The 119034-nt window shown below is 37.3% G+C and overlaps 6 protein-coding genes across 8 annotated transcripts; 5 read left to right on the plus strand and 1 right to left on the minus strand.

Moving 5' to 3' along the window:
- The first annotated feature begins 2408 nt into the window (after positions 1-2408).
- On the plus strand, positions 2409-71672 carry LOC127881015 (mediator of RNA polymerase II transcription subunit 14-like). 2 transcript variants are annotated; one of them, XM_052428592.1, is made up of 39 exons: positions 2409-2564; positions 3680-3706; positions 4270-4375; positions 4968-5062; positions 7072-7150; positions 8492-8621; positions 9024-9152; positions 9443-9471; positions 16898-16976; positions 17650-17693; positions 18541-18563; positions 20905-20970; positions 29611-29654; positions 30373-30594; positions 30970-31095; positions 32131-32209; positions 33463-33595; positions 34185-34211; positions 37110-37314; positions 38442-38488; positions 39977-40105; positions 40372-40448; positions 41540-41645; positions 44876-45059; positions 47549-47640; positions 51638-51787; positions 52237-52311; positions 53240-53316; positions 53689-53806; positions 54948-55121; positions 55499-55679; positions 61322-61516; positions 61838-62046; positions 63772-63895; positions 64022-64083; positions 66001-66108; positions 67088-67213; positions 67649-67741; positions 69895-71672. In XM_052428592.1, the coding sequence occupies exons 1-39, from the start codon at positions 2431-2433 to the stop codon at positions 70099-70101; spliced, it is 4311 nt and encodes a 1436-aa protein (XP_052284552.1). In that variant the 5' UTR covers positions 2409-2430; the 3' UTR covers positions 70102-71672. The 2 variants fall into 2 exon arrangements, with proteins under 2 accessions (XP_052284552.1, XP_052284551.1); XM_052428591.1 differs by lacking the exon at positions 20905-20970 and having other exon boundaries at positions 18541-18629.
- LOC127881016 (uncharacterized) lies at positions 11081-15176 on the plus strand. Its single transcript, XM_052428593.1, has 3 exons — positions 11081-11152; positions 11727-13053; positions 13575-15176. The coding sequence occupies exons 2-3, from the start codon at positions 11728-11730 to the stop codon at positions 14298-14300; spliced, it is 2052 nt and encodes a 683-aa protein (XP_052284553.1). The 5' UTR covers positions 11081-11152; position 11727; the 3' UTR covers positions 14301-15176.
- A 1233-nt stretch (positions 71673-72905) lies between the features above and the next one.
- On the minus strand, positions 72906-83359 carry LOC127881017 (radial spoke head protein 3 homolog). The gene is made up of 8 exons (XM_052428595.1): positions 83255-83359; positions 82996-83168; positions 77139-77226; positions 76709-76996; positions 76045-76248; positions 75130-75292; positions 74334-74587; positions 72906-73546 (listed from the first exon to the last, which is right to left on the minus strand). Exons 2-8 carry the CDS (start codon positions 83100-83102, stop codon positions 73481-73483), a joined length of 1170 nt encoding a protein of 389 aa, XP_052284555.1. The 5' UTR covers positions 83103-83168; positions 83255-83359; the 3' UTR covers positions 72906-73480.
- A 4334-nt stretch (positions 83360-87693) lies between these two features.
- Positions 87694-110449, plus strand: LOC127881018 (adrenodoxin-like). 2 transcript variants are annotated; one of them, XM_052428597.1, is made up of 5 exons: positions 87694-87857; positions 97919-98031; positions 102702-102834; positions 105459-109571; positions 109718-110449. In XM_052428597.1, the coding sequence occupies exons 1-4, from the start codon at positions 87700-87702 to the stop codon at positions 105553-105555; spliced, it is 501 nt and encodes a 166-aa protein (XP_052284557.1). In that variant the 5' UTR covers positions 87694-87699; the 3' UTR covers positions 105556-109571; positions 109718-110449. The 2 variants fall into 2 exon arrangements, with proteins under 2 accessions (XP_052284557.1, XP_052284556.1); XM_052428596.1 differs by having other exon boundaries at positions 105459-109551; positions 109678-110449.
- Positions 110450-110755: 306 nt separating this feature from the next.
- On the plus strand, positions 110756-113157 carry LOC127831504 (uncharacterized). The gene is made up of 2 exons (XM_052356488.1): positions 110756-110842; positions 111856-113157. The coding sequence occupies exons 1-2, from the start codon at positions 110756-110758 to the stop codon at positions 113155-113157; spliced, it is 1389 nt and encodes a 462-aa protein (XP_052212448.1).
- A 1189-nt stretch (positions 113158-114346) lies between these two features.
- Positions 114347-117300, plus strand: LOC127832009 (uncharacterized). The gene is made up of 5 exons (XM_052357139.1): positions 114347-114564; positions 114922-115978; positions 116322-116453; positions 116571-116680; positions 116810-117300. The coding sequence occupies exons 1-5, from the start codon at positions 114427-114429 to the stop codon at positions 117293-117295; spliced, it is 1923 nt and encodes a 640-aa protein (XP_052213099.1). The 5' UTR covers positions 114347-114426; the 3' UTR covers positions 117296-117300.
- The last annotated feature ends 1734 nt before the right edge of the window (positions 117301-119034 follow it).

Consider the following 119034-nt stretch of genomic DNA (forward strand, 5'->3'; position numbering starts at 1 on the left):
TACTCAGATTTGTATGCTTTTTAGCTCACCTGATTGCTTTTGTGACCGGTCTTTGTCCGTCGTCTGTCCGTCCGTTCACATTTGTTCGTAAACACTCTAGAGGCCACATTTATTGCCCGATCTTCATGAAACTTGGTCAGAAGCTTTGTCCCAATCAAATCTCGGTCGAGTTTGAAACTGGGTCGTGCCGGGTCAAAAACTAGGTCACTAGGTCAAAAAAGAAAAAACTTGTAAACACTGTAGAAGTCACATTTCATGCCCAATCTTCATGTAACTTTGTCAAAACGTTTCTCTTAATGATATGTTGGTTGAGTTTAAAAGTGGTTCCGGTCCGTTGAAAAAAATGGCCGCCAGTGGGCGGGGCAGTTTTCCTTATTTGGCTACAGAGAAACCTTGTAAACACTCTAGAAGTCACAATTTTTGCCCAATCATCATGAACGTTGGTCAAAACATTGGTTTTATTGATATCTGGGATGAGTTCGAAAATGGTCTAGATCGATGCAAAAACATGGCCGCCAGTGGGCAGGGCATTTTTCTCTATATGTATATACACTACGTCTAGCGTGATTTCTGCCATCCACCACCCATCACCGTGATTCAGCCCAGAGTGGACAATTACTATCTCACTGCGAAACACAGTTGAACACGGTGATTTCACAGTGGCAAATTGTGGTGTCAGTCTCTGCGTTATCAGAAATTGATCTCACGGTGCATCATTTTTGGCCCAATTTTCATGAAATTTGGTCAGAACATTTGTTTCCTTGATATGAGAGTTGAGTTCGAAAATAGTTCTGGTCAGTTGAATAGCATGGGTGCCGGGGGGGCAGTTTTCTTATATTTATATAGTAAAAAAAGCTTGTGAACACTCTAGAAGTCACATTTGTTGCCCAATCATCATGAAACTTGGTGAAAAGATTGGTTTTATATATATCTCAGATTAGTTCGCAAATGGTACTGATCGGTAAAAAAACATGGCTGCCAGGGGGGTGGGGCAGTTTTCCTTATTTGACTACAGTGATTTTTTTTGCTTTAATTTGTTACAGCCTGTGCCATTTGAATTGGGAAAATTAGCGCGATAAACCGTGAAATTGGGAAAAATAGCGCGATAAATCATGACATTGGGAAAAATTAAGCATTATAAATAGGATTATAATTATCAGAAGTGATATTATTTTTAAGTGCATGCTCAGGGAGTTTTCTAGAAAAGGAGTCTGGTCAAATTGGTTTTTTTTTAATCAATAAAAGTGGCAAGTTTGGGAATGATTTATGGACAAAAATGACTAAATTCAAGTTATATATTTTGTAAGATGTTTAAAAAATAAAGTTGAGACATAGATTTAAGAAATCATAATTAAGTTATATGAGACTTCTTTCTAAAAAAAAAAAAAAAAAAAAAATTTTTTTTTTTTTTTTTTGAAGTTGGGCTTTTTTTGGGAAATTTTGGTCAGAATTTTGGGAAAAAACGTGTATTTTTGCGATTGGGAAGCAGCCGAAATTCGGCTGTAAATTTGAGCAAAAAAATTCACTGGACTAGAGAGAAACCTTGTGATCAAACACTAGAAGTCACATTTTTTGCCTAATCATCGTGAAACTTAGTCAATACATTGGTTTTATTGATTTATCGGACAAGTTGGAAAATGGCTCAGATCGGTGAAACACACTTTTTAGCTCACCTGATTGCTCAGGTGAGGTTTTAGGATTGGTCTTTGTCCGCCATCCGCCCAGGGCCCTTGCTACATTTTGGGGGACTTGGGCCGGGGTCCTTAGAGGGGGAATTTCGCATCGTTTTGGGCGAAAAGGGGAATTTTGGAGATCTTTTCATCAACCATACAACACTTAAAATTGCTATATATTAATGTAATTTACATAAGTATACATTTATTCAAAGGTTAATAGCACGATACCAGCTGGCAACATAGGTATAAAAGTTAAAAATAAATATAAAAAAAATTGGGAGGGGGAATTTTTAGCTGAAATACGGGAAAAAAGTATACTATTTTAAGGGGGGAATGGGGACGAATTTTGGCCCCAAAAATGGCCAAATGAGGGCCCTGCCACCCGTAGACATTTGGATTGTAAACACTCTAGCATTCACATTCTCAAGCATTCTTTATCAAAGTAACTGAAAGATCTCAGTCAAGTTTGATAATGAGCAAAATCACATAATTAATGCCATAATTATTGCAGTTAGATTGTCTAAATTTTCATTATATTATACAAAATCAATAATGATGAAACTTGACCAGGATGTTTGTCTGGACAATATCTAGGTCAAGTTTGATGTTTGGTAAAGATTGAATGAACTGACTCCTCTTAGGTGAGCGAACTAGGGCCGTCTTTGCCCTCTTGTTTCATTTGTTTATTCAATGACAAGCCTGCATGAGTACCTATAAAGTGTTCCACTTCAGGCTGTTTTGATGTAGTTAGACAATGGCCCCTACAGAGGGCAGTCTGCCGATGGTGCAGGCCAACATGGGTATTGGGGTAGGCACCATCTCCCTGGCAACACTCATGGACTTCATAGTGCAGAGGACTTACCATGAGCTGAATATACTCTCAGAAATGTGAGTACATGCTGCTTGACCCTGTAATAAATTGTCAAATACGGTAACAACTAGTTTTTTGTGTATGTTTTTTTTTGCCTTATGTGCTTGATATAGTATAGAATTAATTTCAGTCATAAGAATTTTTTAGAATAAATGTTGTTTTAATATTTTGAAATACTAATAAATAATAAAATCTCCTAATCAATTTAAAAACCGCTACTATAATAACTCTATGTTTTCGGACACTTAAAAATAATAATTTTTTTTCATATCCGAAAACTTAGATACGAAAAATATTCACAAAATACAGGTGTCCGAAAACTTAGAGTCGAACATTGAAGTGTCCGAAAATAGCGTCGATTGTATCAACGACTACCGGTTATAGCACACGCTTGTAAAATACCATGCCGTATACCGGTAGTATAAATTACTCTTATATAAGTTTGCACTGCATTTTAAATAATTTGTAATGCTTAATTTATTTGACAGAAAGTTACTACAAGGTTGTACTTTGACCAACAAGTTCAAAGATGTTCCGATACTCGCTATTATGAACTTTAATTAACGCAATAAAAAAGCAAACTATGAATTATTTGTTTGTTCATTTTCGATAGTTGTTGTCTAACACCTTCCATTTTCGTAAAACTTGCAATAGGGTGCATCACACTTTAAAGCGTTTAGTATTTGTCACAGTTATTTTAATGAGAAGGGGTAGCACGATTGCGATATATAATTGAACTGTTAATTGGCACTACCACTGGTAATTGTCATAACGCTTATTCTATCGGGCAAAACCATTGTTTAATACCGGTTTACTAGGTTATTTACCCAATAACACAAATGTAATGGTCCGTTGCCCTCAGGCATGCACCTGCCATGTTTTATGATGTTAATCTGGTTGTAAAACCCCATGATCAAAGTGTCATTAGATATCGAAAACAGGACCAAAATTTGGTAAAATAGCGCTGTAAAATATACTGTCCGAAAACTTAGAAAAATAAATTATGGACGAAAACTGGTGTGTCCGAAAATTAAGAGTCACGAAAAATTATTATTTTTGCTAAAAAAAGGAGTGTTCGAAAACTTAGAGTGTCCGAAAACATAGAGTAATTTCGGTATTTATTTATTTTCAGACTTCCTAGGAAAACAGACATGGAAAGGTATGTTGTTTGATATTTATGTCTTGTTTGTTTGTTAATAAACAGGGATTTAAATAGATTTTGAAAGCAATGTGTCAAATGACCCCACGCTTGAAAATATGCAAGTTTTACATTTTAAGGGTAAAAATGCTGACATACAGATTTTCTTTTTGCATACAAGTTAAATTATCTGAAACTTTTCTCAGTATTCATTTTATTAAAACAAAATGGGATTAATACAGTTTTTATTGTAAAAAAATATATTTTTGATTTTAATAGCTTTCTAATAAAAATGTGCATTAAAATGATGCAAGGCACACTCTTTTCTGTAGTCAAAGTGAAAAATTTGCAAAATTCTTGCATTAAAACACAGGATTCAGATTTAATTGAAATCCCTGGTAAATCATAATTAACATGAAGAAGTTTTATGTTTGAAAAGTCATTTTTGTCACATACTGCTTATTTTTATATTGATGTAAATTGGTTATATTTATTTATAATGTCAATCAGATTCTAAAAAGAAAAGTACAGTTTATTTGTGTATAATCATGTGCCACATGACTGGGATGTATTTTCTGTAACAGAAAGATTGAGATAGTGCAGTATGCAAGCAGGACAAGACAGCTCTTCATAAGGTTATTGGCCCTTGTGAAGTGGGCTAACAGTGCTAGCAAGGTGGACAAATGTGTGGTATGTAACCTAAAATCCTGGTAAAACTTGGCGATAAGTTAAGACTTTAAGTCTCAAAAAACATTTAATGGCATTTCCTGTTTCAAGGAAGCTTCTTCAGAAAAGTTCACTTTAGGCAGACATTGTCTTCAAGGATTAGACTGTGCCAATGTTACAGGCTGATCCAAAATATTTTAGCCAAATGAATAATGTCCAGTTTTCCTCTGACATGCTCAAATGTTATTTTTTGGTCTGGTCAAAGATAAATGTAACATCTAGCAAAAATTTGTGTATTGATGGCATAATTAGTACTGTGTATTCTTTATTTGAAAATTTTAGGCAGAAAGGCCTGATCCAAATCTTTCCAAAATAGATCTTTAACATACAAATAATGTGAATACAGTATTAGTTTATATAAATATAAGTTCAATATGCACAAATCGGCAACATTGTGCTGAATAGAAAATTAATTGAAAGTTTTAAGTATCAACAAATGGATATGGATTAATGCTCTTTTATAAGGTGTAAGTTCATATCACAACTTGCATTTTATATTTGAATTATCATTTGTACAAGTTTGTACCGTAACATTGCACATAATTATGTTATTCAGAAAATCTGCAACTTTCTGGAGCAACAGTCCTTGTATTTTGTGGATACAGCTGACGTGTTGGCTCGTCTGTCGAGGGAAACCCTTGTCAATGCAAGGTATGTTTGAAGCCCTCTAACAGATCATTATACATATTGGACTGTTGTCTCATGTAACGTTCCCAAATATCCTGTCCAAAGACATCAAGTATGGTTTCTACTGGAAACTGACTCAAGAGTGTCTCAATGAGCCTTGAGTGAGTTAAACTTAAAACAATAGGTTATATTAATGAACACACTTCGTTATGTCTGACATATGACTGTGTTAACATAGACATTATGCACTGTTTATTATTATTTAGCTCAGATTCTTCATTAGAAATGACAAAGGCTCCATGTATGACAAGCAGTAAAGGGCTTTATCATTCAAAATATTGAAATTCAAAGTCACACGTATAAATGAGATTTGCATAATAAATTTATGACCCTTAACCTTAAATTATGTACATTCTTGTACTATCCTTAACATGTTTTTGTCATACCTGTATCAGTGATATTGATGATAATCACAAACATACACTATCAAAAAAGCTAAAATAAAAGACGTTATGTTTGACCCTTCACCACTTAGATACGTATTTTGACACATTTGTATTCCCATGGAAAGCTCAATTTAATTATATACCTTTATTACTAACTTCAAGTTTTAAAGGTTTCATTTCCAACCCTTAGATACTTATAAGCAGCAAACAGCATAAAACCTGAACAGTCTGCAAGTTACTCGCAGGCTGTTCTGGTTTTATGCTGTTTGCAAAAGCCATTTTCACTGTGCTTCTTATGGGGTAAAGGGTTAAAAAATGCTGACTTTGAAAGAATTCATACATGAACAGTATGCTATGTGATGTTGCTAAAGTGTACTTATCATAATGACCTTCATTTTTAGCTCAACTATTATATATGAAATATATATAGTGGAGCTATCCTACTCACCCCGGCGTCGGCGTTAGCGTCTGCGTGCAAATGTTAAAGTTTTCGTACTACCCCAAATATTGTCTTTCTCCCTTCACATATTGCTTTCATATTTTGCATACTTGTTTACCAACATCACCCCAACAAATAAACAAGAGCAGACAACTCTATCAAGCATTTTGTCATAATTATTGCCCCTTTTATACTTAGAATATGCATATTATTGATAAATCTATGTTAAAGTTTGCGTACTACCCCAAATATTTCCTATATCCTTTGACATATTGCTTTTATATGTTGCATACTTGTTTAGCAAGATGACCCCAACCTATAAACAAGAAGACCACTGTATCAAGCATTTTGACATAATTATGGCCCTTTTTACACTTAGATAATTGAACATTTTGCTTAAATTGCTATAACTTTTTTATTTATGATCACATTTTATTATTACTTTGACAAAACAACACTTACCTGAATACCACAATGGATTCCACCCAAACAATACCCCACGCCCCTACCAGAATCCCTCCCCTTCCAACCTCATCCCCCCCCAAGATTTTTTTTTAACATCATCTAATAAATTATCACACCCCACATTATTCCCCCCTCTCACCCCCTTCACCCTACCCCCCACCCCCCCCATTTTTTTTTAAACATCATCTAATAAATTACCACACCACACACTATACCCCCTCTCACCCCCTCTACCCCTACCCCCCCCCCCCCCCCCCCAACAATTTTTTTTTCTTTTTTTATTTTTGAAAGATCGTCTAATAAATTATTGAAAATGAACAATTTCCCCATGATGGCTTACGTTATACTGTCAAGCACTCGAATAGTCAAGCGTGCTGTCCTCTGACAGCTCTTGTATTATGTACCTGGTTGTTATATATGAACATTACCTTTCTTACTGAAATCTGATCTCTGATTTATAACAAAATCCCACTCCAAAGTATTGGCACTTTATGCTGGTTATGCTAACCCAGGAAAAGTGTGAGAGTTGGAGTTGGTTTTATGTCCACAGTGATATGACTGAAATGCTGTAAAAAAATGGCGTACATATATGGCAACAATCAAACAAAAATAATGTATGCCAATTATTATCAGGTTTATGTTGGTGATAATGAAGTTTGTAAAAGGTGATTGTTTTACTTCAGGCTACCCAACTTCTCTCTACCTTGTGCAATAGATGTGCTTACCCTGGGGACATATCCACGCTTGCCCACATGCATACGGGTAAAAACTGACATTATATTTACTTTTGCAGATACTGTACAGTCTTTGGCATATATTTTGAATTGTTTGTATAATGCAGATGGTTAGTTTTTAGCTTGACTTTTAAACAAATAATCCTAGCTATACTTATAAGTGTCTTGAGCCAGCTCTTGTTGTATTCAACATGTATGCAGATGTAGTTATCCTTTAATCAGTTGATGACATTTTAATATTTGTAATCTTTGCTAATTTATCCAGCATTGGTTAATGCTATATACAAAGCTATTACATATATCTGACAATTTATATTTAAAATCAAGTTCCATGCTTTAGTACGCCACTTGTAAATATGTATACTTTTTCAAAATCATTTTATTTTGAAAAAAAAGAAGAAGAACCTGAAACAGAGGGGGTAATCACGTGACAAACAAAATGGCGACGTCCATGCCGAGGCAGGTATTTTTCGTCATTTTATACCCTATATTAGTTGTATTTTTTTTTTATTCCGCTCACTTTCCAGCCATATAAGGAAGAAAGTTACTGGCTTTTATTTCATAGTAATATTTGCTCTATATCTCGACTTTACTCGGTGCAAAATTTCTTAGCGGAATGACCTAATTAGGGCTCCACTAAGAAAATTTGCGGGGAGTAAAATCGACATAAAAAGCGAATTTAAATACGAAATAAACGCTAATCACCTTTTTACTGACATGGCTGGAAAGTGAGGTCATTTAAAAAATAAACAGAAGTAATAAAGGGTATAAAACGGCGAAAAATAACTGTCTCGGAATGGCCGTCGCCATCTTGACTATCACGTGATTATCCCATCTGTGAAAGATATCAGTCAAAATTAAATGAGATCATTTTTATATTATAACTAAATAAATGCAATTTAGCACTTTAATTAACCTGTGTGCTGGGGTCATGTTGGTGTAGTTATATTGTGTCTTCCATGCAATCGAAAGCCCTCAGGTTTTATCTCCTTTAAGGGATCATTTTCAAAATCGTACCAAAATACACTCCAAGAACTCTTTCTCCCTTGGAATAAGACTAAAACCTGTCTCTATAAGTATGAGGCGAAACAATGAAAATGAAAACAATATCAAATAAATGTGCCTTGGTCTGGGAAAATGTGGTTTTATGCATGTACTTAAGTGTTGTCCCAGATAAAAATTGTGTGAACTGCACAGGCTAATCAGGGTGGATATTTTCTCTTAAACTGGATTTTTGATAAAGAGGGAACTTCTTTGAACAAAAATACCATAAACTTGGAAAGTGTGGCACTGATTAGCCTGTGCCTTCAGTATAAGCTAATCTGGGAGGGCACTTTACGCACATTCAATTTTGTGTATTCATATTTAGGAGAAGATTGTCCCTCCTGACCCGATCACCCCCATTGAGAAGAAGAAGGTCCTTCAGCAACTGAAGCAGGTCATACAATACAGACTGGTCTCATGTGAGCTCCCACAACAGATGAGAAAATTGAAAATTGGTACGAACTAGTCACACATGCTGTTATTATTCTAAAAAGGAATTGTAGGAACCAGTCTCTCATTCTGTTGTTTTTTTAGAAAGAATGGTAAGAATCTGTCTCACATTCTGTTAGTTTTCAGAAAAAATATGACAGGAACCAGTCTCACATTCTGTTGGTTTTCAGAGAAAGTATGACAGGAACCAGTCTCACATTCTGTTGGTTTTCAAAATATAATGGTAAGATAGTCTCACATTCTGTTAGTTTTCAGAGAAAGTATGACAGGAACCAGTCTCACATTCTGTTAGTTTTCAGAGTTGTATGACAGGAACCAGTCTCACATTCTGTTAGTTTTCTTAGAAAGAAAGGTAAGAAATCATTTGAAAAATACCAAAGATTCACTCTGTCATTTTCTATCTTCAGAAAATGGCCGCGTGAAGTTCCTGGTGGAGAACGAGTTTCAGGTGACCTTGACCTTGATGGAGGACAGCCCTGTGATCCCCTGGCGACTGCTGGACATTGACATCCTGGTGGAGGACCACGAGACAGGAGGTGTGCAAGTCTCAATGCATTAAACATACCTACACATCAATCTGGGGATTTCTTTAGATAGTTTAGTCTCTTGCCAAGTAATTGGTACTGGATTAAATTCAATGGAATGAGAATGACAAAAAGTACAACATGATATTAATTATATTTAACAATGTTATTTGTATAAATGTTATACTTAAATAATTATTTTAAATGTTATATTGAATGTTATTTGAACAATTAAAGTTTATATTTTATTGAAAATAATGATCATTTATCTTAATATTCTTACTTTCCTTGTATGTTGACAGATGGAAAAGCACTGGTGCATACACTTCAGGTACTATCCATTTTTATAATAATCATTTTAAGTAAACCAATTTTTATATAAATGAATGGATCTTTGAATATTGTCTTACATATTATGCATCACTGGGCTTGTCTCATCATACAGTAAAACCTGTACAAACTAAACCCTGTGAAAACTGAATCCCTGTATAACCAAGTTTATTTATTTGTCCCAATATCTGTCCTTTTTATTTTACATATCAAAACATCTTTATAAACCAAACCCTATCAAAACATCTTTATAAACCAAACCCTGAGCAAATAACAAATTTGATGTAAGACAACTCAAATAACTTGAGTAACTTGAACAGATTCTCTGGTCAGGTGTCACTTTTAGTTATCTCAAAGGTGTTAACCATGTAATTGGTCACACAAACAAAGCATAATAGACACTGTGATGAAAAGTAAGTGGTTAAATTAGCTATACGCTTGTAGATGAATGCCACAACAGTCATTTGTACAATTAAGATTATGTAGAATTTAGTGGTGTTCTGGTTTGAAACAAATATATCAGTTTAATTTAAAATCTTCATTTAGTGAAATTATTGATGTTTCACAACTGTTGCAGTATACTATACATACGAATTTTCCAGTTGGTAGCAAATGCTCTTTTATATAATAACAAGCTGATAATACATTACAACAAATATCACCCTTATTACTCATGTGAATGATGTTGCATAGACATGTTTATCCAGCGCTGCATGCAACTGCAAAAGAGTAAAAAATGTAGGCTCTGTCCTCTAATGAGAAAAAGTACTTCAAAACATTCACATTCATGCGTCATAATACTCATTTATTCACAACAGTTATTTTGGCTTCTATCTTCTAACATAGGTATGAGCTGTATTTGTCGTTTGAATGTCAGGTACTAAAATATGCTTAAAAGAAAGCCATTTCCAAAAGGGAGGGGGTGGGGTTTAATCATTATAATTTGGCTTTAAATGAATGTATAGAGGTAACAATGCATTCAGGACATACAATAATACAATAATGATTAACAAAGGACTAGGTTCACGAAGCAGCTTTATATGCCCTATGAAATTGTAAAAAAATAAGTTTCAAAAATCATCATAAATTTGGTATATTTGTGGAGCTTAACATCTTATCTGTCTCATTAAAAAGCACTTTTGCCTTACAAATTGCGTTAAACATCTCTACAATTGACCACAAACATGTATAGTTCAGCAAAATAACCTAAATTTTGACAATTTTTGGACATTTAATGACATAATAGAATATGAAGGCAAGTTTCCCACACTTTCATATTTTAAGTTTTGATTCATATTTCGGAGTTAGATGCAATCAAAAAATTACGTTGTGTCGGAAATATGCCTTCATATTTAATTTTGAACTTTTGTGAATTTTAATATTGGTAGATGTAAGTTACAGTGTAACCCAAATGCCTCGTTGTTTTGCACATTAAAACACAAAGTAAATTATATGTGTTTTGTTGTTGATTCATACTGTGGTTATATTTAGAACACGTTTTCCATGCACAGTGTAATGTGTCTTTTCATTTATGCGAAGATAAAATATTTTTTTGTAAATATACGAATTTTGTTAACTACTGTTAGTAAGGGCATCAACTCTTGCATGATTGTTTACATCGCTCCATGACAACATGTAGTCAACACTCAGATCGATAATTTTAAAGGATCACTAGCATTCACGTAAGTTTTAATCTTTATTTTACTTTCATACATTTAAAATTACCATTTTAAATGTTTTATTATCGTAAAAATGGTGTTCCTTCTGTTGAAATAGTCAATAAATTGTTGACAGATCCATTCGATTATTCTGGTGTATTGCGACTGCAGACGACTCCAGCAATATTGTTTTGAAAACCGTTGTTTTCTATCGCAATTTATATATAGTTGTATAGAATTGGTTGAAAAAAATGTTCAAGCTTTTGAAAACGTGCAAGTTGAGAGAAATTACGATTTAAACAATTAAAACCATTTAAGATGACAAACGACACTTGCAGTGAACGTCATATTGCTCAATAAATATACATCATTATCGATATTTTTAACGTCGCTGTGTGGTATAATGGATGAAGTGTCAGACTTCCACGCGGATGGTTGAAGTTCGATTCTCGATAAAGTCATTTTTTTTTTGTTACAATAACTGCAAAAATAAAAACGTAACTTTGTAAAAAATATTGCACCTAATTTTTTAACGTTTTTTTAGTATTTTATTTGTGTTAAAGAGAAACATCTAATATAATTTTTCTTTTTCTTGCAGAATGCCTCTCAAAGCGTGTATTTTATGCGAAAAACGGCTCAAAATACACCAACGCCGTCCTGTAAATAAACATGTCGCAAAATATTTAAAAAAGAATTTCCTGATAGAAACAACACAAGATCAATTTATTTGTGGCAAGTGTAGTCGGCCAGCGTATTACGCTGCATCACAACAACCTTCTTGTGCACAACAACCTTCTTGTGCCTCTACCAGCTCATTGCCGCCGCAAAATGTTCTCCCAAACAGTCCTCCTTCAATCAAATTGAATATTAAAACAACATCAAAAAGCCATGCTTATTGTTTCATTTGCAAGAAACCTGGACCAAAATTGATTGTCGTTCCTACTTCTACAAGGACAGAAACCTTCATTCAACATAATATTTTAATAACAGCGGAAAGTAGGTGTTGTCCCGGTCATTTCAAGCAAAATGGTACATCCTTTGAAGAAAATGTAATTTCAAAATTGTCTACAATAGACAATGTTTTTTTAAACAGATCATCTCTTCTTAATCTTCTTACTGCAGTTCGAGAGTACTGCGTATGTTCAAAAAGTAAGAGGCTGTCGTTTGATGACTTAACAACTTTCAGTGAAGAAGACTTGTTAAATCTTACCGGCATTTCGGTGTCGAACTTTTTAGCACTCTTGAAAGCCGTCGAATTATCAATAAGAAACACGCCTGCTAGAACTGTAGCAACTACTATTGGAATTTTGTTGTTTAAGTTAAAGTCAGGTCTATCAAATAAGGTCCTGTCAACTTTGTTTGACGTTTCAAAATCAAGCGTCAGAAGAGCCATACAAACATCCAGAAAAGTACTTATGACCGACTTTGTGCCTTTTAATCTTGGCTTTTCACACATTTCACGCGAAGATGTAATAAATAAACATACGCGTAATTTGGCACAACTTCTTTTCACGGAAAATAAGGAACAAGTCATCCTCGTTCTCGACGGAACATACATCTACATTCAAAAAAGTGGAAACTTTCAATTTCAACGGCAAACATATAGTATGCACAAGGGAAGACCATTAGTTAAACCCATGGTTATTGTAACAACATCAGGATATTTTATTTCCGTAATCGGTCCATATTTGGCCAACAGCAAAAATAACGACGCATCAATTCTGCATCATTTAATTAAAAACAACATCGAAGAAATTAAAAACTGGGTCAAGGAAAACGACATATTTGTTGTCGACAGAGGCTTCCGTGATGCCACCTCTCTGCTTGAAGAGCTCGGGATCCACGCGCAGATGCCGTCATTTTTGCCGCGAGGAAGCAAACAACTACCAACTGATTTGGCAAACTCTTCACGGCTAGTTACAAAGGTATGTTTGCTTTATTTGCACAATACACCGTCAGATTATACGCTAAAACATGAACAGCACAATGTGGAATAACTATGTGCCATTTATAGGACCCATGTAAGACGATTTAATAATTACTGAAAGGGTTATACCGTGTAATGCAGATGTAACGGGTGTGTAATACTATTTGTTCGGAGAAGAAACAAAAAATCGCCTTTGTTTAAGCATCAAATAAACATTGACGATGCAAATTGAAATCTCTACTTTGTATTTTTGTCTTATTATTATAATTAATTGTATTGTTATGTTGAAACGGAAATGAAAATGAATATATAGTATTATTATTTAATCTACAAATGAACCCATGCATGAAAGTCTTATGTCAGCATACCGATCTTAACTTAATTTCTATGCATCGGATCAATTAACTTATGTTTATAGGGGAAAACATCGAACGCTGTACGGTAGTGAGCTAATTTAAACCAAATATAAGCTGTAAAGTTGAGTTATTGACTTTTAAATATTTTATAATACCTTTTTAGGTAAGATGGGTAGTTGAAGCGGCTAACGCTAGAATCAAGCGGTGGAAGTATTTTGACCACATCTTGCCAACGAATCAAGTGCCATTCATAGGCGACTATATTAAAATTATTTGTAGTTTATGTAACAAGTTTCTTCCACCTTTGAGTGCCAACTGTGAATCGTCTGAAGATTTTTTATGTGCGGAAAGGATGATGGCCAAACTAAAAGAAGAAAATAAATTGCAAAAATTTGTAGAAGATAATAACCTCCATCGCCGTAGTATCAGTAAATGGTCGTCTGTTAACGAATCTGTTTCCAACTTTCCTCAACTTGACGAAACAATGCTTAAACTCCTGACGCTAGGCACCTACCAGTTGAAGCTCTGTCCGTCTTACATTCAAGAATATATGGGCTCTGAATGCACAATCGATGTGTTCAGAGAAACTTGTGATCTCATTCGTGTCCGTCTTCAAAGCCGTCATATTTCATCAAAGACTTATCAGGTCTGGATTCAATATGACTCAGACCATGTTAAAGCATGGTATTGTCAATGCCGGGCAGGTGCGCGTACTGTTGGCACGTGTTCGCACGTTGCATCTGCCATTTGGTATTTGTCTGGTTTATCCGGGACAATAAATGATTGTGGCATTCAGGACTGGGGCAAATATATTGATGACGCGTCTCATGTGCCACAAACTGTGGACACTTCCGACTCCGAGTCAGATGTCAGTACTGTTGAGGAGTAAATAAGTCTTAAGTCTTTGGAATATTTTTGACGGAATATATCGACGACTAAGGTCTTATTTACTCCTCAATATGTCGGTATTTTGTACTGGTAAAACTATCTGAATTAGCTAAAGGCGTATCTCGACTTTTAACCTGTAATTGTTTCAACAGTCGGACATAGTGTATTAAGCTTTTATATATTATGTAGCGGAAAGATACGTAATAGAAGTTTTATGGTAATAAAAATGTTTAAACCTGGCAAAATATACATTTTCACAAACAGATCAGCCTTAAGTACGGAATCCGGATAGTGCCAGTCATAATATCGATCTTTCATCAAGGGCGACACATGACACACGAAGCGATACCCGATATTTTGCGCGACAGTCGCGGCGACGCAGGGTAATTTGCGCGACAGTCGCGGCGACGCAGGATAATTTGCGCGACAGTCGCGGCGTCGCACGAGATATTCAACGCGACATATAGCCTTATGGGCTACCTACACAAGGGCGATGTATTGTGTTAAATATATCGTGCGTCACCGCGACTGTCGCGCATAATATGGTGCGTCGCCGCGATTGTCGCGCAAAAATTCGTGCGTCGCTTCGTGTGTCGCCCTTGATGAAAGAAGGGCGAGATTATAGATGGAACTATCCGGATTCCGTACTTAATAGATACATATGTGCGTGTCACTTATAAGATTTATGTGAAACACCCGGTACATTCGCTTTTATAGTCCCTTGCCAGCTGTTGTTAAAAGCTTTCGGCTGATAAAACACGTTAATCTTTTTGGGATTATAGGAATATTTAAATGTAATATTGTATCATTTTGTTACATAACTAAAATCCGTTGTCTGTGAAGTGAAAAGTATACACTCATAGATGAGACATTTGTACGTTATTTGAAGTAATTAAGGTATATGCAGGACTGCTTGTGTCAGTAACATTTTGATACGTTGATGCGTTTGTAACGCTGAAGACGTCAATTCTTGTATAAAATACTGTTGTTTATGATATTTAATACCATGAAGTGTTGTGCATTATAACAAATTGTTATCATATGCAGGACTGCTTATGTCAGTAACATTTTGATACGTTGATGCGTTTGTAACGCTGAAGACGTCAAATCTTGTATAAAATACTGTTGTTTATGATATGTAATACCATGAGGTATTGTGCATTATAATACATTATCATATGCAGGACTGCTTATGTCAGTAACATTTTGATACGTTGATGCGTTTGTAACGCTGAAGACGTCAAATCTTGTATAAAATACTGTTGTTTATGATATGTAATACCATGAAGTATTGTGAATTATAACAAATTGTTATCATAATGTAATACTGGGTAACTGGTTTATTATTTTAAATTGCCAACCGGATGCTTTATGTTAAGCTTGTATTTAGTATGTACATTATTTGTTTGCATTCTAATTAAAAATCCGTTACCATAGTAACATCTTAATCATCAAAGATTCATTTTTTATTGCAGTAATTAAACAATTGAATAATACAATGATTAATATATATTTTTAAGTTGTTCGGTTTATGTTGTTTGCCGATCGATATTTACTTTAAAAAGTGGCATATATCATATACATTTAAATTGTTTCCATGGAAACGGCAATTGTAGTTTCAGAAATTATTAATTAAAACTTACCTGCATATATTCCGATCAATTGGGTATGCATTAGGCAAAGTATGCTGTGCATGTTAAATTATACTTTATATTCTTTGATTTCTTTGACAAAAAATGTAGAAAAATGTCAATGTCTTACTCGTTACCATGACAACCAACAACTATTTGTTGCTTTTTTACAACATGCTGTGTGTATTCAATAGTCATGTACAATTTTATAATTTTCATGATGACGTATAATGTATATATATACGTTTGCAATTGATTTTTATATACCATAACAAATATTCTCACGTATTTATCATGTTGCCATAGCAACCATAATAAAGCGATACTAATTATAAATATGTTGTTTTCCTATATACAATAGTTTGCCCTATAAGATAAAAGTAAATTCATTTAATTCTGAAACAGGGCATGTTTCAACCCTTCGTGAACCTAGCCCTTTATTGACGTTTTTTCTTAAATAACTTTTATTCCTACGTCTACAATCTGGAACAAAAAAAGAGGGAAGCTCAAACACCCTTGAGCCAAAGGCAGTATTCATTTTAAAGAAATATAGTGGCTTACTAAGTGAAATTAAATGTTCTTCCTTAGCAAAAATCATTAAAACGAGGCAATTTATGATGTCATTTCTGACTAGCCTCTCTTAAACAATGAGCTCCTGTACAACCATGCCCATCTAGAAGTTGTTCTTTAGATACATGAATCTGTTTGATAATTGTTTTTTAAAATACAAAAGCAATTTTGACATCAATGAAGTGATATTAGTTATAAAAATAATACATAATAATACAATTATAAACATTAGAGTAATGTTGTCTTATTTTATTCAAATCATGTACATGTTAATGGCATTTACTAAACTTGATGAACAAAACACTTCATAAAACCCAACAAAATGCCTTGTTTTGTATACACATTCGAAAACATTTCTGTTCACGCTTGGTTTATATTGTCACTTGTGTGTTTGCAGGTGGGGTATATCCACCGCGTGGTTCAGTCACGTCTCCTTGACAATGACAAACCTCTACATGACCTCTACCGGGTTCTGCGTATCCTTTTAGATCACGTTGGTTTTGATAGCTATGGAATTTAGGGAATATTGTTTAATTAAATATTGTGTAATTATAATGTAATTATAATGATTTATATAGTTAAAATGATCACTTCTTTAACAATAAGACTGTGTAAGATGCTGAAAACCTTACTGTGTTTATTCAGTTATGATGAAGATGTTTCAAAATAGTCGCTTGTCACTGTATATAAACAGCACTATAATTGATTGTGAGTCATGTTACACAAATCACACACTTGTTCCACTCTTATCTGTGTCACATATGTGATGGACTTGATTCAGGGCTTTGATTTAAAATAATTTGAGCACTGCTTAACACATAAACAAAAAGTATCACAGCTATTTGATATCCAACAGTTGAATTCTTAATGCCGGCTTAACAATTTTGCAGTGTGAGTGCAGTGCCGCTAATAAATTTAAAAAATTGAACTAAAAAATCAAAATGGTAACAAGTATCTCTGAATATCTAGTAAATTATGGTGAAGATAAAATTCACAGCAATATGAACTTTTATATACAATGTATATTTACTAATATTACTAATATAGCTTATCGTTCGGATGTATAGTTATATAGGTTATATAAGTCACCTATGTATTTGGATATGAGATGTCTCTGTGTGATCAGGTTTGTCCTTAACTGTAGTCCAGACTCCTTCTGTCAGTCCTTGCAGTTGGAAGTGCTCAATACACAGGTGAGTCTTCTGTAACCCTTTGCATGCTGGGTAATTTGTCTTCTGCTAAAATGTCGTCTGCTGAATTTCTAAAATTAGCATTTTCTTCGATTTTTTTCAAAGAATACTATCCGAATAGCAAACAGTTTGGATCCTGATGAGACGCCACGTTCTGTGGCATCTCATCTGGATCCAAACTGTTTGCAAAGGCCTTCAAAATTCGGTTCCCGCACTGAAAGGGGTAATGTGGGGATGCCTCACAATCCAGATTGAAACACATTTACTTTATACTATTTTATCTGGGAAGAAAACTAGTCTATTTTGCAGTGTTTAAACTTCGCATTATTTTATGTCAGACTCCACTTCAATATATTTTGCTACAACAACTTGATCAGATGTTTGTTAGATTTTCTGTACCCACATATCGTACAAATGGCAGAACAAATAGTTTATTTTTTTATTAGGCTAACTTTGTCAATTCTGCCCTGCATCTGATTTTTTAGCTTATCAATCAAATTCTTAATTATCAATCAAATTCTTAATTATCAATCAAATTCTTAATTATCAAGCAAGTTGTTTTATTTAAATTGTTGTTCTCTGCATTAATATATTATTATATGATAATATTATGAGTAGTGTCAAATTTTGGTTTTGTGATAACAACGTTATATTTTTGGCTTAAATAGACATATTGAAATTTTTGGAATAATATTAAAAAGTTATGTTGTGTTGATATGCTACATATTATATATATTTTTATGAGAGCTTTGTGATTTATAAGATGGACATATTAAAATAAATTAATGATGATAGGAAGTAACCTTGTGCTCTTAAGATGCTAGGTGATATTTGTGGTATTATATTCCAGACTCAGAAGCTGATCAGAGAGAGGCTGGGTGACTCACTGTCAATAGACGAATACTCAGTAGGGAAATGTCTCACTGTCTCCTACTGGAGGTAAGGCTGGGTGACTCACTGTCAATAGACGAATACTCCGTAGGGAAATGTCTCACTGTCTCCTACTGGAGGTAAGGCTGGGTGACTCTCTGTCAATAGACGAATACTCAGTAGGGAAATGTCTCACTGTCTCCTACTGGAGGTAAGGCTGGGTGACTCACTGTCAATAGACGAATACTCCGTAGGGAAATGTCTCACTGTCTCCTACTGGAGGTAAGGCTGGGTGACTCACTGTCAATAGACGAATACTCCGTAGGGAAATGTCTCACTGTCTCCTACTGGAGGTAAGGCTGGGTGACTCACTGTCAATAGACGAATACTCCGTAGGGCAATGTCTCACTGTCTTCACTGAAGGTAAGGCTGGGTGACTCACTGTCAATAGACGAATACTCCGTAGGGAAATGTCTCACTGTCTCCCACTGGAGGTAAAGCTGGGTGACTCACTGTCAATAGACGAATACTCCGTAGGGAAATGTCTCACTGTCTCCTACTGGAGGTAAGGCTGGGTGACTCTCTGTCAATAGACGAATACTCAGTAGGGAAATGTCTCACTGTCTCCTACTGGAGGTAAGGCTGGGTGACTCACTGTCAATAGACGAATACTCCGTAGGGAAATGTCTCACTGTCTCCTACTGGAGGTAAGGCTGGGTGACTCACTGTCAATAGACGAATACTCCGTAGGGAAATGTCTCACTGTCTCCTACTGGAGGTAAGGCTGGGTGACTCACTGTCAATAGACGAATACTCCGTAGGGCAATGTCTCACTGTCTTCACTGAAGGTAAGGCTGGGTGACTCACTGTCAATAGACGAATACTCCGTAGGGAAATGTCTCACTGTCTCCCACTGGAGGTAAGGCTGGGTGACTCACTGTCAATAGACGAATACTCCGTAGGGCAATGTCTCACTGTCTCCTACTGGAGGTAAGGCTGGGTGACTCACTGTCAATAGACGAATACTCCGTAGGGAAATGTCTCACTGTCTCCTACTGGAGGTAAGGCTGGGTGACTCACTGTCAATAGACGAATACTCCGTAGGGCACTGTCTCACTGTCTCCTACTGGAGGTAAGGCTGGGTGACTCACTGTCAATAGACGAATACTCCGTAGGGAAATGTCTCACTGTCTCCTACTGGAGGTAAGGCTGGGTGACTCACTGTCAATAGACGAATACTCCGTAGGGAAATGTCTCACTGTCTCCTACTGGAGGTAAGGCTGGGTGACTCACTGTCAATAGACGAATACTCCGTAGGGAAATGTCTCACTGTCTCCTACTGTAGGTAAGGCTGGGTGACTCACTGTCAATAGACGAATACTCCGTAGGGAAATGTCTCACTGTCTCCTACTGGAGGTAAGGCTGGGTGACTCACTGTCAATAGACGAATACTCCGTAGGGAAATGTCTCACTGTCTCCTACTGGAGGTAAGGCTGGGTGACTCACTGTCAATAGACGAATACTCCGTAGGGAATTGTCTCACTGTCTCCTACTGGAGGTAAGGCTGGGTGACTCAATGTCAATAGACGAATACTCCGTAGGGAAATGTCTCACTGTCTCCTACTGGAGGTAAGGCTGGGTGACTCACTGTCAATAGACGAATACTCCGTAGGGAAATGTCTCACTGTCTCCTACTGGAGGTAAGGCTGGGTGACTCAATGTCAATAGACGAATACTCCGTAGGGAAATGTCTCACTGTCTCCTACTGGAGGTAAGGCTGGGTGACTCACTGTCAATAGACGAATACTCCGTAGGGAAATGTCTCACTGTCTCCTACTGGAGGTAAGGCTGGGTGACTCACTGTCAATAGACGAATACTCCGTAGGGAAAAGTCTCACTGTCTCCTACTGGAGGTAAGGCTGGGTGACTCACTGTCAATAGACGAATACTCCGTAGGAAAATGTCTCACTGTCTCCTACTGGAGGTCAGGCTGGGTGACTCTCTGTCAATAGACGAATACTCCGTAGGGAAATGTCTCACTGTCTCCTACTGGAGGTAAGGCTGGGTGACTCAATGTCAATAGACGAATACTCCGTAGGGAAATGTCTCACTGTCTCCTACTGGAGGTAAGGCTGGGTGACTCACTGTCAATAGACGAATACTCCGTAGGGAATTGTCTCACTGTCTCCTACTGGAGGTAAGGCTGGGTGACTCAATGTCAATAGACGAATACTCCGTAGGGAAATGTCTCACTGTCTCCTACTGGAGGTAAGGCTGGGTGACTCACTGTCAATAGACGAATACTCCGTAGGGAAATGTCTCACTGTCTCCTACTGGAGGTCAGGCTGGGTGACTCTCTGTCAATAGACGAATACTCCGTAGGGAAATGTCTCACTGTCTCCTACTGGAGGTAAGGCTGGGTGACTCACTGTCAATAGACGAATACTCCATAGGGAAATGTCTCACTGTCTCCTACTGGAGGTAAGGCTGGGTGACTCACTGTCAATAGACGAATACTCCGTAGGGAAATGTCTCACTGTCTCCTACTGGAGGTAAGGCTGGGTGACTCACTGTCAATAGACGAATACACGTAGGGAAATGTCTCACTGTCTCCTACTGGAGGTAAGGCTGGGTGACTCACTGTCAATAGACGAATACTCCGTAGGGAAATGTCTCACTGTCTCCTACTGGAGGTCAGGCTGGGTGACTCTCTGTCAATAGACGAATACTCCGTAGGGAAATGTCTCACTGTCTCCTACTGGAGGTAAGGCTGGGTGACTCAATGTCAATAGATGAATACTCCGTAGGGAAATGTCTCACTGTCTCCTACTGGAGGTAAGGCTGGGTGACTCACTGTCAATAGACGATTACTCCGTAGGGAAATGTCTCACTGTCTCCTACTGGAGGTAAGGCTGGGTGACTCAATGTCAATAGACGAATACTCCGTAGGGAAATGTCTCACTGTCTCCTACTGGAGGTAAGGCTGGGTGACTCACTGTCAATAGACGAATACTCCGTAGGGAAATGTCTCACTGTCTCCTACTGGAGGTCAGGCTGGGTGACTCTCTGTCAATAGACGAATACTCCGTAGGGAAATGTCTCACTGTCTCCTACTGGAGGTAAGGCTGGGTGACTCACTGTCAATAGACGAATACTCCATAGGGAAATGTCTCACTGTCTCCTACTGGAGGTAAGGCTGGGTGACTCACTGTCAATAGACGAATACTCCGTAGGGAAATGTCTCACTGTCTCCTACTGGAGGTAAGACTGGGTGACTCACTGTCAATAGACGAATACACGTAGGGAAATGTCTCACTGTCTCCTACTGGAGGTAAGGCTGGGTGACTCACTGTCAATAGACGAATACTCCGTAGGGAAATGTCTCACTGTCTCCTACTGGAGGTAAGGCTGGGTGACTCACTGTCAATAGACGAATACTCCGTAGGGAAATGTCTCACTGTCTCCTACTGGAGGTAAGGCTGGGTGACTCACTGTCAATAGACGAATACTCCGTAGGGAAATGTCTCACTGTCTCCTACTGGAGGTAAGGCTGGGTGACTCACTGTCAGTAAACGAATACTCTGTTAGGAAATGTCTCACTGTCTCCTACTGGAGGTAAGGCTGGGTGACTCACTGTCAATAGACGAATACTCCGTAGGGAAATGTCTCACTGTCTCATACTGGAGGTAAGGCTGGGTGACTCACTGTCAATAGACGAAAACTCCGTAGGGAAATGTCTCACTGTCTCCTACTGGAGGTAAGGCTGGGTGACTCACTGTCAATAGACGAATACTCCGTAGGGAAATGTCTCACTGTCTCCTACTGGAGGTCAGGCTGGGTGACTCTCTGTCAATAGACGAATACTCCGTAGGGAAATGTCTCACTGTCTCCTACTGGAGGTAAGGCTGGGTGACTCACTGTCAATAGACGAATACTCCGTAGGGAAATGTCTCACTGTCTCCTACTGGAGGTAAGGCTGGGTGACTCACTGTCAATAGAGGAATACTCCGTAGGGAAATGTCTCACTGTCTCCTACTGGAGGTAAGGCTGGGTGACTCACTGTCAATAGACGAATACTCCGTAGGGAAATGTCTCACTGTCTCCTACTGGAGGTAAGGCTGGGTGACTCACTGTCAATAGACGAATACACGTAGGGAAATGTCTCACTGTCTCCTACTGGAGGTAAGGCTGGGTGACTCACTGTCAATAGACGAATACTCCGTAGGGAAATGTCTCACTGTCTCATACTGGAGGTAAGGCTGGGTGACTCACTGTCAATAGACGAATACTCCGTAGGGAAATGTCTCACTGTCTCCTACTGGAGGTAAGGCTGGGTGACTCACTGTCAATAGACGATTACTCCGTAGGGAAATGTCTCACTGTCTCCTACTGGAGGTAAGGCTGGGTGACTCACTGTCAGTAAACGAATACTCTGTAAGGAAATGTCTCACTGTCTCCTACTGGAGGTAAGGCTGGGTGACTCACTGTCAATAGACGAATGCTCCGTAGGGAAATGTCTCACTGTCTCATACTGGAGGTAAGGCTGGGTGACTCACTGTCAATAGACGAAAACTCCGTAGGGAAATGTCTCACTGTCTCCTACTGGAGGTAAGGCTGGGTGACTCACTGTCAATAGACGAATACTCCGTAGGGAAATGTCTCACTGTCTCCTACTGGAGGTCAGGCTGGGTGACTCTCTGTCAATAGACGAATACTCCGTAGGGAAATGTCTCACTGTCTCCTACTGGAGGTAAGGCTGGGTGACTCACTGTCATTAGACGAATACTCCGTAGGGAAATGTCTCACTGTCTCCTACTGGAGGTAAGGCTGGGTGACTCACTGTCAATAGACGAATACTCCGTAGGGAAATGTCTCACTGTCTCCTACTGGAGGTAAGGCTGGGTGACTCACTGTCAATAGACGAATACTCCGTAGGGAAATGTCTCACTGTCTCCTACTGGAGGTAAGGCTGGGTGACTCACTGTCAATAGACGAATACTCCGTAGGGAAATGTCTCACTGTCTCCTACTGGAGGTAAGGCTGGGTGACTCACTGTCAATAGACGAATACTCCGTAGGGCAATGTCTCACTGTCTTCACTGAAGGTAAGGCTGGGTGACTCACTGTCAATAGACGAATACTCCGTAGGGAAATGTCTCACTGTCTCCCACTGGAGGTAAAGCTGGGTGACTCACTGTCAATAGACGAATACTCCGTAGGGAAATGTCTCACTGTCTCCTACTGGAGGTAAGGCTGGGTGACTCTCTGTCAATAGACGAATACTCAGTAGGGAAATGTCTCACTGTCTCCTACTGGAGGTAAGGCTGGGTGACTCACTGTCAATAGACGAATACTCCGTAGGGAAATGTCTCACTGTCTCCTACTGGAGGTAAGGCTGGGTGACTCACTGTCAATAGACGAATACTCCGTAGGGAAATGTCTCACTGTCTCCTACTGGAGGTAAGGCTGGGTGACTCACTGTCAATAGACGAATACTCCGTAGGGCAATGTCTCACTGTCTTCACTGAAGGTAAGGCTGGGTGACTCACTGTCAATAGACGAATACTCCGTAGGGAAATGTCTCACTGTCTCCCACTGGAGGTAAGGCTGGGTGACTCACTGTCAATAGACGAATACTCCGTAGGGCAATGTCTCACTGTCTCCTACTGGAGGTAAGGCTGGGTGACTCACTGTCAATAGACGAATACTCCGTAGGGAAATGTCTCACTGTCTCCTACTGGAGGTAAGGCTGGGTGACTCACTGTCAATAGACGAATACTCCGTAGGGCACTGTCTCACTGTCTCCTACTGGAGGTAAGGCTGGGTGACTCACTGTCAATAGACGAATACTCCGTAGGGAAATGTCTCACTGTCTCCTACTGGAGGTAAGGCTGGGTGACTCACTGTCAATAGACGAATACTCCGTAGGGAAATGTCTCACTGTCTCCTACTGGAGGTAAGGCTGGGTGACTCACTGTCAATAGACGAATACTCCGTAGGGAAATGTCTCACTGTCTCCTACTGTAGGTAAGGCTGGGTGACTCACTGTCAATAGACGAATACTCCGTAGGGAAATGTCTCACTGTCTCCTACTGGAGGTAAGGCTGGGTGACTCACTGTCAATAGACGAATACTCCGTAGGGAAATGTCTCACTGTCTCCTACTGGAGGTAAGGCTGGGTGACTCACTGTCAATAGACGAATACTCCGTAGGGAATTGTCTCACTGTCTCCTACTGGAGGTAAGGCTGGGTGACTCAATGTCAATAGACGAATACTCCGTAGGGAAATGTCTCACTGTCTCCTACTGGAGGTAAGGCTGGGTGACTCACTGTCAATAGACGAATACTCCGTAGGGAAATGTCTCACTGTCTCCTACTGGAGGTAAGGCTGGGTGACTCAATGTCAATAGACGAATACTCCGTAGGGAAATGTCTCACTGTCTCCTACTGGAGGTAAGGCTGGGTGACTCACTGTCAATAGACGAATACTCCGTAGGGAAATGTCTCACTGTCTCCTACTGGAGGTAAGGCTGGGTGACTCACTGTCAATAGACGAATACTCCGTAGGGAAAAGTCTCACTGTCTCCTACTGGAGGTAAGGCTGGGTGACTCACTGTCAATAGACGAATACTCCGTAGGAAAATGTCTCACTGTCTCCTACTGGAGGTCAGGCTGGGTGACTCTCTGTCAATAGACGAATACTCCGTAGGGAAATGTCTCACTGTCTCCTACTGGAGGTAAGGCTGGGTGACTCAATGTCAATAGACGAATACTCCGTAGGGAAATGTCTCACTGTCTCCTACTGGAGGTAAGGCTGGGTGACTCACTGTCAATAGACGAATACTCCGTAGGGAATTGTCTCACTGTCTCCTACTGGAGGTAAGGCTGGGTGACTCAATGTCAATAGACGAATACTCCGTAGGGAAATGTCTCACTGTCTCCTACTGGAGGTAAGGCTGGGTGACTCACTGTCAATAGACGAATACTCCGTAGGGAAATGTCTCACTGTCTCCTACTGGAGGTCAGGCTGGGTGACTCTCTGTCAATAGACGAATACTCCGTAGGGAAATGTCTCACTGTCTCCTACTGGAGGTAAGGCTGGGTGACTCACTGTCAATAGACGAATACTCCATAGGGAAATGTCTCACTGTCTCCTACTGGAGGTAAGGCTGGGTGACTCACTGTCAATAGACGAATACTCCGTAGGGAAATGTCTCACTGTCTCCTACTGGAGGTAAGGCTGGGTGACTCACTGTCAATAGACGAATACACGTAGGGAAATGTCTCACTGTCTCCTACTGGAGGTAAGGCTGGGTGACTCACTGTCAATAGACGAATACTCCGTAGGGAAATGTCTCACTGTCTCCTACTGGAGGTCAGGCTGGGTGACTCTCTGTCAATAGACGAATACTCCGTAGGGAAATGTCTCACTGTCTCCTACTGGAGGTAAGGCTGGGTGACTCAATGTCAATAGATGAATACTCCGTAGGGAAATGTCTCACTGTCTCCTACTGGAGGTAAGGCTGGGTGACTCACTGTCAATAGACGATTACTCCGTAGGGAAATGTCTCACTGTCTCCTACTGGAGGTAAGGCTGGGTGACTCAATGTCAATAGACGAATACTCCGTAGGGAAATGTCTCACTGTCTCCTACTGGAGGTAAGGCTGGGTGACTCACTGTCAATAGACGAATACTCCGTAGGGAAATGTCTCACTGTCTCCTACTGGAGGTCAGGCTGGGTGACTCTCTGTCAATAGACGAATACTCCGTAGGGAAATGTCTCACTGTCTCCTACTGGAGGTAAGGCTGGGTGACTCACTGTCAATAGACGAATACTCCATAGGGAAATGTCTCACTGTCTCCTACTGGAGGTAAGGCTGGGTGACTCACTGTCAATAGACGAATACTCCGTAGGGAAATGTCTCACTGTCTCCTACTGGAGGTAAGACTGGGTGACTCACTGTCAATAGACGAATACACGTAGGGAAATGTCTCACTGTCTCCTACTGGAGGTAAGGCTGGGTGACTCACTGTCAATAGACGAATACTCCGTAGGGAAATGTCTCACTGTCTCCTACTGGAGGTAAGGCTGGGTGACTCACTGTCAATAGACGAATACTCCGTAGGGAAATGTCTCACTGTCTCCTACTGGAGGTAAGGCTGGGTGACTCACTGTCAATAGACGAATACTCCGTAGGGAAATGTCTCACTGTCTCCTACTGGAGGTAAGGCTGGGTGACTCACTGTCAGTAAACGAATACTCTGTTAGGAAATGTCTCACTGTCTCCTACTGGAGGTAAGGCTGGGTGACTCACTGTCAATAGACGAATACTCCGTAGGGAAATGTCTCACTGTCTCATACTGGAGGTAAGGCTGGGTGACTCACTGTCAATAGACGAAAACTCCGTAGGGAAATGTCTCACTGTCTCCTACTGGAGGTAAGGCTGGGTGACTCACTGTCAATAGACGAATACTCCGTAGGGAAATGTCTCACTGTCTCCTACTGGAGGTCAGGCTGGGTGACTCTCTGTCAATAGACGAATACTCCGTAGGGAAATGTCTCACTGTCTCCTACTGGAGGTAAGGCTGGGTGACTCACTGTCAATAGACGAATACTCCGTAGGGAAATGTCTCACTGTCTCCTACTGGAGGTAAGGCTGGGTGACTCACTGTCAATAGAGGAATACTCCGTAGGGAAATGTCTCACTGTCTCCTACTGGAGGTAAGGCTGGGTGACTCACTGTCAATAGACGAATACTCCGTAGGGAAATGTCTCACTGTCTCCTACTGGAGGTAAGGCTGGGTGACTCACTGTCAATAGACGAATACACGTAGGGAAATGTCTCACTGTCTCCTACTGGAGGTAAGGCTGGGTGACTCACTGTCAATAGACGAATACTCCGTAGGGAAATGTCTCACTGTCTCATACTGGAGGTAAGGCTGGGTGACTCACTGTCAATAGACGAATACTCCGTAGGGAAATGTCTCACTGTCTCCTACTGGAGGTAAGGCTGGGTGACTCACTGTCAATAGACGATTACTCCGTAGGGAAATGTCTCACTGTCTCCTACTGGAGGTAAGGCTGGGTGACTCACTGTCAGTAAACGAATACTCTGTAAGGAAATGTCTCACTGTCTCCTACTGGAGGTAAGGCTGGGTGACTCACTGTCAATAGACGAATGCTCCGTAGGGAAATGTCTCACTGTCTCATACTGGAGGTAAGGCTGGGTGACTCACTGTCAATAGACGAAAACTCCGTAGGGAAATGTCTCACTGTCTCCTACTGGAGGTAAGGCTGGGTGACTCACTGTCAATAGACGAATACTCCGTAGGGAAATGTCTCACTGTCTCCTACTGGAGGTCAGGCTGGGTGACTCTCTGTCAATAGACGAATACTCCGTAGGGAAATGTCTCACTGTCTCCTACTGGAGGTAAGGCTGGGTGACTCACTGTCATTAGACGAATACTCCGTAGGGAAATGTCTCACTGTCTCCTACTGGAGGTAAGGCTGGGTGACTCACTGTCAATAGAGGAATACTCCGTAGGGAAATGTCTCACTGTCTCCTACTGGAGGTAAGGCTGGGTGACTCACTGTCAATAGACGAATACTCTGTAGGGAAATGTCTCACTGTCTCCTACTGGAGGTAAGGCTGGGTGACTCACTGTCAATAGACGAATACTCCGTAGGGAAATGTCTCACTGTCTCCTACTGGAGGTATTGCTGGGTGACTCGCTGTCAATAGACGAATACTCCTTAGGGAAATGTCTCACTGTCTCCTACTGGAGGTAAGGCTGGGTGACTCACTGTCAATAGACGAATACTCCGTAGGGAAATGTCTCACTGTCTCCTACTGGAGGTAAGGCTGGGTGACTCACTGTCAATAGACGAATACTCCGTAGGGAAATGTCTCACTGTCTCCTACTGGAGGTCAGGCTGGGTGACTCGCTGTCAATAGATGAATACTCCGTAGGGAAATGTCTCACTGTCTCCTACTGGAGGTAAGGCTGGGTGACTCAATGTCAATAGACGAATACTCCGTAGGGAAAAGTCTCACTGTCTCCTACTGGAGGTAAGGCTGGGTGACTCACTGTCAATAGACGAATACTCCGTAGGGAAATGTCTCACTGTCTCCTACTGGAGGTAAGGCTGGGTGACTCACTGTCAATAGACGAATACTCCGTAGGGAAATGTCTCACTGTCTCCTACTGGAGGTAAGGCTGGGTGACTCACTGTCAATAGACGAATACTCCGTAGGGAAATGTCTCACTGTCTCCTACTGGAGGTAAGGCTGGGTGACTCACTGTCAATAGACGAATACTCCGTAGGGAAATGTCTCACTGTCTCCTACTGGAGGTAAGGCTGGGTGACTCACTGTCAATAGACGAATACTCCGTTGGGAAATGTCATGTTGCCGGTCTGAACGTCTGGGAAATAATTCAAAAGGGAAATTGGATTTATTTAACAGAATTTTTACCTAAAACAGAAGCTTAAATTAAATATGAGCAGAAGAAATTTCATCGTATTTTTGTTAACATTTGTGTTATTTCGCATGCCCAACCGAATACTTACTCCATTTAAAGTAAATGTATGTATAAAGTATTTTTCCGTGTAAACGCAAACATGTTTTGAATCTCAGATTGTTGTAATCAGGGTATTAACAGTTCGTTTCCGTTCAAATTTACATTGAAAAGTGCTGTTTCATAGAGTTATATATCTTTTTGGCCAATTCGTTGACATTTATATTTGTTTATTTCGAGTGGATTACTTGATATTTCGGTCCTATGAATTCCAGTCTGGTCTGGCAAGTTACCTCTGTCCACAGGACTTGGAAAACTTTTGTGATATTGGACTTTTGTGGTAAAGAAATCTAAATGCTATCTGTTGCTTCATCCTACAAATCGTAGTTGATGATTTTCTTGCTTGTTTTTATTCTTCTCTACATTTCTGTTTGGCTGGATCAGTTTATAAAATCTGTAAAAAACTTACTATCTTATCTTGCGTTGCGTTCCTTTCTGATATTTTAATCATTTCTGTTGTGGGCTGTTTCAGAGATCAGATGAAGAAAGACAAGGACAAGTCTCCAGATGCCATCAGTAAGTGTTCATCATTCATGAATCAGGCTTTTGCAGCAAGTGCCATCATAAGTACCTAAAATTTTCCTACACAAATATGTCCAAAAATTTAGATACTAAAAATATTTCAGATATACTATTCTAGATATTTGGAGACATGCTGACAATATACCTAATTTTAAGTAATTTATTTCTACAATGAAGCCTAACAATAGCGTACACAATACAATGTGAGTGAATCTGACGTTTATCATGTGAGGCTTAAAAATAGATGAGCCTTGTCTTCAAATGTTTCCAACCGAGCATTATAATATTGTACCTAGATATCAAAAATGTTAATGTACAGAAAAAATGTTTTCAGTTTTTCACTTGAGGATTTTAGGTTTTGGGTTGTTACAGTGAAATACAAAGCATTAAAAAAACGAACTGATTCTATAAACATGCGCTTAACATAGAAAATGTGTGACACTTAATTGTATGCGATGATGTGTTGCCTGATCCCATTCTGTGAATACCGGGCTTAATGGATGTACATAAAGTGTCATCCCAGATTAGCCTGTGCAGTCCACATAGGTTAATCATGGACGACACTTTTCTGCTTTTTATGGAATTTTGTTTAAAATAAGTTTTGTGTAAATGAAAATCCAGTCTAGGCAGGTTGGCTAATCTTGGACGAGACTTGCACATGTTGTAATCCCAGTATTCACAGAAGGCGGCTCATTTATCCGATGTATTAAAGGATACAAGCTGTCAGTGCATGTGAACGAGGAAGATGATGACAAGCAGCTCTGTGTGTCTCACGTGCCTGCCATGCTGCCAGAGGAGTGCAGGAGAGTCGGCGTGACCATCCGCAGTGATCACCTCTCCATAGAACAGCTGCTCATGCAGACCATTGAAGTGCGCACGTTTACAAAGCTGAAGGAACTGTCGTACTCCATACAGAGATTTGTTGAAGGAAAATGTAAGGACAATTATATTCTACATCTTCTCAGATGAGTTTTTATTCTCCTTATAGAGAATTGTGGGAAGATAATGTAACAGAGCTTCCCTTTTTCTTTACCAAAATAAACCATGAAGCGTAAACAATAAAAATCATGTTTTGGTAGAGATTAATTTAGCAAACTTTTAAAGGCGGACAACACAGACATTTAGTGTGACTTCATTTAAGCAGGTATTTGCCAGCAGGGCGAGTTCTTGTACATTTTTACACCCCTCTGTTTACCCAGTGGCTAATGTAGAAAATGTCAGAGTAAGTTTTGCTGTGAAGATGTTTGAATTAGGGTCATGGAAGTGTTTCAGAAATGTTGGCTCTCTCACAATGTTGTGATTGTTGCAGGCGAGGTGAAGGACATCCCAGTGGCCCTGCATGTGCCTGTCCTGTACCCTTGTACGACCAGTGAGCAGCTTAGGATAACCATAGACGCTCAAAGGGGCATGCTGCAGGCAGCGCTCCCGTCTGTAGGTCAGTATGCCGGGTTGGGTGTGTAAACAAGGGTCATTGCTACATGCACCGCAGGCACGTTGCAGGATATATTTGTCCAGCACGGATGGATTTTCAAGTTAATTGGTGGAATAGATGGACAGGTTGAGACAGAGTTTAGCGTGTAAGACCTAGGTCCCTCTTAATTCAAGGTCATGGGTCAAGTCAAAGGTCAAGTTAAGAAAATCATTTCTTAAAAATTCTTCCTGAGAATACCATTGTCCAGCATGGATTTTAAAATAACTGAAAAGAATTGATAAGCATGAGGGGCTGGAGTTGTGTGCACAAGACTGAGGCCCCAAGGGTCACGGTCAAGGTCTGAATTAAAGAATAGAAAAGGTACCCCTTCTTCACCCCTTCTATATTATAACTTGGCAAAATATTAATGGATTTTCAAATAACTTTCATTGTAGCATACTTTATTTGAATGATGAGACAAAGTGTTGCATTGAAAAAACATGTCTAAAGTCAAGGTGTTGAATTTAACGAAATCAATACATCTTGTCCAGTCCTGAAACCAGCACTGATGGATGTTTGAATAACAATGCAGAATTGATAGACATTGTTTGAAAGAGTGACATGCACAAGACCCGGGAAATTAAATCAAAAGTGACAAAATCACAAAGTGACAATAGAAGGTCAGTCAAAAGTAAAAACATAGTCTTTAGCATAACTAAGGTTTTTCAAATAACAGCAGAAGTCACAAAGCCTCTTGAGATGGAGTCACTCACACAAGAACAAAGTCCCTAGCTTAAGGTCAAAGTCACAACTCAATGTCAAATAAATATAGCGATAAATCAATGAAGACTCTGTCTAATCTATACTTGGAAAACACTTTCTTGACCTGTTTTGTCATGTAGTTGTGATCACTTAATAAAAACCAGGGTCCCTGTTGCTGAGACTGTCCCTTTTCTACTGAACCAAATATTCTACAGGGCATGTGTAGATTCATGTCCTTGTAAAATAGGTAATGGTGGAGCTATGATTGCATTTCAATCCTGACTCTCTGTCTTACAGAGTTACCAGTGTTGCAAGAACTGGAAGAGACTTTGAACGGTGACAAGAAGAACATTCAGAAGCATCTGGTCAAACTCAGGTAGGCATCAGTAATTATTCACTGAGCAAAAATGTAGGGGAGTGGCAGTATACCGGATAAACCATACATTTCTTTTATTCCATGGACACAAACTTCTCCCTTTCAGTACTATTACTCTTACAATGTACAATATTCAAACAGACCTGCATTGTTTGCTATGGTGTGTTGTTGTGCATTTTTATTATCTTGTGTTAAAAATTCAGAAGTTATTCCCCCTTTTCAAATGTATCCATAACAAGATTCTTACTTCCTACATCATGTGGCATGGGGGGGGGGTCGGGTGTTTGTCACTATTTTGTCAAGGTCTAGTAATTACTAGAATGTAATGCCTGTTTGTTGTCTCTGATTTCCCAGGTCTAGTAATTACTAGAATGTAATGCCTGTTTGTTGTCTCTGATTTCCCAGGTCTAGTAATTACTAGAATGTAATGCCTGTTTGTTATCTCTGATTTCCCAGGTCTAGTAATTACTAGAATGTAATGCCTGTTTGTTGTCTCTGATTTCCCAGGTCTAGTAATTACTAGAATAAAATGCCTGTTTGTTGTCTCTGATTTCCCAGGTCTAGTAATTACTAGAATGTAATGCCTGTTTGTTGTCTCTGATTTCCCAGGTCTAGTAATTACTAGAATGTAATGCCTGTTTGTTGTCTCTGATTTCCCTGATGACTAACACATGCTGGTTACAACCTTTGGTGCTCTTTGGATAAAATGATAATGGATGAAAGTCTTAATAAAGGATAGTTCTTTATTTAGAACATTTATATTAATGATCCAATTTATGTCTGACATATCTTAATGCATTTTATCCACCTAAGTTAACACATTAAAAAGCATGTGAAGCTCAATCAATGATAATTGATTTTTTTTAAATCGCAGTTTTGAATGTTATGTTCTAAATCAGGAAAGAAATTGTTTCCAGGGTGGCATCTGGTGTGATGTGTTTCAGTGACCCTGACTGAAAGCAACTTTAATTTTAGTTGCTTAAATTGCTTTAATTGCAGTTAGGAACTAAATGTTTATTGTACAACAAATATTACTTTGTAGCTTAATTGCCCATATTTCACCATACTGAAGATAAAACATCAAACTACGAACAAAAAACAGTATTTTGCTGCCGATTAATGTCTGATCTAGCCATTTTGGTTTTTGTGCGAAATGACAAACTTCAACACCATCAGGGTCACCAAAAACATCATGGGACATGCCAGTGTGATTGTGTCTGTGTCTGTTACAACCAGTAAGATCTCCTCTTCAGACTGCAGCTGTCACTGATGCGATGTGAGAGGTCGGTGAACAGCTTGCACACAGTTGCTAGGAGACACCTGCCATTGGTCAACCAGGCAGACCACGCTATCAAGGACCTGCCCAAGCACCGCCTCTACATCACCGTACCCAAACAGAACAACCATCACGTGGTAGGTGCCCAAACAGAACAACCATCATGTGGTAGGTGCCCAAACAGAACAACCATTATGTGGTAGGTGCCCAAACAGAACAACCATCATGTGGTAGGTGCCCAAACAGAACAACCATCATGTGGTAGGTGCCCAAACAGAACAACCATCATGTGGTAGGTGCCCAAACAGAACAACCATCATGTGGTAGGTGCCCAAACAGAACAACCATCATGTGGAAGGTGCCGAAACAGAACAACCACCATGTGGTTGGTGCCCAAACAGAACAACCATCATGTGGTAGGTGCCCAAACCAAACAACTTTCACGTGGTAGGTACCCAAACAGAATAATCATCAATTGATAGGTGCCCAAACAGAACAACCGTCATGTGGTAGGTGCCCAAACAGAACAACCATCATGTGGTAGGTGCCCAAACAGAACAACCATCATGTGTTAGGTGTCCAAACAGAACAACCGTCATGTGTAAGGTGCCGAAACAGAACAACCATCATGTGGTAGGTGCCCAAACAGAACAACCATCATGTGGTAGGTGCCCAAACAGAACATCCATCATGTCCTAGGTGCCCAAACAGAACAACCATCATGTGGTAGGTGCCCAAACAGAACAACCATCATGTGGTAGGTGCCCAAACAGAACATCCGTCATGTCTTAGGTGCCCAAACAGAACAACCATCATGTGGTAGGTGCCGAAACAGAACAACCATCATGTGGTAGGTGCCCAAACAGAACAACCATCATGTGGTAGGTGCTAAAACAGAACAACGGTAATGTGGTAGGTGCTCAAACAGAACAACCATCATGTGGTAGGTGCCCAAACAGAACATCCGTCATGTCTTAGGTGCCCAAACAGAACAACCATCATGTGGTAGTTACCCAAACAGAACAACTGTCATGTGGTAGGTGCTCAAACAGAACAACCATCATGTGGTAGGTGCCCAAACAGAACAACCAGCATGTGGTAGGTGCCCAAACAGAACAACCATTATGTGGTAGGTGCCCAAACAGAACAACCGTCATGTGTAAGGTGCCGAAACAGAACAACCATCATGTGGTAGGTGCCCAAACAGAACAACCATCATGTGGTAGGTGCCCAAACAGAACAACCAGCATGTGGTAGGTGCTCAAACAGAACAACCAGCATGTGGTAGGTGCTCAAACAGAACAACCATCATGTGGTAGGTGCCCAAACAGAACAACCATCAAATGGTAGGTACCCAAACAGAACAACCATCAGGTGGTAGGTACCCAAACAGAACAACCATCATGTGGTAGGTGCCCAAACAGAACAACCATCATGTGGTAGGTACCCAAACAGAACAACCATCATGTGGTAGGTGCCCAAACAGAACAACCATCACATGGTAGGTACCCAAATGGAACAACCATCATGTGGTAGGTGCCCAAACAGAACAACCAGCATGTGGTAGGTGCCCAAACAGAACAACCATTATGTGGTAGGTGCCCAAACAGAACAACCAGCATGTGGTAGGTGCTCAAACAGAACAACCATCATGTGGTAGGTGCCCAAACAGAACAACCATCAAATGGTAGGTACCCAAACAGAACAACCATCAGGTGGTAGGTACCCAAACAGAACAACCATCATGTGGTAGGTGCCCAAACAGAACAACCATCATGTGGTAGGTACCCAAACAGAACAACCATCATGTGGTAGGTGCCCAAACAGAACAACCATCACATGGTAGGTACACAAATGGAACAACCATCATGTGGTAGGTTCACAAACAGAACAACCATCATGTGGTAGGTGCCTAAACAGAACAACCATCATGTGGTAGGTACCCAAACAGAACAACCATCATATGGTAGGTGCCCAAACAGAACAACCATCATGTGGTAGTTACCCAAACAGAACAACCATCATTTGGTAGGTACCCAAACAGATCAACCATCACATGGTAGGTGCCCAAACAGAACAACCATCATGTGGTAGGCACCCAAACAGAACAACCATCATGTGGTAGGTGCCCAAACAGAACAACCATCATGTGGTAGGTGCTCAAACAGAACAACCATCATGTGGTAGGTGCCCAAACAGAACAACCATCATGTGGTAGGTGCCCAAACAGAACAACCATCATGTGGTAGGTGCCCAAACAGAACAACCATCATGTGGTAGGTGCCTAAACAGAAAAACCATCATGTGGTAGGTGCCCAAACAGAACAACCATCATGTGGTAGGTGCCCACACAGAACAACTATCACGTGGTAGGTACCCAAACAGAACAACTATCATGAGGTAGGTGACCAAACAGAACAACCATCATGTGGTAGGTACCCAAAAAGAATAACCATCATGTGGTAGGTGCTCAAACAGAACAACCGTCATGTGGTAGGTGCCTTAACAGAACAACCATCATGTAGGTGCTCAAACAGAACAACCATCATGTGGAAGGTGCCAAAACCGAACAACCATCATGTGGTAGGTGCCCAAACAGAACAACCATCATGTGTTAGGTGTCCAAACAGAACAACCATCATTTGGAAGGTGCTGAAACAGAACAACCATCATGTGGTAGGTGCCCAAACAGAACAACCATCATGTGGTAGGTTCCCAAACAGAACAACCATCATGTGGTAGGTGCCCAAACAGAACAACCATCATGTGGTAGGTGCCCAAACAGAACAACCAGCATGTGGTAGGTGCTAAAACAGAACAACTGTCATGTGGTAGGTGCCCAAACAGAACAACCATCAATTGGTAGGTACCCGAACAGAACAACCATCATGCAGTAGGTGCCCAAACAGAACAACCATCATGTGGTAGGTACCCAAACAGAACAACCATCATGTGGTAGGTGCTCAAACAGAACAACCATCATGTGGTAGGTGCCCAAACAGAACAACCATCACATGGTAGGTACCCAAACAGAACAACCATCATGTGGTAGGTGCTCAAACAGAACAACCATCATGTGGTAGGTGCTCAAACAGAACAACCATCATGTGGTAGGTACCCAAACAGAACAACCATCATGTGGTAGGTGTCCAAACAGAACAACCATCATGTGGTAGGTGCTCAAACAGAACAACCATCATGTGGTAGGTGTCCAAACAGAACAACCATCATGTGGTAGGTGCTCAAACAGAACAACCATCATGTGGTAGGTGCCTAAACAGAACAACCGTCATGTGGTACATGTAGGTAACACTGTCTCTACATCACAATACCCAAACAAAACAACCATCATGTGGTCAGTGCTTAGTGGCAGTGATGTAAATCAGATATGAGCCTTGTTCTTGGGCAATAGGGCGTTATGCATGTGCGTTAAATGTTGTCCAAGATTAGCCTCTTCAGTCTGCACAGGCTATTCAGGGAATACAAAAGGCCTCACGCCTAAGAGCTAAAATAACATCCGGGCCGAATCCCAGCCATGTAACTTGTGCCATTTTCAGGGGGTTTGTGTGCAAATGCCCAATACTCAATAGCTGAACCCAACTTTGCTACATGTGTCATGTTTAGGTGGTGTGTGTAGAGGATGTGCCACCTCGGTCGGTGCAGTTCCAGTACCACCTGCTGGAGACCACCCCCTGCACGGGAGAGGGGCTGGAGTCAGACGTGGGGGGCATGGGGGAGGAGTTGCCCATACGCTGCTTTATGAGGGCCGGCAAGCTAGTGGCCCTGGACACCTTCACTTTCACCAACGGGCCCTACACCAGCATTTACAGTAGGGTCATTGTAGATCATTTATTGGCATTGTTATTCCTACGTGAAAGAAGTTGAGAGGTGTATATTGAAGTCACGCTGTTGGTCGATTTTTTAGTTGGTCAGTTGGCGTAGAATTTAATAAGTTTTTTAAATTAACTTCTTAAATATTTCTTAAGCAATTAAATTTTGCCTTTAAATATGTCATCACCTTGGAGGTAGATGTTCAACAAGTTTCCTTAATGCCCAATAGTCCAAATGTTCCTGAGCTATTTGTGCTTAGAATTAGTATGGCTGACAAACCAGTGCATTAGTCACGTATTATAGTAAGATACAATTGAAATATGATACAACTGATTGGTTGAAACATCTACGATAAGAAATTTAAGTAATTGTATTGATTTCTTTTTTATCTTTCAAATATATGTTACTTTAGCAACATATAAATGGTCTTAAATATTTATATGTTTTGAAAAAGTGAAGTGAAAGTTGTTTACAGAAGATAATGGCTACAATTCAATCATTCTGATTTACAGAAGATAATGGTTACACTTGAATTATGATCTGATTTACAGAAGATAATGGTTACACTTGAACCATGATCTGATTTACAGAAGTTAATGGTTACACTTGAATCATGATCTGATTTATAGAAGATACTAGTCTCACTTAAATCATGATCTTAATAATTATTACATTTGAATCATGATCTTATTTACAAATGATAATGGTTACTCATGAATCGTGATGTAATTAAGGGAAGATAATGATTACACTTGAATCATGATCTGATTTACAGAAGATTATTGTTTCATTTGAATCATGATTTGATTTACAGACGATAATGGTTACACTTATATTATGATCTGATTTACAGAAGATAATGGTTACACTTGAACCATGATCTGATTTACAGAAGTTAATGGTTACACTTGATTCATGATCTGATTTACAGAAGATAATTGTTACCCTTGAATCATGATCTGATTTACAGAAGATACTGATTACACTTGAATCATTTTCTCTTTTAGAGAAGATTATTGTTACAATTGAATTAGATCTGATTTACAGAAGATAATGGCTACACTTGAATCATGATCTTATTGACATAAGTTAGTTGTTACCATTTAGTCATGATCTGATTTACAGAAGAGCCTGAGGAAGACGAGATAGAGAGCTTCCACAGAAAGAGAAAGGTAACAGTATGCATGCACAGTGCTTCTGTTTGGAAATGTAAATAACAATAGAATGTTTTCCTTTAAAAAACAATATGTATAGGGTACTGCACAATATTGTATTTGCATGACTAAGACTGTGTGAACCAAAGCTTTGTTGAAAAACATTAAAACTATTGGTTATCTTAATTGTGTTACAATTTATACAAAAGTATGTACTTTTTATGCCCATGAAGGAGGGCATATAGTGATCGGACCGTCTGTCTGTCCGCTGTCCTTCCGTCACACTTTGAGTTTAGGTTTCGCGTTTAGGTTTCGAAAAATGCTCATAACTTCTATGTCCCTTCACATAGCAACTTGATATTTGGCATGCATGTGTACCTCATGGAGCTGCACATTTTGGGTGAAAGGTCAAGGTCATCCTTCAAGGTCAAAGGTAAAAAAACATGTATCAAAGCGGCGCAGTAGGGGAACATTTTGTTTCTTACAAACACATCTCTTGTTTATTAAATAAATTATGTAAATGACAGGAATGTATAAAATAAATAAATCCCAAAAACTATTGAAAACCATATCCAGATATAATTAAACATTATACTATTTATAAAAAGGTATGTAATAACTATTTTTATTGTATATCTGTATATTAAAAACCAGGTAAATATTTGGGTTGTTTAACATAATGGTATGTTATTTGCTTGAAATTTATATATCATTTGTTGCTTTGGTGACTTGTAACATGATTTTTGATGGTAAGATGGTATGCAATAAATGGAACATGTCATGGTTGTTGGGATCAAATAAATTGAATTGCACTGTGTGCTAAAAATACCATAATATGCAAAATAACTTGTGCAATATTACCCATCTGTACACCACACTCACGTAATATTCCATTTTTGTCCCCTACCGGTTTCACCGGAGGGGACTTATGGTTTTCGCTCTGTGCGTCTGTGAGTCTGTCTGTCTGTCACACTTTTCTGGATCCTGCTATAACTTTCAAAGTTCTTCATATTTTTTCATGGAACTTGAAACATGGATAGATGGGTGCAATATGGACATTATGCACGTCATTTCATTTTGTTCCTACGTCAAAAATTCTCGTTGCTATGGCAACAAATAGACTAGAAATACTGTTGAAAATGGTGATTTACTGGATCCTGCGATAACTTTAAAAGTTCTTCATATTTTTAATGAAACTTGAAATATGGATAGATGGCAATATGGACATTATGCACGTCATTTCATTTTGTTCTTACGTCAAAAATTTTGGTTGCTATGGAAACAAATTTAAAAAAAAATATGACAATGGTGGGATTTCTGACAATGGTGGAGCCGGTAGGGGACATATATTGCTTGGCAATAGTCTTGTTATTTAAATACGTTTTACATATTGTTTTCCTTGATACAGCACAGCAAATCAAATAACAAATAAGTGACACCTTCTGATCTTTACTTCAAGGTGACAACGTATTATTGCCCATTGCACTGTGGTTGTGTTGGTTGCAGCTGTTGCTAGGAGAGTATGTTGAGCCAGTGGGTAAGAAGTTGAAGACGTCTCCATACATCATACCAGAACTGGTCCACATTGTGGCAGCATGTGAGGAGAAACTGCCCTTTGTATTCCTGGGCAAGGAGGTCAGTGAGAAACCAATGTTGTCATGTTTATTTTTCGGCTTTTGTTAGCCTGTCATCTAAATTATTCATATTAAACTTTAGCATGTGCATCAATACAGTGTATTGGGAATGTCCAGAAACAAATCTCATTCAACCGTCTAGGAAATAAATCTCAATGAGCTAACTACTGGAATAATTTCTTTTAGAAGGAAGATTCCTCTTGTTGCTATATATTCTTTGGGGCCATATGAGCTGGATAGGTATAATGGACAGCTATCTTGTTTCAGTTGAAGGAGAAGGATGTCCTGTTCACCAACATCCAGGTTGACAAGGAGGCCATGGGCCTGGTGATGGACATCATCAAGTGAGTAGAGCTCACATGTGTGGCAGAACATAAAGCAGAGCTTGGGGGAGGACTTACTGATATCAAAGTCGGCTGGATTGATTTGATAAGCTGAAGACAATGGGGATATTTAAAAGTTGTTGTAGCATACATACTACTACTAGCACAGGTGATTTGACCAGAGTAGCAGGAATCAGTGGTCTTGATGTAAACCTAGTTCTAAAGGAAGAGTTCGCTAGGCTACTAAACCTTGCAAGCTACTAGCCAGACATAACACTACCTTAGCAGCAGCTTTATTATGATTTCATGACTAGGGTCTACAGTGGCTTCATTTTCAAATTGTACCTTCTAATTGTTTGACATTGGATACTTTACATGAATCTACTGATTCAAAGCTGGGTTGAACTACAAAATACTATGAGCATTTTATAGTGCATCCAAAAGCTATACACTGCGATGTGACAATTTTAAACGTTGTGATGAATTTTATGATTAGTTTATTTCAGTTGTATGTGTCTGAATACCAAATGTTGCACACAAATTCATCCACCATTGGAAAATAGGCTCCTCCTGCTTTCTGACTTGGGTTTATGCAATCTAACTCTTTTAAGGTGGCAGTAGCGTTTTAGAAATTGGTTTCCACTACCCACTCAGGAATCTTGGAATCTAGACACCTTACACTGTTCTTTTTCCTGGAAACTGACTAGATAGTATAAGCCAATTGGTTTTTAAGGTAGAATTACTAGATTTAAACTATTTCAAGGCTATTTTACAGGGCACTGATTGGCTGAGATTTATTAATAAAAATATTGGTAAAAAATGTGAACATCAATGTACTATTTTGACATTGACCTGTATGTTCAAACTGAGGTATAAGTGCTGCGCATCAACCGTTTCAAGGCAGTGACCCCAGCTTTATTCCACTATGTGTGTGTGTTGTTTCGTATTGTGCCGTACTGTTTTGGCAATTGGTCACTTGCCATAAATAAAGGACCACGAACAAGTGTATAATAGGACTGCAATACTGCTGGAGCAGCTGGAGTTTCACTTCTTTATATGAAAAAATCTTGGAGTTTGGTTGTAACAGTGTGTGTTAACCTTGTGTATGCCAGGTTTCCAGATATTGAAGGCTTGAGTAAGGAGGACTGTGAGTCTCTGAGAAGATGTCTGCTGTCCTGCAAGGTGCGAATAGTCACCAGGCCCGTCTGGCATGTAGAGGTAAGGACTGGTTAAACTATGAGGATAAGCCTGTAATTGATAGGGACAGATGAAGGATCACAATAGAAACAAAGTGCTGCTTAAAAGGGGAGGGAGGAAAGTTGGACAGTTCTTGTGACATTTTCAAATAATGTTCTTAATCCTAGGAATTTTTTAGGTATCTCTGGTAATTAACCCTTAACCCACTATGCGTAACTGAAGTTGTTTCCCAATATAAAGATTGATAGCGCTGATCATGACAATTGCCCTTTTTCATAGTGATCTTACAACTACTTCCTATTACCTTTGTTTACTTGTGGGAGAGATCAAATCTTAACATATCTCCATGAGGCCCTCCTTTATGGATATGTAAAATTGCATTGGTTAAATAGCAGTATAATTTTACAGAACATTAACGGCAGTTGAGTATAAAACACTCTGTAATTCTTTGAAGAATTGAGAAAAAAGGTGGAAGATCTGGATTTTTCTGACATGCAATCTGACTTGTTTTCCTATGGTTTTGATGAAGTAAAATTTGACATCAATAGAGATGCGTTAGTTGAACTGCCAGTGATTTGCTTTGAGAAAAAAATTGACAGATTTAATTCAATTAAATATGCAGATAGGCTGGACAGATAAGTGTCTGCCATTAGTTTCCACATTTACATGTAGTGCAAAGTTGAATCTTGAAATGGACAGTCCAGAGCCATAAGACTTCTTGAAATTTTTCATAAATGATGCAGTGATTAATTGCTTTATGCTATTTAACTTTGCCTTTGCAAAGTTAAATGGCCAATAAAAATAGCAATTGAGAACGAGAAAATTTGAAGACGTAACCTCTGCTGAAATAAAGGTTTTCCTGGCAATTGCAATAAAAAGGCCTTGTTGACGGGTCGTGTTTGGGATCTTTGCTGTTCCAAAAGATGTTAAATGATTTTTTTTAAATATTTGTAATAAAAAATGAATTTTATTTAATGTTAAATTACTTGAAATTTACAATTTACATGGCAGTAAAAAGAGGTTGAACATTTATACTGATTTTCTTACAACTTTTAGTCCCTTAGATAAATACATTTAATTAAAGACATTTCTAACTAGAGTCAAGTCTGAAAGGTTACTCGCAGGCTGTTCTGGTTTTATTTTGTTTGCAAAAGCCATTGTCACTTGGCTTCTTATGAGAGAAAGGGTCAATTAAGATCCTTTAAGACCTGCGTTTAGTTTCTGATTAATTCTGGGGTAATTGTGAGGTTTGGCTAGCCCTCAAAATGGGTTTAACATTTTGGAGTTTCATCGTTTTCTAAATAAATTGTTCAAACTGATGTTCAGAAAGAAAATTGATGTTAAGTGAAAGCAATTAATCAATTTTACAATCAATGTCACCCATTTGACTTCCATAGTGGGGATGTTTAAAGTAAGCAATATTTCAACTTTTATTGCGGAAAAAAAGATGATTATTTATTATTTTATGTCCCCCACCACTATAGTGGGGGACATATTGTTTTTGCCCTGTCTGTTGGTTGGTTGGTTTGTGTGTTTGTTTGCCCCAACTTTAACATGTGCCATAACTTTTGCAATATTGAAGATAGCAACTTCATATTTTGCATGCATGTGTATCTTATGGAGTTGCACATTTTGGGTGGTGAAAAATCAAGGTCAAGGTCATCCTTCAAGGTCAAAGGTCAAATATATGGGTCAAATTGCTCATTTAATGTACACTTTTGCAATATTGAAGATAGCAACTTCATATTTACCATGCATGTGTATCTCATGGAGCTGCAAATTTTGAGTGGTGAAAGGTCAAGGTCATCCTTCAAGGTCAAATGTCAAATATATGGGGACATAGTGTTTCACAACTACAGCGCTTGTTTTAAACCAAAACCTTTGTTATCACTGATTTAATTGTGCTTGTTAACTGAATCTATTTTCAATCAGAGTTGTGATGTCTTCCCCTATGAGTTGATTTCTCCTCCTGATTTTCTCCTTTTGATTGCCAAGACTGCTTTTCAAATAGCTGTTTACTTTAAGGGATATGTATAATAATGAACAGTTTTGGTGAACAAATGTAAAGCGCCTTTGAACGCACATCTCGAGTATGAAAAGGGCGCTATATAAATGTGGTATATGGTATAACCCCCCCCCAAAAAAAAAAAACACCCCAAGACAACGTTCTATGAATGTGGGTGACCAACCTGACTTCATGTTTTTCAGTCTTTACCTTATGTTTTCAGAGCACTAGTCTATGTGGGCAGCTTTCTTAGAAAATTTAATAATCTGAAGCTATATCGAGCTTGATATCTAGTAATAAAGCACATAGTATAAACTTAACTGCATTCTGTTTTTAGCTCCTCTGTTTTCGGAGAAAACCTGAGGTATTGTCATAGCCAGCTCGTCGTCCGCCGTCTGCGTCGTGCTAAAACCTTTACATTTTGTTAAGGTTTTGAACATTGGCTCTTAAATCAAAGTGCTTCAACCTACAACTTTGAAACTTCACATGTAGCTGCACCTTGATGAGTTCTACATGCCACACCCATTTTCGGGTCAAAGGTCAAGGTCACTGTGACCTCTAAAAAAAAACAAGAAAACAAAACCTTTACATTTTGTTAAGGTTTTGAACATTGGCTCTTAAATCAAAGTGCTTCAAGGTCAAGGTCACTGTGACCAAAAAAAAAAAAAAAAAAAAAAAAGCACCCGCAGCCGAGTATGGCACCCGTTATGCGGTGCTCTTGTTTGACCAGTATTCAAGTATCAATTTATTCTATAAATGTTATATTTCAAAATTTACTCCTGTTACACTGTAATTTTTATTTTTAAACTTTAATGATATTAATCATCATTATTAATTAAACTGTGTCATGATGATTGTCTTAAAAAGAAGCAAATAATATTTGATTGTCTACTAATCTCCACTAGCCTTAAATTGAAAGCACAAGCACACAAGGTTTGGGCGTGTGGGATAGTGCATTAACTATTTGAGCTGTGCTCTGTGAAAGGGGTTTTAATGCATGCGTGTAAAGTGTCATCCCAGATAAGCCTGTGCAGTCTGCACAGGCTAATCAGGGATGACACTTTCCACTTTTATGATATTTTTCATTTCAAGAAAGTCTCTTCTTTTAAAAAATCAAGTTTAAGCGTATTGTGTTGTCCCTGATTAGCCTGTGTGGACTGCACAGGCTAATCAGGGACGACACTTTACGCACATGCTTTAAGCCCCTTTTTACAGAGCACGGCCCATTTATATATGCATGTTTCAGTTCCTTTTCATAGACAGTGGGCTGGATATGGAGGGTGAGGAGCCCGCGGGCCCCACACAGCGGGTGATCTTCTCCCACCCCGTCAACACGGACCACCAGCCCATGGTGACCGCCCTGCTCAATGAGTGGGTCGCCATGGGGCACCTGTACACCGTCACCAGGCACTTCAGGGACATGTACAATGGTAGGTGCTAGATGCACACTATCAACTATGTAAATGTTAATATTTGTAATGTTTAACTGTGCGTATCAAACTCGTCATTTAAAAAAGTGTGAGAAATTTTGTTATAGGTATAAATAATAGGGATGGCAACGAATACCGATTTTGGTATTCGAATATTCGGTCATCCTTCCGAACGAATATTCGGATATTCGGTCAACATCTGTTGGAAAAAGTCAACTTTGTTTACCGTACCATTACTGCATGAATTCTACTTTCGTTTTTACCGGAAGTGCACCGGAAGTGACTAAATATTGACACAGCGTTGCCGTCGCTAATTCTAAGCTGATTTTGTTGATTACTTTTTAGTGATAAAATTGAATGACAAAAACTGTTTTTAAACTATTAATATTGTACATCAACAATAGAACGAGAAACATTATATTACATGACGACAAAATAATTACATGACAAAACAGAACTTAAACGAATTATGTACATAGCCACAACACGCTTTGAACCTGTTTAACAGACTAAACAGTCAGTCTTTTAAAGTTGCCACGTTTAAAAGTCACTTGGATCGGCGACTTCTTATCGGATGATGTCGTGAAATACTTCCAAGCAGCGGATGGCGTAGGTGGCATTTTGCTTGGACAGAGATTTACTTTATGCGTGTAGCAATTATAATATTTTTAATTAAATGAGGGCGAACTACCAAAAACATTTCTTTAAGTATAATACCTGATTGAATATTGAGTAATTAATTAAAGTGTGGACCATACGATACGCAAATACTCATTAGAGGTTGAGTAAATTATTTTCTTAAAGCTTTTTTGATTGGACAACGTGATTATAACCATACGATCATTTTTGTTTTTCACACCGAGTCGGCACTTCCTTTACTCATTTAATCTTTGATCATTTTAAATGTAATTCGAGTTATTATATCAAGACGGGTCGGTGTTTTGATTGCCGACGCGATTTGCACCTATCATAATTTTGACACAAAGTGTCTGTCTTTGTTAGGCAATTAGCGGGATTTATGACCGGTATAATGTCATCACCATAGCGACGCATTATCGCGCGTAGCAGGAATAAACATTATGACACGAGGAACATTTTTTTTTAAATGTTTGAAGCAAATTTCACGAATACAAAGTCTTTGAAATTACTCGATTTTTTTATTTTTTCTTCCGAATATTCGATTCGGAAAACTGTATCCGAATATTCGGTCCGGGACCGAATATTCGGATATTCGGATATTCGGTGACATCCCTAATAAATAAATATATGGTTGGTAATATTACATTATAGCCTAACTAGAACACCAGCCATATTATGTAGATTCTGATAAAAAAATTGCTTGTTTCACTTGATAATTACAACTGAACTTGCTGTATTACATGTTGGTCTGGTCAAGGACACTGTGTTTGCATAATACTTTTAATGTGGATTATTATATGTAGTCTGAATATCTAGGCTTCAGCAGTTCAAATCACTTGCTGGCCACATAACTTGTGTGTTGATTGTTGTTGTTGATGTCACCCTTACTCTTATTTATTAGACCAGTGATCAGAAATGGGCGTTAATGTTTAACTTGGTGTAACTTGTAAACCGTCAAGTTTGGCTATGCCTTCAGAAGAAAAGTATTAATAGAATAATGGACAATGTTTTATGACTTAAATGCTATTAAAGATGCTGAAATCTCAAAACAAATATATATTTTAATCCATAAAAAATTATGCAATTATATTTCTTGTTTTGTAGCATCATGTTTTCTTTGAAAGAATATTTATATTTGTAAGAAAGAGAAATAGCTTGGAGACATTTCAGTCATAGGGTAGCAATACTTTTCTAGGGCCTAATATCAATAGACTAGCAGGCCTTTAGACATGAGTTTTTTTAGGACACATATGCATAGACCTACACTTGAGGATGGCTTCAATTTTTTTATGCCCCCTTCTTCGAAGAAGAGGGGGTATATTTTTTTGGCCTGTCTGTCTGTCTGTCTGTCATTCCGTCATTCTGTCCCAAAACTTGAACCTTACAGTAAAGTTTTGCAATAACTTTTGAAATTTTGAACATAGCAACTTGATATTTTGACTGCATGTGTATCTCATGGAGCTGCACATTTTGAGTGGTGAAAGGTCAAGGTCAAGGTCATCCTTCAAGGTCAAAGGTAAAAAAAAAAGTGGCGCATTAGGGGGCATTGTGTTTTTGACAAACACATCTGTTGTTAAATTTAAAGTGTACTTTATTAATTTCTACATTACTTCAGAGCTACAACAAACACACAGAGATAATTGTTGAATATTTATGTAGAGGGGTGTTCCTGAAATTAAAATTCAAACGCAGGGGTACCCTTTATTGGATCCTCGGGCATGTGTATCCCTGATTTGGATATTCAGGCTTAGAGGTGCAACTGTGCTTAAATGCCCAGAGGAAAAGCCAGACTTGTAAATTGTTTTTACATTACCACACCCATGCCATAACCAGTCTGCACATGCTTGTAGATCCCCAGACGGGTTTGCACAGACTGGTTCAGGTGAAGGCCTTCAACTACAGAAAACTCAGTCTGCTCTACGGAAATGGCTTCACAAGTCAGGTACAAGGATCTTTCTGTTGATGTTGTGTGCACAGTTAAATGCAATAGTGTGCAAATATGTTGTGAAACAATAAAATGAATGTTTGATTTTCTGCAAATATGTATAAATTTAATCTTAAATATTTATCATTTTTCGGAAAGAAACTTTCTAAAAATTTGAGTATCCATAAAATATGTATCATGCAATTCTAGAAATAGCAGCACTGTCATTACGTAGCTTCCTGTATATGAAAATTGTAGCTTGATATGTCTAGTATCTGCACAGATGCAAGAGATTCACTATAAGAATAAATTAGTTCCCCCTAAACTGATTTTTGTGTAAACCGTTTAAAGCCTATGGGCAGAAAAAATCAAATTGGTGTTTTCAATCCATTGAAATGAACAAACAAGTTTAAATGTGGCTGAGTACATTTGAACAGTTAATTTCAAAATCCCAGTGCCTTCTTTTTGTCACTATTTAACACTTAGCTGATTGATATTCCATCTTTAAAATTTTATAATTTGCATTTTTTGTCTTTACAATGGTGTGGTGTGAAAACAAACAACTTTACTGACACAATTTCTCAGAACACAACACTTGTATAATATTCTGCATTTATTATCAATGCTCTGGGCTAAAGGGGCCTTTTCACCTTTTGGTAAATTGACAAAATAAAAAAAATATGTTAGATTCGCAAATTTTCATTGTAGTTATGATATTTGTGAGGAAACAGTAATACTGAACATTTACCATGCTAAAAAATATCCATTATGTGCATCTTTTGACGATTTAAAAACCATAATATTATAAAGCGTTGCAACGCGAAATGTTGAATAATTTGGAGAGTTCTGTTGTTGTCGTTATATTTTGTGATACTACAAGGATTGCTTATATAAAGTATAAAATACATCACTTATTGTATGAGCACGGATGTCTGAGTGGTCTAAGCGGTAGACTTTTACTCCAGGGCTACAGGGGTCAGTGGTTTGAGACCCACTGAGGGTTATTTTTTTTCTTTCTTTAATTTTATTCTTGATTTTGTACTGGAGCTTTTTAGATCCAATGTTGACATTTATCAACATAAACCATTTAATGACAAACTTCAATACTTGCCAAAATCTGTGAAAAGGCCCCTTTAAGGTGGACTTTGATTTCTATTGTCAAATTCTTAATTTCAGTACTTATTATTGACCATTTTGTATGTCCAACTTTTGCTGTGTAAAAGTATTTTTTATTGTGCTTTCTGATTTGGTCTGTACCATTTAAGATACAAGTTTTGTATATAGTGGAAATGTTCTTGTTTGAATTTTTTTCTTTAGGTTGGATTTCTATTGCCAAAGTCAGTGGTTATTGTCCCCTACCGGTTTCACCAGAGGAGACTTATGGTTTGCACTCTGTCCCTCCGTCAGTCTGTCAGTCCGTCAGTCAGTCACATTTTTCTGAATCCTGCGATAACTTTAAAAGTTCTTAATATTTTTTCATGAAACTTGAAACAAGGATAGATGGCAATATGGACATTATGCACGTCATTTTATTTTGTTCTTACGTCAAAAAATATGGTTGCTTTGGCAACCAAAAAATTTTAAAAAATTCTAACAATGATGGAATGTCTGACAATGGTGGAGCAGGTAGGGGACAATATTGTTTGACAATAGCCTTGTTTTTAGCTCACCTGAGCGATAGCTCGAGGTGAGCTATTGTGATCACTCAGCGTCCGGCGTCCGTCCGTCCGTCCGTATACAAATTTGTAAACATCTTCTTCTACTAAACCATTGAGCCAATTTCAACTAAATTTCATGTGGAGCATCCCTAGGTCATGGGACAAAAGAATTGTTAAAAAAAATTTGATCACATAACCAAGATGGCCGCCATGACCATATATGGTAAAAACCTTAAAAAATCTTCTTGTCAGTAACCGCTCATCAGATTTTCAAAAAATTTCACAGGGATGACCTTTGAGGGCTCCCCTGAAAAAGTTGTTCAAAGAAATTTGATTCGTCAAAAAACATGGCCGCAGGAGCTCGTTGAACTTTGCATGTTTATTCGTTTTTGCCTATTTTGTGAAAACTTTAAAAAATCTTCCACATTTTTTGTCCGATCCTTTCCAAATTTGCACAGTGTCTTTATATCAATGAGGACACAAACCCTACAAAAAATGAGCATTATTGGTCCATGAAGTACAGAATTACCTCCCCTTGAATTGAGAAAATGGTGTTTATGCAATAAAGTCCAAATTTTTCATCCAATTCTTTCCAAACTTGTAAGGATTTAGCATGGTTCAAACAAGGGAAACAACTACGGTTTATGCATGTTCTTTTTATTACAGATTTGCCTCCCTTTAATTCATTCAAAATCTCATTTTACAGCAGAGATTCCAAATCTGACCTGTAAATGAGCCCCATATTTACTGCTGGTGCTATGTTACCTTTTCCCATTTGATCATTCTTAAGTATTGGTCTTGTAATGCTGCTACTGCTACTGCTACTGCTACTACTACTACTACTACTACTACTACTACTACTACTACTACTACTACTACTACTACTACTACTACTACTACTTCTACTACTACTACCACTACTACTACTACTACTACTACTACTACTACTACTACTACTACTAGTACTACTACCACCACCACCACCACCACCACCACCACCACCACGTCTACTATTACTACTTCTACTACTACTGCCACTACTACTACTACTTTTACCACTACTACTACTACTACTACTGCTACTTCTACCACTACTACTACTACTACTACTACTACTACTACTACTACTTCTACTACTACTTCTACTACTACTACTACTACTACTACTACTACTTCTACTACTACTACTACTACTACTACTACTACTACTACTACTACTACTACTACTACAACTACTATTACTACTACTACTACTACTACTACTACTACTACTACTACTACTACTACTACTACTACTACTACTACTACTACTACCACTTCTACTACTACTACTACTACTACACCACCACCACCACCACCACCACCATTCACAGTGACAAAAAACGTATTCACACAATGGCTGCTACTACAACTTATAGCCCATATAGGGGGGGCATGCATGTTTTACAAACAGCCCTTGTTTCTATGGGATTTTAACCACAACTGTTCATGTTTATCTCCGACACATATTTTTAGGTCACCTGTCATGAAGTGACACAGTGAGCTTATGTGATCGTGTGATGTCCGGCGTCCGTTGTGCGTGCCTGCGTGTGTCCGTGCGTCCGTCCGTCAACAATTTGTTTGTGTAGACAGTAGAGGTCACAGTTTGCATCCAATCTTGATGAAATTTGGTCAAAATGTTTATCTTGATGAAATCCGGTTTGGGATTGTATTTGGGTCATCTGGGGTCAAAAACAAGGTCACTAGGTCAAATAATAGAACAACCTTCTGTAGACAATAGAGGTCACAGTTTTCATCCAATCTTTATGAAATTTGGTCAGAATGTTTATCTTGATGAAATCTGGGTTGGGATTTTATTTGGGTCATCTGGGGTCAAAAACTAGGTCACTAGGTCAAATAATAGAAAAACCTTGTGTAGACATTAGAGATCACAGTTTTCATCCAACCTTTATGAAAATTGGTCAGAATTCTTGATGAAATCTGGGTGGGATTGTATTTGGGTCATCTGGGGTAAAAATCTAGGTCAAATAAATAGAAAAACCTTGTGTTGACAATAGAGGTCACAGTTTTCATCCAATATTTATGAACTGTGGTCAGAATGTTTATCTTGATGAAATCTGGATTGGGATTGTATTTGGGTCATCTAGAGTCAGGAACTAGGTCACTAGGTCAAATCATAGAAAAACATTGTGTAGACAATAGAGGTCATAGTTTTCATCTGATCTTAATGAGTCAGGTGAGCAATTCAGGGCCATCATGGCCCTCTTGTTTTACATATTTTTGTTCAGTCAATATAAATGGTGAAATATTCAACCATTTACTTACTCGTTCACTATTTAATATGACTTTGTCCATAGGTTCACATTAACTGGAAGACAGATGAGAAGCAGTTTGTATTGTCATTTGGTCGGCAAGGTTTCTCCAGTCCCATGAACCCTCATGTTTCCATGACAACCCAGCTACAGCATGATCTTAACAACACCAGGTCACTGACCTATCTGGTGCAGGTTGGTATTGATCAAAGTTACAAGTGCTACTAAATAGTACCCCTTTTTCCTCAAGTGACTTAAATGCTGGGCTTGTTTCCATGACAAACCAACAACAGCATGATCTTATACTACAAGGTCACTAACTGAGAACTGCATTTTGAATTTCTATTTACACAAGAATGATGTATTTCCGCTTCAACCTAAACTTACAGACAAAATATGCAAATAAATGCAATGACGCATTTTTACTCTGAAGTAAGACTAAAAAAGACAATTTAAAACCAGGAGAAGCAATGCAATTTAAATTTCTTTTCTATTGGTGTGTTTGTATTAGTGCCAATTTAGTTCCCTCAAAAAAAAACATTAATAAAAGTATAGGTTACAATGTAAACACCTGACATATAATTTGCTTTCGTCTGAGGAATTAGTATTGGCTATGCCACAATCATTCTCATCTGCCCTTGCAGGTGCTTCATGACACGTGGGAGCCAATGAACTCCTTACACAAGCTGTCTTCAGCAGTCATTCTAGGGGTCGGAACAGTAAGTGTTCTACACAAGGTTGCAGAGCTTTGCCAGAGCATTTTTAAGATTTCTGTGTAATGTGATAACTACAGCAGATCAAGTACAGCTAGTTTAGGAAAATGCAGAAAACATTTGGTATTTTTTGGTTTGGAAATTATTATTTTTCCCAAATTGGACATTTAAAATTCCCGATTGAAGGTTTCAATTTTTTTATATAAGTCTTAACATTTAGTTCATCTCTCATCCAGTACTTCACGTTGAACCTTAGTCCATGTAATATTAAAATCACTTTTATTCTTAATTTCAAAGCATTTTTTTAGCCAACAAACAACAAATGTTATTTTTCAATTTAAGTCAAATCAACGCGATTTTCTCGATCCAGAGTTACCAAGACCCATTTTCAAAATGGTGGAAAAACCACACTGCCTCCCCCCCCCAAAAAAAAATGTGCAGAAGTGTCACATCTCATGGCTTAAATTCAGATGTAAATCAATTTGAATGGTTACCATGTCCCATTATGTTGTGGAATGTTGGTTACCATGTCCCATTATGTTGTGGAATGTTGGTTACCATGTCCCATTATGTTGTGGAATGATGGTTACCATGTCCCATTATGTTGTGGAATGTTGGTTACCATGTCCCATTATGTTGTGGAATGTTGGTTACCATGTCCCATTATGTTGTGGAATGATGGTTACCATGTCCCATTATGTTGTGGAATGATGGTTACCATGTCCCATTATGTTGTGGAATGATGGTTACCATGTCCCATTATGTTGTGGAATGTTGGTAACCATGTCCCATTATGTTGTGGAATGATGATTACCATGTCCCATTATGTTGTGGAATGATGGTTACCATGTCCCATTATGTTGTGGAATGATGGTTACCATGTCCCATTATGTTGTGGAATGTTCCTGAATACATGAGCACTCCTATGTTACAGTCGCCCAAGCAGTCGATGCAGAGTTTCACAGTGATACCACAGTCCTCCACACATGTGAGAATCTCCTATCGCAGCAAGTATCCTTTATGACTGGTGCAGTCATGTTTTGAGGGCCCGATTATTAAAGGAGTTAACAATTGGTTTATGATAACCATGGTTATTTTTCAAATGCACATAGATTTGTTTCTAATCTCTTATTGATTCAGGAGCAATATGATATAATTTATTTTATCTTTAAAGTCATTTTTATAACCTGAAGCAATTCATGTATTTGTGCCAAATAAGCCATTTTCTAGAACTGTGACTATTTTGCTTCAAGAACTTAAAATCAGTTTTCTGTTCAGATTGTTTATAGCTTAAAAATTGGGCACACGTTTTCTGTAAGCATTCTGTAAGCATTCTGTAAGCATCAGACAATGATCATGAGCTTTTCTGAGCCCTTGCCTCAGCTACTGCCTGGACGTACACCTGCGCAGTGGTAATGTGGTGGCTGTGAGGGACGGGGCCTACAGCCTGTTTGACACCAGCAAGGTCACAGAGGGATTCACACCCATACCCATGCTCAAGGTCAGGGCTAGTCATTTACATATTGTATACTTGATATGGTAGATGATGGATTTTAATTTACAGGTGATCAGAGAAAATGATATTTTCATTATTGGCACAGTCACAATTGCATAAATAATTATATGTTCACAAGTTGATAAAAAGTATATAATTTACTGAAATCAACAACTTTTCTTGATTTATAAGGCTTTTCTACCATGTGTGTACATTTTACAAAGGCTCGACTGCAATTCATGAGGAATAATAACATCAAGATTTAAAAATAAAAACATGATTTTGTAAATTCTGAGTCTGGCATAGATGTTGATCCAATGTGTCGTGTTCTGAGAAAACTGGGCTTAATGCTTGTGCGTAAAGTGCCGTCCCAGATAAGCCTGTGCAGTCCGCACGGGTTAATCAGGGATGACACTTTCCGTCTAAACTTGATTTTCGGTAAGGAAGGACTTCCTTGAAACTAAAAATACCATTAAAGTGGAAAGTGTCATCCCTGATTAGCCTGTGCGGACTGCACAGGCTAATCTGGGACGACACTTTACGCACATGAATTAAGCCCACTTTTCTCAGAACAAGACACCAATTCATTCATTGTATTCATTTTGCATAAAATAAATGTACTGTTCCTGTAAGCCATAAGGTTTCATCAGCATATTTTATAACAAAGGTGCAATATATAAACAAATTGTGTTCTTGTAATTTGAAACTAAGTGCTCATTTCATGAATTGAATTTGTTGACAGTAAAGTTTTAAAAGCTCTGCAGAATACAAGAAATAAATCATATTTAAACAATATTTTCAGTTGACCTGGGAGCATTTTATTTTTTCAGGAACTACGTGTATATTTATTTAGAATTTTAGTGTTTTAATTGAAGTAAGTTACATGTTTTTCATAAAGTTCCAGTGCATTTTGCATTTTCCTTTGAAAAGTAGATGGTATGCCATTTACCTGGTAAATCTCACTTGTTTAAAATTATCAACATTAAGAATTTGAATATTTATTTTTAAAAAGGTACAAATATATTGATGAAATCTATTGTGCACTAGCCAATGTTATTAGGGTTCTGTCAGTCCCATCTCAATGCCAGATGATTTATCCCTTACAATGTCAGTTCCACCTCAATGTCAGCTGAACAATCCCTTGCAGGCATTCCTGGGCATGTTTGTGGATGACTCTGTTACCGGGGGTAACGTGAGGCGGCGCTCAGCCACTGAGGATGACAATCCCCCATCTCCTATCGGCATGGACAACATTGACGTGTTCAGTGTGACCCAGTCGCACCAGTCCTCGGGGTCACCGGGGGCCAGGCAGAGAGCTGATGTATGTATACATGGATATATTCATGGTTTGCATTGGTAACAAGTTGTTTTAAAATCCTTTAATATATTGTAAAGTGACAGAAATGTTTGAAGGACATTCCGACACTCATACAGATGCACAGTGCCACTGCTGTATTCCACTTTCTTTGAAGGGGGTCATACAATGGTCTGCTATTCATCTTTACTGTTTTGTGTATTTGTATATATATATATATATATATATATATATATATATATATATATATATATATATATATATATATATATATATATATATATATATATATATATATATATATATATATATATATATAATGTATAATTAAATACTACAGTTGCCAGCATTTGTATAATTAATTGTGAAATGTATCATTGCAGGTTGCTCCCTCCCCCTCCACCTATATAGGCACGCCCTCCCCAGGGACCCTGCTGGCTACTGGTTCCCCTGGCAATCCACAGCTGCATGTCCCCTCCCCTGGCTCCTTTGTGCCGGCTCCATCACCCAGCTCCCTGGGCATACACATGCAGTCTCCTGCCAGCGCCTTCATCAGTCCGCAAGGTGGGTACAAACTGCTGGAAGTCTGATATCACTCTGTACCTACTGCTGGTAGGCTGATATCACTCTGTACCTACTGCCGGAAGTCTGATATCACTCTGTACATACTGCTGGAAGTCTGATATCACTAGTATCTACTGCTGGTAGTCTGATATCACTCTGTACCAACTGCTGGAAGTCTGATATCACTCTGTACCTACTGCTGGTAGTCTGATATCACTCTGTACCTACTGCTGGTAGGCTGATATCACTCTGTACATACTGCTGGTAGGCTGATATAACTCTGTACCTACTGCTGGTAGTCTGATATCACTAGTACCTACTGCTGGTAGTCTGATATCACTCTGTACATACTGCTGGAAGTCTGATATCACTCTGTACCTACTGCTGGTAGGCTGATATCACTCTGTACATACTGCTGGAAGTCTGATATCACTCAGTACCTACTGCTGGTAGTCTGATTTCACTCTGTACCTACTGCTGGTAGTCTGATATCACTCAGTACATACTGCTGGTAGTCTGATATCACTCTGTACCTACTGCTGGTAGTCTGATATCACCCTGTACCTACTGCTGGAAGTCTGATATCACTCTGAAACTACTGCTTGAAGTCTGATATCACTCAGTACCTACTGCTGGAAGTCTGATATCACTCTGTACCTACTGCTGGAAGTCTGATATCACTCAGTACCTACTGCTGGTAGGCTGATATCACTCAGTACCTACTGCTGGAAGCCTGATAACACTCTGTACCTACTGCTGGTAGTCAGATATCACTCTGTACATACTGCTGGTAGCCTGATAACACTAGTACCTACTGCTGGTAGCCTGATATCACTCTGTACCTACTGCTGGTAGTCTGGTATCACGAGTACCTACTGCTGGTAGTCTGATATCACTCTGTACATACTGCTGGTAGGCTGATATCACTCTGTACCTACTGCTGGTATTCTTTTATCACTCTGTACCTACTGCTGGTAGTATGATATCACTCTGTACCTACTGCTGGAAATCTGATATCACTCTGTACCTACTGCTGGTGGTCTGATATCACTCTGTACCTACTGCTGGTAGTCTGATATCACTCTGTACCTACTGCTGGAAGTCTGATATCACTCTGTACCTACTGCTGGTGGTCTGATATCACTCTGTACATACTGCTGGTAGCCTGATAACACTAGTACCTACTGCTGGTAGCCTGATAACACTCTGTACCTACTGCTGGTAGTCTGATATCACTCTGTACCTACTGCTGGTAGTCTGATATCACTCTGTACCTACTGCTGGAAGTCTGATATCACTCTGTACATACTGCTTGTAGTCTGATATCACTCTGTACTTACTGCTGGTAGTCTGATATCACTCTGTACATACTGCTGGTAGGCTGATATCACTCTGTACCTACTGCTGGTATTATTTTATCACTCTGTACCTACTGCTGGTAGGCTGATATCACTAGTACCTACTGCTGGAAGTCTGATATCACTCTGTACCTACTGCTGGTAGTCTGATATCACGAGTACCTACTGCTGGTAGTCTGATATCACTATGTACATACTGCTGGTAGGCTGATATCACTCTGTACCTACTGCTGGTATTCTTTTATCACTCTGTACCTACTGCTGGTAGTATGATATCACTCTGTACCTACTGCTGGAAGTCTGATATCACTCTGTACCTACTGCTGGTAGTCTGATATCACTCTCTACCTACTGCTGGTAGTCTGATATCACTCTGTACCTACTGCTGGAAGCCTGATAACACTCTGTACCTACTGCTGGTAGTCAGATATCACTCTGTACATACTGCTGGTAGCCTGATATCACTCTGTTCATACTGCTGGTAGCCTGATAACACTCTGTACCTATTGCTGGTAGTCTGATATCACTCTGTGCCTACTGCTGGTAGCCTGATAACACTCTGTACCTACTGCTGGTAGTCAGATATCACTCTGTACATACTGCTGGTAGGCTGATATCACTCTGTACCTACTGCTGGTAGTCTGATATCACTAGTACCTACTGCTGGTAGTCTGATATCACTCTGTACCTACTGCTGGTAGCCTGATAACACTCTGTACCTACTGCTGGTAGTCTGATATCACTCTGTACATACTGCTGGTAGGCTGATATCACTCTGTACCAACTGCTGGTAGTCTGATATCACTAGAACCAATGCTAGTAGTCTGATATCACTCTGTACCTACCCCTGGTTGGCTGATATCACTCTGTACCTACTGCTTGTAGGCTGATATCACTCTGTTCCTACTGCTGGTAGGCTGATATCACTCTTTACCTACCGCTGGTAGTCTGATATCACTCTGTACCTCCCGCTGGTTGGCTGATATCACTCTGTACCTACTGCTGGTAGGCTGATATCACTTTGTACATACTGCTTTTAGCCTGATAACACTCTGTATCTACTGCTTGTAGTATGATATCACTCTGTACCTACTGCTGGTAGTCTGATATCACTCTGTACCTATTGCTGGTAGTCTGATATCACTCTGTACCTACTGCTGATAGTCTGATATCACTCTGTACATACTGCTGGTAGCCTGATAACACTAGTACCTACTGCTGGTAGCCTGATAACACTCTGTACCTACTGCTGGTAGTCTGATATCACTCTGTACCTACTGCTGGTAGCCTGATAACACTCTGTACCTACTGCTGGTAGTCAGATATCACTCTGTACATACTGCTGGTAGGCTGATATCACTCTGTACCTACTGCTGGTAGTCTGATATCACTAGTACCTACTGCTGGTAGTCTGATATCACTCTGTACCTACTGCTGGTAGCCTGATAACACTCTGTACCTACTGCTGGTAGTCTGATATCACTCTGTACATACTGCTGGTAGGCTGATATCACTCTGTACCAACTGCTGGTAGTCTGATATCACTAGAACCAATGATGGTAGTCTGATATCACTCTGTACCTACCCCTGGTTGGCTGATATCACTCTGTACCTACTGCTTGTAGGCTGATATCACTCTGTTCCTACTGCTGGTAGGCTGATATCACTCTGTACCTACCGCTGGTAGTCTGATATCACTCTGTACCTCCCGCTGGTTGGCTGATATCACTCTGTACCTACTGCTGGTAGGCTGATATCACTCTGTACATACTGCTGGTAGCCTGATAACACTCTGTATCTACTGCTTGTAGTATGATATCACTCTGTACCTACTGCTGGTAGTCTGATATCACTCTGTACCTACTGCTGGTAGTCTGATATCACTCTGTACCTACTGCTGATAGTCTGATATCACTCTGTACATACTGCTGGTAGGCTGATATCACTCTGTACATACTGCTGGTAGTCAGATATCACTCTGTACATATTGCTGGTAGGCTGATATCACTCTGTACCTACTGCTGGTAGTCTGATATCACTCTGTACCTACTGCTGATAGTCTGATATCACTCTGTACATACTGCTGGTAGGCTGATATCACTCTTTACATACTGCTGGTAGTCAGATATCACTCTGTACATACTGCTGGTAGCCTGATAACACTAGTACCTACAGCTGGTAGCCTGATAACACTCTGTACCTACTGCTGGTAGTCTGATATCACTCTGTACCTACTGCTGGTAGCCTGATAACACTCTCTACCTACTGCTGGTAGTTAGATATCACTCTGTACATACTGCTGGTAGGCTGATATCACTCTGTACCTACTGCTGGTAGTCTGATATCACTCTGTACATACTGCTGGTAGGCTGATATCACTCTGTACCAACTGCTGGTAGCCTGATAACACTCTGTACATACTGCTGGTATGCTGATATCACTCTGTACCTACTGTTGGTAGCCTGATAACACTCTGTACCTTCTGCTGGTAGTCAGATATCACTCTGTACATACTGCTGGTAGGCTGATATCACTCTGTACATATTGCTGGTAGGCTGATATCACTCTGTACCTACTGCTGGTAGTATGATATCACTCTGTACCTACTGCTGATAGTCTGATATCACTCTGTACATACTGTTGGTAGTCTGATATCACTCTGTACATACTGCTGGTAGGCTGATATCACTCTGTACATACTGCTGGTAGTATGATATCACTCTGTACCTACTGCTGATAGTCTGATATCACTATGTACATACTGCTGGTAGTCTGATTTCACTCTGTACATACTGCTGGTAGGCTGATATCACTCTGTACCTACTGCTGGTAGTCTAATATCACTCTCTACCTACTGCTGATAGTCTGATATCACTCTGTACATACTGCTGGTAGGCTGATATCACTCTGTACATACTGCTGGAAGGCTGATATCACTCTGTACCTACTGCTGGTAGTCTGATATCACTAGTACCTACTGCTGGTAGTCTGATATCATGCTGTACCTACTGCTGGTAGTCTGATATCACTCTGTACCTACTGCTGGTAGTCTGATTTCACTCTGTACCTACTGCTGGAAGTCTGATATCACGCTGTTCCTACTGCTGGAAGTCTGATATCACTCTGTACCTACTGCTGGTAGTCTGATATCACTCTGTACCTACTGCTGGAAGTCTGATATCACTCTGTACATACTGCTTGTAGTCTGATATCACTCTGTACTTACTGCTGGTAGTCTGATATCACTCTGTACATACTGCTGGTAGGCTGATATCACTCTGTACCTACTGCTGGTATTATTTTATCACTCTGTACCTACTGCTGGTAGGCTGATATCACTAGTACCTACTGCTGGAAGTCTGATATCACGCTGTTCCTACTGCTGGAAGTCTGATATCACTCTCTACCTACTGCTGGTAGTCTGATATCACTCTGTACCTACTGCTGGAAGTCTGATATCACTCTGTACATACTGCTTGTAGTCTGATATCACTCTGTACCTACTGCTGGTAGTCTGATTTTACTCTGTACCTACTGCTGGAAGTCTGATATCACGCTGTTCCTACTGCTGGAAGTCTGATATCACTCTGTACATACTGCTGGTAGGCTGATATCACTCTGTACCTACTGCTGGTAGTCTGATATCATTCTGTACCTACTGATGGTAGTCTGATATCACTCTGAACCTACTGCTGGTAGTCTGATATCACCCTGTACCTACTGCTGGAAGTGTGATATCACTCTGTACCTACTGCTGGTAGTCTGATATCACTCTGTACCAACTGCTGGAAGTCTGATATCACTAGTACCTACTGCTGGAAGTCTGATATCACTCTGTACCTACTGCTGGAAGTCTGATATCACTCTGTACCTACTGCTGGTAGGCTGATATCACTCTGTACCTACTGCTGGTAGTCTGATATCACTCTGTACATACTGCTGGTAGGCTGATATCACTCTGTACCTACTGCTGGAAGTCTGATATCACTAGTGCCTACTGCTGGAAGTCTGATATCACTCTTTTCCTACTGCTGGAAGTCTGATATCACTCTGTACCTATTGCTGGAAGTCTGATATCACTAGTACCTACTGCTGGAAGTCTAATATCACTTTTTACCTACTGTTGGTAAGCAGATATTACTCTGTACCTACTGTTGTAAATTTTGTAGCAAAGTGGAAAATTCTGTTGTTGTTTTTCTCATCTCTATGATGGCCAATTATGATCACATGTACTGGTTCATCATTCAGTGTATCATGGCTATGTGGGTTGTTCCTTGTCTCAAGGTATGGCTGACAGTGGGTCCCCCTACCCCAGTACGAGCCTGGCGATGCCATCACCGGGGCAGAGGAACTGGCCCAACTCCCCCAGCGTGCAGGGCCCCTCTCCGGCCTCGCGCCATGGCATGGTGGCCTCCCCTGGGCACCCCACCCTCCACTCACCATTGGCCGGCAGCAAGGATGACCATAGTAAGGCTACAGGTACCTTGTCTGACATTTTATAGATTCAAAGATTCAATGTATAAAAATCTGACATAAAATATTAAGGATAATCACATGTTAATAATCATAAGACATCTGGAATTCTATTTAGAAATGCAATTTAATGTATTTTCTGGATTGATAAAATGTGTACTAGTAATTAAAAACTTAAAAAATTGTTATATGATCATTTTCATTCTTTTTTTGGATCTGTAAAATAATTGTAGGCAATCCAAATACCAGTCTTTGTGGATGTTGGTTTGTATATAGCCGTATTTGAAATCAACGTTCATGTTCTGTCTCTTGTTTACTCATTCACAGTGTTGAGCCCTCCATCACGTATCCTGCCGCAACGTCAATGGGCCGCCTCCACTCCCACCCTGCTGTCCCACCAGGCCTTTGACACCCTGCTGAGACCTTCCTCTATCCAGCAGCTGGCCATGCATGTACCCCTGTCACCCCTGGAAAGGTTCCTGGGCTGTAACTTCATACGCCGACATATCATACGTGTCATCAGTCAAGAGAAACATGTAAGACTTTCTACTTCATCTTTTATCATTGAACTAGTTTTGATCCCCTGCCCATTTACAGCAGTTCTATGCATTTCAAATATTGTAAGTTCTACTGAAAGGAAGTTATGTATATTTCAATCGAAAATATTTCATCTTAAAGAAACTAATTTTATTTGGATCACGTTCAAAAGCTCTGGGTTTGTAACAATTATATAGTAGAATACTATACTATTTTAACCAATTTTCCTTTTTTGATTGCGTTCAGAGGCATCACCAGCTTTCACATGTATTGTAACTATACAATACACTATTAACAATGTGAACATGTTTCTATGAATTTGTATTTTGGTCTGTAATTGGCAATTAGCATTATTTCTGTAATTTAAAAAAAAATGCTTTCACAGCTAGTTTATGATATCTCTCAATGTTGCTGATGTCTTCTAAATTATTTGCCATGATCCAAATATAATAGACAAATGCTAACATTGGCTCAGAGATAAAAATTGTGAAAACATCCCATTTTGCCAAAATGAAACTATACATTTACCCATATCCACGCTGTGCCTTGTTAACACTTCACACCGTGTGAAGTGTTAACAAGGCACAGCGTGGATATGGGTAAATGTATAGTTTGCACCGTGTAATATGTCCGCCTAATACGTGATTCGCATTTTTAACCAGGTTTTCCGAAGGAAAAAAACTGGTTATTAGATTGGCGAATGCGGGCGGGCTGGCTGGCTGGCTGGCGGGCGGGCAGAACAAGCTTGTCCGGGCCATAACTATGTCGTTCATTGTCGTATTTTAAAATCATTTGGCACATTTGTTCACCATCATTGGACGGTGTGTCGCGCAAAATAATTACGTCGATATCTCCAAGGTCAAGGTCACACTTTGAGTTCAAAGGTCAAAATTGGCAATAAATGAGCTTGTCTGGGCCATAACTATGTCATTCATTGTGAGATTTTACAATTATTTGGTTCATTTGTTCACCATCATGGGACGGTGTGTCGCACGAAAGAATCACGTCAATATCTCCAATGTCAAGGTCACCACAACTTAAAATAGATTTATTTTGAAACAAACTTACAAAGGGGGTTAATTTTGTTTGTTCATTTCAAAAGTTCAGTTTGAGTTGTCTCCCTTAATCAGATTTTTTTTTCACAATGAAAACCTGGTTTTGTGACAATTTTGTCCCTTGTGTTTATTTAGTATACGTCTCAGTAATTATTTCAATAATTAATTATCTTAAAAACTAAAACGATAAAGAATTAATTTGTTTGTGTTTTTAAATGTAATTATGCGTAACAGTCCAAGATTTTATCGTTGAGGAGTACACATTACCGACCGATTAGTGTGCTTTGTATAACATGGTCACTGACATTATCAATTGATATTGACACGGGGTTATTCAAGCATGACTAATTCACAACCGCGCGAATCTTTGATAAATTGGGGCCATAATCTGATACTAGTCCAATTAATCGGTTAAATCAAAGCACTAAGAAACGCCTATGGGCCATAAAACGAGCACAATTATCGATTAAATCTTGCGATCAAGCATACCATAACAATAGAGGATTGAAAACAGTGGGTGCTCATGATAGGGCAGCTGCGGCCTTTGGAAAGGGCAGGGTGGCGCTAAATGGCTTTGAAAGGGGGCAGCGTGACGCTATAAAAAGCGCATGGCGACGCGCCACACTAAAACTGCCTGGATAAAACACTAACACCATGGGCATGTTTCAGTTGACTACGGTGCAGACTACAGAGCCAGGTGTGAACATTTTCAAGGGAGAGACGCTGCAGTTCCGTGTGTCCCTGAACACCTCAACCCTGCAGACCCTGCACATGAAGATACAGCCTCTGCCTGGTACATCATCATGAACACTGTTGTGCAAACCTTTAACTTGAATGACTTGAAATTCATGGTTTGGTTGAAGAGTTTCTTTTAACAAGTAATACATATATTGCATATATCTCCTTTTCAATGTTCCAGAGCACAAAGACCAGTGGTCCCAGGAGGAGATACAGCTGTTTGAGAAGTACTTTGACTTAAAGGTACTATAACATCAAACACTTGTACCTTGACTTGAAGGTACTGTAACATCAAACACAAGTACTTTGACTTGAAGGTACAGTAACATCAAACACATGTACTTTGACTTGAAGATACTATAACATCAAACACATGTACTTTGATTTAAAGGTACTGTAACATCAAACACATGTACTTTGACTTAAAGGTTCTGTAACATCAAACACATGTACTTTGACTTAAAGGTACTGTAACATCAAACACATGTACTTTGTCTTAAAGGTTCTGTAACATCAAACACATGTACTTTGACTTAAAGGTACTGTAACATCAAACACATGTACTTTGACTTGAAGATACTGTAACATTAAACACATGTACTTTGACTTAAAGGTACTGTAACATCCAACACATGTACTTTGACTTAAAGGTACTGTAACATCAAACACATGTACTTTGACTTAAAGGCTCTGTAACATCAAACACATGTACGTTGACTTAAAGGTACTGTAACATAAAACACATGTACTTTGACTTGAAGGTACTGTAACATCAAGCACATTTACTTTGACTTGAAGAAACTGTTGCATCAAACAAATGCTTTTGCTTAAAGGTATTGTAGCACCAATCACACATGCCTTGACTTAAAGGTATTGTAGCACCAATCACACATGCTTTGACTTAAAGGTATTGTAGCATCAATCACACATGCTTTGACTTAAAGGTATTGTAGCACCAATCACACATGCTTTGACTTAAAGGTATTGTAGCATCAATCACACATGCTTTGACTTAAAGGTATTGTAGCATCAATCACACATGCTTTGACTTAAAGGTATTTTAGAACCAATCACACATGCTTGGACGTAAAGGTATTGTAGCATGAAACACATGTACTTTGACTTAAAGGTAGTGTAGCACCAATCATACATGTACTTTGACTTAAAGGTAGTGTAGCACCAATCATACATGTACTTTGACTTAAAGGTATTGTAGCATGAATCACACATGTACTTTGACTTAAAGGTATTGTAGCATGAATCACACATGTACTTTGACTTAAAGGTATTGTAGCATGAATCACACATGCACTTTGACTTAAAGGTATTGTTCCATCAAACACATGTACTTAGATCTAAAGGTATTGTAGCATCAAACACATGCACTTTTACTTGAAGGTATTGTAACATCGAACACATGTTCTTTGAGTTAAAGGTACTGTAATATCAAACACTTGTACTTTGAGTTAAAGGTACTGTAACATCAAACACATGTACTTTGAGTTAAAGGCACTGTAACATCAAACACATGTTCTTTGAGTTAAAGGTGCTGTAACATCAAACACTTGTACTTTGAGTTAAAGGTACTGTAACATCAAACACATGTACTTTGAGTTAAAGGTACTGTGACATCAAGCACATGTACTTTGAGTTCAAATGAAGAATATTAATTTTATGACAAAAGTAAACATTTACTTTTTAATTAATGGATTTTGGTATGTTTAAATACAACAATGGTTTTCTTACATAGTGTATCAGTATTGTATTGGTATATGAGTAACTGGTGATGTTAGCAATCTCTGTTGATATTGCCTTTACTTCTTGATGGGTATAATATACTTTGTCATTTATTTTCCTACTTTAAAAGTTAGGCGTAATTGCTTCTTTGGTATTGTTTGTATATATCTGTATACTGTTTTTTTCTCCAATATACAATAGTACAATATACGGCTTCTCACGTAGGCAACCCGGGTTAAATTCCCATTCCCGGAAGCATTTGCGTTTGGTTGGTGGTTATCATACTGCATTAAGAATATAAATGAAAATTCGGAGCTAATTGAAACTTTCAAATAACCTATTGATCATATGGTTCTTCTTTTAATGCAGTAAAGGTAAGTTTCCTGTTATTTTTCTAATGAGAATTTCTTATATCACCGTCAGGTTGCTTGCCCACCCTACAAGTCCAATGCCCTGACTGCATTCAGTAGACTGTTGAAGGCAAACGTGACCATTCTCAAGGACGTCATACAGATCATGAGGCTGGAGCTGGTATGTACAGGATGTGCTGTGTGTTATGTTCTATTATCCATTGAGGGGTCAGATTTAATCAAAGCAAATTAGTTTATTTAATCAAAGCCAGTTAGCTCATTTAGTTAAAGACAGTTAGCTCATTTAGTTAAAGCCAGTTAGCTCATTTAATCCAAGACAGCTCATTTAATCAAAGCCAGCTCATTTAATCAAAGCAAGTTAGATCATTTAATCAAAGCCAGTTAGATCATTTAATCAAAACCAATAAGCTCATTTAATCAAAGCTAGTTAGCTCATTTAATCAAAGCCAGTTAGCTCATTTACAGGTAATCAAAGCCAGTTAGCTCATTTGGTTGAGCCATGGACAGTAAATCTGAGGATTGCTTATTTGATTCTTGGCCCAACCACATGGCTTTTCTTTGATTCAAGAAGGACAGTTGTCAGTTACTTCCATGTACACTTTGTACTGATAAACCAGCTATCCCAGAAAAAGAGTGAGAAGGTTAAAGTACCACCCTGATATTACTGAAATACAGTTGAAATTAAGATCCAGTGGGTAATTTGGCTATCTGCTACTACGAAAAAGCAAGTGGTAACATACCACTGTATAATAATACATTGTGCATCATAACCCTCAATTGATGGGACGAGAGAAGTAATTTCTTTTACTATTCTCCAACTGGTTCCTGCTTAATGTGGCAGGACAAATATTGTCATGCCATGCTTACCAGTGAAGTGCACTTTATTGAACACTGACAAATTTTTCTGTTAAATATCTCGTTAAATCTGAGATTTCACATGGAAACAAAGTTTATGTATGCATCAAATAGATTATTTTTAAGTCATCTTCTTTGCCTATATTATTCTTTTGTTTGACTTTAAATACTTTGTAATGCATGTGCCTAAATGTTAATCTGTCATCTATATGTCACTTCCAACACTTCCAAATGTCGTGACTAGTCTCGTCGCTACCTACCTATTTCCCCTATTGTGCATTTAGGTGCCCAACCAGGACCGCAATGCCAAGTGGAGCTCCCAGCTGCTGTTGACTGTACCCCCCACGTACGCCCACATAGCCCCGCCTGGGACACCAGCTATTGTTGTGGTCGCCAAAATGGTCCTCATGGTACACAGAATTGAGATTTTGCTTGAAGTTTGATTTTTATGGAAATATTATTAACTGTTATGCATATATTTTGTTTGTAACACAATAAGTTAAACTGTTAAATCTTTGATCTTCATTATTATTTTGTTTATTACCCCTCACATTGCTAGTTACTCTATCTTTGAATGCCAGGTGTTTATAAGGTCTACCAAGTACTTTTTGACTTCATTATGTTTGCATAGAACATGATAAGAAAATTCCATTGGATTCATTTAAAAGATTTTAAAATAATTACCATTAGATATATTATAAATAAGATTATAATAAATTAAAATTTATAACAAAATAAAATGTTCAATGCCCTATTTGGCTTTCCATGATGAGTAAATGTGCTGATTTACACAGTTTCAGGATGTTTGTTTATATTTTCATCTGCATGTTTGTTTGCATTTCCAGCTGCAGTTGACAAGAATTCTGGGTCCGGCTATGCCAGGCCAGCCCGCCCCTGAACCTCTCAGTCTCACCATCCCCCTGCTCTACAACATACAGGTAGTGTGCGTGCGTGCGTCCGTCAACAATTTGTTTGTGTAGACAGTAGAGGTCACAGTTTTTATCCAATCTTTATGAAATTTGTTCAGAATGTTTATCTTGATAAAATCTGGTTTGGGATTGTATTTGGGTCATCTGAGGTCAAAAACTAGGTCTTTAGGTCAAATAATAGAAAACCGTCAACAATTTGTTTGTGTAGACAGTAGAGGTCACAGTTTTCATCCAATCTTTATGAAATTTGGTCAAAATGTTTATCTTGATGAAATCTGGATTGGGATTGTATTTGGGTCATCTGGGGTAAAAAACTAGGTCACTAGGTCAAAAACTAGGTCACTAGGTCAAATAATAGAAAAACCTTGTATAGACAATAGAGGTCACAGTTTTCATCCAATCTTTATGAAATTTGGTCAGAATGTTTATCTTGATGAAATCTGGGTTCGGATTGTATTTGGGTCATCTGGGGTCAAAAACTAGGTCATTAGGTCAAATAATAGAAATACCTTGTGTAGACAATGGAGGTCACAGTTTTCATCCAATCTTTATAAAATTTGATCAGAATGTTTATCTTGGTGAAATCTGGGTTGGGATTGTATTTGGGTCATCTGGGGTCAAAAACTAGGTCACTAGGTCAAATTATAGAAAAACCTTGTGTAGACAATAGAGGTCGCAGTTTTCATCCAATCTTTATAAAATTTGATCAGAATGTTTATCTTGGTGAAATCTGGGTTGGGATTGTATTTGGGTCATCTGGGGTCAAAAACTAGGTCACTAGGTCAAATAATAGAAAAACCTTGTGTAGACAATAGAGGTCACAGTTTTCATCCAATCTTTATAAAATTTGGTCAGATTGTTTATCTTGATATAATCTGGGTTGGGATTGTATTTGGTTATTCAGGTGAGCGATTCAGGGCCATCATGGCCCTCTTGTTGTACAAATGAGTCCTAAATTTATAAATTAGAAATAAGAGGAGAATACAACTCAAATGCAATCTTACTTAAAACCAACTTTATTTGCTGATTTACACAGTTTTAGGATGTTAGTTTGTATTTGTTTGTAAGCTTAAAGAAGCTTACATTTGAGTAAGAAATTGTGTAATTGTTTGTTAAGTTTACGTCAAATGTGCTACACTCATTTTAAAATTTCTGTCAAAAAACTACAAATGCTCAACAATTTTATAAATGGGACTGCAGACAGACCTCAATGCAATTTTTTTTACCATTTACCATTTTAGTTGTGTTCTTTTTTAGGAGACATCCTCTATTAAAATATTTTTGGGACTATGTTTTCATGCAGTCGACATTGCCATCTTTGAAAATAATGTAAATACAAAATGTGTGAATTTAATTATAAAATGGCTCGGAGTGCATCACCATATTTTAATAAACCAATCAGAAAGCAAATATAAATTGGAAGTTTGAATTTTACACTTAGATTAATTTGTTGTTCTTAACTGAAAATGTAGAGAAATTTGATATTTTTATGCCCCCCTTCGAAGAAGAGGGGGTATATTGCTTTGCTCATGTTGGTCTGTCTGTCTGTCGGTCCGTCCACCAGGTGGTTTCCGGATGATAACTCAAGAACGCTTGGGCCTAGGATCATGAAACTTCATAGGTACATTGATCATGACTCCCAGATGACCCCTATTGATTTTGAGGTCACTAGTTTACAAAGTGTTTGTGCATTTTGGACGTTTTGTCAAACAAAATGTTAATGTGCGACATAAATCGCAACCAAGCCTATTTTTATGCAACATCTTTAAAAATAATTAGGCAGCAATATGAAATTGTGTGGCATTGCCAGAAAATTGCTACAGTATAGTATATTCTGGTTGAATAGCCAGAAACCATCTTAAAATATTCATGTGAATGTAACTGCAATATTTTACTATTCATTAAATTCCTAAAATAAATATTTTTATTTATAGATATTTTAATATATTTGTTATTTTAATTTGTGAGATATTTTAATATATATATTTTTTATTTGTGCAACATTTGTAAGATTGTTGTATATACACATTATTTTTTCTCCATATTCCCTTCTTGCACAACAAAAATTTAAGGTAATTCACTCATATTATGTCATTATTATGTGTCAATCTTAGATTGTATGTACACACTTGAACCTTCCCCAATTTTGTGTTCTCACACAGGATAACAACATTACCCTGGTGGAGAAGGGGACCAACAACATCAACCACAACTTGACGCTGGTGAGCCAGCACTTGAAGCGGTTCCAGGACAGCCGTTTCCATGCCAACCAGGAGTGCGCCATCTACCCTGCCGTGAGGGATCTGCTCACTAACCTTGTCCTGCCTTCAGGTGTCCAGGGATTCCCTGGGCCCAGCGCCAATATTTGAGATATGTGTGACTTGTGGACACAGGGGTGCTTGAGATAGGGAGTGTGTGACTTGTCCACATAGGGATGCGATACTCGTCCTTTCTGCAGATTTTCCTCCATAGCTATGCTAGCATTTCACAACACATACTTTTTCACTCTACAATATCTCTTTAAAAGTGAAGAGTTTTTTGGTAACCCAGTATAGTGGTAGTATGTATTATTTTCCTTTCCGGAGGTGATACCAAAATCCTACCCTTCGGACAGTGGCTGAATGCTATCATGGGATGAGATGTGTATTGTGGTTGTCAGAGAACAGCATATGTGAAATACAAACACTGGAGATCAAAAACACATGTAATTAAGTGTTTTATACAGACAAACATTATAGATGATAAACAGTTGGATGATAGTGCATAATTTGAGTGCTAGAATGTTTGTAAGAACATTAGCGATGTTGGCATTATACAAGTAGTGAACTGTATTAAAGTGCTATTTGTGGTAACTTCTTAATACATTACATTATGTAATAAGTTCAGAAATGTGTAAGCATAAATGCTGTTTACAAATGAATTTAAGTTTGAAATTTAAAAGTTGTTCCTATATGTCATGATATGCCAAATTAGATCTAGAGGCTCTCATGTCATTTTTTATACGCCCGTTTTAAAAAAACGGGACGTATTATAGTTTGACCTTGGCGGCGGGCGGGCGGCGTCCACAGCAGTTTCCGCTCTCTAATTCAAATAGTTTTCATCCGATCTTCACCAAACTTGGTCAGAAGTTTTATCTAGACAATATCTAGGTCAAGTTCGAATATGGGTTATGCTGGGTCAAAAACTAGGTCACAGGGTCACTTAGTGTATTTCAAGCATTTAGCATGGTTTCCGCTCTCTAATTGAAGTAGTTTTTATTTGATCTTCACCAAACTTGTTCAGAAGTTGTATCTAGACAATATCTAGGTCGAGTTCGAATATGGGTCATGCCGGGTCAAAAACTAGGTCACGGGGTCACTTATTGCATTTCAAGCATTTAGCATGGTGTCCGCTCTGTATAGAAGTGGTTTTCATCCGATAATCACCATACCTGGTCAGAAGTTGTATCTAGACAATATCTAGGTCAAGTTCCAATATGGGTCATGCAGGGTCAAAAACTAGGTCACAGAGTCACTTAGTGCATTTCAAGCATTAAGCATGGTGTCCGCTCTCTAATTGAAGTAGTTTTTATCCGATCTTCACCAAATTTGGTCAGAAGTTGTGTCTAGACAATATCTAGGTCAAGTTCAAATATGGGTCATTCCGGGTCAAAAACACACAAGGTCACTTAGTGCATTTCAAGCATTTAGCATGGTGTCCGCTCTCTAATTGAAGTAGTTTTCATCTGATCTTCACCAAATTTGGTCAGAAGTTGTGTCTAGATGATATGTAGGTCAAGTTCAAATATGGGTCATAGTAAAGTTATCAAGTTGTCCAAAACCTTCAAACGGGCGTATCTTGTGACAGTTTGGCACTCTTGTTATTAATACTTTGTCACTTAATTCTTGCATACAAGACCATTTTGTTAGTATATGCTGTAAATAAACTCTAGGCAAGTGTCTGCTTCTTGTTGTTTTAGTCACAAGTCCAAGAACATGCCATAATGACGTATTGATAAAATGCATGTATTTGGGTCATATTTTGTATTATAACTTAGTGTGGTGGAATTTTATTTATTTGTACCAAACTTTTTATGCCCCCGGATCGAAAGATCAGGTATATATTGTTTTTTGCCTGTCTGTCATTCATTGTGTGTGTCCCAAAACTTTAACCTTGATTAAAGTTTTGCGATAACTTTTGAAATATTGAACATAGCAATTTGATATTTGGCATGCATGTTTATCTCATGGAGCTGCACATTTTGAGTGGTGAAAGGTCAAGGTCATCCTTCTAGGTCAAAGGTCAACAAAAAATTCAAAGCGGTGCAATAGGGGCATTGTGTTTCTGACAAACACATCTCTTGTTGACTTTACAGCAAACACATTCCAGTAATTGATTGAACCTTTGTGTCAAGAAATTTTTGAACACTTTTTCAAGCAATTCAATTGAAACTTGAAATGTTATCACCATGAAGTGTTGATGTGCAGGGCATGTTTCACCACAAGAAATCTACACATTCCTGAATTATTTTCAATTGCTCCTAGCTGACAAATTTGTGCAGGGTGATAAGTCATGCTGTTATAAAGCTCTTGGTTTTAAGCGAACAGTAATTTGTAATAGCTATACTGCACCCGCTCACATTTTCATTACATCCATTTCTGACAAGTATGTTGGCATTTGTTTTATGTAAGGAATTTGTTGTAACTATTTTTTAAGGTTTTATGGTTAAAAGTATTAACACAATGGTCCGCAACAACAGAATGTGGTATCTTTTTTATCTACAAGCTTCGCTTAATCCTTTCCCACTCAGAAGCAAAGTGAAAATGGCTATGTGCAAACAGCATAAAACCAGAACAGCCTGCGAGTAACTCGCAGTCAGTTCAGGTTATATGCTGTTTGCTTGTAAACAGTATCTAGGGGTTGGAAATGAAGCCTTTAAAACTTGAATCTAGTAAGAAAGGTCTTTAGTTAAATTGAACTTTTTAAGGGACTGCAAACACGTCAAAATACATATCTAAGTGGCAAAGGGTTAAGGAATGACTGAGTAACATTGTTACTAACGTAACTTTTAGCATCATGTTAGCTGATCATGAATAAATATATAGTTGATTTCATATCTGATCCCTCCCTATCCTAATGCTGAGAGTAATGCTATCACGTGTGATCCTCCTGCCATATCAACCAAACAACATCATATTTAGTTGTTTTTTATTGAATAACAGTTGGAAACACATTTTGCACAAAAACTTTGAACTTCTGCATGTACCGGTAGTAAACAGTGCGAGTAACAACATGCTGCTGCTAAAAACAAAAACTCAAAACTGTTGAAAATGCTGTACATTTAGTTACATAGACACTTTGAGAAATCACAAGTAAACTTTCAAAGATAAATATATATGGTATAAGAAATAGACTATATGTATATAAAATAACCTAATAAATAGCCTTACACGCACATTTCTTCTTTTTTAAAATTGAAAGAAGAATTATGTGACTGCAGGCCAATAAATCACAGCAAAATTATATAGAGAATGTTATAACTTGAGCTCTTCACAACTTAATATTTGCAAACTGTTCAGTTTCTTGATCTGCTTTTGTCAACTAAATATATCACAAAGTCCATTGTAAATCATGGAACATTGAAAAAATTCTTGTCATCATCAGCTGGACTTGCAGTATATAACAATTTTTTAAGATTCTATTTCTTTATACAATTTTATATCAGTATTTCGCAGTGTTATGCTTGTATGAGGCTAGAGGAGTGATGGACTATTCATCCCCGCCTCCTTCCTCATCATCATCTCCACCCTCATCTTGCCTGTCATCGTTCTCCGTCTGAAACAGAACAGCACTGATATAATTCCTGATCATTTAAAACTAACAGTTTTATATTTGTTTGACCAATGTAGTTTAAGCTAGATTTTCTTATTTGTAAAGTGTTGTTCTTAACATACAGAAAGTTGATGGCATTCATCAGTATATTAATATGAAGTAGGAAATGAAAGGCTGCCATTCTTAATGGGAGTGTGATAAAATCCAAAATGATTGTCTGTATCCTTTAAAGCAATCATCATGTCTTTTAATACGAGATGATATAAAACGGCAAGTAAAAAAAAATAGTTGATACTCTTATCACTTGTATATACACATGTAACCAAGAACTTTACAAAACATAATCCAGCTTCCCTAATACTTGTGTTGTAGGTATTGAGAGAATACACAACAATGCAATGCAGCAACAATGGTAATTTCACTAACATATTGCAAGGGTAGAAATGCAAACACACGTGTATCTGCTCTAGAAATGTTAAGAAGATAAAACAGTTTCACACTTAACCCTAGATAGAGGCATTACCCTAATGTATTAACTATTTCCTCGCTTAGAAGAACAATGAAAACTGCTGTATGCAACCAGCATAAAACCAGAACAGCCTGCGAGTAACTATTATTCTTTCAGGTTTTATGCTGTTTGCTGCTTATCAGTATCTTGGAGTTGGAAAGGGAGCATGTAAATGTTGAATCTAGTAAGAAAGGTCTTCAATTTAATTTAATTTACTAAGGAACCACAACCAAGTCAAAGTGCATATATCTAACTGGTAACGTGTTAAATTAGAGTGCTCACCTCTGTGGTAGTTGCAGGTGCAGCCTGAGGTCTTTCCTCAATCGTCACCTTGGGTGCCTCAGGCTTGCTCTCCGGTGCAGGCTTGGCTTTTGGCTCCTCGGTGTGTGCTGTCTTGGCTAGTCGCTCGTATGCCTCGCGCCGTCTGCTGACAACTTCTCTTAGGAGCCCATCAAGCACCATGCGACCTCGCTCTGACTTCTCGAGCTGCTCTGTGACTCGGTCCATCAACCAGGGCAGGAAACCCTGCTCAATATCTGTAACAGACCATGAGTTATGTTAATATTGTATGGCATTATGATTATGATTGTTCTATTTTATTTGTTTCGATTATTGATATATTTAACTGTAATTCAGTTTTCAAATGGTGGTCTGTTAACCTTATCACTTTTTTCTGTTGATCTTTGTGGAAAACCTTACTCGTAACCAATGCGAAAACAATGTTGTCAGGTCAAGGTTAACAATGTAATAAGCAAAACAAGTCTATTATCCATTATTTCATAATATTCCATTTATTATTTGTGTCTATGATTATTTAAGATTAAATTAAAAAAAAAATATCCAGTTATTTATAGTGTTGAAATGTTCTAAATAAACAAATGATTATTCAACTTGGGAGATCAAGTTCTATGTTCAACTTTTCTGATCGTGATGGGTTTGAAGTCCAAAGTACTTGAATATATAAATAATATAAAGCCGAGAGACATATGTATCAAAGTTTTACATGTTTGCTGTAAAGCATTGTAAAATGTTCCAACAATGGGCTAAAGTTCAGAAGAGTAAAACTGAGGATCATTACCTCGTTCCACTGGATCGTAGAAGTATCCGTTGTCGGACAGAGTTCCAAACACAGTGGGTACCAGATCCGCCAGGTAGCTCTGAGCAAATGCACGCGCTGCAATCTTTTCTGCTGTCTCCTTCTCTTTTCTCAAGACCTCGCGTTGCTGCCTCATCCTTCTTTCCTATAACAAATACAATTAGTTTAGGTAACAGTGATGTCTTCATGTATGTAAGAATTCTATAAAAGATTGTCACAGTAGTGACCAATAATTTCTGTTGATTGGTATAGCAATTGGTATGACAAACTTTTACTTGCATGCACCAAATGCGTTATTATCCAAATGCCATGCTTGAATAATATTGCAGATTAATTTTAGCATGATTCACAATTTAAGGGTCGATTGTAATACTGGTGCTTAACAGTTCTGTCAGAAAGAATTGTTATAAAATGTACAAAACCTGGATCCCTTTATGTGGATTCCGTATTGCTAGTTTCTGAATCTGAATTACGAACCACTGGATTTGTATTAGGACTAAATAAATTGAAGAAAATGCTCAGTTTTATTACTTTTTGTGGGTTAAATAGAAATATTGGTGATTTAAATGCTGCAAACAGTGAAAATTAACACTGAAAAGTACCCTTAATAAAAAACAAACGTTTTTTTCTTTCAACCATGGAAATTTGATATGTAGCATTATATGAGCCGCATTCTGAGAAAACTGGGATTAATGCTTGTGTGGAAAGTGTCGTCCCAGATTAGCCTGTGCAGTCCGCACAGGCTTATCAGGGACGACACTTTCCGCTTGTATGACATTTTTCGTTGAAATGAAGCATAAATCCAATTTAGGCAGAAAGTCCTCTGGGACGACACTTTACGCTTATACATTTATTTATGCCCAGTTTTCTCAGAACAAGGCTCATTTATTGACAGACCTTCTCCTCCCGATGCCTGCGCTCCTGTTCCTCCAGCCTCTGCTGCTCCACAAACTCTGCGTTCCTGAGCTCCTCGAAGGCGCGCTGCTGTGAGCGCAGGTTTGCCAGCTCTTCCTCCTCCATCACCTCCAGCAAGGACTGCTCCACTGTCTTGCCTACCAACACCTCCAGAATAGGCTTAACCTCGATGTCAAAGTCAAACAGCTGTAAATGAAAGTGGCAATGTGTTATTGATGAATGATTTTGACCCATGTTTTTGCCTGCACATGGAAGTCAACCAGCTACAAATATGGAGGCAATGCATTCATCAGTAAAGCGATTGGGATTGTTTTAAGTGTGATGTTTTGATGTCACATCTAATCGCATTGCAATTCTATGGTAATTAAACACTTTCCCCCATGGATGTCCCTTAATCATATAATATAATTACAATTACTTGTGGTCTGAACTATACAATTTATCTCCATTTTTAATTGTATGAAAAAAAGAACAAAACCAATTTTTTAAAATTAAGCTATTTTTGTTGAAAAGTGCATTATTTATTATGAAACAAGGAATACATTTTAAGGTTGCTCTATACAGACCCTGGAAAACAGCATGAACAAATCTTTTTGGAATACCCATATATCTAATAACTGTTACTTTATATATATATGTAACTTACATCTCCACCCAAAATTTGTGTAGCAATATCTTTGCCAGTCTTTGCAGGAACAAACATCGGTGATGGGGGTCTATCCAAGAAGGCATCTGTCTGTATTTCAACATCGGCTTCTTCCACGCGGTCACTCAATTCTTCTAAATACAGTTCAGTTTGAACATCAATGTGTTTTCTACCGTCTACGGGTTCTGGCGAGCGCGGTCGCAGTTGTTCCTTTGCACGCTTTCTTGCAATGGCACGGCGTCTGTTTTCTTGCTGTCTCTGAATCTCAATTGGGTCTGGCTGAGCATGCTATAACAAATAAATAACGAGAGTTTACAAAAATTACTTGATACAGAAGCAACTGAGAAACATACAAAATACTAAATAATTGCAGCACAAGAGATAGTGTTGTGAAGAATAATACGTGACTGTATTGGCTTGTAATACTTACAGCTGGCAGTGTGTGCTGGGCATAGGTGTTGCCTCTCACGATACGACGATCATACATAATGTTTCCATACTGAGGTGGATTTATTTCTCTGAAAAAAAGAAATATAAACCAAATAAAAGTGCTCAAAGTTTATATTGACATGATGTTTATTTGACCAGTTTAGGGTTACGTGGTCCAGTGCAGTTCAATACAAATTCTGTGCACCTTTATATCTCTACACTCAGTTGTGTTAAGTAATCTAGCGCACTTTGCTGTTTGGTAGATTAAAGTAGAGCCACTGTAATGGGCAACTTTCCATATACAATCTAAGGTATTATTTTCTTAATCAGCATCATTTCACTGAACTACATGCAAATTTAAGTTAGGCTTTCTATGATAAAAAAAAATATACTGATTTTTTTCAAAACCATTCCCACACTCGGCTTTTGTCCAGTTTATTTGCACCCTTGGGGTATATGAAAGTTCCATAATTAATCCAGATTTCTAAATATGGGCATGCAGTTGGTATGTACAGTAGCGGTAAAGGTGTTTTAAGTTTAAACAATATGAAATAAGTATTCTTTTACAGACATTTATTTTTTATAACTTTTTATCTATGGAAGAGTGTCATGAAATGTAAGTGGTTTCAGCCAAGTAGAAATTGGGTTGGTTAAAAACAAAGTGTCATAAAATTCAAAATAGTATCATTTAAGTTATATTTTGAACTTAGTTTTTATAGATACACTATACAGCAAAAATACCAATAAATAGACACGACAACTTCACATTAGTTATAACCTGCTTAAATTAGATATCTATCAGTAAACAGGTAAAAAGGCTCTTCGATCTTTAAAGAAATCACGGGAAATCATTACATTGGCTCTACAGTAAGTTAACACTGTGTCTTATTTAGTAACATTAAAGGGACTTGGTTATAGATTGTCAAAATGACAATTTTCCAACACAAATGCCATTTTTTAAGTAAACAAGAAACCATCGGAGTCGGGTGATGCTCCCCAAAGTTTTTTTGTCACAATATTGCACTATATATTCAGATAAAAGGAAACGTCTTGAGGGGCATAACTTTGGACAAAATAATACGATGGATGGTTTAGCAACTTAAAAATTTCAAAGGGCCATGACTCTCTAAATAAATCATCTAACCAGAACCCACAAATAACATGCGCATCTCCTCAAGGTAGTTAAGCTTCCCATAAAGCTTCATTGAATTCCAGTCAGTAGTTGGAGAGAAATAACCCGGACAAAAATTGCACTTTATGTACAGTTTATAGAAAATTTCAAAGGGCCATAACTCTGTGAAAAATCATCCAACCAGAACCGGCTGATAATATGCACATGTCCTCTTGGTAGTGAAGCTTCCCATAAAATTTAATTGAATTCCGGTCATTAATTGCTGAGAAATAGCCCGGACAAAAATTGTGCACGGACGGACGGACACATGCACAGACAGACGAAGCGGCGACTATATGCTCCCCCCAAAAGTTTCGGGGAGCATAAAAACGATGGCTGAGGTTTAAGCTATAGCTTTAATCCAAAGGTCAGTGGTTAGAAGGGTAAATTATGCTTTAAGCTTCCATTTTTCATTTTAAAATTTCTTAAATACTTTTCATGTTTTTTAAGTGGAGCTCTTAAGTTCCGATATTTTCATGTATCAATTTAGAGCAATAAATGAATTTTTTTTTAAATGCCAAAATTCATAATAACAAATTTTTGTAATTTCAGATTTACTAAAATTGTTCTAAAATGCAAATGATCTTGTTTCATTTCCTAAATTGACTTATTTAATGATCACTATTGAGTATGATTGCTGTGTCATGTATAATTTTAAATTCATATTTGCTAATTTAAATTTCTTACTTTATTCACTCCTCTCAATATTAAGTTAACAGGTTACTTTTTTAATTCTTTGGATCATAATTGTATAAAACCTGTTAAGAATTAGGTATAAAATGTGTGCTTAGCGCTTACGGACGCAACTGCCTGTTCTGTGATAGTTCAAGTCAATTTTAAATGACCAGCATGTACAAGTAAAAAAGGTTGCATTTTGTTTATTATTATTATAATTATTATTATGCCAGATTTATATAGGGCCCTTTTCATGCAAGAGTGCACGTTCAAAGGCGCTTTTACATAAGAACATTTGACCTATTACAGGAAGAAAAAAATCATGTTAAAGTGTAACAACATAGTTTGTTGATTATATTTGATTCAAAACACAATTTAAAAAATGCTTTTGGGGTTACAGTTTTAATAAATAAATAAATCTTAAAGACTTAAGTCAGAAACCGAAAGCATTGGAACTTGGTGCTTGAAGAAGTCAACATTAGTGACAAAACTTTAAACTTGGTGCTTGAAGAAGTCAACATTAGTGACAAAACTTTATTAAGAGAAAATTACATGTCGCTTCCTACATGTGAGTGATATGAATACATTGTTTAGAACATGTATGAACTTAAATTTTTAATGCAAAACATTCAGAAATAACTGATGTGGTAGGTTTTTGTTGAGTCGTGGGTTCTTTTTTAGGTGTGGTTATAGAAATTTCATAAAATCCCTTGATAGAATGTTCGCCCATGCTGCAGGCAAAGTTACGGAAAAAAGATTTGACATTGTCACCATTGTTTTGCTGATCAAAAAAAACAATCACAAAAAAACAGGTTAATATTTTAATTTATCATACCTCAACAATTTCTTAAAAAAATATAACCTCCATTATGTATTGTTCATATATAGTGTTTCTAAGTAACACAAACTCGTTTCTCTATGAGTATTTTCCATGCTTCATCCTCTGTTGACATTTTTCACAAGAAATTAACCTCCCTAGCAATGTCAATTTTTTAACGGGCCTTTACATGTTTTGGAAAATTAACAAATTTAAAAAGAGTTGTTTCAGACTCGCAAATTTTACTTGAGCTTTTTAGATCCAATGTTTGTTTGTAACAATATAAAGCATTTAATGACAAACTTCAATACATGCCAAAATCTATGAAAAGGCCTCTTTAAAAGTATTTATAGAATTCCAATCTTGAAATTGGGACAGCCAATAAGAATCCGAGGCTCAAGAAGACACCATACTTTAAAAATGGTGATTTGACACAATTGATTACCCATGTGGATGTTTACAGACAGTAAACCTTTGTAAAAAGCGACAAATTGTTAAGACCAAACAATAACTATTTTTTTAAATAAGGATTCATAGTGATGTTATATCTTTTGGAAAATTACCCACGACTCAAGCGGAATATAGGCTTCTTTTTAAAAATAAAAAAAATGCAATATCCTCTATTCCTATCACTTCGTGTAGCTCTATAAGAACGTGTACTTTTTTATGACGTAAACTTCTAAGCAACATTCGAAAGCACGTGTCCGCAACCTGTTCTCTTTTGTAACACGAGAATTTCCACAGCCGATAAGACAACAATCACAAGGAAAAAAACAATAAATATGATATAAATTATCCGTTTTTCTGACCTAGTTCCTAAGAAATAGCCTAAACAATATTTAAAATCTGCACATTTTCTTCACCAGACGGCTATGTTTGTCAATGTTTTGATTGTAAAATGTTGTAATAGTAGTTTCCCTTGGAGGCCTGTCTTGAATTTGTATTGTGCTCTCTGTACTTTGCATTACAATAAAATTAAAGTATGCTGTGTTGCGGAAAATTTTACCCCCAAATGATGACACGAGACCATACATTAAGATCGTGACCGGCCTATTGCGATAAATGTTCTCACTGTGTAGATTTGGGATTTTGTCACATAACAAACTGTCATTAGAAGGGGTGACAGCTTTTTATGCCCTGATTGTGAATAGAATTTTATTTAGCTATTTTCCGTAAGTAAAGTAAGTACACTTTATCTAGACCTCTGAATACAGTTATCACAGTTCATATTTCATTTTTATGAAGACCAGTTTTGTTTAAACCATTCTTTTCAATACAGTTTATTCATGAAATTTATCTAAAACAACACATATTTAATACAAATAAACACATATTCACAAAAACCTATATGGGTTATTATAAACACATCCCAAGGCCTCGATGTGACGTCATCAAAATCGATGCACAATCTTATAGCGTAATTCTGTGTGACGCAGACTATGATGTTCATAAATGTTTAAAGGTATGTAACTCCATTATTATTATCAGTCAACCAACCATACATGCCATAATTTTTCAGACCAATTCCGGGACATTGAGTTAAATTGTCCGGGACTTATGCCGATTTTCCGGGACAAGTATAAAGTGTAGCGATATTTATAGACATATGCATTTTTGGTACGTTTTTTGTTTTGTTTCGCATCGTTAATTGCAAAAGTTCGAAAGCCTATCCGAAATACACTTGATCTATTAACGTCAAATTAAACATTACTACTTCCGTTACTAGATACAAGCCACGTGTTTTCAGTGTAAGCGTTCCAAACATAGATGATGACGTCACTGCGTTATTGTTATTAAGACCGGTGTGTAACGCGTAGTTGTTGATACGCCTTTATTCATTCATTCACTGGGTGTTTAGAACAAGACAATAATAAACCTAGTGAGGATGACGTTTTCATATGCTTAATTTTTTACTCAACTTCTTTGTAGGTTAAACGCGCGAACATTAACTGCTTTTAATTTTTTACTCAGCGATGTTGGACTTCAGATGTGTGAACAACTATCCTTAGCCCTTACACAGCGGGAAATAATGACGTAGTAGATTAAAGTCAATTAACAACCACATTAAACAATGCCGCCTTTTCGGATTGACCACGAACGTGAGACAATCGATATGATAATAGGACCCCTGTTAATTGATCGATTTTGACACGTAGCGTAGTCTGCCTATTCGGGTAGGCATTGTCATGGAGACGCTGCAGATATACACAGATTCGAGGTGCAGTTATGCCTAAGATAAGGTACATGTATATATGGATTTTGTAAATTCCGGGACATTTGACAGATATCCGGGACAGTGGGACAAGTTCTTAATTTCCGGGACTGTCCCGGACAATCCGGGACGTATGGCATGTATGCAACCAACATATTTCACTCGTTATTTGTTAAACAAAAGATAAATCATCAAGTATATATCAAGTTTATTTTTTGTGTAATGATTTTTCATGAAAGATATGCCTTTGAAGTTTAAGGTGCACGAACTTATAGGTTTAGATGCTACATCATTACAAAAATTTATCGTGTAAGTACCTGTTATCGAACAGCACCTATTATCGGACGTTTCGTTTTGGTTCTGTATACACATGCGCAAAAGTGTGCATGACGTCACATTGATAAACAAATGGCCGCACATGAAGTCCATGATCATGCCTACTAAGCTTGAAACAAATGCGCCGAAAACAGGTTAAAGGAAAGCATTTATTGTTATATACACCGTTTTGTGTGTTTTTTGCTATTACTTTTTGAATGCATTTATCAAAACATGCATTTACACACCAAAAAGCATATTTCCGTTTGCAATTTTGATTGCAGCAGACGCAGATTTTTTCGCCGAGTCCGGGTCACGTGATAGTTATGTGACTTTGTATATACTGGAGTAGATTTTATGAAGTGTCTGGTAATAGGTCATGTTTATATGGGCCGCCATTTTGTTTTGTCTGCTAGAGGTGACAATAATCAGGGAATCATTGTTATGAATTCTTGAAGGTAGTTAGCTGGAAAACTTTACAGATAAATCATTCAATGATTGAACTGTTAGTCATTTGTTAAAACAAAATGTTTTTGTCATTTTAAGTGTTTCAATTTTAAGGTAATTTAACGTAATTTCTTAGGTGTTCGATAACTGGTTTGTCCACCATACATGTATTTGCATGGCACTATTAAAAATATTAAACGTAACATTTAAACAGAACATACTCTTGTTGTCCCAGTGGATCTCTGTATTTCTTTCTTTGTGGAACTGCTCTTGGTTGACTTGCAAATGTGTAAGTCCCTGGCTGCTTAGGTGGTGCTACTGCTGCCATTTTGTGTGTATTTTTTGTTTCACTGACTGTTTGGAGACGATTTATAAATGTTTCAAACTACCACCACTGAAAATAACAGATATTTACATTTGAATATCATAACAGCAGTATATTATAATTAACTTCACAACAAAAATTAGCATATCACCTACTTTGTGGACGCCGTTGGAGATAAAGTCAATGTTTTCATTAAATATTGTGCATCAGGTTGCCTGGTGACCTGAGTAAACATTACTTCCGGATAGACTGGTACGTAGGTTACAAACAACTGAAACTATAATTGGGTTACAATCCACGACTTCAAGTTGAAATGCGCAACGACACGCAATAAAAATTTGATCGTTATATTAAATGAAATGAAATTTAAAATCACTAGAACGCCAGAATGTTGATAAATGTAAGATGGATAAGATATGAAATAAATTTTAGAATGTTACTGAACATATCTTCAATGGCACGATATCTGAGTTATAACAATATTAATCAAATGGATTAACTGATTGTGAATGTAAATAAAATTACTTAAAAGTAAGACCGAGTTTTGTAAGTCGTGCAATTCCAGTTATATCTTTCATATCAATTACAGAATTCTACACAGTCTGTGTGTATCATTTGTTCTTTAAAAGCTAAATTGAATTTAAGCGAAAATGATCGATTTTATAAAAAAAATGATCGAACACACAACATTGATTGCCAAAAGAGTTTAGATTCAGTATTTTTAAATGTACGCCTTTTAATCAGATAATGATTATTTTTTAAATTAAATAATTAAATGATTTCAATAGGGATTGGTCTTATTCGTTTAACCGAATTTCCCAAATAATATCTCATGTATGTATGAGCCTCGCTCTGGGAAAACGGGCCTTAATGCATGTGCGTAAAGTGTCTTCCTAGATTAGCCTGTGCAGCCCGAAAAGGCTAATCGGGGACGATACTCTCGGTATTTATGATATTTGCGTTAAAAGGAATTATCTCTTTTAAAATCCAGTGAGGCGGAAAGTTCCTAAATAGCCTGCTCGGACTGCACAGGCTAGTCTGGGATCTCACTCTACGCGCATGCATTAAGAACCGTTTTCCTGGGTCAGGTTCATATAACTATTTGATAACTTACCAATTATTCGTTAAAAAATTGTCCATTTAACATCATATAAAATTGACAGTTGATTAAACGCACTGTGGATATCAAATTTTAACAAGGTGTCATTGTTTGAAAGCTAGCAACGGTTCTGAATGACTTTGTTTATTAACAAATGACCAACGATAGAATAGAAAGATTCTTGTGTGTCCGTCCGTGTGTCCGTCCGTATGTCCGTCCGTGCACAATTGTCCGGGTTATTTCTCAGCAACTAATGACCGGAATTCAATGAAACTTTATGGAAAGCTTCACTACCAAGAGGAGATGTGCATATAATCAGCGGGTTCTGGTCGGATGATTTTTCACAGAGTTATGGCCCTTTGAAATTTTCCATTAACTGTACATATAGTGCAATTCTTGTCCGGGCTATTTCTCAGCAACTAATGAGCGGAATTTAATGAAACTTTATGGGAAGCTTCACTACCAAGAGGAGATGTGCATATTATCAGCGGATTCTGGTCAGATGATTTTTCACAAAGTTATGGCCCTTTGAAATTTTCCATTAACTGTACATATAGTGCGATTCTTGTCCGGGCTATTTCTCAGCAACTAATGACCGGAATTCAATGAAACTTTATGGGAAGCTTCACTACCAAGAGGAGATGTGCATATTATCAGCGGGTTCTGGTCGGATGATTTTTTCACAGAGTTATGGCCCTTTGAAATTTTATATAAAAAATTATTTTCCCCCCAACTACTGTGCCCTCAAGACGTTTCCTTTTATCTGAATATATAGTGCAATATTGTGACAAAAAACAACTTTGGGGAGCATCACCCGTCTCCGACGGTTTCTTGTTTTTTTTAGTTTCTCATAGCACCTTCAATATTTAACAGATCTCTAACATATTTGGCATCTAGGTACCTTGCATTGACCTCTACCTTTTGATGAGGTTTGACATCACTGGGGTCAAGGTCACGGAGGCTAATAATATATTTTCCGTCACACTTTTGTAACAGTTTCTCATAGCGCCTTCAACGTCACTGGGGTCATGGTCATTATCACCGAGGCTAATAATAGATTAGATTTTCCGTCACGTTTTTTTACAGTTTCTCATAGCACATTCAATATTCTATCGATCTCTTACATATTTGGCATGTTGGTACCTTGCATGGACCTCTACCTTTTGATGAGGTTTCACATCACTGGGGTCAAGGTCACGGAGGCTAGTAATAGATTTTCCGCCACACTTTTGTAACAGTTTCTCATAGCGCCTTCAACATTTTACCGATCTCTTTCATAATTGACATGTACAGTAGGTACCTTGCATGGACCTCTACCTTTTGATTAGGTTTGAGGTCACTGGGGTCAAGGTCACCGAGGCTAATAATACATTTTCTCAAAGTCACACTTTGGTTACAGTTTCTCATAGCGCCTTCGATATTTGACCGATCTCTTATATATTTGGTATGTAGGTACCTTGCATGGACCTCTACCTTTTGATGAGGTTTGAGGTCACTGGGGTCAAGGATAAGGTCACCGAGGCTGATAATAGATTTTCTCAAGGTCACACTTTTTTCACACAATTTACCAATATATCGACAAAGCATCGTTGGGGAGTATCCATCAGTTTTACTGATATCCTTGTTTGAAATTTGTAATTATAAATAACTTTTTACACGTTGACATATGATATATAAGCTATATTGAATATTTTAGCTCATCAAATTTAGATATTGCTATAAAAAATCAAATGTAGATACCCTTGTTTCAAGACCCCCTCCCCCTTCCACTTGGGTTTGCGTATGTTACATGTGGGATCAAGGTCATTGTTGGTACAAAAAGTAAGATAGAATCCAAGTAATTTCTCTATAACGAATTAAGTATGCGTAATTAAACTTCATGAATAAATGACGAATGTATTAATGTATTACCTAACTTTGTATTGCATATGTGTTTAGTAGAATCAATGTCAGCTTTAGTAAATATAGAATACAATTAATTATCGTAATTACTCGGACACTCTAGGTTTTAGAACAATCCTTTTAAGCCAAAATATGTTTTTTCATGACTCGTAACTATCGGACATACAGGTTTTCTTCCACAATTAGCGACTCATACTTTTCGAACAGTAAATTGCACAGCTCCATTTCACCAGATTTTTGTCCTGGTTTCGCATATCTAGTGACCATTCGATCATATTACAAGCGGATTGGTAATAAAACCTGGCAGATAAATGCCTGAGGGCAATGGTTCATACATTTTCGTTATTGGGTAAATTTCCATGTTTAGCGGTAATAAACAATGGTTTCACCATGCAGCATCTGAAACGGTTTCGTATTAAGGACGCAGTATGTTTAGTGTTTTTACTTGTGTATACCATTTTCAGGTAAATGATAGCTAATTTGTCAAGTTGCATTTATTTGAAAGCAGAAAAAGAAGAGAATAGCACAAAAACTCATTGCACATCGATTAATAGTATTTATTTCAATACAATAATTCACAAACAAACAAACCATATCTTCCTTTAATTTTTAGAACAAATGGTAAATTTTGAATATTATTTTAAACTGAATTTTAAGACATGAAACAAAAAAATCTTGTTAAGTGTCCGAAAACTTAAAGCAATTATGGTATGCTCGATAACTTAATTAAATAGATTTATCTTGTCTTGACACAAAATATATATGAAAGGATCTCTCTAAGTAACTAAAATTTAGTTAGTTATTGTTATCCAATTACATAGAGAGATACCTTCCATCAAAACATCGTTTTAGATTGCAGACGGCGGTCAATTTAACTGATTTTTATGTTAGATTAGTGAACAATTTTCCATAATACAATATCGAATTGATCTGCTAAATTGAAACTACGTGCATAAATGCTTGATGCCCATTTCTAGCATGCGATTGTAGACTGGGTGTGTGAGGTCAATATCACGGTCGCGGTCAGTAGATATTGGAGAATTGTTTGTACTCTTTTTTTAAAGAGCACTATTAATGAAATTGTATAAGTTGATTCCTTATCTAATGGATTGATGTGAAGGTCACTATTAGTAAATATAGACAAGCATAGTTTCGGTTCACAGAACGAATTTAGATATGAGGTGCAAGAATGTGAAAATTTTACAACTTCATTTTGCATTGCTTCTCCGGATCAAGGTCAACGGTCATGGTCATATATAGAAAAATGTTTCCCAATCAAAATCCATATTAATAATATGTATCGTTGAACATTTTGCAAATTATAGAAGTACTTAATAGCTTACCTTTAATAAAACAGACGAAGCGTTTAAAGTGAAACACGCCGTAAACTCTGGCAAAATACAACAAATTAGTAATCGCTGTTGATTTATTAAAAAAAATGTTCTATTAAAACTACAAACAAAACACGGTATGTCCATATCTGTCGAAAGCAATGTCCCTTTAAAAATGTTGACCTTTTAATATATTTTCAGTGCTTTGATTTTTGTACATGACATTATATGCGGAGAGCTTCGATTGCTTTCATTACAGGACAACAAGATGTTGAGCATGACAGTTAGCCGGTGTGTTATTCCGAGATTTGCGCAATGTTTAAACAAATCAGCTGCATTAACTGCTGGTTTTATACCAAAGAAGTTATACGGATACACTCAAAATAGAAACTTTGCCAAAAACGCTACAAAATACCAAAAAGAAACGTAAGTTTTTATATTTTACATGTTCTTTAAAGTGGGTGGGGCATGACCGGATAATTTTTTAATGCTTATAAAGTTACTGTATCGTGAAGTATCTTGTATACATCCGAGAGGTAAGCACATTTCCACTGAACTAGTTGACAAAGTGGTTAAACAAATATTTTATATGGTCAGCAAATTTTACAATTGGGAAAAATCTTGACTTCTAAAACTTGTAAAAGGCCTCCAAGTAAAACAAAATCATGAAAATGTTAATTTTTCCACAAAAAAATGAATGTTTGCATTGACAATAAACCATTAAAATCATTAAATGGAAACAAAATAAACAAACTGTCCAGGCAAAGGATTTAAAACAGTGTTTTTATGGCAATTTCGGGGCTGATATTCGGCCCCATTCCCCTCAAGAAAGAGTATACTCTGTGTGCCTAATTTCGATCAGGTGCCTAAGTTCTATCAGTTTTTTATGACGTATTTTTGAATACCAGCACTTACATCAGGCGCCAGCCTTCCTGCAAAAATTCATAACAGAAGTCGTAATTCCGTCAACCTCTCGTAAAAAATGCGGTTTAAACAGGTCTTTATGAATAACAAAGCTTAAATTATTTTAATTATCGATACCTCTTTTTTCATGCATTTATCGCATTATATTCTTTAAATCACCATTATATTCATTAAACATCCATCAAAATACTCTTTTCTAACTTGCCAGGGAAGCTGCAGTTTTCAGGGGAGGTAAGACAATTCTCCGTAAATAAGCGCTTTGTTTACCTGTGGCTCATAAGGGGGCATTCATAAATTAGATCGACGCATTACATTTTAAGATAATAGACGTCCAATTAAGACGTTTATTGTTCAATTTAAGCTCTTTACTGCAGCGCAATTGCCACTAAAAACTGGCTTTTAGAAGGGGTTAGACATTCCTATGTCCACATTGTGTTTAGGAAACTATCGTATTATAATAAATGTAAATATGTTTGGTAATTTTACAAATGTGTGTTTTTGAGAGTTTAATGTTCTTTTTTGTTACCTTCTTAACTGTTAGTTGTTGTTAATTTTAATAAATATTTAAGACACACATTACAATAATCTTCAAAATATATGAATACCCTTTCTTTTCTAAAAAAACAACAACATTAGAATGTCTCGCTCCTAGCTTAAGTATTCGTGTGAGCAAATAACTATTTGTCTACCCCACGTGAGCCCCTATTTGTGACGTCATGAAGACAAGTGGTCGAACTTAGGAGTGCTTCTCAGTGATGTAATTCATGTGGGGTTATAGATAGTTTTTAACTGTTTACGACCGTTTTGTTTGTTTATATTCCTTTTTTCGGCAGATTGGGATATTGTTTTGAATACTCTGTCTAAATACCATAGCAAGTTTTCAGTAATCGTTTTTGATGTCGAGCATGCGCAGAGACAAAGTTTATCGTGATCAAATTTGGGCACACAGAGCATATATATTTTTCCCTGATTTTGTAGAAAAAAATCCCCTCCAGAAAAAAAAAAAAAATTCTTAGAAAGAACTCTCTTATAATAAATATTTATTTCATACCAACTAACAAAGTATATAACAAATTAATAATATAATATGATTTTGAATTATTATAAAGAGTTACATTAAATTAGTATTTCCCAAATCAGTGTACTTTTCATATGAATTTCATGCTTTTCTCAAAATGGCCAGGAAAAGGCCTGATGTATCTGCATATATTGTGTCAATATTTGATGATAAAAACATTGCAATTTGGTCCATTTTATTGATGAAAAAATGCTCAAATTTGCCATTTTATCGATAAGAAAGTCCCAATTAGACTCAAAATGGCTAGGAACACTGAGACTGTGCATAAAGGCTAAACTGTCTGAAACTAATGTTGAAAAAATCATTGGTATATATTTTAGAAAAAGGACAGAGAAATTCAGCCGTGAATATAACATTCATACATACATGGGCAGTGATTCATTTTGAAATCTACATCAATGAGTCCCTGGGACTCGCATATTGTGAAACAATGGGTCCAAACTGAAAACAATGGGTCCCAGATGTCTTTGTAAATTCGTTACAAATAATCTACTTAACATTATACACCTTAGCAAGGGGCTCTTTTATGCAATTTGACAGCTCAAAACAGAAATAGGTTTATAGCAAGTAAAATCTTTATTTGTTTTACTTTTAATAACAAACAGTGAAACATATAACATCTTAACAGAGAACTTTTAACATCTTTAACAATTTGGACTGACTAGAGTTTTAATAAATTGGATGACTAGTGTTTATAATGTTTTGGTCAAAATTAGCCCTTTCAAACAGTGTGACAAAAGACAATTTCTCCTTTGGTCAAAAGGTTTACACCTTCAATACAGATTTAGTGTAACAACACTCACACTGTATTAAAAGTGTATAGCCTTCTTGCCTTGTTTTTTCTCCAAACAGGGAGAGCTTTTTCCACAAATTCATCGCAGGCAAAATTGCACAACTTCACTCTCATAAGTTTGTCTTGTTTCCCTTCAGTAAACGTGTTCCTGAATTTGGTCAAGACCTTATTCTATACAGAAAAAACCCTCTCACATTCTGCAGTATGAACAGCAGATGTCTGTGTTGTTATATGTACTTACATTCTACGTTACATAGGACAGAATACTGTACGATCTGTATCACCATTATGTATGTACCATATAAAAATAAAAGATTCTATTTATTTCAGAACTTGTAAATTTTTAATTGTCACTTTAGAAAACACAACAATGCTCAATTAATCCAGAAAAGTATAATAACATTGCTTTAATATATAACTGTCAGCGGTCACAACAGACGAACGCAAACTGTGTTTTCCGCCGTTTATTCTTCACATTTAAACCACGTGGTTTACATCGAGGCTGCGTTATTGATAAATATCTATATAGCGAGTTTAAATTGTTGAGGATCAATTTTGAAAACCTTTTTGGGTGGGATTTTCTTTGTTTACCATCCGGGACAGCCAATTAAACGTCCAACAAACTTTTAATAAAACGCCGTAACTGATTGGATAATTGATGTATTTCAACCAATCAAAATACGTGTACTACATTCCGAATGTAGTAATGTGACTTCCCTTCTACTTTTCAAAATGGTGTTGACATGTGTTTCGCTTATCTCCACGAATCGAACTCTGTATCATGTACAACTTTGACGATGTTGAAAATCAGAGTTTTTAAACAATGCTTCCCGAGGACGCACATGTTTGAGAATTATGCGTCCCCAGAAAAAACGTGCGTCTGGCAAGCGGGGCGCACGGCAAAATGAATCACTGCATGGGTATTCATATAATTAATTTCATAACATATAAAAGAGTGAATTTTTTATTTTCCCCTTTTCCTAAAAAACAACGCGTTTTTCCCCTTTGGACGGGCCCCGCCACCATTCCCCTTTTTGTGAAAATAACACTGAAAAGCACATGGTGTTTATAAAAAAAATCAAATACAAAAAATCTTTTTAAACGGGCTTGTTACAGTTATTTGTCTATAATTTAGCAAAAAGTGTATAATGGACTACCATTTCAAATATTACAGTAAATATTACAGGTTTGTTAATAAATTGATTCCATGATACTTTTAAAAATTACAAAATTCAGTAAACAAGTCACTTTAAAGAAGTGTATGGTAAGACACATGGTTGTTAAAAGCATAACATGTTGTGTATGTTACTAAAGGGACACTTGAGTACACTGGCAACTTTTGTATGTTACTAAAGGGACACTTGAGCAGGGTTTTTTTTGGCCCGATTTTATAGCCGAAATTCGGCTATGTTCCCAATCCCAAAAAGTATACTTTTTTCCCAAAATGTGGCAAAAAATTCCCAATTTCCAAAAAAAAAAAAAAAAAAAAAAAAATTTTTTTTTAATTTTTTTTTTTTTTTTAGAAAGAAGTCTAATGCATATTTTATCTCAATATCAATTCAATTACATCTAACAAAGTATTATATGATTTTGTTCTTTTAATTTAAATGATTATAAAGAGTTATATCAAATTTAGTATTTCCCTAATCAGTGGACTTTTCATGTGGAAAAAAGGCTAATGAAATTATTTTCCCAATTTCATGAAAATGCCGATAAAATTCCCAATTCCAAAGCCATGGGCTATCTTCCCAAAAAGTGGAAAAAAAACCCTGCTTGAGTACACTGGCAACTTTTGTATGTTACTAAAGGGACACTTGAGTACACTGGCAACTTTTGTATGTTACTAAAGGGACACTTGAGTACACTGGCAATTTTTGTATCGTAAAAGAAGGGGTACTGGAGGTTTTGGTAAATAACAAGTTCGGTAAATTGGATTTATATAGTAAATGCCGTGGAGGTTTCGGTAAAATGGATTTTTATAGAGGTATACCTACAATGAGGTGTTAATTACACCTATTATTGGCTTACAATAACATCAGGGGCATGTTTTTGCAAACTGGGTATTAATTTTGAAAAGATTAATTAATGCTATGCCTACGGTAAAGAATTAAGGGGCATGAATGAGCTACCACTGAACTTTTTAAAACAAATACTTTTACTTAGGTTAAGGTTATTGTAGGTACCAAACCAAACAATGTAGATTGAATTTAAAATTTAAATTTATTAAAAGTAAATTTACAATTTACATAAACCAATACTAATTTTTAGCTCGACTACATTGTATTATATATGAAATATATATAGTGGAGCCATCCTACTCACCCCGGCGTCGGCGTCTGCGTTAGCATAGTCTACCCCAAATATTTTCTTTGTCTCTTGACATATTGCTTTCATATTTTGCATACTTGTTTACCAACATGACCCCAACGTATAAACAAGAGCAGACAACTCTATCAAGCATTTTGTTATAATTATGGCCCCTTTTCCACTTAGAATATGCAGCAAATGTTAAAGTTTGCGTACTTCCCCAACTATTGTCAATGTCCCTTGACATATTGCTTTCATATTTTGCATACTTCTTGACCAACATGACCCCAACCTATAAACAAGAGCAGACCACTGTATCAAGCATTTTGACATAATTATGGCCCCTTTTACACTTAGATAATTGAACATTTTGCTTAAATTGGCATAACTTGTTTATTTATGATCACATTTTATTATTACTTTGACAAAACAACACTTACCTGAATACCACAATGGATTCCACCCAAACAATACCCCAAGCCGCTACCCAGAATACCTCCCCCCCCAACCTTCCCCCCCCCAATTTTATTTTTTTTAAAAACATCATCTAATAAATTACCACACCCCACATTATACCCCCCTCTCACCCCCACCCCCCCCCCGCCCCCCACCCCCCACCCCAATTTTTTTTCTTAAACATCATCTTATAAATTACCACACCCCACAGTATACCCCCTCTCACCCCCCCTACCCCCCCCCTTCCCCCCCCCAAATTTTTTTTTTCCTTTTTTCTATTTTGAAAGATCGTCTAATCAATTATTGAATATGAACAATATCCCCATGATGGCTTACGTTATACTGTCAAGCATTCAAAATTCAAACAGTCGAGCGCGCTGTCCTCTGACAGCTCTTGTTTAAAAGAATTGTTGCTTTTATTTAAATAACATAATAGTAATAACAAGAGATTGCCAAGCAATATTGTCGCTTAACGGTGAAACTCCACCATTGTCAGAATTTGTTTAACGAGAGTTGCGATTAAATAACGCATAATTAAAAACTGATAAAAATGACCTCTAATATAATGCCAGCAGACCCGAATGAATTCACTTCATTTATTCCAATAAGGTAAACAACAAATACAATAATAAAACAGGGGAAGTCTACACTGTGTATTAACAACCTGTGTGAGGATCCCTATCTTATCAGCTCAATAAACAAGTACCTGGAAAAAATTGGATGTACGGTCAAAATAACATGCTTACCCAATTATTTTATTTATACCACAAATAAACATCCTTTGATGTCACCACCAGTTTTTTTTGTAAACATGATTAAAGAAGGAAAATGTTTGATTTTTTTCACAGTTTGAAAATTACTGGTTGTGTACGTAATTCCGGCCTGTACGTTAACAATTCGGCCACCAGTATTTAAGCATTTTCACAATCTAAACATACATATTTCGATTATTTGTAGAAAAATCAACTTGATAACATACCCCACTCTCAATATTTAGCAAATTAATAAGGCATATCACTGTAAACTTTTGTTTTAAAAAGTGTGTGTGAATGTCAGAGTTTATTTACAGGTCATCGCTGCGTCTTCATGACTACCTGATGTGCTGACCTGCTTGTAGTAAATTGATGCGAAAATTATATTCATATAAGAAAATGTATTTGATAAAATTATTATTTTCTTTATCTTATAAACTTTAATTAAGTTTTTTCTACTGAATTGTATAAAAACATATATTAAAAACAAAAAAATCAGGACCTAAATATAAACTTGTAATATATAAATGACCTCCCTTGATTACAATATTAATAGGTTGCAAGCCTGGGTAATTAAAATTAACACTTTGCAAACGTCTCCCAATTGATAACATCAACTCCGTACATTTTAATAAGATATTTTATTTTGTATCAAGCAACTCAATTAGTGTACACGCTCAGGTTTTTTTTTCAACTTTTTGGGAAGATAGCCCATGGCTTTGGAAATGGGAATTTTATCGGCATTTTCATGAAATTGGGAAAATTAATTAATTAGCCTTTTTTTCCACACGAAAAGTCCACTAATTAGGGAAATTCTAAATTTGATATAACACTTTATAATCATTAAAATTAAAAGAACAAAATCATAAAATACTTTGTTAGATGTAATTGAATTAAAATTGAGATAAAGACACTTCTTTCTAAAAAAACAAAACAAAAAAAAAAAAAAAAAAAATTTTTTTTTTTTTTTTTTTTTGGAAATTGGGAATTTTTTGCCACATTTTGGGAAAAAAGTATACTTTTTGGGATTGGGAACATAGCCGAATTTCGGCTTTAAAATCGGGCCAAAAAAAACCCTGACGCTTATCGACATAAGGTGTGATAATCCCTATTTATACCAATTTACCGAAACCTCCGCGGCATTTGCTATATAAATCCAATTTACCGAATTTGTTATTTACCGAAACCTCCATAACTCAATAGAAGTTGTCTGACTGGGAATTGCTTATGATAACCGGAATGTGTCTAGTTCTGAAAACAAGGATTTTTATTTATCATTACTTTAAGTTTTAAATAGTAATTACAAAGTGCAAAAAGCAATATAGGTTATATACAAGCCAGTCAATGTTGCTTAATAATAATGTACAAAATTTAGGCGACCTTTTATTTAATATATTTATAATATGATGACAAGCAGGCATTTGCCCAGGATTTTGGTCAAGGCAGCGTGGAATGGGGTTGGTGTGGAAGGAAGGGGGCTGTGTGTCAATTTTTTTCTTAATAAAAATCTACACTACTTTGAAGCTATTAAAACACAACCATGAATAGAGGCAAACACCATGATTGACCCCCTTAAATGACCCCTGTAAGCCCCTTATGCACACACTGCTGATTAGCATGTGCATGCTTTGATTGGTTGTGTGCAGAATGCAGACCCCATTCAGATCACAGCTTCCAAACACTTCAAGTCTTGTGAAATTTGGTTGGGAAAAACAAACGCCCCGGAAAAAATTATTTTGAAGTTGAGGCACACCAGGGCCGCTGTGCTAAAACTTCCTGGGGAAATGCCTGATACAAGGGAATCAGCTTGACAAGAAAACATGTTTTGAAGTAGAGCAGGTTACACATTGTTGAGGGACAAGTAAATTCTAGAAAATATAATTACAGAAGAACTTGAAATTAACTTAGAAACAATAAGTTTCCAAACAAAAATAATTGTTAGACCCTCAGTCTGTCACACTGTCACAAAACCTTTTAGACGAAACTCTATAAGATATCAACATGAAACTTTATAGGTGTTTAGATATCAATGAGGAAAAGTGCCATGCACATGAAGCATAACCCTACACTTTCTTCAATAAGAGTTATTGCCCTTTTTAGCTCACCTGTCACGAAGTGACATGGTGAGCTTATGTGACCGTGTTATGTCCGGCGTCCGTATGGGTGTGCGTGTGTGCGTGCATCCGTCAACAATTTGTTTGTGTAGACAGTAGAGGTCACAGTTTTCATCCAATCTTTATGAAATTTGAACAGAATGTTTATCTTGATGAAATCTGGCTTGGGATTGTATTTGGGTCACCTGGGGTCAAAAACTAGGTCAAAAACTAGGTCACACAATAGGTCAAATAATAGAAAAACCTTGTGTAGACAATAGAGGTCGCAGTTTTCATCCAATCTTTATGAAATTTGGTAAGAATGTTTATCTTGATGAAATCTAGGTTGGGATTGTATTTGGGTCATCCGGGGTGAAAAACTAGGTCACTAAGTCAAAAACTAGGTCAAATAATAGAAAAACCTTGTGTAGACAGTAGAGGTCACAGTTTTCATCCAATCTTTATGAAATTTGGTCAGAATGTTTATCTTGATAAAATCTGGGTGGGGATTGTATTTGGGTCATCTGGGATCAAAAACTTTGTCACTAGGTCAAAAACTAGGCCAAATAATAGAAAAACCTTGTGTAGACAATAGAGGTCGCAGTTTTCATCCAATCTTTATGAATTTTGGTCAGAATGTTTATCTTGATAAAATCTGGGTTGGGATTGTATTTGGGTCATCTGAGGTTAAAAAAATAGGTCACTAGATCAAATAATAGAAAAACCGTCAACAATTTGTTTGTTTAGACAGTAGAGGTCACAGTTTTCATCCAATCTTTATGAAATTTGGTCAGAATGTTTATCTTGATGAAATCTGGGTTGGGATTGTATTTGGGTCATCTGGGGTAAAAAAACTAGGTCACTAGGTCAAAAACTAGGTCACTAGGTCAAAAACTAGGTCACTAGGTCAAGTTATAGAAAAAACCTTGTATAGACAATAGAGGTCACAGTTTTCATCCAATCTTTATGAAATTTGCTCAGAATGTTTACCTTGATGAAATCTGGGTTGGGATTGTATTTGGGTCATCTGGGGTCAAAAACTAGGTCACTAGGTTAAATAATAGAAAAACCTTGTGTAGACAATAGAGGTCACAGTTTTCATCCAATCTTTATAAAATTTGATCAGAATGTTTATCCTGATGAAATCTGGCTTGGGATTATATTTGGGTAACCTGGGGTGAAAAACTAGGTCACTGGGTTAAATAATAGATTAACCTTGTGTAGACAATAAAGGTCACAGTTTTCATCTAAGCTTTATGAAATTTGGTCAGAATGCTTATCTTGATGAAATCTGGGTTGGGATTGTATTTGGTTAGTCAGGTGAGAGATTCAGGGCCATCATGGCCCTCTTGTTTAAAATTTGATGTTACATTTCAGGGTTATAGCTCAGATACACTATATGATTTCAAAATGAAAGCTCGTGGTTGTATACATTGTAGATATCAATAAGAAATGCAATGCATAAAAACAAGTACCCTACACTTAATGATTTTTTATGAATTTTTAGTATATCAAGAGATTGGCATCCATCCATAAACAAAATGTATTTGGCTGGGGATACATGCATAAATTCAACAAATTTGCTTGTTGTATTTAAAATTTTCACCAATTAATCATTTGCTTTGCAGAAACTGTTTAACATCTAAACCATATGATCTATTTGTTAATTATTAGCAATATAACAATTTGCTTTGTAATATAATTCTTTGACAGTTTTTAACCAATTCAAGTTTGTCAAAAGATGTTCCATTTAAGGCTTTTTCCTGTTGTATCTATGGGTTCTTTAAACGGACTAATTCCCAAAGTTAAATGGTTAAACACATTTTTGTAGAAGTGTCATATGATTATTATTTCTCAATTTAATTTCAATAACATCTAAAAAAGTGTATAACTATAATTTATATGAGTTCTTGAATTATTATAAAGAGTTACATTTAATTCGTGTTTCCCAAATAATTGGACTTTCATTTCCTGACTGAGTTGCTGGTTTCCTTTTTTATTTCTCTTGTTGCATCTTTCAGTTGTTTGCTTGTGTGTTTGTTAATAGATTTGTTCACCCATAGCCATGTTTTTTACCATTCCAGCGCATCAGTTACTTTTGTGTGTTCAGATGGCACAAAATATACAGTGGATGCGAAAGTTGGGGACAATCTTCTTGATGTTGTGATAGAAAATAACATTGACTTAGATGGCTATGGTAAGAACAGTACACTAGAATTCAATTTATGACAAATGCTTTATTGCCATGAACATTTTCTTAAGACGACAAAAAGATTCTCATGTAATCTGATGATGGATTAACACATTTTGAACTTTTTAATGGTTTAATAAAATTGATAATGATTAAACATGGAAAATGCTCATTGTTACAATGATATTGTTAAAACGGTTTGAAGAGTCCCTTAAATAAAAGCAAGTATAATATAAAAATTTGTCAACTTTTTATGACGAGGCACATTATATGTGTCATGCATATAGTAAAGTACATGTACCTGATTTGTGTCAAACACCAGGGCTTGACACTATATGCTTTCAGCTCACTTTTCGCTCACTTAAAAACCGTGTTTAGCCTGCTTATAGCTCACATAAAAAACACACTTTTTACCCACTTAAAACCAACTCCACAGACAGAAGTTGGTCTAAGCATGTTTAAAAAACCTCAAAAAACCAACTTGTAGAAAATCATACTCACTTTAAACCCACTTAAGATGGTTAAAAAACCCACTATGTTGGTTTAAAGCGAGTTAAACCAAGATTTAACTCAGAAAAAACCAAGTCGGTAAGCTAAAAAACCCAGTCGGTAAGCTAAAAGCGTGTCTGAAAAACCCGCTTTTAGCACAGTGCAAATACCGCAGAGTTAAACACAGATGCCTGAAAAAAACTCACTTTAAACCCACTTAAGACGGTTAAAAAAACACTATGTTGGCTTTAAGCGAGTTAAACCAAGATTCAACTCAGATAAAACCAAGTCGGTAAGCAAAAAGTGTGTTTAAAAGACTCGCTTTTAGCTCGGTGCCAATACCGCAGGGTTAAACCCAGTTTAAAACTGGGTTATAACCGGATTTTGCTCACTTTTTTGACAAGGGAGCACGCCTTTGTTAGTTTTTTTCACAGTGAAAACATGCTTTTAACTCGCTTTAAACCTAGTTATTAACAGTATTTTATCTGTGAAAAAAAACAAAAGAAATTTGTGGGTTTGGGTAAGTTGATTTTTGTGGGTTTTAACAGTGTTTTAGTGAGTTTTTTTAAGAAAGTAGGTTTTTTGTGAGCCTTTTGTGGGATTTTGCAGTGTGAAAAACAATAATTTTGGACTGATATGTTCTAGAAAAAATGTTTTTTTTGAAGCAATTACAACAGTTCATTATAAGCCCCATGTGGTTAAAAGGGAAAAAAACACAATGTGTACGAAAATTATGTTTATATGACAAAAATAGTACACCGCAAATTTATACAAACAGATTATTTTTACAATACATTATAAAATAATAGACATTTATGGAAGATTTTAAAGCAAAAGGTTGACCGCAATGGACCACTGCGGGTGGAGTATTTAGACCGCAGCTGCTGCAGATACCTGGATCTCAGCTGTTGGAGGTACCTGCACCGCAGTGGAATGAGGAACCTGGATTTCAGCTTATGGAGGGACCTTGACGGCATACGGTGTTGGGACCTGCACAGCAGCTACTGGAAAGACCTTGACTGCTAGGGGACCTGGAAAGCAGCCAGTGCAGGGAATTAGACCTGATCTTGGCGGGTGGAGGGACCTGGAAAGCAGCTGGTAGATACCTGGAAAGTGGGCGCTGGAGCGACACGTAGTTGTACCATTGATGCTGCTTGTGTCCTTCTCCTCTTGAGCATCTCTTATGCCAGTTGATCTGCAAAGGATTAATACCATATCACTTTCAAAAGGGCAAGGCATTCTTCAAACATGTTGATTGGTTATGTTTTCGTTCCACTTAACTATGAAATATTGCTGTTATGGTAATCTTGTTGCTTTAATAAAAATAAATTTAAGTTATTTGCTTGTTGTTTTTGTTTGTTTATTTTTGAAATTTTAATCCCGTGATCACATGTGACTTAGCACTTTTCATCATTTATTTAAAGAAATTGCGTTTGGTAGAAAATGCAGTTTGAAAATGTACCAAGATGCGTGGTCTCATTTGGCTGTGTGGTCTGGTGGCATTGTAAATGCAATAACCTGTATAGTTTACCTCTCAACAAATCGAGCTTTCTTGGTCAAGGACAGGGCGAGGTTTTCCCACTCTTGTTCCCCTCAAGTTTGCCAGCTTGTGCAGGGTAAAAACCAGGTTTAAAAGTCCATACATCAGGCAGGCGATGATGCACATTCTTTCCAAAGGATCTTCCCATCGATGTCAATTTTGCCTTGTGGCAAGAGTTTAACCTTCAAAATTAAAATATATAAGTTCTAATTAAGTATGAGGGAAAGAAATCCGTTCAGTAATAACCAGAAATAGATATAAATAAAATTTTAGATGACAATAACCATGAAACACAACCATAATTATTCACTGTACACAACATTTACACTTTTTCATGTGTAAGTTTATCTATTTTTGCTTCAAAATGTGTTGTTTATCCTTTAAATTGCAATACAATAACTTATCCATTTACATTTCCCAGTGACAATACATAAATATGATAATGATCATAATTAATTCAATAAACTAAATAAAAAAAGGGGTAAAGAAATGACAATACAAACCTGTTAAAACTGTTCTTCAGTATTCCAAAAAAAACAACAGGCAGTTCAACCTCCTTTCCAACCAACTTATTATTGATTTCCACATTGCAGTAAATAACGCATTGTTTTCATCACACAATACTTCATGCTGACAGAATTTCAAGACATTTTACACTACCTTTATAAGTCTTTAACTTCTTTATATTAATGTTGCTGAATTAAATTTAGCTCAATATTCAATTGCTGACACCAGCTTATTTTTCAAAAGTTGTTGTTTTCAAAAAGATAACTTCCTCAGTGCAATAGCCAATCAAAAGCCTTATATCTTATTCCACACAGCCTTATCTCTAGGCAAACCCCATCAGTAGCCTTATCTACCCCTAGATAATCAGTACCCTGTTTAGCTCTGAATGCCTGACAGATTGTTATCTGTTTATTGTTAGTGGTGTGAAATAAGGGTGTTTTTAGGTATTGTCTTGTTATTTTGTTGACAGTTTATGTAACACAGGTCATGTTTGGCATTTTATTATTTTATTGCAAATTAAGAAAATGGATATGATGGTATCATATGCAAATATCAAAATCTTGCATAACTTATGTACAAAAATAAATAGATTATTTCCAAAATAATGTTTCCAATACCATAATTATTTAAATATGCAGATTTAACAAGTAAATACTGTTTTAAACAAATATAAACAATCATATGAGATTGTTTAAAAAAAAATAAAAAATTAAGACATAAAACAATCATAAGATATTGTTTATAATAAAAACAAACATAAAGAAAAAAATCAAAGTGAAACACAAACTCTTTCATTTTCATGTATAAAACTAAGCTTGACCATTGTTATAGTTTTTGTCAGTGATACTTGTTGTCCATCTGTGAACCTGTGATGTTCTGAAAGAGCCATTTTCATCCAATATTCCCTAAAAATTATGGGGAGCACACAAATGTACAATAGGGACAATGGCAAACAAGCTGTAAAAAAAGCCCCTTTACAATTGACTTGTTTTATTTATGGCTATAAACATTAAACAAAGACCCAGTTGAAGAATTATTGTTTCATTGATGAGTTATATTAATAAACAAAAGACCAACTTGTTGAAAAGTGTGTTAAAGTGAGTCTTTAAGCCTTGTTGCATCTCTCAACTTATTTACAAAAAGACCAAGTTAAACTCGCTTAAACCCACTTCTGTTTAAAAAAAGACCAACTTCTGTTGTAAAAGACTCGCTTATAAAACAAAAAGACACACTTAAACACACATAAACCAACTCATAAATAAAAAGGCTCACTTTTGACACACAAAAAACCGACTTCTTACAGAAAAAAACTCGCTTAAACACACATCTTCTTAAAATAACCAACTTTAAACTCAGTTAAGCACAGTTTAGCGCACATAAAACTCACTTTTATTAGCAAAAACCAACTTCCGCTAAGAAAAACTCAGAAAAAACACAGTTTTATGTTGGTTTAAGTGTGTTTTGGTATGAAAGTGGGTTATTTTTTGACAAGGATAACCTCTACAGATTGGTGTCCACAGGAAACCCTGCCTATTAAAATTAGAGCAAAATCCTGGGTAAAACTGGTGTTCCTCACCAAAATTTGGTGGTCTCGGGTTCCCGGGCCACTGTTAGTGTCGAGGCCTGAACACCCGTTGTCATATGTAACATAAATGGTAAAGCATCTGACATTCTATACTTCATACAATGCTGTATATTTGGGGTTGATATGAGGCCCCATTCTCCTGCTGTAATAGTATTTATTTTCATAAAAAGTGCTCTTCTGGTTGTAAGCTTTATTTTTAAATGTTTCTTTTAAAATGTACATACATAAAATATTTTATTAAACAATCACAGCAATATTTTTTATCAAAGAGTGTTTGTTCCTATTTTTGGTGGCATGTAATTCAGTTTATCTAGCAAATCATTTTTATTTTTATTCATATTGTAACAACTGACAATGATATGACATAATGCTGTTTATCTTGAAAAAAAACTCATTTAAAGCAATTCCAGATTCTCCACAAAGTTTTAAATGGTTAAAAAATCAATTGCTATGTAACAAAGATAGAACATTTCCAATAATCGGTCTAGATACTGTGACGACAGTTGACAGAAACAAGATATTCTGTTGTTACCATGTGTTATTGTTTTGCACCAGGAGCGTGCGAGGGAACCCTGGCTTGCTCAACCTGTCACCTGATATTTGAGAAGGCAGACTACAATAAGCTGCCAACGCAACCCTGTGATGAAGAATTGGACATGTTGGATCTTGCCTTTGGACTCACTGACACGTACGTTGATATGTTGTTAGCTTGGCGTTTTCGGAGAAAACCAGAGGTATTGTCATAGCCAGCTCCTCCTGCCGTCAGACGTCCGCGTCGTGCTAAAACCTTAACATTTTGTTAAGGTTTTCAACATTGGCTCTTAAATCAAATCTCTTCCACCTACAACTTTGAAACTTCATATGTAGATGCACCTTGATGAGTTCTACACCCCACACCCATTTTTGGGTCACTCGGTCAAAGGTCAAGGTCACTGTGACCTTTAAAAAAAAAAAGAATTCTGACAAGCTTTCATTTATTCAAAACTGCACGCGTAGCCAAGGGTGGCATCCGTTATGTGGTGCTCTTGTTGACACAAAAGATAGTTTGAAAGGCCCTGTTTACTAGCTTAAGGAGGGCCACCTTCCTTAAAAGTGCAAGGCCATTCCCCCCACCTTCCAAAAAAGAATAAACAAAATAAATAAAAAAATGTTGATTATGATGCACATTTTTTCAAAATATAAGTTTTATTGAAATATGTATTCCCCGGTCTTATTATGCCCCCAGATCAAATGATGGGGGTATATTGTTTTTGGCCTGTCTGTCTGTCATTCTGTCCCAAAACTTTAACCTAGGTTAAAGTTTTGCGATAACTTTTTACATATTGAACATAGCAACTTGATATTTGGCATGCATGTGTTTTTCATGGAGCTGCACATTCTGTGTGGTGAAAGGTCAAGGTTATCATTCAAGGTCAAAGGTAAAAAATGTTAAATCAAAGCAGCTTATTAGGGGGCATTATGTTTCTAACAAACACATCTCTTGTTTTTTTAATACATTTCCCCCAAAATGTAAGGCTGTGCTTTTTCTTCAAATCAAGAAAAAACATTGAGTGTAGGGAAAAATCTGTGACGGGGTCAAAGGGTTCAGAGTGTTGCACAAATGGGGCACAGTGAAAAGCAATCCAGATCTTGGGACATTATCTAATAATTTAAATATTAATTCCTTATTGATAAAGCTCGGGAATTCCCAAGGCCAACACTTGAAATTAAGATTGCAGATCATTGTCTGTTCATTTAACACTGAATAGTTTTTATGCCCCCGGATTGAATGATCGGTGGTATATTGTTTTTGGCCTGTCTGTCTGTCATTGTATGTGTCTGTCTGTCTGTCTGTCCGTCTGTCAGTCTGTCACAAACTTTAACCTTGGATAAACTTTTGAAATAAGTTTTGCAAAATTGAAGATAGCAACTTGATATGTGGCATGCATGTGTATCTCATGGAGCTGCATATTTTGAGTGGTGAAAGGTCAAGGTCATCCTTCAAGGTCAAAGGCAAAAAAAAACAAATCCAAGGGAAGTAATAAGCTTTAAAGGGAGATAATTATCTGAACCTGCCAAATGAAAAAAATTAATTAAATTAATCAAAGCGGCGCATTAAGGGGCATTGTGATTCTGACAAACACATCTCTTGTTTAATTATGTTGAATTCCAACTGATTTGATTGTGGTTGTTGATCAACCTCGAGGTGCAGGCAGGTGAGGGGGTTAAAAAAAAAATCAAGATGCTGCACTTTGCTATTTTTGTCTGGATCTTCACCCAGTTGAGTGCCAAACTGTCTGATAATCTCTATAAAACTTAACTTGATGCAATAGTTTGGCGCTTAACCCTCATGAAGCAAAGTTACTGCTGCATTATATAATATTAACTGATATGAGAACTGTTCTCAAATGATTTGTCAGCCTTGGTGATGGTTAGGATAACTTTACTGATACTTTAGTTGACAATGTTTTACACATAGGTGAAATTTGGGCTGCTTGTTAACTGATACTTCACAATCGAAATGTTAGAATGAGTTGCCATGCCTTAGCCTGGTTTCTGGTGCTCAGGGAGTCAGTGTCAACACTTTGTTTGTCACAGGTGTGGCATGACTGCTTTATGATGCCTCCGCTGTGTTCAGTGCTAAGGCGTCGCAATCACCTGTACGAATAGAATCATGTTTGGGAACAACAGTGTCAATTTAGGTTGACATCATTGCTTACTGATGTGATTTATATGTAATATCCTGCTGTCAAGATATAGGAATAAACTAATGACGTACATGATGTAGGTTTTACAGAAACTATACCTTGTTTTGACATTTTCTCATTTTTGTGTGTGATATTTATCAAACAATGTCGTGACATTTGCCAAAACTTGTCATTACCAAATCAAATCTTGTGACGACATATTCCAAACCTTGTTATGATATTTATCAAAACATGTCATTATATTTATCAAACCTTGTCATGGTATTTGCTAAACCTTGATAGGACATTTACTTAACCTTGTTATGGCATTACCAAACCAAGCAGTTAGGCCATTGCCAAACCTTGTCATGACATTTACTAGACCTAGTTATGGAATTTACTGTAGCTTGTTGTAATGTTTTTAAACCTTATTATAACCTTTTATTAAACTTTTGATGACTTCAGTATGAAATAAAGACCTACATAAGTAGTTACTTTTAATTGAATTACATTATTGAATGATACACATGATGCAACAATTAAAAACAACATGTAACTGTTACAAATTACCAGGACGTTGTGTTCAAAGTAAGGTGTCCATTGTAGCAATATTATTATTAATCATTATAACTAATTGTTTCTGCAGGTCTCGACTAGGTTGCCAGATAGTTGTGACTAAGGACATGGATGGACTTGTAGTGAAAGTGCCTGCTGGGGTTGCAGACGCAAGGGAACCCTCCTAGTGCTTCCACACCTTATACACAGTGATGTGTAACCTCAGATACTGATCCATCACAGATAGCAGCAGACATGATGAAACCAGCTCCTCTGCAGCAGTGTATCAAAGTCAATGCATGAAGAAATACAAATTTAAATTTTATATTGTGAATTACAGTAAAATGATTACCTACTGTTTGAAGCAGCATATGAAACAAATTGCAATGACAGAGAGAAAGAGAGAATACTTTTACACATAAATTGTATAAACATAAAATTCAAGAAAGAAATTAACACATGAATATCAAATTATTCAACAATTTCATCATTCAGTAGTGTTGTCAAGGTGTGAATTTATCTGGATAAATCATGGACAAAGGCTGTTGTCTTTTACATCATTGAATAAATATTTTTTAATAATTTGAAAATTACCTTTCAATATGCATGTTGATGCTAATGAATGATAAAATTCATGAAAAATGTTTTAAAACAACAAAAAATGAGATTATTAATGTATTTCGAGACAACAAGAAAGTCTAATGCATTATACATGGTGCTTATCAATCTAGAGTAAAAAATATTCATATGAATGCGCATAAATCATTGGTTTTGTTGCTTGCATACAATTCTAAATAACAATTTAGTTGTTTGAGTATATATGTATGGATGGTATCATGGACTAATAATGGAATTTCGGTGTCAGTATTTGTATACGGCCTGGTTATGGACATTGCAATGTGTATCTATTGGAGTTTCTGGCTTCACAAATTAGATTGAGATAACAAAATTAGCCATTTAAAATTGTAAATACAATATATATTGTTATTAAGTTTCGTATGTTATGTAATTTTCTATCACATCAGTCATACACTCTTTGATCAGGTGTTACTGTGTTGATGTGATGTTAGAAGTTTTATATCATCTATATGTAGTTTCATATGTTTAGTCCCCTACCGGTGTGATAACTCAAAAAGTACTGAAGCTAGAATGATGCATTTTGGTTTGTACCATGAGTTGAAATGTATGCAAGCTTGATTGATATAAATTGGTATGGGTGAAAACTAAAAAGCGCCTTATAGGGAATCTTTTTGTCATTTCAGTCTGTCTGTTTTACTTCCAAAAAATTAAGATCCTGATTGATAAAACTCAGTTCTTAGCAAAATTATTTCAAAGAGTCAAGATAAACATACCACTAGTTTGGAATGAATGCTCTCGGGTCTGAATCAATTGATACTTATTTCTATCTAATTGACTTTGTAAATATTTATAGATTTGGTTTAAACTTTATTAGATAATCATGGATTTAATATATGAATATAGCAATTAAGATGATGGACTGTAAATAACATATCAACTATCTAGGGCAATTGATTAAACTTGGTGTAAGCTTACAGGTTAATCCACTAAAAAAAAATTCCCCTTTACAGATACACTCCCGTATCTATCAACATCTCGTCAATTGCATGATGGCAGGTGTTATCCGAACAATTAATGATACATGAAAGGATCCTTACATTATTAAATAAATACTTAAGCTAGAATGATGCCTTTTTACAGATAGAGGGCAATATGTTTGTATTTCATGTTTTTCCAAAGTTGTGGTTGCTATGGTTACAGAAATAATTGAAAACTAAAATTTGCATATTGCCATAACTAAAAAGTACATAAGCTAAGCTAATCAAACTTTTGAAGATCCTGTTCTTCTCCAAAAACATAAATCAGGTAGGGGATTGCTGTTTTGACTGTGACAAAGCTGTTTTTAATTATGTGTATTTTATTTTGTACTTCGTTGTTGTGATGGTATGGACACCAATTAATTGTAATGACCTGTTGAGCATTGAGACATATAACATTTTTATGTCCTCTTTGGGAGAAGCAAGGTTGCATAGCTTTTAACTTGTATGTAACTGGGTTTGTATGTAGATAGGTCGGTGATTTGGGCCATAGACCATTTGTTATACATGATAGAGAACACTTTGACCTACAACCTTGCAATTTGGTGTGTTGGGTACTTGGGAGGAAAGAAAGATGCCTATCAATGTATATCAATTTGGAAGTCAGCTGGTGGAAGTCTTTTGGGGCATGGTAACATGAAATTAAATAGACATTTTTAAGTAGTCATTTTAAGTTCTATTAAATTTGCATGAAAAACATTCCTTAAGCAGACTTTCAATTGTGATAAAACACCATCTGGATAACACATTTCAATGATCAGAGATACTGAAAGCTGTAAATGCCTTGACGCATGTTTTGCCATTGACATTTTGTTAAACAAAAAAAACTGTTCCAGCCAGTTTCATTAGCCTTAAAGTGATTTTGTTTTGGGTGATGACGCCTGATGTGTATTGGTTTAAACCATTTGAAATGTTATATACGTAAGGGAAGGGGGGGGGCTATTTGTTTTACAAACATCTCTTTTGTTTTTTAGCTCACCTGATAAAACTTCGGAAGAATGTATGTTTCCTTGACAATATCTACACACTTTATTCAGGGACATGTGTGCCAGAAAACTAGGTCACCAGATCAAATAAAAAAAACAAAACATTGCCACCTCATGTTTGATTATCTTAAATTGTATATTTGTTAGAGAGCAATTCTATTTTTCAAAATGTTTTGTACAGATATTTCTGAAGAATTATTATCCTGAATAAAAACAATATTACACATTTTTGATGTACAATAACATTCATGTATTGGCAAAGAAAATATAAACTTTTTTTCCATAGAACAGTCAACAAATGGGCATTTTAAGTTATAATACTGAAGATATTAATTTTATGTGTTTTTTATATGTAATACCGGTAATTGTATTTATGGTGCATAATTAAGTGAATCATTATGTGAAAAATTTGATTCCAGACTGAAAATAAAAAAGAAAACAAATGTTTTATTATACAACCCATGCGAAAGACAAAAAAATCTTTTGATGAGATCTGATAATTTTTAAAATTTACTGGACCTCACCAGATTTTGCCGGTCCTCATTCTTCTTCAACAAACAATAAAAATTACCTTTTGTAGAGTTTATTTTCATTATTTTGACATTCATGATATTTAACAATTCTAAATACAATCAAATAAGAACTTAATTGAAACCTGTTATTTCAAAACTATTAAGATGGTCAGTTTGACTGGTTGGTAAAATCTGTTGTATTTTAAAGTTAAATAATACAAGGTAGTAAAATCAACATAAACAAGTTCTCTTTTTTTTTACATATTCATAGTTTTGTTTTAATTTTAAGTCAAAGTTTTAGATATTGCTGATATTGTTTTTTTGTCTGACATAAGGGTCCAACAGTTTCGGAAATATTATCAGACCTCAGCAATTTTTTATCGGATTTGTTCGAGGTCTTTCGCATGGGTTGAAAAGTTTTATACAATTATGTTGATATTATTTTAATATATATGTATTCATATCAGCCAACAAATTTTTATTAAATATAAACAATTTTATCATTTTTGTCATTTGTTCAGCATTATCTGCTAGTAACTTGTTTAATGGATTATAATGATACTTTTTACCATTAAGAAACAGAAGTTGTGAACAATAAACAAACAATGTTGCAATATTCCAGATATTTGGAAGATTATGTTGTCTCACATCATTTGTAATTTGTTCATTTTGTTGGTTGTAAAACACGTACTTACATCATAACTGAAGAGGGCAAATGCGTGAAAAAGCAGCAATATTTGTTAAATTCAAGTTAAAAAAAATCCTTAAAGAACTTGTAAGTTCTACATTGAAACATTATTTTGACAAATATTGTCATGATGATATTTCAGAGATCTTGTTCTACAATATGATTTTTATCTCACCTGTGATGAAGTGACATGGTGAGCTTATGTGACCGTATGATGTCCGGCGTCCGTATGTGCGTGCGTGCGTCCGTCCGTCAACAATTTGTTTGTGTAGACAGTAGAGGTCACAGTTTTCATCCAATCTTTATGAAATTTGGTCAGAATGTTTATATTGATGAAATCTGGGTTGGGATTGTATTTGGGTCATCTGGGGTCAAAAACTAGGTCACTAGGTCAAAAACTAGGTCAAATAATAGTTTTCATCCAATCTTTATGAAATTTGGTCAGAATGTTTATCTTGATGAAATCTGGATTGGGATTGGATTTGGGTCATCTGGGGTCATAAACTAGGTCACTAGGTCAAAAACTAGGTCACTAGGTAAAAAACTAGGTCACTAGGTCAAATAATAGAAAAAACATGTATAGGCAATAGAGGTCGCAGTTTTCATCCAATCTTTATAAAATTTGATCAGAATGTTTATCTTGATGATATCTGGGTTGGGATAGTATTTGGGTCATCTGGGGTCAAAAACTAGGTCACTAGGTCAAATAATAGAAAAACCTTGTGTAGACAATAGGGGTCACAGTTTTCATCCAATCTTTATGAAATTTGGTCAGAATGTTTATCTTGATGAAATCTGGGTTGGGATTTTATTTGGTTAGTAAGGTGAGCGATTCAGGGCCATCATTGCCCTCTTGTTTTCATTTTTTCCTCATTCAATCAGTCTTTCATGATTATGTATTGAGGTTAAAGAAGGTGTAGTTATTATGTTGTATGTGACTGTTGTAGAAGATAGATGGAGTAAGCAAACAATTTTACATGTCATAATAATGTTGTTATCTAATAAAATTTTGTCAAAGCAGTTTGTAATACCATTTATACAAAGAAAATTTTATTAAACATAATTGCATGAATGTCTTCCTGTTCCCTTAAACATTTGGCGTCTTTTATAAAGCCTGTGTTTAAAAACTTGAAAAACTAAGTATATACTAGTAATTGTCAAACTTGCTGCTATGTGATATTTGATAAAGATTGTGAAAGCATGATTACGCAGATTGCACATCATAGAGAAAATGAAATTTTTCCATAAATCCAAAGGATCCCAATAAATCAATCTCCATGCAGAGTTGTCGTTCCTTGCTCTCACATACAATCTCTGCCATCACATGAAAATCCTACTAGATTTGGTAGGATTTTATTTTTTGGTTTAAGTATTATATTATAAGTTAAGGTTCATCATAAAAAAATAATTACATAAATTAAAAAAAATAAAAATAACAACGGTAAAATTATTGTACTACGAGGCTAGGCTATCATCACGTGGTTGGTTATGAAGGCAGGGATTTGATCCAGCTATGCTGGTTCCAGTCAAATCTCTATGCGGAGGTTGCAAAATAAATAAGTGGTAATAAATAAGTGGTACACATCATGCTTCTAGTTAAATTCCACACATCTATTAATGTCAAGGCAACCCAAAGAGCCCTCCTGATGACAGGGGCCATTCTGATAAGTCTGGTATAGACATGTGAAAAAACACTCTGAAGTTATATTAAAATCATTTCAGGAGTTTTTGATTGAAATACAATTCAAATGATTTAAGTTAACCCTTGAATTTGAAACGCAACCTTAACCCATGAACAACAAGCATGATTTAACCCTTGAACAACAAGGATGATTTAATCCTTGAATAAAAAATCATGATTTTTCCTTGAACATTATTAAACCATTGAAAAACAAGGCTATTGTCAAGCAATATTGTCCCCTACCGGCTCCACCATTGTCAGAAATTCCACCATTTACAGATTAATTTTTGTTGTTGCCATAGCAACCACAATTTTTGACGTATGAACGAAATGAAATGACGTGCATAATGTCCATATTGCCATCTTTCCATGTTGCAAGTTTCATGAAAAAATAAGAAGAACTTTTAAAGTTATCGCAGGATCCAGAAAACCACCATTTTCAGCAGTATTTCTAGTCTATTTGTTGCCATAGCAACCAGAATTTTAGACGTAGGAACAAAATGAAATGACGTGCATAATGTCCATATTGCCATCTATCCATGTTTCAAGTTTCATGAAAAAATATTAAGAACTTTGAAAGTTATCGCAGGATCCAGAAAAGTGTGACGGTCGGACTGACAGACGGAGCGCAAACTATAAGTCCCCTCTGGTGAAACCGGAAGGGGACAACAACCATTGAACAACACAAAAGATTTAACTATTGAACAACAAGCATGATTTAACTCTTGAACAACAAGCATGATTGCATCTAGTTACATGGAATAATGCTATACAATTATACCAATATCCTTTAAGTAAACTCAGAACATTTGCTATGTGTTTATTTATGTGGGTTTTGTTGGCAGTATTTGAAAAATTATTGCCAAATTTACTCAATATGGATCAGAATCAACTTGTGTACAATATTAAAGAATATTACGTTGAGTTACTGCACATTTGCCAAGTGAAATATATTTTTGAAGACCATATTGTGGCTGAGCCCTCTTGACAATCACAATATCCAAGGGCCTGGCTGATGTCAAGGTCCTGGCAGAGTCCAAGGGCCTGGCTAATGACAAGGGCCTTGCTGAGTCCAAAAGCCTGGTTAAGTCCAAGGGCCTGGCTGAGTCAAATGGCCTGGCTGAGTCAAAGAGCCTGGCTGAGTCCATGGGCATGGCCAAGTGCAATGGCCTGGCTAATGACAAGGGCCTGGCTGAGTGCAAGAGCCTGGCTGAGTGTAAGGGCCTGGCTAAGTCCCAAAGCCTGGCTGAGTCCAAATGCCTGGCTGAGTCAAAGGGCCTGGCTGATGTCAAGGACCTGGCGGAGTCCAAGGGCCTGGCTGATGTCAAGGGCCTGGCTGAGTCCAAGGGCCTGGCTAATGACAAGGGCCTTGCTGAGTCCAAGGGCCTGGCTGAGTCCAAGGACCTGGCTAATGACAAGGGCCTGGCTGAGTCCAAGGGCCTGGCTGAGTCCAAGAGCATGGCTGAGTCCAAGGACCTGGCTAATGACAAGGGCCTGGCTGAGTCCAAGGACCTGGCTAATGACAAGGGCCTGGCTGAGTCCAAGGACCTGGCTAATGACAAGGGCCTGGCTGAGTCCAAGGGCCTGGCTGAGTCCAAGGGCCTGGCTAATGACAAGGGCCTTGCTAATGACAAGGGCCTGGCTAATGACAAGGGCCTGGCTGATGACAAGGACCTGGCTAATGACAAGGGCCTTGCTGATGACAAGTGCCTGGCTGAGTCCAAGAGCCTGGCTGATGACAAAGGCCTGGCTAAGTTCAAGAGCCTGGCTGAGTCCAAGAGCATGGCTGAGTCCAAGAGCCTGGCTGAGTCGAAGGGCCTGGCTGAGTCCAAAGGCCTGGCTGAGTCCAAGGGCCTGGCAGATGTCAAGGGCCTGGCTGAATCCAAGAGCCTGGCTGAGTCCAAGGGCCTGGTTGAGTACAGGGGCCTGGCTGATGACAAAGGCCTGGCTGAGTGCAAGAGCCTGGCTGAGTCCAAGGGCCTGGTTGAGTCAAAGGGCCTGGTTGAGTCCAAGAGCCTGGCTGAGCCCAAGAGCCTGGCTCAGTGCAAGGGCCTGGATCAGTGCAAGGGTCTGGCTAATGTCAAGGGCCTGGCTGAGTGCAAGAGCCTGGCTGAGTCCAAGAGCCCGGCTGATGACAAAGGCCTGGCTGAGTCCAAGAGCCTGGCTGAGTCCAAGAGCCTGGGTGAGTCCAAGGGCCTGGCTGAGTCCAAGGGTCTGGCTGATGGCAAGGGCCTGGCTGAGTCCAAGGGTCTGGCTGATGGCAAGGGCCTGGCTGAGTCCAAGAGCCTGGCTGATGACAAAGGCTAGTAATTCGATGTTCTTTTAGGAATAAATGAATGGCATCAAAATGAATGAAAGGCATGTTCAGTATCGTCGAGGTTTGCTCGCCAATAGAGAACATCGAGGTCTGTGAGGTGCTATGAGAACTTGTATTCAATACAAAACATTGCAACCCGCATCTCGATGCGTTTTGTAGGGGCTACAGCCTCTCCGCACTATCAAATACCAAACGGACGAGGTTAAGTATGACTAACGTTTAGGCAATTATAGACCGTATACACTATCCATACAATTTAAAAGTGATAATTGCTATTTGAAAAGAAAACTGCACATTTGTGATGTAATATTATTTCAATTATGATATTAAACATAACTATATATGTTAATAATTATTTATGGTTTACGTATTAGTAACAAAACTATAATCTTTGGAATAATTAAAAATAAATTTAAAAGCAAGCAAATAAGATGAAATAAAAAAATGCGCCTGCCCTGGGATTCCAACCCGAGATCTCAACATGCAAAAGCAAACTCACCTACACTAAACTACGAGGTGAATGTATTTTGTATTCGGAAGGTTGTTTGAAAGCTATGTCAAGACTGCATTATGCATAGTTATCGACAAGCGTAACACACGATTTATTACTTTGTCGATTTGGATGGATGATTTTCAATAAATAGTCATTTAATATCTTTTTTCTTTTTCCTGAAATTGTGTTTGCTCGTTTACATCAAATATATTCATTTTAAACGGATAAATCCTTAATTTATTTAAAATAAAACACCATACGTGTATAATATTTTTAGTTAAGGGCATAAACTTGAATATATTTTTCTTCGCGGCGATACAATTGTAAGTGAATGAAATATTTAACTTAACATAACAACTGAATGGAAATAAACATTGGTTATGCAGGCTATTCCCACCACTCAGGATACACTATAAACATTTACTGACTTTCAGCAAGAGGAACTTATAGATAACAAGACATAGCACACGTTGGTATCGTTATCTCCACGAACAGTGAGGTCCTTAACATCGCCACTATCAACGGTGTCCTGATTACTGCAATTTTGATTACTTCAGAATAAAATATCATTCTGTATTTTTACATGATAACGTGTCTGAATTGCGCTATCAGTAATGACCCTTATAACGGTTCCTTCTGTATAAAAGCTATCACCGTCTGCTGATATTTCACTGCGGCGCTGATATCGGTGGTCTTGTAAACATTTAAGAATTTTCAAGTCACAACTGTGCCCTTAAAAGATTTATTTTACTGACGCTGCGACACGATGAATCCTCCCGAGTACAAAGCCTTCGCAGCAGGCGCAGCTGGTTTTGAGAGCAGCGGTTCCGACGCAAGCGCTGAGGAAAATAAGAATACCAGACGGAAGACTGAGACAGATATGCGGATTTTCGCGGCTTACTTGGTAGGACACTTTGATATCAAATGTGGAATATTTATAATGCGCTTATTCTCATCTTATTGTCAAAGGCATGGCATCCTGTTTGATCCGATGCAAGTGTACGAAAGAGGCTTAAACATTAATTAATAGACTTGATGAATTGAGAACGACATATACAATGCAATACCTCATAATTACCACACAAATATATTAAATATGTAAGTTTATATATTATGCTGCTGAATGTTATTGATCGTATGGCATTAACAACCAAATTTAATTTCGCGTCTGTTGCGACATTACCGGTACACGAAGTCAATTTTCATTTTGCATCGTTCTTAAAGAGGCGTACTTTGTATTTGTATTGCTTTTCTAAATAAGATATCCGTGAACGAGAGCCGCGAACCGCATACCATCTCACCACCAGAGCTGGATCAGCATCTCGCCACGTATTTCTCCATCATCAAGAAACACGACGGAAACGATTACGAAGCCGCCAGTCTCCGGGGCATGCTGTGCAGCATTGAGCGCCATCTGCGGGCCAACAACTACCCTGTCTCGCTCACTAGAGACGCCGAGTTCACCAACACGCGCAACATGTTGAAGGAGAAGCAGCGGATTCTGAGGGAACAAATGAAGACGGAGAAAAGCGACAAACAATTCGATACGGTCGCTTCAATTGCTATGCAAAAGCTCAACCAACTGTACAATGCGAAGGAGTTTGGACCCCATAATCCGTCGTCCGTAATAAACGCTCTCTGTTTTTCGTTCGTCGTTAGCCTGAATATTAAAAAGGCAGTTGACCATAAGCAACTTCTGTGGGGAGACATCTGCCTGGCCCATTCCTCTGGTTCTAACGATGAGTATCTCTGTTACCAACCAGTCCCTGGGTACGAACACTGTAGGCTTCCTTTGAAAGGAATCTCATCGTTTAGAATTCAGTCGCAAAGTCACGAGGCCTTTCTGTGGGATCCAATCCCCCTGTACAAACTCTACCAGTCAAAGAGGCCCGTGTCCATGATGACACCCAGCAGTCCCTTCTATCTTGGAGTAGCGTCCCTACAAGAAGCCGATCAAACGTGGTACAAGCCTGTTGCAATGGGCGTTAACAAGCTCAATGACCTCGTTCGCATGATCAGAGATATCACCGGAACACTGCCAAGACCGCACATACCATCAGTGCTGAAAAACGCTGTGAATGATATTAAGTTCGTACCAAGGTATTCGGACATGTTCCTATTGCAGAAAAATGAATCCCAGAACCCTGATGTACAAAACGACGACAAACAAGTTGTAAATTACCTAAAAACTCGAGAATGTGATGGATACTCTGACAATGGAAGCAGTGCAGAAACAGCAAGCAACTCTGACGAAAACCTTTCAATTAGTGACTCCACACTACGGGACAACAAATTACCAAGCTTGTTCTATAATGGTGGTAAGATATGTACCTCGCAGTTCTGACAGTTTTGTTTTGAAAACAAATTTACAAATTTATGTTGTCATTAAACTGCATAAAGCGGTTATATTTTCTTTAGTTACGTAATTGACCGCTTTGAGTAAAATAATGATAAACTTTAAGGTTGCTACTGATAACACGGTTGGCACTGGACCGTTCACATCATGAATTGAACTTTTATCAAATAGGGGATAGTTACAGTTGACATACTTATTTCGATGTGCACTGTCTTATCGCTTGCAACTATACGAATCTCGACTTATGCTAGTTGTCATATATGCGTATATGAAAACAAACACCTAAAGACCGATTTGTGTTTTAGGTTCTGAACCGGCGAAAGCCAACACCACGCTTGAGGGCGTAAAACTAAGGGTCTTGGATTGCCTAAAGTTACCCGATAAAGAAACTCAGAAGCAGCTGTCTCTATGGCTCAAGAGCTTACGTTACGATGAAGGTGATTTTATTGTCGTTTAAATTGACATTCGTTTTAAACAATATACACTATCCCACAAAATAAATTAGTTTTGTCTGAATATTGTGTCAATGTTTAACGTCTGTTATCGTCTTGTAGACCTCGCTGAATGGATCGTGAAGGCACCACGCACTATGGCCTTCGAACTAACATGTGAGCTTGATGGAGATTTTGAAGACGAGCAAACCATCGTGCCAGCGAATGTTAAGGTAACACATGTGTTTATAAATTATAAATGTATTAATTCGTTGTTGTTGTTGTTTTTTACTAGTATTGATAAACCGGTTCCCTGAAAATATTATCTTTGAAATCTTTCATTTTGCTGCCTTACCTTTCAGATAAGAAGATATTGTGTTACGAAAGACACGAGAAACGCAGCTGCAAAAGTGGTTGCAGAAACGCCTGCCATTGTGAACACGTCGGCATCTCGAGGTTCGTCGCATATAATCGAAGACAAACACGATCACCAGAATGGCCAACAGACGCAACACGCTCAGCATAATCTCAAAAGGTCATTTTCATACAACGGGATACCTGAAACGTCGAACCATTGCAAGGTCGCTCGGCTTCCAGATGGGAACGAAGAAATTGGGGCTCCAAATTTAAATACATGTACTAGTGCTTTAAAAATTTCAAAATCTGATACGTCGGAACAAACTGTGAACGAACGAAGTTTCCCATTTGAAAACAAAGCAATCAATCCAAATGTGCCCTTCGCTTCTTGGGGGTACGACCCCAGACTTACGATGTTCCTGAATCGTGATATGCTGCAAACCTACCAAAATTTCATTGCTATGTACAGTTCAAATAAAAATAAAGGTTAATGGCATGTTTTTTTTAAATTATAAACGGTCAATATTGTAAACCCCTTATGCATTTTATACTTATCTCGTTGTCCGATTAGCGCACTGTTTAGTACGCGCGCTTCACGCCGATGCGACCCTGGTTCAAACCCGTCAGCATGTGAGTGTGAATACTGATCACTATATCGGACAGGTGGGGCTTCGTCTGGGTATTCCGGTTTGCCCCCCCCCCCCACCACCACCAATACACACACCTCGCCTCTTTCGTGAATCTAGTAATGCAGCCTCAGGCGCGAATCTCGATAATCTCTGATGATAAATTTGAAGCATATATTAATAAGTGCAATAACTCAAGGAACTCATAATGAAAGCATACCTGTCGCCCCAAAAAATCAATTAAGTGACCCAGTGATTAGAAAACCCAGAGATTCGGAGGAAATATTAGTGGATTTTAAAGAGATAAACTAAAAGGATGAAGAAAATTAATAGCACATTCAGTAATTATTGAATATATTATTGAGTTACATATTATAGAATCTTTAACTGGGGTTACGGGCCAAGATTTGGGGTATACGTTGTCGCCAATTAACCGCTACGAATACCGTGTCAATTATTCATCATAAATAAGCAACCATTCTCGAACCGATTCCATTGATTGAAATGTAAAATCTTGAGATTCGCAAATGACGCGTTTTCCTTACGAAAACATATTGAAACGATCTCAAAGACAGTGTTTCTCCAGGAACCCGAGTAAACATAAAATTAGGAACGTATATTGTGATTAAATAGCTGCACAACCCGTTATTGCTATTTCGATGAAATTTACAACGTCTTGATTTATATTCTTATATTATAAAAAGCGCTATATTATACATATACACTTCCCAGCCTTCAGTAATAGATGGTTTCATTTCCTTTAAAGCGTTTACATAGGCAAAACGAAGAAACCGATACGTGTTTTGACAATAAAGAGTGTGCATGATTTAAATTGTCCTCGTTTTTCGTAAAGGATCAATATTACGCTGACATTTCATAGAATATAATTGTAGCAAACATATTATCGAATATTATTATTGATATGGAACTATTTAAATTTGTTGTTTACAACAGACTCTTTGTTTAGTTACAGTAGATCGATATTCAAAGCATAGCAGCCCTGTATGTTATAAACATTCAATCATGTAAAACGATAATAATTTGGTTGATTTAATAAGTATATCCATGATACGGATATTAATTATTATTTTTATTTACATTCTAGGGAAAACGCATATAGAAATATCACAATACATAAAAGCATAAAAACATAGTTACACCAATATTATTCTGACAGCTGTAATTATCAAATAATATATTAATATTTAAATAAATTCAAATCTATATATATTATTCCAGTTATAAAAATTAGTTATCAATTGAAATGCAATATTTGACCAATGGATCGATAACCCATTAAGCTAAAAGCCTATTTTCAATCGGGTCCATTAAAAGTACGAGAAAAAAAAGATCAAGTTGTTTTATGATCTAACTTACACACATATACTTTGGTGTTTGATTGAGAGAAAACATGAGAATAACCTAGTGTTTTGTCTCAATCCAACAACTAAACAAATGTTAACAAAAATAAAAAACATTACCAAACATGAGGCTTAACTAAATGCATATTATTGCAAAGATGGAAACATTTCAATTCAAATAGTATATATCACAGATTCCAATTGTTTTTATATCACAGTCATATTCTAATTATATTAATAATA

Source organism: Dreissena polymorpha, chromosome 5, assembly GCF_020536995.1.
Source record: "Dreissena polymorpha isolate Duluth1 chromosome 5, UMN_Dpol_1.0, whole genome shotgun sequence".
Lineage (NCBI taxonomy): Eukaryota > Metazoa > Mollusca > Bivalvia > Myida > Dreissenidae > Dreissena > Dreissena polymorpha.

Bases quoted from the DNA above. Each gene is read 5' to 3' on its own strand.
- LOC127881015 (XM_052428591.1), top strand. From the start codon at position 2,431: ATGGCCCCTACAGAGGGCAGTCTGCCGATGGTGCAGGCCAACATGGGT. The intron at 41,646-44,875 runs GTAAGGACTGGT...TGCATGTTTCAG, and splicing joins GGCCCGTCTGGCATGTAGAG to TTCCTTTTCATAGACAGTGG. The intron at 67,214-67,648 runs GTACACAGAATT...TTGCATTTCCAG, and splicing joins TCGCCAAAATGGTCCTCATG to CTGCAGTTGACAAGAATTCT.
- LOC127881016 (XM_052428593.1), top strand. From the start codon at position 11,728: ATGCCTCTCAAAGCGTGTATTTTATGCGAAAAACGGCTCAAAATACAC. The intron at 13,054-13,574 runs GTATGTTTGCTT...ATACCTTTTTAG, and splicing joins CTTCACGGCTAGTTACAAAG to GTAAGATGGGTAGTTGAAGC.
- LOC127881017 (XM_052428595.1), bottom strand. From the start codon at position 83,102: ATGGCAGCAGTAGCACCACCTAAGCAGCCAGGGACTTACACATTTGCA. The intron at 76,997-77,138 runs GTAAGTATTACA...TATTTGTTATAG, and splicing joins CCCAGCACACACTGCCAGCT to CATGCTCAGCCAGACCCAAT. The intron at 76,249-76,708 runs GTAAGTTACATA...TTTCATTTACAG, and splicing joins CACAAATTTTGGGTGGAGAT to CTGTTTGACTTTGACATCGA.
- LOC127881018 (XM_052428597.1), top strand. From the start codon at position 87,700: ATGTTGAGCATGACAGTTAGCCGGTGTGTTATTCCGAGATTTGCGCAA. The intron at 87,858-97,918 runs GTAAGTTTTTAT...TTACCATTCCAG, and splicing joins ACAAAATACCAAAAAGAAAC to CGCATCAGTTACTTTTGTGT. The intron at 102,835-105,458 runs GTACGTTGATAT...TTGTTTCTGCAG, and splicing joins GCCTTTGGACTCACTGACAC to GTCTCGACTAGGTTGCCAGA.
- LOC127831504 (XM_052356488.1), top strand. From the start codon at position 110,756: ATGCTTCTAGTTAAATTCCACACATCTATTAATGTCAAGGCAACCCAA. The intron at 110,843-111,855 runs GTATAGACATGT...ACAATATCCAAG, and splicing joins GGGCCATTCTGATAAGTCTG to GGCCTGGCTGATGTCAAGGT.
- LOC127832009 (XM_052357139.1), top strand. From the start codon at position 114,427: ATGAATCCTCCCGAGTACAAAGCCTTCGCAGCAGGCGCAGCTGGTTTT. The intron at 116,454-116,570 runs GTGATTTTATTG...ATCGTCTTGTAG, and splicing joins GAGCTTACGTTACGATGAAG to ACCTCGCTGAATGGATCGTG. The intron at 116,681-116,809 runs GTAACACATGTG...CTTACCTTTCAG, and splicing joins TCGTGCCAGCGAATGTTAAG to ATAAGAAGATATTGTGTTAC.